This window comes from Pleurodeles waltl, chromosome 5 (assembly GCF_031143425.1).
Source record: "Pleurodeles waltl isolate 20211129_DDA chromosome 5, aPleWal1.hap1.20221129, whole genome shotgun sequence".
Classification (NCBI taxonomy): Eukaryota; Metazoa; Chordata; class Amphibia; order Caudata; family Salamandridae; genus Pleurodeles; species Pleurodeles waltl.
In genome coordinates this window covers 905,188,943-905,333,121 of record NC_090444.1, presented here as the reverse complement: position 1 = coordinate 905,333,121, position 144,179 = coordinate 905,188,943, and the positions used below count along the sequence as shown (strand labels likewise).

Below are 144,179 nucleotides of genomic sequence, written 5' to 3'. Positions count from 1 at the left end.
AACTCCTACAACCACAACCTCTTCCTCCACTCCCATACCCACTACACCTACCCGTCCCACTGCTCCCAAAAAGTTTTTCCTGTCTAAACTCAACCTCTTTCCACCAACTCCCCCACCCCGTCCATGTCATAGGACTACAGTCAGCACCTCAGCCACGACAAAACCGGCCCCTGTCATCACAGTCTGCCATGGACAGTGGAGTGCCCCACCCACCAGGGCAGCCAGTTTGGTGTGCAGCCAAGGCACGGGCAGCCCACCCCCGGAGAAACATCCCAAGATAGGCAGTGGCCGGCGGGAGAGGGTGAAAACACCTGGGACTAAAACACCTACCAGGGCTCCCGGCAGGGAGTGTGGAGACAGCTGGCACACCGCCCAAGGTGGGGAAGGGCCACAGGCGATCAGGGAAGTCTGGGAAGGGCAGCACGCCCGACAACACCGCCATCAGCCCAGCTGGCCAGGAGGGCCCCGCCAGCCCCATTCCAGGTGGGCAGGAGGCCACCAACAGTCCCGGCACAGCTGCCCAGGAGGGCCCTGCCAGCCACAGGACAGATGGGCAGGAGGGCCCGCCAGCTACAGGACAGGTGGCAAATGACCTCCCCGCCATGGCCGGAACCGCTGAACTGGGCACCGCCGTCTCAAGCACCGCTGAACTGGGCACCACCGTCTCAAGCAGCGCTGCACTGGGCCCTTCATCTCAAGCACCGCTGCACTGGGCCCTTCATCTCAAGCACCGCTGCACTGGGCCCTTCATCTCAAGCACCGCTACACTGGGCACCGCCGTCTCAAGTACCGCTACACTGGGCACCGCCGTCTCAAGCACCGCTGCACTGGGCCCTTCATCTCAAGCACCGCTGCACTGCGCCCTTCATCTCAAGCACCGCTACACTGGGCACCGCCGTCTCAAGTACCGCTACACTGGGCACCGCCGTCTCAAGCACCGCTGAACAGGGCACCGCCGTCTCAAGCACCGCTGCACTGGGCACCGCCGTCTCAAGCACCGCTGAACTGGGCCCTTCATCTCAAGCACCGCTGAACTGGGCCCTTCATCTCAAGCACCGCTGCACTGGGCCCTTCATCTCAAGCACCGCTGCACTGGGCCCTTCATCTCAAGCATCGCTACACTGGGCATCGCCGTCTCAAGCACCGCTACACTGGGCACCGCCGTCTCAAGCACCGCTGAACAGGGCACCACCGTCTCAAGCACCGCTGCACTGGGCACTGCCGTCTCAAGCACCGCTGAACTGGGCCCTTCATCTCAAGCACTGCTGCAGTGGGCCCTTCATCTCAAGCACCGCTGAACTGGGCCCTTCATCTCAAGCACCGCTGCACTGGGCCCTTCATCTCAAGCACCGCTACACTGGGCACCGCCGTCTCAAGCACCGCTACACTGGGCACCGCCATCTCAAGCACTGCTGAACAGGGCACTGCCGTCTCAAGCACCGCTGAACTGGGCCCTTCATCTCAAGCACCGCTGAACTGGGCCCTTCATCTCAAGCACCGCTGCACTGGGCCCTTCATCTCAAGCACCGCTGCACTGGGCCCTTCATCTCAAGCATCGCTACACTGGGCATCGCCGTCTCAAGCACCGCTACACTGGGCACCGCCGTCTCAAGCACCGCTGAACAGGGCACCACCGTCTCAAGCACCGCTGCACTGGGCACTGCCGTCTCAAGCACCGCTGAACTGGGCCCTTCATCTCAAGCACTGCTGCAGTGGGCCCTTCATCTCAAGCACCGCTGAACTGGGCCCTTCATCTCAAGCACCGCTGCACTGGGCCCTTCATCTCAAGCACCGCTACACTGGGCACCGCCGTCTCAAGCACCGCTACACTGGGCACCGCCATCTCAAGCACTGCTGAACAGGGCACTGCCGTCTCAAGCACCGCTGCACAGGGCACTGCCGTCTCAAGCACCGCTGCACTGGGCACCGCCGTCTCAAGCACCGCTGAACTGGGCCCTTCATCTCAAGCACCGCTGCACTGGGCCCTTCATCTCAAGCACCGCTGAACTGGGCCCTTCATCTCAAGCACCGCTGCACTGGGCCCTTCGTCTCAAGCACCACTGCACTGGGCCCTTCATCTCAAGCACCGCTACACTGGGCACTGACGTCTTAAGCACCGCTACACTGGGCACCGCCGTCTCAAGCACCGCTGAACAGGGCACCGCCGTCTCAAGCACCGCTGCACTGGGCACCGTCGTCTCAAGCACTGCTGAACTGGGCCCTTCATCTCAAGCACCGCTGCACTGGGCCCTTCATCTCAAGCACCGCTGCACTGGGCCCTTCATCTCAAGCACCGCTACACTGGGCACCGCCGTCTCAAGCACCGCTACACTGGGCTCCGCCGTCTCAAGCACCGCTGAACTGGGCCCTTCATCTCAAGCACCGCTGCACTGGGCCCTTCATCTCAAACACCGCTGAACTGGGCCCTTCATCTCAAGCACCGCTACACTGGGCACCGCCGTCTCAAGCACCGCTGAACTGGGCACCGCCGTCTCAAGCACCGCTGCACTGGGCACCGCCGTCTCAAGCACCGCTGAACTGGGCACCACCGTCTCAAGCACCGCTGAACTGGGACCTTCATCTCAAGCACTGCTGCACTGGGCCGTTCATCTCAAGCACCGCTACACTGGGCACCGCCGTCTCAGGCACTGCTGAACAGGGCACCGCTGTCTCAAGCACCGCTGCACTGGCCACTCCATCGCAGGCACCGCTGGCCCATGAGCGGCAGGGGCTGGGCTGCATCTGTGTCGGGCAGGGCTGCACGAGGCACTCTGGGCACCAGGCCCCCTCCAGAACCAGTGGAGACTGTTATCCACTTATGAGACTGGGGCTTTGCACTCCCCTGGATTGAGCAGTGGGCAGCCCACCCACTGTATAGACTTGTGAGACTGTGGCTTTGCACTCCCCAGGATTGAGCAGTGGGCAGCCCACCCACTGTATAGACTTGTGAGACTGTGGCTTTGCACAGGATTGAACAGTGGGCATGGAGGCCCCTCGTGGATCTGGCGTCGTGCACTCATCTGGCTGAGGTGCCCCCCCTTCCCCCTGAGGTGCCTGTAGTTTTGCTATCTGATGCCCCTGCAGTGTTCTCTCCGTTAGAGTCAGGTATCCTGTGTGGGCTTTGCCCATGTGATTTGGGCCCAGTGGTCCACGGACAATGCCTGCTACAATGCTCGGACTTGTACATTTCTGTATATAAGAGTTTTTGATGTGTATATATATTTTTTTGGCAGCATTGCAATATATTTCAATGTTTAGAATCATTTCCTTTTGTCTTTGCATTCTTCCAGTGGGTTTGGGGGGTGTAACTGTGATGTATAGCTATGCATTGATGTGTGTGTTGTAGTGGGTGAGGGTGGGGGTGGGTGTGTCGCGTATGTGTGTCCCCGTAATTTTTTTCCTCCCCCCTCCCCTGTGTCGTAGGTGCAGTACTCACCGTTGTCTTCTGCGCCGGCGTTCGTGCTCCTGGTAGAGGAGCAGGAAGACTATGGCTGGGAGTATGTGGAGTTCGGGTTCCATGCTGTCCTGATTCCTCGTGGGGTGTATGGAGGTGAGCGTTTTTCCTTCGAAATGGCTGTTTCCGCCGTGTTTTTATCGGCGGGGCTACCGCCCCGGAAAAGGTGGCGGATTGGTAGGTTGTGATACTGTGGGCGGTACATTGACTCCTGCCTGTCTGTTGGCGGGGACCGCCGCGCTGTTTGTTTGTACCGCCGTGGCGGGCGGTGTGTTAATGTGGCGGTCTCTGTTGGCGGTTACCGCATCGGTCGGAATTCCATTTTTTTTACCGCCAGCCTGTTGGCGGTTTTGCCGCCGCTTTAACACCGACCGCCAGGGTTGGAATGACCACCTAAATCCCTTCCCAAAAGATTTACAGGGCTGTAATCCCACGCCACAAATCTGTGTCTATCTTCAACAGGTCCTATGCTTACCAAAACTGGTTCAGTTTCCTGGGTTGAGGTTTGTTTGTTTGCTACTTCTACAACTTGGACTAATTTACCAGAGAGGGGTAGGTTTGGAACCTCTACTGTTCTTAAAGTAGAGCAGGTAGCACCAGTGTCAATCAAAAAAGACACAGACAGCCATCTACCTCGCTGTTTATAAATGGTCTACTCTGACCCACCTCTAAGGCTAGGTCAAGTATGCAGTCTTCCTCCCCTCTCAAGCACTGTCATGCTGACTGACCAGAGCTGCATTTCTCTTTCGGTTCCAATAGAGGAAATTGTTGGGAAGCATTTCCTCCCCGGGTTGCATTCATATTCACTTTCAGAACCTGATTAACATTGGGTTTAGTACTCATCGCATTTTGTTGTGGCATTGGAGGTTGGAAATGTTGCATCGTCAGGGCTTGGAGGATATTAAAATTTTGACTACTCGGCCTCGGCGTGTTCTGTGTTTTATCATGGTGCAAATCCAGAATTTTGGAGCTGAATAGCTGGTTTAAAACAACATTCCCACTTCCAAAGCCCCATCTTGTTACAGATGTGACAATGAGTTGTCCTTTTCAGGCTATTACTATGCATTCTAGAACTAGGGTCAATAGGAATTCCCTGACACCATACATGGTGCTAACATTGTTTGTCATCAGCCAAATCTGACTAGTTCTCTGAGCAGCTTTCATCTGGGCAACCATAAACCTCCCCTTAAGCCTCTTCTGCTTCATCTCAAGCTCATCGCTGCAGTATTTGGCATACTGCAGGATCTGATCAACTGACTTATTCTGCCAACAAATCAGATGCTGCCAGATCATCATACTGATTTCTGGCCTCAAACCTGTCTGTAGGCTAAAACATCTCCATTCTACTATACTGCTTAAATGCCTGCAACAGCCTCTAATAGTAAGCATTGATAGTTTCTTTGGGCTCCTGGGTTGTTCAGTCTATTTAACTCATTCTATATCTTGAGGTGGGACCTTTTCGTTCAAAAATGTCATGGCCTGCTGATACTGTGCCATCACCAGGGGCAAGGGACCTTTCGAATGGCACTTCTCGTTGGCTCAGCCTCAGGCCACTGAACATCTATCTCACATTGTGCCCATAAGTCACTTGAAACAACAATTTCAAACAACGTATTCAGGTCAACCCACAACACCTGCAATATTTTCACAAACCTCTCAACTTGTTTATACCACTTCACTGGTTTCTCTCTCAACTTTGGGAATTCATTGGTAAATGCTGCAAGATCACTTCTACTCCAAGACACATGCACATAACCTCCACCAGGCACTCCTCTCAGAAGGAAGTTACTAGTGGCTCCCTCTGATCTTGCTTGAGGCGGCTCTCCCAGGGGCTTCTTTGCTTCTTTCCTTTTCACCCACCTGGCTTCCCATTCATCTAATTTATTTCACTTGTGGATATTATGAACCAGTCCCCTAATCTGAGTTTTTATTCCTGGTATACTCATGTCAACTATGTTTTTTTCATTGAAATACACTTGATAGCTTATGTGCAAAGCTTTAGTTTTATTCAAATCTATCTCATAACTGTGGGCTAGTTCCTCTAGCTTGTCAAGGACCTGACCCGCATGCTTGGAAATGTCCTTACACATAAACTCAAGTTCTTCTCATGATAAGTAGCCAATGGCTCCAAACAAAGATTTCCCTTACTCATCTCATCCAATTCTATTCAAAGTTTAGTACATCCACTAACTATTCTCTGGGTGGCGACAGAATTATTCTCTGACTCAGTTCTGTACTTATACTTTCTCTTAAAGGAGTACCTTCATTTAAAGTTCTCAACCACTCATCTATTTTGCTAGCACAAATTATTCAGGTACTGCAGGAACTTTAGTGAAATTATCGTCTTGGGTAACACTAGTAGAAATTAAAGGTGGCTCCCAAACAAAGTCCAGTTGTTGAGATCCTCTGGTAAGTACCTATAGAAGTAGGGTAAATATGGGGTGTGTTTTCTTAAGGAAAAATGGTGCCCAAAGACTCAATGTATGCAGTATTTTCACTACTAATATCAAAGAAGCGGTGCTCTTATAGGGGAAAAACACATCCTAATTCCCCAAACCTGAACAATCAATTGACTGTCAGACAAACAACAATACACATTAAGGCACACTCTTGTAACAATAGTAAGACAAAATGTGTCCTGTATTACAACTTCTGAAAATGTAGGTAAATGTTCTTCTCAGAAAATACTCAGTATCCAGATTCACATATCTTGATTCAGTCCATCATTATAACATCTTGAAACACAAAACTCCAGTCCTTATGTGTGGTTCAGCCAATTTCTCAGTTTAATTCAGCCATACAAAACTCCAGTTCTTCTGTGTGATCCAGCCAATTTCTCAATTTTAATTCAGCCAACAAGTGTTTCATCTTGGGAAGTAACCCATCAACTTCATCAGGGCTAAAAACATAATTAGAAAAAACAATCCTATTACAAAGTCCATGATCCCAAATAAAACAATATAATGTTCCATCACCAAGCACCGTGAATATGGAAACCAAAACACTTTTGAATTACTCCAGAGTTCATGGTTCAAAATTAAAAAATATATTGATGTGCATCATTATAGACACAAATAGTTAAAAAATCATTGAAGAAAAAACAGTATACCCATGATCATAACCAACATACCACTTAGAGAGCTACACCACAGTGCAACCCGTGTAAATCTACACCAACAGTTGTTTGTCTATTGTTGTTCAGGACACACCACCTCCCATGTGAGCTTATGACACACCATGCACACACATGTGGAACAATACATGGAACTCTTCAGGTGACATTAACAGACTAAAGGTGTGAGTGCAACATGTTGAGAGAACAATATCCACGACTATACAAGTTATATCTGATAATTGCCAAAATTCTCAAGGTAATATCGGGTCTGGTCTCTTCCATTTTTATAAATGTTATCATTCATCCATATGTCGTAATAGCTGTCAGAAAAAAGGTATAATATCTCTATCTCTTTAAGCCAACCATTGTGTCCCAAATCGGTTGAGAGCTGAATCATTCAAAACAAAATAACACTCCGTGGACTGTGCCTGCCTCGTTCGGCCCATAGTGTAACATTAACCTCAACTATCTAACTCCTTTACGTAACGCTCATTTCCCACAATCACTAAGAATATGAAAAAAAAGAATCTATTAATAAATAAAGCTACACAAAAAAAAAACCGCCTGGGGGTAAACAGTCTGACTAAAACAAATGCCATTATTATCCACAACTCTCATTGCCACTCAAAAACAGGAGCACATTTGAAGAGTACAGTCAGCAAATAAATCATACATCTGTGTAGCGAAGAAACATGCCGTGAGTACGCTGACGATTTTTTACACATGTAGTCTCTCTTTTTATCTCTGAAAGTGTAAAGGTCATGGATAAAGGACTACCCATATATCCTCATACGCCCGCCATCTTTATCCTTCTGGTTTCGCTGATGCCAAGCAGGTCAAGGTTGTATTTTTTTCATCTCCACTGCCACTTGGATCACCTTGCCTGTCTTGTACTTGGTACTCACTTTCAGTGTCCTGATGGTGATGATCTTGGCTGAAAGCAGGTGGATTAGCCTTGTGGCTTCCAGGGATCTCTGGCTTTCACCACAGGGTGTCATAGCTCTCTGTGGAGGAGATTCCTCTTTCTCCAAGGCAGGGATGTCTTTTGGTGTTTTGCTTAACGTTTCTGTAGCTAGGATTATTTTCCATGGCGGAGTAGCTAGCCCCACGCATGACCCTCCTCCTTTTGCAGCTGGACGTGGGACCAGCCATGGCGGAGTTGGGAGCTGCCATGGTTGAAAGGTCTTGTAATCAGTATGCCTTATTCTCTACTGGGGAACATCCCAAGATCATAGAGCACCTCAAACAGACTCTCATACTGTCGATTGTACTGATAGAAAAACAGAGGGCAGACCAGAATAATCAAAACATAAAAGGCTAACCCAGCCAAACAAGGACGTTGATGTCTGTGATCACACAGAATATGTCACCAGATCAGATAAGATTGCTATTATTTGCAGATTTTGTGATATCATAAAAGAGGCCATTCGTGATTTTGTACGTGATATAACCGTTGATGACAGTGGGGGAAGAATGCATAAACAATTATTTTTCGACATGGAAGCATACACAGTATGTAATATCCAAACTGCATTCACTGGCAAAGTGAAAGAAAGCAAGTAAATAATTCACTCTATGTGATATACAAATTATAATTAATCCCCCATCGCCTGGTTTTTAGTGGTAAATGTGCTGGACTTCTCACCTACATGGAACAATAGCTAGAAAGAGGCCCTTGCTGTACTTATTTTCAAAGGTACGTTACCTTCTCATTTTCCTTCCTTGTCCTAGGCCTTACGTGTAAGGGAGGAGGTTATCCCTATTTGCAAATGTCTTTTTAAAGCATTATTCGTATAAACGAAACTGACCTTACTCCTCCCACAATATCATATAAAAGGGTATAATCCCCAACAACTGTCCTGTTTTTTTAGTCTGCCTTGCAGATTCCTGTGTGCTAGTTACCTTATGGACTGCTTTTCGTCAATGGCCTGGTTGGACTGTGGCCTTAATGGGTACTGAGAGTTGGTTGGCAATTCTGGGAGGCTGCTACTGATGCCCTGCATGGCTTGTGGTTAGGAATGTTTGTACTGTTGTCAAGCTGTAGTTCTGATGATGACTTTGAGTATTACCACTTATCATTGGATTGGATCGGATGAGGTGATGCTGAGATTTCTGCTTCTCACTGGTTCCATGCAGAGTTGTTATCTTGGATTGAGCTACAACAGTTAAAGATTGCATTTGATCTATGCCCAGGAGGGGTGCAGAAACTGTTTTAGCTTCATGACCAGGAAGAGGGCAGATGATCAGATAGTTCAAAGGCAGTTTTCCTGTTCCTTCATTGTCAGCACCGGAAGCATTTTTGTGTTATTGCTTGAACAGAAAGCTCCCATTCCAAGCAGCTGCCTTTACTTCTAATGGAGTGCACGTCTAAGAGAGTGCGGTAGGCTTCACCCAAATAAGATTGCTTCTGAGAGTCAAGAGGGTATCAATGGACTTTTGGCAGCTTCTTTAAAGTCTTTAATGACAGAAACTTTCAGAGAGTTAGTGGCTGAAAAAAATCTCTCAAGTAGAATTTTTGTGGCCTCTTTTTTCGCTACCTCATCCTGGTCTTCACAGGCCCCTTACAAAATTGATTCGGACACTTCTGTACTGCCTGATACTAGAGGGAGGTTAGTTGACAAAGAAGGTGTAAACCTTGTCCTTTCTTGAATGAGAGAAAATGTGGACCTCCCTACTGAACCTAAAGAGTTCCCTTCTACAAGCTTTGTTCTTTTTTCTTAGTTTCTCAGACCGCTTCCTAGATCCCTGTCTATGATTTCAATAATGAAAAACAACATTCCACAAGAATGGAAGGAGATGGAAAAGACCAGTTTACCATGTATCTGGTACGGGATTCAGATCTAACTGTCTGTTGCTGTAGATCCAGTGCTTTCAAACTTATCAGGTAGATCATCCATGGTCACAGAAGACTCCTCCCTTGGATACAGTAGATTAGAACGTGTATGGGGCCCAGTGCAAAGTTTACTCATCACTTAACTTGGGCACAAGGGACTCAGCATAATCCTCCTATGCCTTGCAGAGTTTTGTTAAAGATTTTCGGTACCTTTCGACAACTATTTTGTCTGGCGATGATTGTGGGGAACTAACTAGGATGGAACTGCAAGCTCAGGTTTTGACAGGGGCAACTTCTGATAACTTGTGGGCCACTACTATTTATTCTGGGGTAGTGAAAGTGGCTAGGTGTCATGTTCGACCCATGACTGGAAAGCAAAGAGGCTCCAGAAATCTGAGGGTTCTATGTCTTCCTTCTTAGGCGATACCCATTTGACCCTAAATTGGAAGATCTTCTTCATATGTCTTTCAGAAATAGGAAGCCTGCTTTCAATTTCACATCCGGCAGTAAAGCTTAATATTCTTCTAAATTCAACTTAAAATCACATGCTTATTAAAACCACTATCATTCTACCAGTGTCTAATCAAAAAAGAGGTGGTGCTAGTTGTTTTATGTGAAACAATTGGAAAGTTTCACCTAAAACTCCTTCATATTTTCCCCTAAGCCAAATTATTCCTGAAAACCACAGCTTTCTTGCCTCAGGTCAAGCATCTATCCAGGTGGGGACATGGTTAAGAGCTTTTTTTCCACCATTGGAGGCACATACTTTCAGCTGCCTGGATTCAGGGCATCAAGGCTACAAAACTGAATGTTCGCTTTACCTCAAGATTCCAGTCCATGGGGTCCTTGGCCCCATTCAGTAGAAAAGCACAAGGCCTCGATTTCAAGTATGTAATCTTTTCTGGACAAGTGAGCCATCGCCTGTATCCTGAAGGTAGATCAGGGAAGATGTGTGTACTCTGCTGTATTCCTAATGCTAAACAGTTCTGGAGGATTTTGTGGTATTTGTCTGCCTGGAGCCTTTGGAGAAAGGAGGATATAGGTCTCTGCTCTAGTTGGAAGGAGTTGTCTACAGTCTTTCTTTCCCCAGAATCTATTGCAGAATTGTTTTGGCTCAAATCTGTGGTTCTAAGAACGGACAACACTGTGACCAAGGACAATGCAAACCATTCATAGGGAGCACAATGCCAGGATCTTGCAGTTGTCACTGTTCAATAAATGGAGAATCATCTACACTCTTTGAGAGTAATGTACATGAAAAGGGGGCAGGCCGGACTGGGAACCCAAAGCAGCCCTGGCAAATTTTGTCTGACTAGCCCCCATAGGGTGCATAGTGAACGAACCTGACCACTACAATGGGGGTTAGGGGATTGTCCCCCAAGAGAATGTGGGTAAAAATGGTGCATTCTACAACACATTTTTCATTATACATTCAATGGCATTCATTTTTAAAGCATAGTAAATGATGACGTTACAGTGGACCAGCATTAAGCAATCTTTATTGGGGCTCTTTAATGGTTCCCTCACCATCACCCTCTAACAGTGCCTCTCATTTCTCCATAGCCCCTCTCTCACGTGTTTTTAATTTGTTATATAGCACCTCCCTTACCAGCGTAGAGTGTTGGAGCACTTCACAACACACATACAAATACAATCATATGTGTGCGAATCAGTGTATAGAAAATGCTACATACTACAAAGGGGGCTACAAGGTGTAGGATTCACAACCTATCCATACTGGTAGGCATTTTTAAGAGTGCTTGGTCTGGGGAAGCATAAAGTACAGATTCAGAACGTAACACAGGGGATACAGTTGACTTCACTAATAATGTATTTCTCCCCAAGCAAACCCTTTTTAGCAAAACCAAAAAGCTCCTCAGGGCAGCTAGAGAAAGGAAGGAACACAACAAATAGGAGCAAGGTAACTAAGATTGACAGAAAAGATATCCTATCTCGAGCAAGGATTGGCTTGGGAGTATGGTATACATTGCCATATCAAGACATACACGTGAGCTACCGGCAGCAAGTCAGCAAAAACATCTAATCAATTGGCTATGGAGGTTTGTCTGTTGTCTCAAGATGAGTATTTGAGCTATTTATCATTAAAACTCACTCAGAAGGTGCAGTAGATACACAAGGCTACATTTCGGAACCGGAACCTGAGACACGTCAGCGCGTACTCAGAGCACCAGCACCAGGACCCGGAGCAGGCGAGGTGAGCCCAGCCCGGAGGCGTCCGAAAGGCAGAAGGCAGAAGGCAGTGAACGGAGCTCTCGCCCATGCCTCCGTCTTCAGGGGTTCCCGCCCTCGCCTCCCGTACTTCACAGAGAGTTGCGGGGGCCCGCAGCCCCCGTGGACTACCGCTGAAGCGGCCCGATCGACCGGGTGCAGCTTGCGGGAAGGTGGGGCCCTGCCCCCCACGCCGCCAACATCAACACCTGCTGCCTGCTTGCTGCCTCACAAAATTTACTTGGCAACGGAAACTAAAACGTGGACGAAAACAGACGGACGGACTGGTGTAGCGCAGCCATTACTGAGCCGCTGCGGAGCTTCAGAGGCAAGGAGGCACAACCGCATATCGGGGTCGGCAACAGAAAATATAGAGGAGCTTCTGAGCTTCGGAGACTTGGAGGCATACCTGGAGACATGCCTACGGCACACCGAGTCACGCCCGAGTCACAGTAAGTCACTGTGGGGCCGGCACAGTAAGGCACAGGCACAGTAAGGCGTCCTGGGCCAAGCACGCCCACAGAACCACGGGACCACTTGAATCACCCACCTGAATCACCCACAGCCGCTTGCTCCCCAAGGAGCTTGGGAACACACACCAATAACGCTGCATAGCCCCCACAGCCTATAGCCGAGAGCCCGTACCCCCTACCAGCCCTCTGCTACATGGGTCTGGAAGGACAGGAGGGTAGGAGGGTTGGAGAAGGGGCATCTAGGGGGTTGGAACCCATGGTTTGGCCTGTGCCCTCCCCTCCATAGCACATAGCCCATACACCAGAGACCACAGCCCCACTGTCAATGGACTGGAGGGCAGGAAAAGAAGCATCAAGGGGGTGCAATATAGTGCACTGAAGCACATAGATAAAGGCAATAGCCAGACCAAGGCAAGCAGGAATTAGCTAAGGTCGTAAGGAGAGTGACAAGAAAGCTGCATAACATCAGTGGCCTTGCTGAAACTGCGTCTGCTATTCCGACCGCTATTACACTGCTGCTACTCTGTAGGTAGCAAGGAGAAGCATGGAGGATGACGGCAGCACTGACCAGCACAAGGAGGTGAGGAGAAGAGGGTGGAGGAGAAGAGAGGCAGGTAGGGGGGTTTGACTAGGGGATAAGATACGAACTGACCGACCAAACTCCCCCTCGCCTTGCCCCAGCCGCCCCTACTACATTCCTGCATTGCGACATCTTATCCTTGACAGACTCAGAGCGCAACTAACCATAGAAACCACACAAAACAGCTGTCTAGCCAACAAAGTGGGACTGGTAGCAGAACGAAGCACTGCGTAAGCGGTCCGGAAAACGTCTGGGTGCAGCTTGCAGGTGCTTAATGTGGGGATCTGAAGTGTGATAGTGTGTTAGTAGTGTGATCTGCCCAAGGTCAAGACCTCATGGAAGAGTGGATCATTGTCATTTAGAGTAATTAAGTAGGAGTAGCTCAGCCTGCAAAATGAGATCAGGACGTGAAAGACGAGTTACTACAAGAGTAAACAAGAGGAGAGGGATGCAGATGGGGCAAATGTCAAAAAAAGTAAAAGCAGGTACAGCAAGGGAAAACACAGCTCTAATCTCACCCGTTGCAAAAATGTTTGATAAGGTACAGAAAATCCCAGAAAAATGTAACTTCCTAAAGGACCCAGTAGGAATAATCTTCTCTACCCCAAAGGATGCAACCATACTTACTGCTCCAATCACTTCAATTAAATCCAGCCCAGTGCAGGGGAAGGCTCAAATGGGCAACGTAACTGAGGAAAAAACTTCTCCAAACGAGCAAGAACATGGAAATAAGGAGAAAACTAAAGATAGTGCAATGCTAGGGTTGGGGTCGGTAAGCGACACAGAACTTTTATCAATTCTGCCAGAGTCACCATTCCAGCAAAGCAACAAAAGGGAGAATAAAATCGCCCTGCTGAGAAATGGACAGCCAGCACCTGTAGAAGTAATTGTGGAAGTGGTTGGGAACAAGATAGGGGAAGCAAAGGGACAAGTAATAAACCAGAAGGGAAAGAATAAAACTGAAACAAGTGAAAGGAGAATGGAGAGTGACAACAAAGGAGTGGGAAAACAGGACCCTCGCCACAATAACACACAGGCAAAGATTCAACAAGGAATGCAGGACACACACTATAGCCAAGAAAAACTAATAGACCATCAAAAGAAGACAGTAGACGTGTGGGAAGTGGTCCTTAAAACATTACAATTGACACTTGAGGCACTGACATATCAATCAAATAAAATGGATGTCCAGATAGATCTATTAAATATAATAGCAATTTCAATATCAGGTATTGATCAGAAATTGCTGGATCTAAATAATTTGATCAATCGAGCACAAACCCGGGCGGAAACAACAAATATAGAATGTGCATGTGCTCCCAATAGTGAATAAATTGAAACAAATCCCTGAAGTATTAAGTACTATTATAGATGATATAAAAAAGAACAATCTTGCAGGGCACAGAAAAACAGAAAATGGATGGAATACGTGTTATAATTCAAGGAGGAAAGATTATGAAATAAAAAATGAACCAATAAGAGTTGATAAAGATGATTCCCCTGGGAATCTCAATAAATGAACTAAGCAGAACAATATAGGAATAAATTACATTAATAAACATAATGACGAAGTAGGAAATCAGGGAAAACCTACAATACTCAAGATGCAAGAAAAAAACGATGCACCAGCATGGGGAACAACAAACAAAACAGAGAAAGAAATTGACTAAAGCAAAAAAAAAGCAACAAATAACTTCAGCAAAATTAGATCTCCTAATTGCAAGGAAAAAAACAGAAAACACTTGTGAGACGACAGCAGAAACGGCGATACAGGAGAGAGAACGAATAAAATCCTTTCCAATCTTTCAAAGGTACGAGAAGAAAAATGAGGATATTACCGGAAAAATAGTAGATGTAAAAGCAACTAGGGGAACTAGTCTTGCAAAGAATACAACGAAAACAGAGCAGTTTCTCATTATAATTCCCTCAGGCGATGGAGATAACATAATGTCTGAGCCCTCAAACTCACCAGCAAATCGAAGTTCCGAAGAGTATGGGAATCACAGGGAAAAAAGGAATCGACCACCAACATCAGCAGGTGAACAGCGAGGGGAATAATAAGGACAGGAATATGCACCCCTTGGGCACAAATGTTTATGCATCAAAAGTACAAAGTGAAATCAGAAAAGACATGATGTGCCGACTACGGGATTATGAAGAGGAACGAATCGGGAAACTGTAAATAGGAGTCCGGAAAGACGGTCCAGGGAGAAGTTTAAGGGAAAGGGAAGACCGGAACACTGACATAAAAAGCCTGAATGTTTCAGATAAACTAATTTTTACACCCACATATAAGACTAGAGGTGCACATGACATTTTGAATAGGGGTAATATACTAAATTTACTGCATGCAATCCCATCACTGACAAATATAACATCGTATGATATAGTGTCAATTGAGTTTTTGAACCTTACAGAGGGGAGTGTCCAGGAAGCCACTATGGCTTCTGTTCAAAATAGCGAACTGGTTCAATCAGTTATGAGAGAAAGAGCTATTTTTGCAGCCTGGGGAATGCACTTATCATTATCCCCAAAAGTCATGTTTCCAGAACCGTTTGTGATAGTAAAAACCAATAATGGGGGAGGTCAATTATATTCGGTTCATAGAGACGCAAGAGGAAGGATGGAAAAGCCGGAGGAAAGACAAGAATCATATAGCATAGAGGAGAAGGAAAGACCAATAATAGTAAACGCAGGTTGGATAACCGAGGCTCTACACGGAAAGAGTAGGACATGACCTATTGGGTATAATAAAACAAATAGATGGCATGGTGCTTTAGACATTAGCTCATGGAACATTAACAGAGTCCAAACCAAGTCCCAGAAGAAAGATCTCGTCTTGATGCTAAAAGGAAGTCAAATAATATGCCTTCAGGAAACATGGATAACTGAAGCTTTTGATACAGTAGGGTATGCAGGATACTACAGACCGGCAACAAAAACAAAAAAAGAGGGCAGACCAAAAGGAGGCTTAGAAATTGTTATAGAAATAGCGCTCAGAATAGATGCAACCCAGGTACCCATAGTAAATAATAATATTCTGGTACTAAAATTAAATAACTGGATAGAAAATACAAACACGCCTTAATATATAATGAATGTGTATTTTTCCCCAAAGGAAAATATAAAGTCTACCTTAGCTTATGAATTACATGAGGTTAGAATGGGAGTGTTACAGGAATCAAACTTACCAAATATAATAATAACGGGAGACTTTAATATGGATTTGATGCACATCTCGGCGCGTGAAGAACAAGTAAGCCAGCAAGATTATGTATGGTCCACCCCCCCAAAGGACCAGGGGCCACTTGAGAAGAACATATCACAAAAGGGTGACCTCCTTAATAAAGGATTTGGAGTTCCTAGGTATGAGAACCCTAAATGGGAGATTTCAATCAGACACCCCACCGGAGTGGACCTATTTTTCACCCACAGCTTGCTCCATAATAGACTACACAATAGTAACGCTAAATCTCTGGGGTAGGATAAAATCCTTTCGTATAAAGAAAAACCCATCAAGTAGCGATCATGGACTGCAGAGAATGGTGCTCTCAACACAAATACAGTATCACAAACAGATACCCATGTGGGCGGGTGAATTAACTACAATTACAATTAACTATCGAAGGCTAATATGGTCTAGTGAAATGAATGCCCAAGTAAAAGAGATAGCCGAACTTTTAGTAAAAGAAACCGTAGCAAGTGGACATGGCAATAAAGTTAAACAGTGGGGGACTTTCCTTAACAGAATAATAGCGAAGGGAGTTGCAAAGAAGCCCCATAAGGGCCCGCGAGGAAGACTAGTGGAGGAGAACCAGTGAAGAATAAAACTATCCATGTCTGTTCAGAAGTTACAAAAAGAAAGGAACAAATTGCAAAAGAAAATTAGGAAAGATCCACAAAATAGAGATTTACAGCATATCTTCCGTAAAGTAAATAAGAGTTTGCAAAGACTGGTCTGGGAAGAAAAAAGGGAAAGAAACAATGAGTTCTGGGCAAAAATGCTATTTTTGGCAAAACAAAAAAATGCAAGACAGTTCCGGAAAGCTGTAAATGGAATAAAATCGATCTCAAAGACCAGTAGTTAATTCCAATATAACAGAACAGACATGGGTCCAATTTCTACATTCAATATTTAAAACAACAGCAATAGGGCCTAGAGAGGAAAAGCCTATAAGTGAAAACAGCAGGAAGGGGGGCACAGAAACCAAAGATAGCATTATAGACAGATTCCTGGAGAATCAAATAAGGGAAATAGTATTAAATTCCAGGAAGGATGGTGCTCCAGGACCAAATGGGCTGCCTCAAGCTTTGTACTTGTCAAACATAGATTTATGGATACCAGTACTAGCCACAGTTTATAACTGTGTGCTACAACAGCAGATAGTACCAGATTCTTGGCGGGGCTCTATAATAAACCCAGTTTACAAGAAAGGTAACAGAGACGCACCAGAAAACTATCGATTAATTACGTTACAAGATATAGAAGCAAATTATTTTGCTAGCCTTTTACTAAGTGAATTACGAGAACGGGCAATGGAAAGAAAGATTGTCCCACTCAATCAAACCGGATTCACACAAGGAGTAGGAAGCTCACAGCACTGGGCATTCCAGCCAGTCTTCTCAAAGCTATACAGCTCCTGTACACTGACACTTGGGTGAGGATACGGATAGGGGATGGGTCTGTCTTGTCAAGAAAAATAGATACCTTTCAAGGACTGAAGCAAGGCTGTGTCCTGGCACCCTATCTTTTTAATCTGTTCTTAGCAGACTTATCACAAGAACCAAAAAAAGTAAACTCATATGCACCGAGACTAGGCCAGATAGCTATCTCTAATCTGCTATGTGCAGATGATGTTGTTTTGATAAGCCAAATGCAGGTCGGGCTCCAAAGACTACTGGGAGGGCTAACAAATTACTCAAAGCAAAATGGGCTGACAGTAAACTTAGAAAAGACCAAGGTAACAGAATGTAGCTGAAGGATAAATAAAAAATATGGATGGTTCATGAACAGAGAACAGGTAGAACAAGTTCATTCCTATCAATACCTGGGAGTACGGTTTGATGAACGGGGCTGCCTTACCCAACATAGAGAAGAATGAAAAAGGAAAGGTCTAACACTGCGCATAGCGTTCTCAACCTAAAAATGAGCCTTGAATTGCCCTAGCATCTTACCATCATTAAGGGTGAGATCAGCCAAACTGGCACCTAGTTTAACGTATGGCAGTGTTGCACTACGGGGGTGCGATACACTATGTCTAACACAAGTATAATAAGAACATATAGACAGCTATTTCGCCTACCCCCAAATGCATCGCCAGCACAGATATGCTTGGAGTTCGGGCTAATACACCAGACAATAGCTAGAAAAGCTGCCCATATGAAAACTTGGTATAGAATAAAAACAAATAGGAGAAATGGCCTGTGTCAGGTTTTGTGGCAAGAACTCTACAGAAATAGTGAGCATCCGGCTGCGCTCTATCTGGGCAAGGCAATAAATGAATTAGGGCTGCACGAAAGCTGGGAAAGTAATCTATCTGTATCATGTTTCAAAAGAGTGGTAAACAACAAAACTAAGATGCTATCTCTATTGAATGACAAATAAATATTATCGGAAAGATCGCATGCCTTGGGGGTACTAAATTATTACAAACCCTTACGACAGCAGCTCTATTTCGAAGAAGGTTGGTCCCCTGCTCTAAGAATGGAATTTCTGTATATTCGACTAGGAAAGTTACCTTGTGATAATAAAGACTATTCATGGGGGAAGGAGAGCCCCAATGAAACTTGTAGGCTATGTAACAAGGGGAAGAGGAATATGATTCACCTTTTATGTCTGTGCCTTGCATTAGAGCAAGAGAGAAAATACTTATTAAGACCTCTTTTTAATCAACGTGGTATAAGGACATGCAGGCAAGCAGTAATAGCATGCCTAAAACCAGGTGACCCAATCCTGAACTCACATATGGTGAAAATATTAAAGAAGGCTGAGAAGAAATTTTTAGGAAAATGAATAGAACGATGAGTCAGGAGGGTGACCAAAAAAGACCGAAGTTACGGACTAGTTTTCCTTTTAAGCTGTTTTTATCTAAGAAGTGTAATATTCATGCATTTTATATGGAAATGAAATTTGATTTTACACTGGCAATATATGGTACACCATTGTAATGGTTTTTATTAACTGTACAATAAAGATTATTCATTCATTCATTCACTCAGCTGTGTCATACTAGTTGGTGGGTAGTATGCTTCCTCGAAGCTGCTTTTGGGCTTCTGGATCTTTACATGTACTCACATTTTACCTTCCTGATCTTAAGTCTTACTTGTTGTCTCTCTCTCTCTCCTGTGGCAGCTTTGGCTCAAGCTAGATACATTGTAAGAGGAAGTTTTTTGGGGGTCGGACCTTTTCACAGGTTACTAGAGAGGTAAAGTCCTTTTCTATTTTTACTCAAAGCAGTTTAATAGGCTACCTACAAACAGGAACCTTTTCCACACTTTTAAGGCCTGGGGCGAGGAAGGAACAACTGAAGAAACATGATTAATTGTAAATAATGTATACATTTCCTGGTCGATTTCTAGTTGCTTTCCAGCTGAATCTCTACTGTGTTTTTGCCTTTTAACCCCTTTATGACCTATTTTGGCATAAATTGTCTCTGCTTTACAGTCTGTGTGTATTTTAGTTTTCTACAAGTAATTTGGTCACCTGAAACAATAATGACAGCCACAAATGCATATATTGACTCATGAATCAGTTATCCCAACTTGCAGTCGCTGTTTGTAAGGTAAGCTTTCCTAGTAAATGCATACCCCAATCAAGTTATTTTAAAGAGATGTGCCCTCCACTTGTACTACTACATGCACTTCACAGATATCGCACAGACGAGTAAATGTCATAAAATATTGCAAACACGTTAGATCTGGATGTGCTCTACATATGTGCCCAACACTGAAGGTGGGACTAATTACCACTACTGAATATGGGGTGAGCTGAATCCCATTAAATCAAACTGGCCATGTGTCAATGCATGTATGTGCTTGAACCAATAGTATGTTTATTTTCACTCTGTATGCAGCATTGAAACGTAAAGACGGACACAAAAGATTCCAGCAAGTTAGAAGTTAATAGAAAGAGAGAGACAGCCCAAGGAGCAACTGCTGCTTAGCTCTCCACTGAGTAATTGTCAGCACTTTAAACCTGCCGGTCACATCCCAGAACCAGCTGGTCCTATCTCATGACAACTTAGGAACGAAGAGAAGAAACACTACACTTCTTCCCCACTTAACATTTTCAACCAACAAAACATTGCAAAAGAACATTACAAAAAATCATAATCAATAATACTATGATGAGTACAAGTGCAAGCAAAACAAAACATCCCCTAAAGACTAGGTGAAATAATGGGAATTAAAAAATACACGTCACAATCCTAAAGAGAATGCAAAGTTAATCGACTACATATTCTTTGAATGTATTAAGTTGAACGATTGCTCATCCATACATACCTTGAAACCCTTCAACTGACAGCATGACAATCGTTTCCCACACTGTTTCCTGGAGTCATCCTCATTGTCTACAACACTACCATCGCCAACATTGGGTAGTAGACATGTACACCTTTCACTACAACTCCCACCACACAAGGAGTGAAGATCATCACACTCACTGAAGAATTAAGTGTTACATACACACCCTTACCTTGAATACCTTGATCTGGAATTTTACTCAAGTTAGTGGTAGATGATGTTGGTTTCAATTTACATATAGATAATCTACTGAGATGCTTGACTATTCCATTACGCAACCTTGCCGAATTTGTACAAAATTATACTACTCTGAGTTTCTGATGTAATTTTATCTTAAGAAAATCTTCCAATCCTAAATTCATTTCAGTGACACCATGTTTGTGATCATAATACCACAATAGGTTTAAAGAATATTAATTCTCACTCTAGTGGGAGATCAATCGATTTGTCTCTCTAAACTCATCCATCACATGTTGTACTTGGTATATGGTTCCCTGCCCCTCAAAATATTGAATCGACTAAAACCAATAACTGTGGGTGTGGTGCGTGTTTTGGTTCACTAATGACCAAGCTGAAACACTCATGCACTGACAGAAATCCCTGGAATGCGCTTCTTACTCCAAAGAAGATATTTATTATTTGACTACGCAAGGTTCCTAAAAGGAGATCAGCATGCTGAAAGCACATGTTTAAAAATGGGCACAGTAATGAAATGAAAGAATGTACAAATGATTCTCAACTACAATATACACAGCAAATGTATGTCTCTATATTATAATGCAAAGCAAATAATGAATTAAAAAATATGCATCACCATGAGAAAAGGGCATCACTGCTTCATCTCCCTCCTATTCAGCATCAGATTGCCAGATCCCAGAATCGATTGAGGAGAGAGAGAGATCAATTATCCTGGATGACACACTCCAGTGTCCTGGATACGCCTGAGGTCTGCAAACACTCTCTGTCCCTTGTCCATCTGGTCTCGGCCTCTTATACTTTGAACAAACAAGAGAGAAACATTTTAGAACCTCCCTCTCCCTGCAGAAGTTTATTTATTTAAAAAATGTTGATCGCTTTAGGCCAGCTTTGAAAATAATATGTCAGGACTTGGCCACAATCCCCAGGTGCCAATTCAAAACAAGACCATTCTCTGCTGTCTGAGTAAATTCTTATCAGCCTAAGCCCTTGGTGGGAAAAGAACACAAAAAATAAAACATGTGCACATTGCACGATGTGGAAAACTACTTGCAGCTTTTAACGTGGCAGTGGCTAATGCTAAAATAAAGTCAATAGGCAAAATGAAGTTGGTAGTCACTAATGTGACTGTGTCCTGCTAGGCTAGGTGCAATGTGGAGTCAGTGGTTAAAACTCACATATCATTACAGTGCAATAAGCCCAAATAATTTTTACCATTTCATGACCTCAATTCCTCTTCTTTTCTATTGTAATGAGTACACTTCCCATCATCACCCTGTTAAAGTGTTAAAGTGTTAAAGTGTTCAAGAGCATGTTACCTCTTGGTTGAGTTGATACACAGCAGTGACATTGTGCCTAAACAGTTCCTCGATGTGAAGTCTTCCACTTTTCTGGAACAAAACTGTGAACTATTGTCATTTCTGAAACGTTTGGGAAGAACTTCTCTCTGAAATGCCTAATCTATACATTTTATTACTATAGCTGTGTCAGTCTGCTAAACAACATTTACCTCAGGCTATTATGGAAAGACATCCATCTAGACAAGGATGTATTTATTATTACCAGTCTTCATGTCTTGAATGGGTCCCAGAATATCTATAGAAACTGTCTTCCCAGGATAATATGGTGCAGGAATGGGACATAAGTGTGGTTTCATTGGAACATTCCACATAGTCACGTAGAAATCTTTCTATTTCAGTGTCAGACCCAAGCCACCAATAATACTCCTTTAGTCTTTTCCTCCACCTCTCAAATCAAAAGTGACCGTCATGTGGTAATCTTATAATTCCCACTCCTAATAAAACAGGTGGAATAATTCTCTCCTCCTTACACATAATTCCAGCCGTGGTAACAGACAGCTTATCTTGTATTTCCCAAAACAACCTGAATTATTTTTTCAAGTATATTTTCCTTCCCCAACCAGACATGAAGTGTACATTTTCCTGCAATAGTTTATCCTTCCTACTTGCCTCCATCCAGTCTTATTCAGGTATGTCTTAGAAATGGTGCCTCTAGCTGGCAGAGGTATACACCCTTGTCCAAGTAGGGACCACAATCCTGGTCAGGGTAAGTCACACACAATCCAAGTTATCCTGTGCCCACTCTCAGGTAGCTTGGCACTGAAAAGTCAGGCTTAACTTAGAAGGCAATAAATCATACAGTAACAAAGTGAAAACACCACAAAAATACACCACATAGGTTTAGAAAAATATAAGATATTTATCTGGTTAATTTAAGGTCAAAACGATAAAGATTCAATAAGCACAAGTTGAGATATCACTTTTGAAAGATTGAAAAGAGTCTTAAATCTTAGAAATCAACAGTTGTCTCTTGGTTTCACAAAGTACCTGGTTTGCGTAAAAAATTACACGCACGGAGATGGCAGAGGAGGAGATGCATGGGAAAATAGGGTGTGAGTCGGAATTTCCACGTGGCACAGACGATGTGTCTTTTCTCTCCACGCTCAAGGGGCTTTACATCGATTTCCAGCACGCAGTCACTCCAGCGCATCACTGCAAAGTGGGGATCTATTTGACGCCCACGGATGATGAGTGGAAATCCTGGGTGTGTGGGAAGAAGTCACAGGCGTTGCGTCGATCCGGTAGGCGATGCTTCAAATTTTCCGTTGCACAGCAGGCGCTGCGTCGATTCTTCACTTGGGAAGTCGGGCTGCATTGTTCCGGTTTGGCTGTGCGTTGAACCGGTAGGGCTGTGCGTCGAATTTCCGGCTGCAAAGCATGCACTGCGTCGATTCTTCAAATGGAAGTCGGGCTGCATCGTTGCAGGCTGGGTGTCGTTTCCGGCAGGCTGTGCATCAATTTGCAGTGCACAAGGAGTTCTTTGAAGAGATGAAGTCGTTTTGGCCCTGAGACTTCAGAAAACTGGAGGTAAGCTCAATCCAAGCCCTTGGAGAGATTTCTCAGCAAAGTCAGGAGCAGCAGGGCAACAGCAGGCCAGCAATCCTTCACAGCAAAGCAGTCCAGATTGGTCCTTTGGGCAGCCAGGCAGTTCCTCTTGAAAGGTTGCAGGTTCAGGTCCAAAACAGCTGATCTGGTAGGGTCAGGGACCCAGTTTATATACCCAAAAATGCCTTTGAAGTGGTGGAGACTTCAAAGAGTGGTTTTGAAGTGAACAAGGTTCCTTTTCAGTACAGGTCTGTCTGCCAGGGTCCCTGTAGGGGGTTAGGCAGTCCATTGTGTGAGGGCAGGTCACTAGCCTTTAAAATGTAAGTGTAAGGCCCTCCACCCTTCCAGGCAAGGAAGACCCAATCAGTATGCAGATGAGTGCAGGTGTGACTGAGTATCCTGTGTTTGTGGTTGTCTGGGTGAAATGCACAAGGGAGCTGTCAACCAGCCCAGCCCAGACGTGGCATGGGGACTGGCTGTAAGGCACAGATAGAGTTTAAGTGCAAAGAAATGCTCACTTCCTAGAAGTGGCATTTCTAAAATAGTAATATAAAATCCAACCTCACCAATAAGTAGGATTTTGTATTACCATTCTGGCCATACTGAACATGACCTGGTTACCCCTTTCTAATCAGAATCTACCACCAAAACAGTATGCAAGGGTAATCCTAATGTTATTCTTGAAAGGAGCAGGCCTCACAGTAGTGGAAAACCAATTTAGGTCTTTTCCACTACCAGGACATATAAACCACACATGTACATGTCTTGCCTTTTAACTACATAGCACCCTGCCCTGTGGGTTACCTAGGGCCTACCTTAGGGGTGACTTATATGTTGAAAAAGGGGAGTTTAGGGCTTGGCAAGTACTTTTAAATGCCAGGTCGAAGTGGCAGTGAAACTGCACACACATGCCTTGCAATGGCAGGCCTGAGACATGGTTAAGGGGCTACTTATGTGGGTGGCACAACCAGTGCTGCAGGCCCACTGGTAGTATTCAATCTACCGCCCTGTGCACATATAGTCCACAACTGCCAGTTGGGTATGAGCCAATGTTACCATGTTTAAGGGAGACAGCATATGCACTTTAGCACTGGTTAGCAGTTGGTAAGTGCGCAGAGTCCCAAAACCAGCAAAACAGTGTCAGAAAAGTGGAGGGAGGCAGGCAAAAAGTTGTGGGATGACCACCCTAAGGGTGTCAGGTCTAACAGTATGGTTCTATGTTAAGGAACAATGTTTGCTATATATATATCACTCAGTTCACCATTCTTATCATGCAAAAGGGATAATAACAGTGCCTTACTTAAAAAGTCTGCAACTCTTGTTTTGCACCAGGTACATGTTTCCCTACATAATTATAATCTAATAACCGAAAGGACATACAAACTATGTGAGGGGTTGTAGTACTTGTCGTAAGTATTTGTCGTAAGTACGTTGGTTAATGGTTTATGACCTGTTCTTAGATCAAATTTGTCAAAGTCATTCTGTAATATAAGATTCCATTTAAATACAGTATCCTTTTTTAATAGCTGGTTGTATATTGTACATGCAGCCAGCAAAATTCTTAATGAAATGTGTATAAGATATTAAGACTTAGGCCCTCATTATGACATTGGCGGTAAATCCCGCTTACCGCCACACTGACGGCCGCCAACTTACCCCGGGGGATATCCGTCTACTATATTATGACACACACGCCAATCAGACAGAATTCAGACACATATCCGCCAGACCGAAGGTCAGTGATAAACTGGTGGTATCAAAACCCACACCGTTAAGCCAACAGAACAACGCCCACCACATTTTGACCCCCAAATCACATGGCGGACATTCAACGGTGGTAAACCATTGGCTGTACATACTGCTGCGCTCACAATGGACACCCACATGCAAATCAACACCACATTGGACAATTCAAATAACACACACCTGACACCCATACACACACCACACCCACACCACTATAAAATACACACCCACATTACCCACAACCCATTACGATTACAATTCATTGGCACGAGGCTGACACCAAGACCACCCAGCCAACTAGAGCCTGCACCACTCACACCCTTACACCACTCATGCACTACACATCACACACCCCAAAACATTACCCAACACACCCTCACCAACACACCTCACATAACAGCCATGGCACCAAAAGGACACCCCCGTTTCACAGAGGAGGAGTTAAGGGTCATGGTGGAGGAAATTGTCAGGGTAATGCCACAGCTATTTGGAGCAGAGTTGCAGCAGATATCAATAGCAAGGAAGATGGAGCTATGGCAGAGAATCATGGACAGGGTCAACGCCGTGGGACAGCACTCAAGAACAAGGGACGGCATCAGGAAGAGGTGGAACGACCTACGAGGGAAGGTACGTTCCATAGCAGCAAGACACCAGCTCGCTAACCAGAGGACTTGAGGTGGACCCCCACCTCCTCCCCCACAACTCACAGCATGGGAGGAGCACGTCTTGGCAATACTGCATCGTGAGGGCCTGGCCAGAGTCAGAGGAGGACTGGACTCTGGTAAGTCAACTTTCAACAATTATCAACCCCCTACCAGCATGCCATCACATACCCTCACCCTCACTCCCATCACTCAACTCCATCCCACACACTCCACCATCACATCTCTTCAATCCCAATGCCAAGCCCTGCATGCTGTACCAATGCATGAACACCCCTCACAGCACTGCATAGACACTCATCACTAAAGCATGCATAGCATAGGGAAACTAACAATCCCACCATACACCAATATACACAAGTAAAAGCTGGCAGGGCAACACCAACCATAGAGGGGAAGCCAGGGATGTACAATATGTCATACACATTAACCATAACACATCATTTAGATCCCCACAGGTACCCCAACCAATGTCACCGGAGAGGAGATGCCAGCACTATCCAGTCCCCCAACTTAAGAGGCTCACAGTGATGACAGTAACTCTGGTCTTCAGTATCTGGACGATCTACCTGGCCCACCAGGGACCACTGGACAGGCGGTTACCCAAGCCCAGTCACAGACCACCACAGAGCCTCCCCCATCAGGAAACAACACCACAGCACCCACCCTGCGTCCCCAAACCTCTGTCCCAAGGACACATCAATCAGCAGTGTGTCCACCTGTACAGGGACCCCAGGCCATACCATGCACCCAAGACAATCAGGGACCCGGGGTCAGTGGCAGTGGGCACACGGTTCAGGGGACAGAGGCACAGGCCAACAGGCACAGGCCAACAGGGACACTGGGAAGACTGCTGTGCGCCGGGAGAGGACAGGCCCATGAAACCGACCCTCCAGGAGGCACTCTCCGAGATCCTGGAAGCCTACCAACATTCCCTGAACAGCGTTCCACTTCCGCTGCTGCTAGTGGCCAGGAGGCCCCGCCAGAGGACCCGCAGGCCACCAACACCTCTCCCCCTGCAGAAGGTGAGCCACCCCACAAATGTTCCCTGCAATCCAGACAGAAGCCAGAGACACTTGCCAAGACCCCCACCAGGAAATGAGACTCTCCTGATTGTCCCCCTTGTATCCTACACAGTCACCCTGTCCACCTTGAACTGCCATTGCTCCCTTTGCTATATCCCCATGGACAATGCACCTGTGCTACAAATAGACTGCAACAGTACCCTGGACTTTCCTCAATCATCATCCCATCCCATTGCACTTTCCCCCTATACGTTAGCACTTAAATAAACACCCTTTGATAAAAATCGAATTTGAGTATGTCATGTATTTCAAAAATGTATTGATTGAAACAGGTACATCCAGTGCATATAAACTATATATAGAATGAGCATAGAATGAATGACCTGTAGCTGGCTGTTGTGATCACACCAGGACTATTTGTCATAACACCAACATCTGCAAAATGAATAGCCAGAGGGAACTGTAAGTGGGCTAGAAGTGGTAAATACCAGCATGCCAATGCCACACAAAATACAACCAATGTCATTGAAATTTAAAGTTGCACTGTCTCACCTGAGTGTCATTGGAAGTACTGATGGATTACAGTTGTTCTGTTGTCCTCATCCTCTACCTCCTCATCCTCACTGTCCACGGGGTCAACTGCTGCCACAGGGGCATCTCCAGTCTCCTCCTCCTGCAGAAAAGGGACATGGCGTCTGAGGGCCAGTTTCTGCAACATGCAGCATGCCACTACTATCTGGCAGACCTTCTTGGGTGAGTAGCACAGGGATCCACCTGTTAGATGGAGGCAACAGAAACTGGCCTTCAGGAGGCCATAGGTTCTCTCAATTATCCTTCTGGTTCACCCATGTGCCTCATTATAACGTTCTTCTGCCCTTGTCCTGGTATTCCTCACAGCCACAATAGGTTTGGGTAACCAGAGTCACCTGCAAATATTGAGGGACAACATTTAGCCACACACTATCCTATATGGCCCACACTATACCCATACACCAACATATACTGGGTGGGAACCAGGGCTCACCTATTAGCCACACCCTGTGCCTCTGTAGTTGGGCCATCACATTTTTTGATGCTGCTATTCCTCAGGACAAAGGCATCAGGCACCAACCCAGGATACTTAGCATTGACGTGGGAGATGTACTGGTCCGCCAAGCACACCATCTGCACATTCATAGAGTGGAAACTCTTACGATTCCTGAACACCTGTTCATTCTGGTGGGGGGATGACAAATGCAATATTTGTTCTGTCAGTCGTCCCAATTATATTGGAGATATGTCCCATTACATAAAACTCGGCCTTCACAGTGGCCATATCCTCAACCTGGGGTAAGGCAATGTAGCTGCACATGTGTTTTATCAGGGCAAACAACACTCTTGTCAGCACTATTGAGAACATTGGCTGTGACATTCCTGCTACCAAGCCCACTGTCACTTGGAAAGAACCAGTTACGAGGAAATGGAGCACTGATAGAACTTGTACAAGAGGGTGGATCCCAGTGGGGTGACAGATAGCAGATATCAGGTCTGGCTCCAAGTGTGCACACAGCTCTGTGATTGTGGCCCTGTCCAGTCTATAGGTGAGTATTATGTGTCTGTCCTCTAGTGTAGCCAAGTCCACCAGGGGTGTGTACACGAGGGTATGTCTCCATTTCCTATTCATCCGCAGCAGTAGGAATCTAAGGGACTAAAGAGTGAGGAGCCTGTCAAAACTGAACAATGGAGCCACAACAGGAGTTTGTATTCTTTATACATGAAATGGGTCAGTGTGATCTGTACAGTATGTGCCTATTTCTCCTGTGACGCAGCATTATTCCATATGCCTGTTCCCACCCCTGAAATGGCGTCTGCCTGTCCTGTGTGGAGGGACAGGTGGAAGTGAGGTAATCCCACTGGATTTGTGTGTCGTGGCGGTAGGTGGTCGGGAACCGCCGTGCAATTCCTCAGTGGTTATAATTGGGCCCTATAGGGTACAGTGGACAATGGGGATCTACACCGACAATGACGGTATGCACCGCCGCGGACGTGACCGCCATTTTCTATCATATTCCTCACTTGTTTCCTGACCTTCCATAGGAGAGGACCTACACTGCATGTGCTGCTGTGACCTGTGTCTGGGACCTACCATGGCCTGTGTGACCGGGGAAAGGGCCCGAGCCTCCACTTCAGAGGAGTTGGAGAGACTGGTGGATGGGATCCTACCTCAGTATGGACTGCTTTATGTGCCTCCAGACCAACAGGTGAGTACACTGTGGGCACGATGCATGTAGCATGCATGTATGGAGGTGTGTGTGAAGGCATCGTGTAAGGGGGGAGGGATGTCCTCCTGGCTGGGTATCTATTGAGTGCTGGGCTATGTGTGTGCCAATAGTGCTGGAAACGGGTATGGTGGGCCATCTGTATAACTGGCTGGACTGTTTGTCTAATGGTGTTCTCCTGTCTGTATTGCCTCTGCAGGTCAGCGCCCATCAAAAGAAGGGAATATGGCGTGCCATCGCCAAGGAGGTGCGGACCCTGGGGGTCTATGGCAGGCAGGGAACCCACTGTGGCCTCCCAACGAGGAAGGGGTGCCAGTCGAACCCTGACCCTTCTGATGGCCCGCATACTGGCGGTGGCCAATCCAGAGCTGGATGGGCATTTGAGGGCAACACAGCAGCTACAAGGGGGTGAGTATAGTGGCTATCATTACAACTTACACCTGGTGCGGTGGTATCCAGGTGGTGGGTGGGTGTCAGTGGGTGCCCCTAGGCCAGGCCTGACACAGCAGCGTAGGTCCTCTGGTAGCTAAGGGTCTGATGGGGAAATACTGCCTCCCTAGCTTGTTAGCATCCACTACTGGGCAGGGCTGCGTGGGTCCCAGATGTGCTGCAGTTGGCGGTGTGTGCTCCTCCTCATGCCTTGGTGGCTACCAATATCACTGGTAGTGCAATGCATAGTGAGTAGGCTTGTACCCCATGTGTGAGGGTGCTGTGTACGCCAACGGTGGTGTTGGTGCAGTCATTGACCCAGTGAATCCTTTGCCTCTCTCCCCCCTTTCTTGTTTTGTCATCCTGTCCTTATGTGCATTAGCATCATCTTGCGGAGGAGCAGAGGTACTGTCACTGGAGGGAGCTGCATCCCACAGGACCCTGGAGGGAGAGTCCACCGACGCTGAGGGCACCAGTTGGCCGGAGGGCGAGGGGAGCAACCCGGCGGACACTAGAAGGGACAATACAGACTCAGATACCTCCTCCAATGGGAGCTCCCTGGTGGTGGCGGACACCTCTGTGACCACCCCAGCTACAGGTACAGCTGCCACCCCCCATACCAGCACTGCTCTCCCAGCAGCCCCTCAGCGAGTTGCCCGTGCCCGCTCACCCAGGAGGGTGGGCATCTCCTTCGCACCTCAGGCACTGCCCCTGTGAGCCCTGCTGCCCTAAGTGAGGAGGCTATTGACCTCCTGAGATCCCTCTCTGTAGGGCAGTCAACCATTGTGAATGCCATCCAGGGGCTGGCAGCCCAGATGCAACAATCTAATGCAATCCTGGAGGAGATTCACTGTGGATTGGCGGCCCAACAGAGATCGATCCAGGCTCTGGCCTCCTCTCTGATGGCAGCCATTGTCCCTGTTTCAACCATCCACTCTCCAACTTCCACTTCCAAGTCCCATTCTCCTCAACCCCAACCTATCCCAAGCACACAGCCAGACAAGCATGCACACAAGACAACACCACCCAAGTGTCACAGGCAAACACAAGCACCACACTTTATCTCACAGGCAATCACACAAACACCATTCATTTACAGACACAACATCATCTACTATTTCCACAGTCTCCCCCTCCTCCTCCTCCACCTCCCACCTAGTTACGTCCACACTCACACCTGCATGCACTAAATCATCATCCACTACCTGCTTCGTCACCACACCAAGCAGAAAACACACCTCACTGGCAGACACCTTCACAACATCCATGCACACGTCCCCTGTGTCCACTCCCACCCTGTCTGTCCCCCCTCTCCTAAAGTATAAGAATGTAAGCACTCAGACACCCAACAGCCATCCACCTCACAACAGCATACAACCCATGCACCTGCACCCAAATCCAGGGAGCAAACACCTCCAACAACCACTCCCTAACCTCCACTCCCATTACTTCTCCCTCTTCCCGCCCCAATTTCCCTAAAAAGCTTTTATTTTCCACCATTGACCTCTTCCCTACCCCTCCCCTCCATCCTGCACGTATGGCCAGGGTATCAAGAACCCAGCCAAACAGTCCACGGGCCCAGTTCCATCAGCACCTACTCGCGGTGGAAAGGATTCCAGGTCACTAATACTGAAGAGGAAGGAGCCAGCACCAGCCATCAAGAAGGGGAAGGGGCCAGCACCAGCCAGCAAGAAGGGGAAGGAGACTGCACAAGCAAGCAAGAAGGGGAAGAAGCCTGCACCAGCAGTTGTCACAGAGCCCCCACCGCCAGCAGTTTTTGTGCAGCCATCAGTGAGTGCAGGGGCTGAGCAGGAGCCTTCCACTACTACCACCACCACCACAGTGCAGCCATTGGAGGGTGCAGGGACTGAGCAGGAGCCTCCCGCTACTACCACCACCACCACAGTGCAGCCATCGCAGGGTGCAGGGGCTGAGCAGGAGCCTCCCACCACTACCACCACCATCACAGTGCAGCCATTGCAGAGTGCAGAGGCTAAGCAGGAGCCTCCCACTACTACCACCACCACAGTGCAGCTATTGCAGGGTGCAGGGGCTGAGCAGGAACCTCCCACTACTACCAAGGTGCAGCCATCGTGGGGTGCAGGGGCTGAGCAGGAGCCTCCCACTACTACCACCACCACCACAGTGCAGCCATCGCAGGGTGCAGGGGCTGAGCATGAGCCTCCCACTACTACCACAACCACCACAGTGCAGCCTTGGGCAAGTCACCCACCTGACAGACTGTGGCCTTCCACTCCCCAGGACCAAGAGCAAGGCTAGTTGCCCCCCTCCAGAACCAGTGTGGGGAGACACCCACTCGAGGGACTGTGGCCTTGCACTCCCCAGGACCAAGTGCAGGGCTTGTTGCCCCCTCCAGAACCAGTGTGGGAGACACCCACGCAAGAGACTGTGGCTTTGCACTCCCCAGGACCAAGCACAGGGCTTGTTGCCCCCTCCAGAACCAGTGTGGGAGACACCCACCTGAGACACTGTGGACTTGCACCCCCCAGGACCAAGCACAGGGCTTGTTTCCCCTTCCAGAACAAGTGTGGGAGACACCCACCTGAGAGACTGTGGCCTTGCACTCCCCAGGACCAAGCACAGGGCTTGTTGGCCCCTCCAGAACCAGTGCTCTTGTTTCTGCATCTGGCTTAGGTACCCTGCTCCCCCTGAGGTGCCTGCTTATTTGCCAACTGATGCCCCTGCAGTGTTCTCTCTGTATTGGTGCAGGTAACTAGTGGGGCCTTGGACTTTGCCCTGTGGCCATGTGGCCCCTGTGAACTGAGGACTGGGCAGTATCCCTTTTTTGTACATTTGTACATCTCTGTTGCATTGGCAAAACGTATTATTGATTTTGTGTTGATCTTATTACAAGTACTTTAGTCAATTCCTGTTGTCCTTGCATTATTCAGCCGATTTAAGGGGATTCATTGTTTTCTTGTGCAGCTGGTTGTGTGTATGGCATGTGTGGGTGGGATGTGTGTTGTCTCTGTGTGTGTCACTCTTGTTTTTCCCCCCCCTCCCTTGTGTGCTAGGCACCTGTACTCACTGTCGTCGTCTTTGCCGGCGTTGGTGTTCGTGGTGGAGCATAACGTAGAAGATCATCAGAAATACCTGCAGTTCGGGTTCCATGGCTGCATGGTTCTTCCCTGTGTCTCCAATGGTGAGTCTTTTGACTTCTGTGCAGTATTTCCGCTAGGCTTTTGATGGCGTTGGTACCGCCCCAGAAAAGGTGGCGGTTTGGCATGTCGTGATATGGTGGGCAGAACTTTGTCTTCCGCCTGGCTGTAGGCGGCTACCGCCATGGTGATTGTTGTTTCCGCCCTGGCAGTCGGTGTGGTACATTGGTTGTCTTACGGAGATCTATCCGCCATGTTCACAATTTGGCTGTACTTACAGCCAGCACGTTGGCGGTATTACTGCCACCTTATCACTGACCACCAGGGTCGTAATGAGGGCCTTAGATTTCTTAGGTCAATGATTAACTATATCTTTCTAATTTGCCGTCATGCCACCAGTATAGGCACCATCAGCCAGTTAGCTGATCCTATTGCTCTATGAAAACAGTTTGCTCCAACTTCTTCAATTCAGCATCAAACTTCCCTCTGATGGTCAAAGGAATGTGGCATACCTTTTGGGAAATAGGCACAGCATTTTTCTTTAGGATAATTGTGGATGAAAAACCCATCGGTTTACCCACCTTACCAGAGAAAACCTTGGGAAATTCCATCCTTACCCTATCAATAAACTCATTATCCTGGCCAGTTCACAAGACCTGCTTTAAGGCTATTGGAGCCCAATATTATTCCTAAAGCTCTTTGGGCTAACCAGCCTAGAACAGATGGTAACTTCTCACATACAAACAGTTTCCACACGTTGTCCTGCTGTTAACCTTAAAGAATAATGGCTTAAACCCAGCCATGGGAATTTCTGGTAAAACTCTTAGGAGGGATATCAGTAGGAAGTAAATCAGCACCAAAGGTTCCTTGAAATGTTTTCTGCCACATTTGTCTGTTTAGAATCATAAGAGGAGATTTAGAGTCAGCTACTATCTTCATAAGAATACCCCCCATGTTAATCTAACAAAGTAGTGCACTACTGCATTGGGAATTTAGCTTGAGAACATTGTATTCTGTACCTAAAACACACTTATTGCTACAAGTGCTCTAATTGTCAGATGCACCAGACTCCACATCATTCAACATATAATCAATTCTAGATTGTGACCTGTTGTTCCTGCACACTTTGGCAAAATGGCCAACTATACCAAAATGTTAACACTTCTGTTTTAATTCAGGAAAATGTTTTTCATGTGCTAAGTGATTCTTGCTTCCTTATTCCAAAGGTGTTTTTAAATTATAAAAATTAAAGCTATTACCATGTAGATATAATCATGTAGGCAGCAGATGAAAATCTATATTTTAAAAGCAAGTAAGAGTAGTAGTCAGTCCAATTTACATGCTATGCCACGTATATACCACTTATATGCATAACTTAGAAGCGGCTTCTCATTTTCTTTTTCCTTCAAATCTCTACAATGCCACGTATATACCATTTAAATTTAACAGGCCGTGATCTCACGGACGCCGAACTTTTAACGGTGTTCCAATGAACTACTTCCCCTATGAGATCATAAACATGCAGCATATTTAAAATATGTTATAACTCTTGTACAAAACTTTGTTCTGGCATTACTATATACTCACTATTGTACATTATTTAATTCTTGCTCGAATCATGCCATCACTTACTAATCGTGACCTCCCCTCTTTTCTCTTAATTAGATGTATCATGGTCTTGGTGTAGTTTTGGAGGTATTACCAGAACGCACCGACGAATATACTTACAAGAAACACTCTTGTACTTAGGAGGTTTTGGATTTTGGAACAAAATACAATACGGCTACAATATATACATTGTATTATGAATTTCTTTATCACACATACATAGGTATATTACTTACCAGCAATTCTTGATCTGCCACTCACTGGGCGCACTAGATACTATTTTTTTGGACTGTTGGAACCAACAGTTGACTTATACATACATTTTTCTATCTGTAACATTGTTTCACAGCCTTGAAAAAGTCGCCAATGACGAAACACGTGTCGGCTGTCTTCGCAATGGATATTATATTAATATATTAATATATTGACTTGACTCATGATCATGATGGCGCAACATTTGCTGTGAATTATTCTACGATTGGACTTGGAAGAATAAAGGAACATTTCAATGAACATTTGGATGTGCCGTGGCTCTTTTTTCTTTACCAGTATGATAGTGGCGTCCTCCCCATTGCTTTGGCGGACCGCTTTTAGGACCACCAAAGTCACAACGCGTTCCTTCATTACTAAAAGATTTTAAATAAAGCCTTAAAACGCACACCAACTCTCATCATTGACTCACAAAGGATTTAAATTGAAATTGTGATGACTAGATGTTTTGATTTGCGGCTTCTGGTTACTCTCATCTACAAACAAGGTTTGTCATCTGGGTCCAGATGAAAAAGTGGGGACTTTATGCTCAGATGAGTTGGCAAGATTTATACCGTAAACCAAATATTTATATAATGTCCCTGCTTTACCAGTACCTATTACATTTCCTAACAAAGGATTTTAATTTAGATTTTTGTCTTTAGAAATTTATTTTTATCTTAGTCTTTTTGTAGGTAACATCCTTAATTTGTTGTTTAAAGTTGTTGCTTGGGTACATATCAAGTTAATAATAGGCACAGGCTACAACATCTTTAAGTGGAGAATCACCATACAACCTTAAGCTCGTCTGAATGCAGATATTTGTGTGCATAATAATGTGATCTCCAATGAGCTCATCATGGAGACATCTGAATTTACATGAAAAGGCAAGTTTTCTGTGAGAGTCTATATAGTCTTCAACAGGTTGATTCTTATTCTGTTTATGCTGAAAGAATATGTGTCTAACTATTGTCACTCAAACAGTTGGTGTAAAGATTGTATCTAGATCATCTATTGCATTTTATAAATATCTGATTTATCCACTGGAAGTAACTTTCTTCCATCTGGTTATACATGTGCAAACACTTCTGTGCTAATGTACGGAGGAGTATTTTATTTTTCCTTATAAAAGTGAATTCTTATGATTGTTCATCCTCCAATGTATGAATATAATTAGAAAAGTATTCCCTCCATTCCTGAGGTGTCAAGGAAAATGTCTGGGCAGCACCCATTTTATTATCAAACTGTACAAATGCAGCTTCTGAAAAGGAAAAAAGTAATGTAAAATCGCTCAGAACTTCTGTCCAGTATTAATTTCAGCAACTGGATGAATTTAGCGTAAATCCCAATGTCAAATAATACAATTGGAAGAAAAGGTGTATCAAAATACAATAAATGCTTTTAAAATAGATGATTTCCTGATGATTTATTGATGATTTATTGAGGCTGATGTAGAGCAGAAAATGAGCACGTAATAGAGGCATTTAAGTGGATCAACGATGAAAACTACTGCTTGCATTTCTGATTACTGTCACTAGGTGGCAAAAACGTATTATGTAGTTTTAATAAGTGCAAGCTGTAGATAGATTGCCTTGAATCAAGAAGTCGTCTCACTGAAAACATCGAATATTTTAGAATGGCAAACGTTTCACTAACTACTAAATTAGACAGCAAAAAAAAAAAAATCACAGAAAGGACATCTGCGGACATTTAGTGAAGAATGATGTTTTTGTAGCCACCCGTCTAAAACGTGAAACGACTAACGTTATATTTATTTATAATTATCATCAAGCGTGGATAATTTTTGAAAAATAAAACATATTAAGATATATGCATATAATAAAACCAGGTATCATTTCGGAGGTCGAAGGTAGTACACAATGTCTTCTGTTGTCCTGTTTCTGTTTCTAAGATTAACAAGCACGAATGAGAAAGCCGATGACAGTTCAGGAGTGATGGCGAACGCTCGGATCCTGTCCCGCATCTACCCTTCATCGCTGTCTCTCACAGTACTGTGAACCGTCTCGGTACTAGAAGAGGCACCACTTCCTAAACGAGGAGTACAATGGAGGCAAATTGTGTATATCGGTGCATCGAATGCAGCCAGCTAGCCGGGGAACTGTACAGAGACTACAACCGCGGAGTACTCAAGCTCACCATATGCGTGAGTTCACTTCCGGGTCTGTCTTGATTGTGTGTGTGTTCTGATGCTACAGCGGGATGCTGCTTCCGGAACGTTTTAACACTGAGCGCTCTATTTAAACAGCATCTCTAGTGTTCTGCTTTCTAGACACCTTTAGGAGACAGCCGAGTGCATTATTAAGTTACGAAATTACAACACTAAAGGGCGTACATTTTTGAGTGGGGGGGAACTTGAATGGCCTTGGGGAGAGCAGAGCCTGAGGCCTGGCACTGTAAGCCAAAACACGAGTCAAGCCATCAAAATATGTAAATCAGGCAACAAAGTTCATGGAAAATATAAAGAAAGTGGAAAAGTATATTTTCAACAGTCCTTAACGTTTAAGTTAAACACACGATTGCATTACTGAATTGATTGACATGTATTCAAAGTGTTTTTTTTAAACATGGAAACATTCAAGAGTGTCCCATGCCCTGACGTCATTTCCACAAGTTACTGAAAATGTGCCATTTTGTCATGTTCAATGCTCGCATAGCATTATTTTTATTAAAAAGGTGAAACTATTATATTATCTGTATATATATATATATATATATATATATATATATATATATATATATATATGTGAGCTTTTTGTAGAGCGCAGATCTACTGAATTGTGCTCATAAACGTGATGGTTAAGGAATATAATACATAGTAAAGTAAAGCGATAGCATAGCTGCCAAGTTTTCAGATTGCTTATGTGTGCCTTTTTCATGGTTTTAGTGTACATATGAGGGACATTCAACTGCTAAATGTGTGATACTTCAAGTGGCACTTTTTCGCGAGTAAAACCAAGTACAGTAGTGCACAAAAAGACATACATATTCAAAATCACACCATTTTGAGCAATTAGAAGCTGTAAAAAGCTCTTGATACTGTTGCAAAGCCTCTAAATTGGAAGGTCACTACCATACAGGCTCTTTCTGAGAAGAGTGTTGCATATTCTTATTACTTTCATTCGCAATTTAGGACCTTGTAGGACTGAAAACAGAAATCAGTATTCTCCTCTATGCGAACCAGGGTTCAATTAGGATTCCCTAAAGTTGCACACTCAATAAATATCAGCAGTGACTACATTAACCAATGGAGTTTTCATAAAGTAAAAAGAAAAGTGCATTTTTCTATCATTTTAACTTACATGATGTATCTGTCAGGTTATATTATGCCTAGTTACTTTAAGATGAAATGCCAACAATTCAGTTATAGAAGATTTTGTGCTTTAAGTGGGGGCCATGTGTTTGACCTGGCCCTCACACTCTGACAAACATTGCTATTTTTGCCCCTCCCATTGCCTACGAACAAATCCATGCCCGCCCACTCTCAAGCTTGACAGTAATTTTCTGTGAAGACATCAAAAATGTATGTATGCAAAGGTGTTTGTCTTGGATTACATTGTGGGAGTGCTTTGCACAGCACTAAGGATGATCAGGACTCTACTTACATGCAATAATTGCCTCCTTTAAATACTGTTCGGTTTGCCCCGATCCTTCTTGGTGAGTGGGTCTATAGTGCTTTCTCTCTCTGTCAGTTAGCTGCAGGCTGTTCCACCTCTGCCCCGCTTCCTGCACCGGTTGTAACACAAGTACTTTTAAGACTTTAATAAAGTCTTCTCTCATCTTTTCTTCTTGAGGAAACGCATTTTTTAATTAAGTATTTTCCGCTACGGAATTAAACAGAATGTCATGACTGAAAACATGGCCTTTTGGGACTCACCTCGTTTAAATCAGCGGTGAGGCCAAGGCTACCAAAAGGAACTCGGTTGCATTCATTAGGTTTCCTAAACCAGGTTGTAACACAATCCTGAAAAGTTACCTGTCACAGTCCTGAGATCAGATGGTGGTTGCCCCCGCAGGCAGAAATTATAAAGCACACCTTCCACACGCTGCGGTAGAAGGGTATAAAAAAGTTTCTAGCTTTTACGTTAAGAATTTTCAATTCTATTAAGGATAGAGAGGCAAGGATTATGCTTCTCTTTTCATGCTTTATTTTTACTCAGCAGCCAATCAAAAAACAAAAGGTTTAAATACTATATTTCCCATAACATCAAACAGTCACGTGCCCAACCATAGAGTGACCTCTATATAAACGTACTGACATCATAAAACTTCCTCTTTCTTTGCGGAAATACATCAAAAAACAAATGCAGACAAAACTGAGATTGTCAATCTAATGAAAAAGTATTTCTGAACAAATCTTCAGAAATCCTAAAGTCGCAATTGGAACCAAAGGCAAGAAAATGTCATTGCAATATGACCAATAACTGTCCAAACCAGGACGGAACCTCAGGATCCCAGATGATGTGGTCCAACTCCTTTAGACGTTGAAAGGAACAACAGCCCATGAACAGACACCAACAAAAGGCAACTTCAAGTAACCTGTTTCTGCTTGTTACCTGGGAATACAAAGAAAAAAGCCATAACAGCTATTCCCTAAACTCCCAAACAAAACAAAAGGGTCAGGCATAACAATATCTTAGTACTTTAAATAATCATATAGATATCATACTTATACCTTACATACGTCTTCATCTATTTGATGGGTGGGATAATCCTCACCTCCGTGTCCTAAATAGAATTGAAAATTCTTGACCCGAAAGCTAGAATTTTTTTTAATTCTATGTCAGGACTCGAGGATCCGAATATGCTTGTTCAAAGCTGAGCCACCACTATTGATGCCACATCCACAACAGGTTTGTAATAAAATGACTTAAAGGTAGATTCAGACGACCAATCAGCCGCCTTCATAATGTCTTCTAGATGGAACCCTAAACTAAATGACCTGGATGCCATAGCACCCCTAACAGAATGTGCTCCGAAGACGGAAGTATCAATTCCCGCTTCCGAAAGAAGTCAGCATAGCCATCTAGCCAAAGTGGCAGAAGAAACTGGTTTAAAAGGTTTTTGCAGATAAATCAGCAATTGCCCTTCCAAGTCTGCACGGAATTCACTAGTGGTGGCCTCATAAGCTCTGAGGCATTGAAGCACACATAATTTGTAATCTTGAGGAAAAGATGGGTAGGAGACCGATCTAATGTTAGTATTGTTCCTCCTGGAAACTGTAAAGCTGACCACCTCTGGAGAAAATTGACAACCTTTGAGGTCCAAGGCACGAACGTCTGAAACTCTTTTGCAAGAAATCAAACATAGTAACATAGTCAATTTAGCCGACAATTGCTTGCGCAAAAAGGAATTTGTTATCTGGCCAACATTGTAAAAACTGTAGAACTATGTTCACGTCCCATAAAGAGGAATACTGCGCCTGAGGAGGTTTGGCCAAACGAATAACTCAATAATTTACATACTAATGGATTCTCCCCAAAAGGTTTACCTTTGACGGGAACATGGCCCGCAGAAATAGCCGATCTATAATTGTTCGCTGATCTATAAGCTAACCCAGATTCAGCTAAAGATGATAAAAAAATGTATACGGAACATACATTCGCTTGAGAGGGATCCAAACTCCTCTTGTTACACCAGCAAACCCATCTCCTCTATGCCGAAGGATATCGTTTATGGGTGTTATTGGACCAGGCCTGGTTGATGAAGGCTGAAGCCTGAGCCGAAATGCCGAGCAATTTCCATCTATCCCTGAAACTTTCCATGCCACTAGTTTAAGCTGGTTTGACGAGATCAGAGGATGTGGAAGGCATGTTGGATCCTGTAAAAGATTTGGAAGATAAGGAATCAGTCAAGAGAGGTCGCATGGCATTTCCAGAAGCAGAGGGAACCATGGTTGAGCCCTCCATAATGGTGTTAATAACACTACCTCGGTTTTCTGCCGATTCACCATAGAGAGAACTCTGGAGATCATGCTGAATGGCGGGAATGCGTAACCCCTGTGGTGGGACCAATCCCGCAAAAACGCATCTGTCGCCAAAGCTTTCGGATCCGGATGCCAACTGAAGAAGGCTGAAATCTGACGACTGGTTCGGGAGGCAAACAGGTCCGCTGAACAAGTACCCCAAATGCGATTGAGTTGCCCAAAAACCTTTGGGTGTAACCTCCAATCACTGAAGTCTAGGAGGTGCCGGGAATACCAATCCGCCGCCGAGTTCCTCATGCCCGGAAGGTACTCCGCAATGAACAAAATCCAACACTGCAGACAATAATGCCACAAATCCTTGGCAATCTGTGCTAGCATGCAAGACTTCGTGCCCCCCTGTCTGTTGACATAGCGTACCGCCGAGACGTTGTCCATCCTCAGCAGAATGCTGGTGAGATGCTCTTCATGGCAAAGGAGCTCGCCGACAGCTCAGACAATTGAGGTGAAGTTGGAGTTCGCCCTCCGTCCAACAATCCCCCATGGAGATAGTCCCACACCTGGTGCCCCAACCCCACCTGCTGGCATCCGATTCAAGAACAACATCCAGAACATTGCCAAAAATCACCCTACCATTCCAGGCCTCCATGTGGTTCAACCACCAGTTAATTTTCAGCCTGGCGTCTGCCCATACCTGCACCTGGTTGGAGTACGACAATCCCTTTCGTAGGTGTTGAATTTTGAGGCATTGAAGGGCCCCGTAATGCAGGGGACCTGAGAAAATCGCCTGAATAGACAAGGCCAGGAGACCCACAATCCGAGATATGGATCTCAACTATATTATCTGGTCTCACAAGGCAGATTTCCATTCCCTCTTGATATTCTGAATCTTCTGTGAGAGAAGGACTAACTGGGACAACACGGAATTGATCTGAAATCCCCAAAATTCTATCCGTTGTGAGGGAATCGGAGACGATTTTGGTTGGTTCATGAGAAATCCCAGTTCCTGTAATAGCTGGATTGTCCAAGACAAATGGATAACCAGACTCTGTGGATCCTGGGCCATCAGGATTAAGTTGTCGAGATATACGATTAACCTGACGCTCCTGGAGCGAAGAGCTTCTACCACTGGTCTCATCAGCTTGGTGAAGCACCAGGGGTCCGAAGAGAGACCGAACGGCAGGACTTTGTTCTCGTAGCATTGCCCCTGCCAAAAGAATTGAAGGAAGCGCCTGTAAGGAGCGAAGATGGGGACCGAGAGATACACATCTTTGAAATCCAGTCTCACCATCCAGTCTCCTTCTTGTAATCAGTCCTGCAGGAGGTGGATACCCTCCATCTTGAAATGTCTGCAAACTATCCACGAGTTTAAGTTTTTTTAAGTTGAGAACTAAACGGCATCCTCCGCCTCTTTTGCTGACTAGGAAACCATTGCTGATAAATCCCCCGGGATGAGGAGAGGAGAGACAAATGGTGTCTTTGCGAAGCAGGGAAAGAATTTCCTCTGCAATGAGCTCTTGATCTGGTAGACAAAAAAATATCTCCCGAGGGGGGGGGGGGGGGTCGGAGTCCTGAATTGGAGAGTTTTAAAACTCTAGTTTGTATCCCTGTACTGACTCTAGGACCCATGTGTCTTGTGTAATGATCGCCCAGTTGTGTCTGAAGAATTGAATCCTCCCCCCCCCCCCCCCCAACACCACCTCTGAATAAGGTATAATCCTCATCTGAATATCCTGTGTCTTGGGCACCTTTCTGGTAATCTCTTCCTCTAAGGAAGCGCTGACGACATTCTCTGGGTCTGGTGGGGTAGAAGGTCTGATCTTGTTCCTGCCAGGAGCCTCTAGACCTGTTCAAGGCTTCATGCTGGGAGCCCTGATGAACAGGCTCTGAATCGTCCGGCCCTTCCAAAAAGGGTATTGCGGTAGACTTTCTTTAAATACAAAGGTGCCTTGTCTAATGTATTGTATGTGGTCGCGAACTTTGCTTAATCCTTGACGAAAGTACTCCCAAACAATAGACCTTGTGGCATGGGACCTGATTCAGAAGAAGCCAGGTCATTCAACTTTGGATCAATCCGCATGAGGATCGATCTTCTCCTTTCGGTGGACATGGCCACTTTGGCATTGCCCAGTTGCCATACTGCACGTTATGCCCGCCGATCAAAATGTTCGGATCAACCTGACTCCCAGACGCCTTTGCAAGGAACCCCATTTCCAGTATCTTCATTAAGGGTCCTGAAAGATCAAGTAGTTTATCCTGGCAGGACTGCCAGGCTCTGTCCAGCCCTTTTTTTGGGGATCTCTGGACTATTTCTTCATAAAATTGACCATCGTAGGGTCTACTTCGGGTGTGTCCGCCACTTTGCCTTCCAGGTCTGGTCTGGGACATTCAGATTTAAGCCTCGCCCTGACCTCCTTATCAAAACTTTGTCTGAGTTGCGCCTGCACATAATACGCTACCTCTGGAAGAGGAGACCGATTGGAGGAGCAGGGATGAATAATTTCAGACGGATCAAAGGTAGGCACCTTTAGGGGGCTGGGACCTGGGTCGGATCTCTGATCTTGTTGTCTCTTTTTACTGGGACCAGAAACGTCCTACTGGTCACTATCGCAGTAGGCTTTGGATGAGTCTGAACCTGACAGGTCAAATACCTTAGAAGGATCATCAGAAGAGGATGCCTGTGGTTGAGAATGACTATACCCATGTTCATTCAGAATTGTTGTAGACAATTTTTCAAAAGCCTCAGAATGCCATACTTTTGCTTTGCCTTTGGCTTTTCCCTCTGGCTATGAAGCCGGAGTGGGAACCGGATCACCAGAGGCCGGACGAGATGGTAACCACCCTTGTTGGCGTGCAAAGCCCTTAAGATGGGAGGTCAGGGGGCCTAGCGCTCTGGCCAAAGCCCTGTTAACAGACAATAACTGGGCCATTCTCAAAAAAAGAACCCCAGATCAGATATAAATATAAGTATAACTGTGTAGCTATAATAAGGGGGAGTGCAACCCCACTAGGCGCAGGATTCAAGTTAAAGAGTGGAGGGAGGCGCCTGGAGCACTCTAAGCAGAGCCTATGCACAAATTTCTACAACCCTGGGCACTCTCCGATGCCTCAGGGCTTGGGGAACAATATGAAGGCACAAGGAGGTAAACTGAAAAACTGAATCAACTTTGGGGGTAAAAGAGGACCAAAACAGTGGAGCGCACCGCCAATGCTGCCCCAAGCCTCCAAATGCAGGAGGAAAAACTTCCGCACTGAATTCCCGCATGCACGTGTGTGCCACACGTCTAGCAGAGGCTAGATGCGACCGATCCATGATTGCTGTCATGTCTCTGCTCCCTCTTCCGCACCACAAAAGAAAGGGATTGCGAGTGATCGCTTCCCTGGAGGCCGAAGAATAACAGTGCAGTAAATCAGTCTTTGCATGTGCAGAGCGCCGTGCCGATCGGAGTGAATACAGAAATAATCATGTACAACAGTAGAGAAAGACGTGCACTTAACTGTCTGTGGAGCAGCAAAGAAATAGGACGTTTTATGATGTCAGCACGTTTATATAGAGGTCACTCTATGGTTGGTTATGTGACTGTTTGATGTTATGGGAAGTGTAGTGTTTAAATCTTTTGATTTTTGATTAGCTGCTGAGTAAAAATAAAGCATGGAAAGAGAAGCATAATCTTAGCCTCTGGTCCTGACATAGAATACAAAGTCCTGGTGTTTTTGATGTGGGGTTACAGTGAGGGCAAGTACTCTGAGGTACAGTGACTTCCTCAGGGAGAGTTTGAGAACCTGCTGCCTAGACTCTACAGTCAGACAATGTGCCCCAAAAACGTGAGTACAGGTCACACTGGGTCATGGTTTATCACCCTAAGTTTCAGCTGGCTGACAGTGGGGGCCACAGGACTTTAAAAACATCCTGCAGTGCCACATGTGGAACTGCGCAGGGGATGTTTTCAATCTGACATGGGTGGCAGTTAACTGCCAGTGCTAGGAGCTGCTGTGGCATGTGGGGCTGCAGGCTTCGAAAACATCCTTCCTGCAGACCTGTGTCATTCTGTAAGCAAGGCTGGCAGCAACTGTGTCACCTCCTGGATGATGCGATAGCGTATGCCATGCTTTGTAAAGGAGCCAGTTCCTAATGGAAAAAGTGTCACTTCTGCTGTCCAATCAAACTCTGCATAGTCACAGTGGGGCAGGTGCCTGCTGGAAAACAACAAACCCCTCGATCCATAGAGGGCAGTCCGGCAGTACGTAATTATCATTAGTCAGTCAGTCCAATGCAGTTCTCATGGAGCACACCTCTGGGGTGGGAGGGAGGTGGGGGGGGGGGCACTTCATGCATTTTAGTACAGTGATGCGATCACCAGCACTAAAATGCATTAATCTAACCTGTGATGCGTGGTACTTGGCAGGGCTGCGATGGGCTGCGGATCACAGAATTTGGACAAGTAGGGAAGCAGCTATTTGAGTCCAGGTTTGTATATTATGCAATTCAGAAACTGTATGGTTCTATCCTTCTCTCTTCTGTTTTACACCAAAGATCAGTGTTTTGTCATAAGTTATTCAATTATTTGTTTTTCAATATGTGTTAATATATGGAGTTCAATAAATACACTTATTACACCTTAAATCATAATGACACTAAATGTGTTTATATACATGTGCAAGTCATAAGATTTAAAGGTGTGCTTTTTCTTTTTGGAACGTTCCCACAGAGTGTGAAAATCAAACACAGTGACAGAACATGTCTGTCTGAAGCCATGCTGCACTTTGCAAGCGTCTCAAGAGCTGTAACCCCAGTAGCAAACTCTGGGGTCACTGTGACCTCTTATTTTGTGTGCTAATTATTTAGCTGTGCTCATCGAGGTGTTCAGTGCCCCCTAAACTTATTAATTTCCACAAGTCAGCAAGCCAGCAGTAACATTTGCAGAAAATAGCACCTTCTATCTTTTGCTGTGCTGGCTTGCCCGGCTTGGCAAAAACAATTTTAGGAGATGCTCAATACTTCAGTGTCCACAATTAGCAAAGCAAAGAGGCCATAGAACCCTCACAGAGCTGGCTCCTCAAGTAACAGCACTTACGAAGACTCATGTGATCATGTACAGCATGGCTTCATTGATACATGTTCTGTCTGCCACTGTTTACTTTTCAGTTTTCACTTCAAAATCTGGGAGGGGCTATTGTCCCATGTGTCCTCCACTCCAAAATCTGGGGGTGGTTGAATAAATCACCCCTGTCCACCACTGTTACTTCTTCCCATAACAACACTGTCCAAATATTTGGAGAAGAGTGATATATAGTGTGGTATCTACCTTGCCGGCTTGAATTGCTTAACACATCTGCTTGCTGACAATGGCATGTAGTTATTGTTATGCTCCATGGAACCTATGTGGAAACTGGTATCCATGGAGCTTTAGGTCAGCTTTAGAATGAAGGGAATGCAGGTTCAAATGAGAGGATCTGGTTGGAGCAGAAGCAAGCGGGGTGGCCGAGGTGTTTCACTGTAACCTAAATAAAACAAGTTGGACTCAATACTACCAGCTCAAGTAGCATCATTTCATATAGCTGTCCCCAACATCTTCTAGTACAGAAGTTAGAATTGTACATATGCCTCCTTGAGTATTATTTTTAGCCAAGTTATACTTTACCCATATAATCTAGAACTTGAATGGCAATAGTAAATCAGTTGTCCTTCCATCTCAAAGATCCCCACTAACTTGAGGGTACAGTTATCCTACAGTTTTGCTGTGTCTAAGCCAAAACTGTAAATCGCAGGTGCTGTAAGAACCAAATTTGCTATATTTGGATGATGAAAAAGTGAGTTAGACTAGCTGGGATTCAAACATTTTACTTACCTGGTACACGTTAGTAGCGATTGTTTAACTCGCAAAAACATTGATTGTTTAACTTGCAGAAACATTATACCACCTTTACTGACTGTAGGCAAATGGAATATGTGTCAATGTCTTCGATGTCAAAGATGTGGGTCGACCAAATGGCAACTGTTATGGATGTAATTTAAGCAAAGGTTCAAGCAAAATATATGCGAATGTAGAGATTAACATATGCAGTGTTGTCACAGGAAATTACTTTTTATGAAGTGGCATACTTTCATTGCTTTAACTTTGGTATACAATGGTCTACTTTTTTTAATACCTCAAGTGAGCATTCTGTATAGTCCTATGTAGAAATATGTTTATTGATCGCATATATTCTTTTTCATTATGGCCTTTCTTTGTTGGAGTTTATCATTGAACCGATGATGAATTTATGTTTTACTCAATCACTCATGGCATCTTGGCATGGTCTACTCTGCCTGTCCTTATTTACAGTCCAGTTACGTGAGTTAAATGAATATTATGTTTGAATTGGTAATAGTAACTACATACAAAAACAAGTAGTGGCAGAGCCAATAGGTCTCGCCTTTTCGCTGCCAATGTAGACCTTTTGCCATAGTTGTTGATTTTTGCCTGTACTGTACCTTCATTCTCGATTTATGGTGCTTATCAAAGATAATGCACTAAGCATAGCAATCCATTTCCCGGTAAAATTCTGTCACAATTTTTCTGTTTCTGCCGCTTGTACTTACTAATACACCTGTACCACTTTCGCATGGTACTGATTCTATTCAAAGGAAAGTGATCCAATAGGACACTCCTGCACCTACAGATTATGACTTATTTAGAACCAGCATTGGCATAGCCAATAGGTCTTGCCTTTGGGACCTTATAAGTATTTAGCCATGCAACACATTAAACTTTTATAAGAAATAAACTGTGTTTGTGCATTCCTTCATACAATTGGCATTAGACTGTAATGGTCAGAACATCCCCTAAAGGGCACCACAATAAAAAAGGCATTTGGAAGAAACATGGTCATGTAACTATATTGTCAGTCCCTGAAGAGCATAGCCACATGAAGAGATAAGGGCAAAGAGCACTGCAGAGTAACCGCATATTCAGCCCCTAGAGGGCATAATGGGTTATGCATTTTCAGGCTTAGCAAACCTACTAGAATATTATTACAAACAAGGCCCTTAGAACACAAACTACTCCCAGCTGTAAAGCAAAAGCTCCAGCTATGAGAGAGCCTAAAAAGTCATTGACTGGTCAGAGAGGTTATGATTTTGGGCCCGCAAACTAGTGTATGGATCCGGAAGAAGCTGGGCAGAAAGAGCATGTTGTGCTGAACGTTTTGATGGTGGTCCCATTGTCCTAGGTCCTGAGTTAAGGGGAACAATGTGTTGTAAAAGGAATGGCCTGCAAAGCATTATGGGTCGAGTTTCCCGAGTGCACTGAATATTGTAGTATTGGCTCCATGGCTGTGCCTGGAGAGCTGCATTGTGTGTTTTCCCTGTGTTTTTTCTATTTAAAAGGCACCAATTTGTATAGTTTTCAACTGCTAAACCTGGGAAGAATTTAGGAATGGGGCTGCAAATGTAACCATTGCTCATGTAAAGCACTCAAATCTTCCAGTTGAGTTTGAGCGATATAAATAAATAAAAAAGAATCCCCCTCCAGATTGCAGCCTCTGTCGAGTGCAAACACCACAAAGAAACAATGAGATGGCAGACGAAGAAACAACATTCCGCCACAAGCACAAATCAGAGAGGCAAAAGAAAAAAGTAGTGCACTGACACTAAGTTATATGGCTGATTGTGTAATACTCCATGTAACAGGGTCACTCTCCAAGGCGGTAACAAAACAGGCTGAAAGTGGGACAAACCTAAAGCATTTATCTAACAAACCAAAGGAATTTTGAAAAGGCAGGCCAAGGAACGAATTAAAGTGAGAACGAATTAAAGTGACCGGCGTGGTGAAAGCCCACAGAAGTAGATTACAGCATGTCGAGAGACAGCGCTGGCTGGACTTAAAAATGGAAAGATAATGATAGGAAAGCAGTGCCTTCTATGTCTAATCATGTTCCTGCTCTAAAAATAACATAATAAAAAGTGATTTACCATTAACAGCAGCCCCTGGGGGAACTCTCTTTAAAATTTTCAGTGAAAAACGGACATGTATAATATTTTAATAGTGCTCATTCCAAGTACCTGCAGTAGCAGGTACGATCATTACTTTTGCTAATAAGCATTTTACTTTCACATTCCAATGTAAGTCCAACAGGGACTTCCTAAATCTTCAAATGACTTTTGCTTCCGCCGCATTAAGCTATGTGAACAGTAGGGAAATGCGTCAAACTGGACTGCGAACAAGGCCCAGCTCTGCCGTCCATCCAAGCATTTGCGTCTTAAGCAGTGCCCAGCTGTATGCAGCACAAGACATATCACTGTTCCCTATCCGATTACCTGCAGAGCTGGGTCATGCACAGGATGGCAGTGCTTGTTAGTCCAGCATTGGACCTGTATACATTACTAAGCAGAATTATGTTTCTGGGCAGTATTGATAAGTACTCCAGCACTGGAGGTTTGAGATATCGACCACTGGATCATGTACACAATTGGTATTGCCGTCTTTCCTGCACCAGAATATTTCAGCAGTGCACAACTGAATTATATCGGCATCCAAGTACTCCTGTCTACCCAGGTACTGAGTACTAGTAATTATCCCAGCGAAAGAAGTGCCGATATTGTGCAGATTGATTGTACACCCTTTCAGAAACAAATCCCTATTCATTCCAGCAGGATTAGTGCACACATTGTACTGATGGGTCGTACACAAGACTAGCTAACACTGCATAGCCGTTGTCTCAGCCCAGAAGGGCTTGGCAGGGGTGAATGCAATACACAATTGGATGCATATGGGACATATCAGTATCTATTCTGGGACTAGTTGTTTCCGTCAGTGCATAAATGTATCATTGCAATTGCTATCTACACCAACATGTTGCACTGTCGTATTTACCACAACATTAGATGTGTGCGCATACGTAGTGGATACACTTCCGGAACACCCACCCTATCCACCTCAGCAAGGGAAGGGCACCCAGTTCACAAATCTCTAGTGCAGAAAACCAGCACTACATAAGGCTATTGCGGCACTGTATACGATGTACAGTTGTATCATGCTTCTGTGACGAACGGATACTCACGGCAGAACTGGAGGCTGCGACAGTACATCTTTGGATCATGCACAAAGCACACTGCTATCTGTGCCAACAGTGCTGAATGAAACATACTGTGCTCGGTGTGTCCCTGTACCAGCAGTTTCAGCTGTGTACAGCTTGTCAGCATGGCCTGTCAGTGCAGTGCATGTCAGTACCTTGCACTCTTGCTGACACCATTAAATATTTTAGAACTGAAGGTTTTCTTAAGACCAGCTGAATCATGCAGAGGGCCCTTCGCTATATATTCTAGCCTGGGTGGTTTCTGTGGTGTGCAGTTGCATTATGCTATCAGTCAAGCTAAATTAATCTATACTTCGTCCATGAGGCACAGAAAGAAAAGGAAGAGATGCGTGTCAAGCGCTGGCCAATTAGAAGACAGCAAAGAAGAGTGACAACAATGGCAATGAATAGTAAGCAGTGGGCGGGTCCCTAGCCCCTTATTGAACACAGAAGTCCCCCAAGCCAGAGAGCATGCTCTAGCGCACGGTCACCTAGGCTCGATCTAATGACCATATAAAGAACTGTTGATAATAGTGCTATAAAAATGAATTATTATTATAATTCTGACTTATTCTTTTCGTGTTACAGTATAATGCTTTCTGCAGGTATCTGTTTGTTAGTTTAGTCGAAGACGAAAGTGCATGTGTTAAAATGACTGAGTAATATTGCTAGCTCAAGAAACCTTTCTTTTCAGACAATTAAGAGTCCAAAAGCAGTCCTGATCCTGGGACCTGACTTATTCTCTGATGTGCTCAAGCACAAGTGGAGCTTCAACAATAGTACACAGAGATTGTTGCAAAAGCTGAACACAGAGGAATTGCCCAAACAGAAGACCATAAGTTTTAGGTTGAGCGCGCAAGTGTTTTGACCTGTTGTAAGCATTGTGGGCGTTTAACCACGCCCATCTCACTCCCATCACTTTTATTCGTTCTTGGGCTTGCCTTTCAAAAATCACTTGATGTCATTGGTATATGCTTTATGTATGATGCTGTTTTTGTCACTCCTTGCAGACCGCGCCTGTTACGTGGATTATTGCACAGTTGCAGATATACTTCAGCGTGGACAAACTATTTTTTTCTTTTGTCTGTCCCCTTCATGCGGCATGGCGGCCATGGCGTTCACATCGTGAACAGGCACAACAGCGTGAACTCGATCCGTGGTTTTGGAGCACTGGTCACATTGCTCACAGTTACCTATTCAGAGTCATTTCCTGTGGCTCTCCCCTTAAAACACTTGAAATTGGTAAATACTTTACGTAAAACAGAAATCCTTAAAGCGAAAATGGCTATCCCGGTACAGCAGGAGAGTCGATAGTATAATATTCACTGCACTCGGGGAAACTCAACCCATAAGGCTTTGCAAGGCAATTCTTTTACAAAACATGTTTGCTCATAACTCAACCTGTGGTGGTCCTAGGACAATGGGACCACCACCAAAACATTTACCTGGGTGTGCCCTTTCTATGTCATTATTGGGTCCCCAAACTAGGTTAGTGGGGGCCCCAAAATAACTCCTCCCACCATTCAGTGTCTTTTTAAGCACTTTCATGGTTGAAACTTTTGTTTTACAGCTGGGAATAGCTTGTGTTTTAAGGGCCTTGTTTGTCATAGCATTGTTATAGGCCTGCTAATCCTGAAAGTGTGTAATGCACTATGGCCTCTAGGGGCCAAATATATGATTATACTATAATATTTATTGCCATTTTCTTTTTGTGTGGTTATGCCATCTGGGGGCTAACTACTTAGTTACATGACCATGTTTCTTTCAAATGCTATTTTCATTGCAGTGTCCTCTAGGAGCTGTTTTAAGCATTACAGTCATATCAACATACTAAAATATTTGTGGCACAGAAACTTGCCCGATAATGCTTTGCAGGGCATTACGTTTACAAAACATGTTTGCTCATAACTCAGCCTGTGGTGGTCCTAGGACAATGGGACCACCTTCAAAACATTGACCACAATGTGCTCCTTCTGTCTACATCATCTCTGGGTCCCCAGACTATGTAAGTGGGGACTCCAAAATAATAACCCCTACCACCATTCGTTATTTTTTTAGGCTTTCTCATGGGTAGAACTTTAGTTTTACATCTGGGAGACGTTTTGTTTTAAAGGCCTTGTTTGTAATATCGTTGCAGTAAGCCAGCTACCCTAAAAAACGCTCTCTAGGGGCTAAGTACAAGCTTACACTGCATTATTTTCACCTGTTATTTTTCCATGTGGTTATGCCTTCTAGGGGCTAACAATATGGTTACGTGATCATGTTTCTTACAAATGATATGTTTGTTATAGTGGCCTCTAGGGGCTATTTTGAGCATTACAGTCTAATGCAAAAAGTTTATTTCTGATAAAGGTTTATATGATAATTGTATATGTTTTAATAATATCTCATTACATTTATGACCATAATGAAGGCCAACTTAACACCCTTATTACACTATGACTGTCGGAACGCTTTTGATGTGTTTGGGTGACCCTTCGAGGTTATTTCTCCTCCGTGGCCGTCTTGTGTCTTTTTTGGGGGAATTGTGTTAGCCAGCCAACAACTCTGATGGTGGGGTGGTGAAAGTTGTATTCTACTGGAATAAGCATGGCAGATTCAAATTAGGATGCTCAATGGCAACATTTTATTGCTGCAGATGGAGGAAGAAAGTAAATGGAATTGCTTTAGTTAAATGCAGGAGCACTGGAATTACATGGAAGGAAATACGAAATTATGAGGCAGGGTTGCCCTATTTATGTGGCAAGAAAAGTACAGTTTTGAATTTACAATGCCAATAGCTCTAGCTCAAGCAAATGTGAGACCTATTGCACTGCAAATTCTTGTTTTATTTTACTTCACGCTTTGTACCAAGAGCACTATGAATGCATTGCACTAGAGCAACGGGCAGAGCCCCTCATGAAAATACCATGGGCTTCTCTAAAAAGGAATGTTGTTGTGGAGCCATTCAGTGCGGCCAATTGTAAAACATATGTGAGAGCATGTAATGATTCTACATGTTGGCAGCCATGGTGTATGGAACACAGGGCAGCAATGTTTGACATCCATTATGGCGACTTGGTTCTCTCCTCATTCTACCTTAGACACCCTTTCTCTAGTAAAAGTGAATGGGTGTGATTCTGCTTCATCCAACCTTCATTCCTTGTGCTTGGTTTGAACCTCGGGTCAATGGTTTGGTCATTCCTTCAGCTGTCTAGTCATTTAAGAAGTCTTTGTAATACAAATACTTATTACCGTTTTGTACTGGGGCGTTAGTAAAATGTCAGAAATGTATGCATCGTAGGTTTCTGCCTAAGTGAATTTCGAAATGCTACTCTTCACCTTGTTTGAGCCACAGCTACTTATCTGACCTATTCCCTCACTAATTGACTCTCAAGTATGCAGCATCTTTTCTAGTCCTGCCTACAGTAAAGTACAAATAAATTGCAACTTTTGACAACAGGCTTGAGGGAGCTTCATTTCACCCTGCATGGTTTAGAAACATTTCGTAGAAGCGATGTGTTAATCCTCTTTTAATCCCTCTGTGCCACATATGTAGGGCCCGGGCAGGGCAGAGCAGTTAATGTTCTGGGCGTGATTTCCTAAGTATGTGAGATGGCAGTGCAGTCTGTTTTTTGTAAGACTGTCAAACAAAAGGTATTTTTTACTGCAAGGGACTTGGAGCCAGCCTATTGCTTACTATTTGTTGGCTTCATTTGTAGTGAGTCCTAGTTTGTTTTAATGAGATAACAGGAGTTAGCTTAGCCTCTGGCTTGCAGACTTGTGCCCCCGTCACCTAGTGACTTTTAACCTACTTAGCTTGCTCTGTCTTAGCCATTTAATTAATCTAAGATGGCTGCCTTGTTTATAGTTGGCCACTTGTTATGTTTTTCATTATCAGTGCCACCGAGCTAAGGTGTCAAGATCAAGCAATAAAGACAAACAAACAGTAGGTGTTCACACTTAGAGATTTTCCCTCTCTATACTTTAGAGGGATTGTTTATAATAATTGCCGTCCTAAGCATGTCTGTTATCTATCGTTTGGAAACACACCTACGTCGGGGGTCCTGGTAGATCTGTATAAATACATTGCACTTTAGACAGATAATCAGAAGGATTCCGACCAGAGGGCATCACCACCATCGCTGACATCGATGCTGCACGTCGTCTTGACGCTGACCCAGTCTTCTTGTCCCTGCAGAGTCTGAGATAGAGACCTCATTCCAAGGTAACGCTTAGTTGGGGGCTCTTCTCATGGACATGGCATTGGCAGATTAGGTTTAGAAAACCCAGCTCTCCTTTAGGTAGGAGGTTAGGCCTATCACATTAGGGTATTAGGGCATATTACATCTCGTATGTCTTTTACATGCAATGCAAGATGGTGGGGGTCTTTGTAATAATGACTCTCGTCTTCACAATTTTGTTCCTTGCATCATTCATTATCCTAATCATTGCAGCCTATGCAACTTATCGCAAATTGCAGTTGTGTTAAATAAAACTATTGAAACTTTACTGCATCTTTGTCATTGCCTGTGTTTGTATGAGACATGATATATCTGTGAGAAAGGGGTAATCTCTGTTTAACCACGACACTCCCTGAGAAGTCTTATTTTCGAGTCCATGCGTAAAGGTTGCCACAAATCACCTTTTTACTATTGTGTTTCTGGTGAGGTGCTGCTAGTGAGTAAGGTTGGGACAACAGTTGCGATTTGTTGTAGGATAGGCACAGTCTCCTACAAACGAAAGTACTGTCATCCTTTAACCAGCAGTCTTGCCTAGAGCAAGAGTCCAAACTACGACATGGCGCCACCAACGATGGTGTTTAGGCACTAATTTATGGATACCCAGACTATCACTGTCTCACAGACAACAGGTACCCTAAGTACCATTATACGGAGACGTCCATGGTCTTTGGGAAATTCCTCCTCAGCTGAAAAGGTGTCACCTGCTTAAGCTGTAGGTTGTTTGTGCTTGAACTCATAAAAGGACTTATACTCCCCATTTTGATGTTCTGTTTTCTAACCAAAAATGGCTGCTGCCATTGACATTCCTGAAAATGCTAGACAGGCACAAACGCAACATTTATTAACGCATGGCCTTACAGATGAGGCCGGGAATGTTAGTCTTATAATAGAGGCTAATGAAGCATACCAAACAGAAACATTTTATTGTTGGATCACCTTTCCTGAGGTGGACCAGAGAACACATACATTTCACACATATGAAATTGCAAACGTACCTCCACCGTACCGAGCATACCAGTATCATGAAATATCGCTCACATACCAAGAGCACCAGAACTGATTTGAAGGCGCCATACCACATGTACTACAAAGAGTGAGGCTAGGTCCCTTAAGTAATGATGGACCAACGTGGCTTATGTTTGCCACAAACACACCTCACCCAGGCATACAGAATATGTCGATAGCAGATCTGCAAAATTTATATAATGAATTAGTGTCACTATATAGACGATTAGCTCAGTTCGTAATGCGAACATTGAACACCACATCATCGCGCCCAGCACCGCCAGTACCTGGTGGTTACCAATTGGCTACAGGGATTAATCCACAAACAGTGCATACTATCATGGGAAAGGTACCCGCAGAACAGGAAAAAATACCGTTCTGGATTGCCCAGAAAACTACGGGACCTCAGGAAAAACATAGACTGCTCACTATGTGTTTGCCCTTTGGGATGGTTCCCTCGGTGGATGACTGCGCCACATGGGGTACAGTCTTCACTGCCATATATACTACCACACATGGTACCCCCGACACTTGCCATTTTACCGGAAGTGTTAAAACAAATACAGAATGAACACGGAGCTGCACCAGCCTTGGATTTGGGGATGAAATTAATGCGTAACTTTGACGCAGTTTCCTCAATAATACTCAGTAATATTAAAGGGGAAGCGGTAGCACTGGCAATACGCCAGCGTCTCCAGGAAACTCCACACCTGGAACAAGAGAGACAGCTACCGAACATTATTTCCGACACCTATACTAGTATAGGCCGGGTTAGTTTGGGAACCAAGCCAAAGAAATTGGAGTTACAAGGTGTACCGCCCATAAGAAGGGTGCAAAGCAGGCACAAGAGGGCTCTAAGAAGCACTGGGAAAAACCAAAAAGATTTCAAAGATAGAAGAAATAAGAGAGCTGATTCTCCACACCCGGAGAACTCCGAAAGGAGATACAATCTAAAAAATAGGGAGAACATTAAAACTCCAGAGAGATATACTTATTCACGTCCTTCTCGTTCCTTTCAGGATGCACCGGATAGACGTAGCGAGATAGGGGGCCGTCCAGACCGACGTCCTGAATACGTGAAACAAAAGAAAAACTCGCCTCAGTCTACCATTAAAAAATAAGAAAAAAACCCTCATCAAAAGCCACAGTTTAAAAAGAAAAAGGTGGCAGCACTGACAGCTAAAAATGCCAGTATACTTGAGAACACTGTTGAGGAACAAGACGTGGGCAGTGACTCTGTTAGACAGCGCAGCAGAGGTCACGATATGTCACCAGGGTCTGAAAGATCATCTAGATTTTACAGCAACTAGCGATCTTATCGCAGTTGAAACTGCGGACGGCCACGTTCTCCCACTCGACAGGTTTTTTGACTTAAAAATTCAGATAGAGGGAGACGTGGAGCGCACCATTAGCGTGATATTTTGGGATGAACTTACTAGTGATATCCTATTGGCCGAAAGAGACTTGGCCACCAGAGCACGTCCGTAAGCTCCCGCATGGGGAAGATGTCATTTTGCCTTCTTTCTCCGAGCTTGTTCCGGAAGCAGAAAAAGAAGCCTATGCTGCTGAATGGGCTTTAGCGCAGGCACCTGCGTTATATCACAATCATGTAGGTTGGGTCAAGGAGTCCCCTTGTAATGTTATTCACGTTAGGTCTACATCCCAACCGCAGCCACAATATCCTGTTAAACATGAAGCGAAAGCTCCGGTGAGGGAGATCCTCACCCAGCTTGAGTACTAATGAGTAATTGAGCCCTGTACATCTGCAATGAATAACCTGTTATTCCCTGTTGCAAAGCTGGACCATTCATACAGAATAGTCATTGATTATAGACATTTAAATAGTCATACACATACATATCCTATACAAAATTCACATAGCACAAAATATAAAACAACATTACACATATCTAATGACTTTTTCTGCCAGAACTTAGCACACGAAAGTCAGGACCTGAGTGCATTCTCATTTGGCTCTCAGAAACGCTTTTTTCGTTTACCTCAAGGCTATAAAAAAAGCCCAGGGCTATTTTCAGCCTGTCTAACATCAATATTGCATGATAGTGATTCCGAGGAGTTATCCTATGTGGATAACATATATCTCACAGACGACGACCTCGACATTCATCTTGCAAGGGTCGATCGGATCATTTTGGGATTTGCAGACCTCGGTTACAGATTCAACTTTAAAAAAAGTAAGATCACCTTTCTCAGTGTACTGTTCCTGGGATATGAGCTATCAAATGAGGGTAAGAGCCTGGCCCCGCACTTAATAGAGAAATGTGCTCAGCTGCACCATCCTAACACGCTTAAGAAACTGCAGTCATTACTAGGTTTCTTTAATTTTGGTAGAACGTACATTCCAGATTATGCACAATTTATCAAGCCACTTTATGACTTGGTTCAGCCTAATTTTTCTAGCAGACACTGGAAGGTTGAACACACGCGCATCCTTAGGGAAACGCAACAGGACATGCTAGAAGCTAAACACTTACACACACGTGACAATAAAACAAATTTGGTCATCAGAATAATTGCTGGTGCCATTGGATTTACTTATGTCACCTTCAACGAGGGTGACACGGTACCCATAGCATATAAATCACATTTATACTCTAATGCAGAACAGCGTTTTGCACCTACAGAAAAGATTCTGACGGCAGTTCAGATGGCCGTTATAAAAGAGAGGCCTCTTGCCCAGGGGATACGTATTATTGTTGTCTCCCCGGTGCCAGCCTTAGAGGCTGTCACCAAAGCAAGCGTTCCAAACGCTAAAGCATTACATCCACGCTGGATTCAATGGGCAACGTCTCTAACCGCCACTGATGTCGATTACATTTTTGATCCAAAACTTCAGACACAAGAGTTTCTCCAGTACGAACAAGAGTTTCTCCAGTACGAGCAAGAGTATCAAGCTCCTCTAAATATCTTGCCACTAGACAGATACCATACTGATGGTTCAGCACAACCGGCTGTAGGTACTAAACATCAATACTCTGCAGCTTGCGCAGCCGTGAGCGGAGTGATGGAAGATGGAGTCTTCCGCCCTCACAAAACCTACACGCAGACCTTAGGGGACTGCACAGCCCAGATGGCTGAACTTAAAGCTCTTATACTAGCGCTCGACCATACTGAGCCAGGAAGCCTGACTTTAATAGTCTGTGACTCATACTACTGCGTTCAGTCATACAATGATTATCTCAATCATTGGAAGCTGAACGGGTTTAGAGATTCTAAAGGGAACACCATTAAACACAAAATATTGTGGGGGAGGGTGGCTGATCTTAAGGATAAGCTACCGTGTGTCCATGTAGTACAAACATTGGGCCACCAACGTGTAGGAGTACACGTTACCCGCGATCCATTGGCTGATGAAGCGGCCAAAGCAGCAGTAGCTACGGCTTCCGTGGCTGCAGGGACTCGTTCACAAACGAGCTTGGATAATGAAATACTGACTGCCGTGAAAGCTTCGGCTGCAGGCAAGCCCCTTCCAAAGGGATACCCTACAAACTATACTTACCATATCAGTGCACAGAATGTTTCCTATGCAACAATTCCTGGGGTTGGAGATCGAGTGATCCCCAACGAAGACCAGAGGTTAGATCTAGTAAAAGCAGCGCATGAGGGTGTTGCTTCTGCACATGCTGGTATATCGGCCACGATAACACTCTTACAGAAACGCTTCTGTTGGCATGGTCTATGCAGACGAACAAAGCAGTATGTCCTTTGCTGTGACATTTGCCAGCAGATAAAGGGCTCCAATATCAAACGTCCACCGCAGACATCCCTCTTAGTGTCCAACAGACCACTACAGTATGTGTACCTGGACCATTGTGGTCCCTTACAGCCTGATGGTGCATACAAATATATTCTGGTCGCTGTAGATTCTTGTTCTAGATTCTTGTGGTATGGCCACAGCGGTCGGCTGATGCCCGGACTGTTATAAAAGACTTGCTGATCGTTATCAGTACATATGCGGTTGCAGCGTTCTGTTCGGACCAGGGCCCTTCATTTGCCTCTAAGGCATTCAGGGACACCATGGGGACGATGGGTGTTGAACTCCATTACTCCTCACCATACCATCCCGAGGGAAATTCGGTTGTGGAGAGGCCGAATCGTGATCTAAAGCAGTCCTTAACAGCTTGAGTATTAGGTTCAGGCCCCAGTTAGTTACATCACCTATATGGGGTCCAGAGAGCACTGAATAATCTGCCAAGACGGTCCTTGGGGGGACGCACTCCTTATGAGGTTCTCTTTGGGATACCGATGTATGGCCCAGATCTTGATGCCTCTGGTATGGTGGCAGCAGAAACACCATTTGACATAAATGAACGTCTCACTGTCTTATAGGAGCTTCAGCAATTTCGTGATGATAAATCATCTACCAGTGCTGCCACTTTAGGAATAAGGGATTTAGCAAAAACTTCGACTGGCTGGATTCCTAAAGTTGGGGATCTGGTTTGTGAGAAGATCGCAGTGAAGAAGGAATTCTGTCCATCATACAGAGCACCTGCACCGGTCTTTGGAATTCAAGGTACCAGGACTGTCATCTTTGTGTTGTAATTATTTTATTATATTATCCACAAAAAAGCGAGAACAATACAGAAAGGGGGGGATGAGCATGAGTCATCCTTTGCAGACTTATTCAACATTGTGTACATAGGAGGAAAAAGGCATATATTTATTCATATACTTAACTCTGATATCTATGCATTAGAAGAATAACTCAACTGGTGTTGACTATAGTCTTAGTAACACACCATCCGTCGTGTTCTCAGGCGGTAATAAGTCTGAGGAAAATTGAGGAAACAGTGGTCAGAGGGGGGGAGGGTGAAACCGGGGTGGGTTGGGGAAACATGCAGGTCGTGCCACGAAACATTGTAGACCATATTTGCTAACATGCCGGCCGTCTCAATGTTGGTAGAGTTGTATGAAGGGAATGAAGGGGTGTGCTATATAGAACGTGTCACTTAGGCATGTATACGGTTATACAATAGACTATGAGGAAGTGGTTTCTGAAGGAAGGTACGGGGGGAGGGGAGGGAAGTAGAGGGATATATCTGTGAGAGGCCGGAAGGGGGAGGTCATGGATCAGTACGGAAAAAGAGAGAGGTAGGGAGGGGAGAGAGTGGGGAGAGGCGAGAGGAGGGAGGAGAGAGTGGGGGGGGGTGAGATAGAGGAGATAAAGCGGGAGGGGGAAGGGAGGGGAGAGGGGAGGCAGCGGAGAGGTGGGAGAGAAGAAAGGGGGAGGGAGGGAGAAAAAGAAAGAGAAAAGGCAGAGAAAGGGAGATAGAGAGGGTCGCCCAGGAGCGTGGGGGTGTCTGCTGAGGAGGGGAGAGAGTGGGGAGAGGCGAGAGGAGGGAGGAGAGAGTGGGGGGGTGAGATAGGGGAGATAAAGCGGGAGGGTGAAGGGAGGGGAGAGGGGAGGCAGCGGAGAGGTGGGAGAGAAGAAAGGGGAGGGAGGGAGAAAAAGAAAGAGAAAAGGCAGAGAAAGGGAGATAGAGAGGGTCACCCAGGAGCGTGGGGGTGTCTGCTGAGGATGGAGTACCTAACTTGAGTTGTGTTATGGGGGGGGAATGGGGGCAGGGGGGAGATGGGGATAGTGGAAAAACTGAAGAATTAGGAGGGAGGATGGATGGGGGTGTGAGTCATAGTGTGCAGGGAGGGGGGAGGAGGGGTGGGGAACAGATGTAGAGAAATGCACAATGAATAAGGGCGATAGGATATATGCATGGATGGGTCACGATAATGGTACAAGTGGGAGGGAACGGGGAGCTGATATGGGCAAGAATGGGTTCTGAGCCGCTGGTGGTGGTGGTGTGAGGTCAGACGACAAGTAATCACTGTTGCGGAGTTAATATTGACAGAGCAGTGTCTGCCGTGTTTATAGTGTTTGCGGCAGCAGAGGATTGGTAAGGAATGGGCCCATACTCTAAGGAACATGTCCGCCTGGTCTTGGAGGTTGTAAATGATCTTCTCGCACGCAGCTATCCGGGTCATCGCCGTTATCCATTCTCCTGGTGTGGGGGGGTCCGTCGAGCACCAGTGGCGAAGGATACATATCTTCGCCGTTGCGAGTGCAATATGCAGCAGTCTTTGTAAGGGGCGCGGTAGTACCGGGAGGGTGGCCATGTTGTGTAAGGTGATAAGAGAGGGGGTAGTCATTCTGGGAGCGGGATTGAGGTGGAAAGGGTGAGGCTGACGGCCTCCCACAGAGGGCAGACCGATGGGCAGCCGACCAAAATATGGAATAAATCACACTGAGTCTCCGAGCAATGCCAGCAGGTCGCGTGGGGGAGGAGGCCTGCTCTATGTAGCCGTAGAGGGGTCCAGTACCAGTTATGTATAATCTTAAAGAGGCAGAATTTCAGGCGAACCTCGCGAACACCTCTGTCCAATCCCTCTAGTAGGTCCACCCAGTCTTCTGCATCGAAGGGTCTCTGCAGTCGGGTTTGCCATTGTGAACGTAGAGTTTCTAAAAGGGGTTGAGAGAATTTATGCTGTGTAAGAACCTCGTATAGGCCTGCCATAACACCCTTATATTTTCCCCATGTTCGGATGTACTGCATCACTAGTGACGATTTTGAACCTTGGTGGGCAATGTTTGTGTTATGTTGCAGGCAGTGTTGGAGTTGCATGTACCGCCATTCTTGTTTCGGATGGAGACCGAAGCTCTCTTTCAGTGAGGCGAAAGTCCGAATCGCTCCGTCCTGTAGAATCTGGCCTAAATGTACTACACCTGCCTCTCTCCAGGACGGCCCAGTGAAGACCCTCCCTCCTATTCGCAATCTGTCGTTGTTCCACAGGGTGCCTGAGTGTGCAGAGAGGGGTGGACTCCAACCAAGGAGTGGGCCCTTCTCCATACTATTTGCGTCGCTCTTAGTATCGGGTTCACGTGTATAGGGGTGGCTGTGTTAGTGCAATATAGATTCTCTATACTGCCGCCATGGGGGAGCAGGGCTTTCTCAATTGCTACCCACTGGGGTGGTTCCCTCCTGTTCGATGCTAATGTGGCCAAGGGCGACAGGAGTAAGGCTAGGGTGTAGTATTCTACTGAGAGGATGCCCAGGCCCCAATAGGAACGGCGTGCCAAAAGTTTGGCGGGGGCCAAGCGTGGACGCATGGTGCCCCATATGAAGGCTCTGATCTCTGCATCTACTGACCAGAGTAGCGGGAGAGGTGTCTGGAGAGGAAGAACGTAGGTAAAGCGCGGCACGGTGACCATTCTCACCACTGTTGGGTTATTGTACAGGAGGTGAATTTTGGAAATGAACTGTTCTCGAAGGCCAAATCTTTTCAAGGTCTCAAATAGGTATGGCCATTCGATGCAATCAAACGCCTTCTCCGCATCCAGGGACAAAGCTAGGGCGGCTTCCGGCATGTTTCTAGATGTCCATAGGGAGTGGCATAGGGTACGCAGAGGGTTCCTAGAGGTACGGCCCGGCACAAAGCCCACCTGGGATTGATGTATAAGTGAGGGTATGACTTTGCGTAGACGGTTCGCCAAAACGCTGGCTAGGATCTTGATGTCCCTGTTTAGGAGGGAGATTGGCCTATAACTGCTACAGAGTAGAGGGTCGCGTCCGGGTTTCGGTATTACCGCTATTGTGGCAGTATTAGAGATCGTGCCTAAGGAGCCCGTCTGACAGGCTTCGTCCAGCGCTCCGTGTAGGACATTGAGCGCTTCATCCCCTGCCCATTTGTAAAATTCTGCTGGGAAACCGTCTTCACCTGGCGATTTGTGGTAGGGGAGGTCTGAGATAACCTGTGATATCTCCAGTCGGCTGATGTCTCCCTCTAGTAGGGCGCGTCCTTCCGCAGAGAGGGAGGGTAGTTCTATACCATTTAGGAAGGTGTCTATGCATTCAGGTGTAGTTGTCGACTCTGGGGTATAAAGATGGCTTTAGTAAGATGCAAACTCATTAACTATGTCTTGCAGACGCGTGAGCGCTGTTCCGGAACGGGCTGTCAGCACTGGTATGGCCATGGCTGCTGTTCGCTGACGAAGTTGGGCCGCTAATAGTCTCCCTGCTTTCTCCCCCTGCTCATAATGCCTACCCTGTATACGTTGGAGAGCGGATTTGGCTCGTCTAGTGTGCTGGTCGTTGAGTGCCATGGCGGCGGCCTCCAGGCATCTGCGCATGGGGAGAGAGGGGTGGTCTGTGTATCTCCTTGTCAATTGACGGACCGATTCTTCCAAGTTCGCTTGCTGTATTTTCCTGTCCCGATTCGCCAGCACTGCGTCCCTCATCATCTGTCCCCTCACAGTCACCTTAGCCGCTGCCCACAGGACCCTTCGCAAGTCAGTGGAGCCTTGGTTATTCTGGGCATATGTGGACATGTGGTCTTGTAATCGTGCCTTGCCCTGTGGAGAGTGATATCGGTGGACTGCCAGTCTCCAGGGTTTACGACCGGGGGACGATAGGCCCAGTTGGATCGCGATTTGCCCCGGGGAGTGGTCCGATAAACCACCCTCCAGTATCCGGGCATTTGTGACCTGCGCTGCTAGGCCATGTGATATAAGAAAATAATCCAGGCGGGACTGGGTACCATGTACCGATGATAGGAAGGTATATTCCTTATCGGTCGGGTATGCCATTCTCCAGTAATCTACCATACCATTGTCCTGCATCACATCTGATTGTAGAGCCCTGTCTCCATTGTTGGTCACATCTAAGGCGCCCGTTCTGTCTAGCACTGCATCTCTGACTAGGTTCCAGTCCCCCCCTGTTCTAGTAGCTCCTATTTCCGACAGTAGGCGGTTGAGTCGCAGAAAGAACAGGCGCTTGGGGCCTGTGTGGGCATAGACAGATCCCACACTTAAGGAGAAGTCTCCAAACTTGAGTTGAACAAACACATACCGGCCCTCTGTGTCTATCCATGTTTTAGAGACCGAACAGGCGATATTTTTCCGTATCAGTACGGCTACACCACATTTGCTTGGGGGACCCTTGTCTCTATCTCCAGAAGGAGGGCTGCAGCTGTATAACGCCGTCCCCACCCAATCCCGGTGTAGTTTGGCAGATTCCTCCTTGTTTAAGTGGGTCTCTTGTAGAAGGGCAATGTCTGCTCATTTCGATTGGAGGTATGAGAGTATTTTTTTGCGCTTGATGAAGTGGGTCAGGCCGTTAACGTTCCATGATATAATCTGTAGAGGGGCGAGGGTATGTGGGGAGGATCCTGCCATATGCGGGCTGTTGTGTGGAGTTTGTCTGGGTATAGGTGGGGGGGGTAGTAGCTGTTTACGGGAGATGGAGAGGTTTAAGGATACTAGAGGGGTTAGAAGGGAGGATATATATAAGCTGTGTAGGGGGAACAGGAATGAGTATTTAGGCTAGTATAAGAGGGCAGAAGAGGCGAAGGCCGAGGACAAGGATCGGGGGGAGAGAGGAGTGGAGGATGCGGAGGTTGGGAGAGTCGTAGGTGATGGAGAGCGCGAAGCGGGATGGTATCAAGCTACGACTATCAGAGAGCAGGATCAAGAGGGGGTGACCTGGGGGGAGGAGAGGCAGAATGAGAGAGAGAGAGGGAAAGAGAGAACAGTAGTAAAGGAAGGTAGGAGGGAAAGGTGGCGAAGAGCAGTAGGGAAGAAGGGGAGGGTTGTGCAAATAGATACACAAACTAATCATAGCTGGGAAGGAGTAAGGGAAAAAGGGAGCAAGAGGAGGATATAGAGCAGAAGGGGAGGAATGAAAGGAGCTGAGGCGAAGGCGCTATAGCCCCGCCCTTCGGAGTCTGTAGTCTGCGGGTCTAGACCCAGATCGGGAAGCCCCGTCCCGGTCAGCTGGCCCCACGACCAGGAAGGGCAGGTGCCCTTGGGGTAGCAAGGATGTCGTAACTCCTTTGTTCTGTTTCCCTGTCTTCAACAGCGGTATCCCACAGCAGAAGCCCTCATGGCTCTTTTACAGTGGACGATGTCCTTTCTTCAGTACTAGGGAGAAAGGGGAGGAAGAGGGCATGAAGAGGGAAGTTGTGTCTTGTGTGATAGATCAATGTATTGGTACAGGGGGGAGGGCTCAGAGGGGACAGGGGTGTGGAATTTATTAAAATATCTACTTGTCCACGAGACAGGTTGCTTCGCAAATCTACTTGTCCTGTAAAAAGATCTACTTGTCCCTTTGGTGCCATGTAGTGTGGCGCCAAATTATAGCAGCAATCTCATTATGTAAGAGCTCTGATAATAGCCTCTCTGATTATGCCAGGGCTACTACCATAGTAGGACTTGAATACTAGCAGTTTCAATCCCTACTGTAGCAATTTCCTTATTTTTCCACCTTTCTGCAGATCTGCATACTGGGGCTGGAGGAAGCAGTAAGCAATAGTTCCAGGGCTGGAATGCCTTTGAGTCTGCAAACCTACTAACCTGCATGTTTTAAAGATTTTCACCAGCTTCTCTCTAATATTTTCCCATAATAAGAAAGGTTGGACATTTACTCCTGACAATGGCAGAATTAGAACTTCTTCCATGGTTGGGAAGAAAGTGGCTGGAGGGAAAATGAACTTGCAAATGCTCAATAGATTTTCACATGAGCAAATCTACACATGCGTATTTACCCATGCTAAAATACAGTTCACAAATATTTTATAGGGGTACGACATATACCATGGGTGCACTTTTGTGACTTTCTTTAAGAATTTGGGGCCACATGTAGGTAGGTTCAGATTTGTGACCCGCAAATTGCGAGTCGCAAATCCGAATGTAGGATGGTGTCCCTGACACCATCTGTGATTCGCAAGGGCTTCGCAAATGCTCACCTCATGAATAATCATGAGGTGGGTCGCAATTTGCGACCCCCTTGCGAATGGCGGCCTCACAGGGATGGTGGCCTGCTGGAGACAGCAGACCACCATGTCTGTGACTGCTTTTCAATAAAGCAGTTTTTTTTTTTGTAATGCAGCCCGTTTTCCTTAAAGGAAAACGAGTTGCATTACAAAAACGAAAAATGAAACGTTTTCGTTTCATTTTTTCAGAGCAGGCAGTGGTCCGCAGGACCACTGCCTGCTCTGTAAAAATGTTTACAGTGACATTCACAATGGGGAAGGGGTCCCAGAGGGACCCCTTCCCTTTTGTGAAAGTGTTAGCACCCATTTGAAATGGGTGAAAACTGAGATTGGTTTGCGCCCGCATTCGCAAAACAATCCTACATTGCACTGCGAGTCGCAATTAGGAAGGGAACACCCCTTCCTAATTGCGAGTCACAAACCCGTTTTGCGATTCGGTAACCAGGTTACCGAATCACAAAACTGGGTTTGTGCATCGCAATGTGCTTTTTGCACGTTGCAAACAGCGAAAGTCGCTGTTTGCGACATGCAAAAAGCTACCTACATGTGGGTCTTGGTCCCTAATTAGGTCTGGTGTTAACAAAGACATTTTGTTTTTATTAAACTTCTATTTCTCTCTCTTTCAGCTGGCTTTACTGTGAGTGATCGCATTCTTCTCTTCCACAAGGAGCATATTGGCACACAAAGTAGTTTTGTTCAGTGTCAGGAACTACAGTGGCAATCAGTGACGTAATGAAACTGGAGGGTGCCCCTTTGCAAAGAACATGGAGGAGCCCCCTCTCCAGACTCACTCAGGGCAGGTGCTGTGCTGAAGGGGCCCCCTGGAGGGCGGCTGCGGGGCCTTTGTTATGCCACTGGTGGCAACATGTGCTTTTAGAGTTCAAAAACGTTTTGGGGGGGTTTTGCCAGTGTTTGTTACAATGTTGACGACCTGGTAGCTCCCACAACAATAAAGTGTTACAAAAGCCATGTCAAAACAAGACACGCATTGATGAAACTAAAAGACTTATAAAAATATGTCAGATCAGTTGGCTTTGTCAGTGTTTGTTTATTTTCATGCTTCCCATAATCGTGTTGAAAATGGTTACACTGATTTTCCATTAGAAATATTTTTGGGAAATACTAGCATGCATCAAAACATTTTACTAAATGACACTTCATTTGCATATAATCAGAGAGCATTCTGGGAGCATTATACTTAGCCTCATAGCCTAAACTTTTCAAACATGTGTATACACGTTTTTTTTTTTTTGTACTTGAACCAACGTCAGTAGTGAAGTGTGACATTAAAACATTTATTTACAGCACTCACCCTAATAATGAAGGTTTTCAAATAATGAACCATAAATACAAGTTCGTACAGCATTATCTTTTGGAAACACATTACCTCAACTGCAGAGAGTTCCACTCTCTGTAAACGGGCAGCCAAAGGGTTTGTGCTGCAGAGGGTTGGGTCTACTTGTCCCAAGGACAAAGTAAACATAAAATCTTGTTGCCCTTGACCCCAAACAAGATGTCGCGGGCGTCGGGCAGTAGGAATTCCACATCCCTGGGGGAGCAAAAATATAACCAAAAATAGCCCTTTCGAGGGTGGGGGCGGAGGCCCCCATCTTTCGCCGTGGCTGTAAAACCGTCGGCCGTTCTCCCGGTGGAAGGGGCGTGAGGAGAAAGAACGGATAGGTAGGTGGATATATATAGAGGGGCCGGCCTGAGCGCGGTGCGGGATAACTAGGGGGGACGCAGGGATGTAAGCGAAGGAGTGGGGGTCAGAGTGCCAAAGCTGAACAAGTGGCTAGCATGTAGCCCAATAGAAATATACCCAAAATTCAGAACAAAATAAACAAGGATAACGGTGCACAGTGGTAGAACTTCATGCAACACTCATCTGCCACTCGTCGTGGCTGTAGGTTCAGAACAGGTAGGTAGGTACGGAGTGGAAGAAGGATGTCTCCTCTTTTCCCATTCCGCAAGGTGTATGTCCTGTTCTGGTCTTTCCATCTCAGGTGAGGGCTGGAGGGGGGCTGTAAGGGAGAGCGGCATTTGTCCCTGTCTGTCCCCTGGGTGTGTTTAACCACTGCATGCAATATTTGACCCCTGTCGTCATAGTTCTTATAGAGTCTTTCAAGGTCTCTGCCTCTGTTGGAGATTTCGGAGGGGTCGTGGTCCAGGCGTTCGGGAGTCGTTTCCATTGATGGTGGGTTCCATGCTTGTGTGATCTGGGCCTGTGGTAGGGTACGGCTGGACGTGCCCATCAGACGATCTGAGATGCTGTCTAGGTAAAGACTCAAGTCTGTTGGGTCATAGAAGTCCTTAGATACATTATTTTTTGTGATCCACATTCTTGCTGGTTCAAAGAGGCCGAACTTGATCTCTAGTTGTCGCAGGCGGGGGCGTAGGGCTAGGAATGCCTTTCTGCAGTCACTGGTCTCTTTGGAGAAGTCAGCCGTCATTCGTATCTGGAGGTCGTTCATGCGGAAAGGGCCCTGCACTCATCCTTTTTGTAAAAGCTGGCATGCCTGTGTGTGTCGTAAGAAGCAAGCGATGATAGGTCGAGGGTGGTTGGCTCCCTCCCGACGTTTGGGGCCCAGTCTGTGTGCTCTTTGGAACTCCAAGGGGGGGTCGAAGGCGAGGCCATTGAGTTGAGGTAAGATGTTCTTTAGGAAAGACTGCACGTCCGTCCCTTCAATCTCTTCTGGGAAACCAAGGAAGCGGACATTGTCTCTGCGGCTTCTGTCTTCAAGATCGATGACCTTGCTGCGAAGGTATAAGAGTTCCTGGTCCCTGTCCGCAGCGAGCATGGCTTGCGCCTCCACTGACGTCACCCGTTGCTCCAATGTGGTCACTCTGGACTGGAAGCCTGCAATGTCTAGGCGCATTGACTTTGTCTCCTCTGTTAGGGAGATCATCCTGCTGTCCATGCCGATATCTCCTGGAGAATGCGGTCCATTGTTGCACCCTGTGGGGCATCCGCCATGCCACTGGGCTGGTGAGTCATATGTTCCTGAGGTGTTGAAGGCGGGGCTCTGTTCTGTCTCAGGGCCTCCGAGAAGAGCAATTGTCTCGCTGGTTTACCCAGGTGTTTGTTTGAAGGTTTGTTCCCTGGCATCACCAAATGATGGGCACCAGGTGGGTGAGAGTAATGTCTGAGCATGGGCTTCTTGATGAGAGACAACGTGGTCGATGGGTAGATGTTCCTTACGACCTCAGAGGGGTCACTGCCGTGGTCACTGCGGGCTCTTGCGAGTCTCAGTCTGTGTGTCCGCGAATGTGGCGGTAGACGTGCTCGGGCCCCTTGCAGTAGGGCGAAATAGGGAGTGAGATGAGGAGGGCGGTGGATGTAGGGTAGTGCCCAAAGTATGGGGTTCTTCTCTCCACGGTGTAGGAACGCGGCGTAAATGACTTGCTATGTCTACCGTTCCTCCCTTTTGTAGTAAGAATGACCGTTTGCGGTCAGAGAGCGCCTGAGTAGATTCCCCTCCTCACGGCGTGCGAGAAAGGTCTTCTTGATTGGGAGGAGAGGAGGGGGTATTGTAGAGGGCTAGGGTATAGTGACCTAGCCGGGGGTGGCGTAAGGTCCTGCAATAAGCAGCACGTGGATTCGAAAATATCTGTTCCCCGTGTTGCCATCCTGTAGCTCTGTGAGGCTGCAATGCCCTCAGTTCAATCCCCTCATGGAGCGGTGTGCGCAATGTACAATGGGGGCTCTGCCATGAGGTGCTCTCACAGGATTTAATGGGAGCTTTTGTCTTCTTTCAGCTGCTCCTTAGTTGGGTCCAGGTGGCCTTGTACTTCCCACTGATCTTTGTGGCCCGGGCGGGGGCAGGTGGGCTCCTGCTGAATTAATGGTGCCTCTCGGGTGGGTATGGCACAGTGGGGGGTGAGGTGTGGGGGGGCATCCACAAATCGGTAGGGTTTTATTTTTTTGGCTTTGTTTCTTTTTGTTTTTTGTTTTTGCTTGGAATTTGGCCCCCAGACCGGGTCTTTCCTGTGCCGGTCCTCTTATGCAGTCAATGGCTCCACCGCCCCCCCTCTCCTGCTCACCGCCTCTTTCTTTTGCTGGTTCGGTTTCCGCCCGCCGGCCCGAGTGTTATACTAGAGGCCGCGGCTTCCCACCTGCGTGCAGGCCTCGTCGTCCAATCCGGCCCCTGGGGAGAAGAGGATGAGGGCGGGGCTCTCGCGGCTCCGATCGAGTGAGCCTGCTGCTGCCCCGGCTCCTCACAGGTCCCCCACGACTCTGTTAAGAGGGGGCATCGGTTGTCGGGACGCACTACTGCCCGATCCGGGGCCCGCCGACGGCGGAGCAGTACGTCTAGGCGGCCATGTCTTCACGTGGCCAGACCACGCCCCCCAGGACTGTCATCTTACCACCACTGTCTGATTCTCGAACGAACAGATTCATTTCCATTGATGACATCAAACTACACCATGTGGCCAATCCTTCACAATAGACCAAGAGGTCCCTTGGGTGGTTCCTGATCCCCTCTCACCACCCAACAGGACATACATCTACATAGTAGGATGAACAACACTACTACAGACTATGCAACAATGTCCAATGCTGTTCCAGGCACCTCCTCAACTATGGGGAGGGAGGAAAATGAACTTTTGCTAGTTCCAGTCACCACTTCTATGACCACTCCTGTCCAAGATTTGGCTGTTTTTTACACAAACACCTCACAGACTAATGACACCGTCTACCAAGAGCCTCCACGCAAAGTGGACCAAAGTACAAGTAATGCACTGGCTCCCGTGTTTGCAGAGACTGCCTCTGGCTATTTCATTGACATTGATGACTTTTCTTCAGACTCATCCACTACTGTGATTGACAATGTTTGTAAAAGAAGTAAGCTGTTTCAATGGTTTAAAAAGAACTATTTGATATACCTGTGGAACTATTTATGGTTCTGTCTGACATTTTCAGCTTTATTTTTATGAATTGGTTTTGTGAATGTTTTCTTTTTGCTCATAAATGGTCACTATATTCCCGAATGCTCCTCTGTTGAGCCTTGTTGATGACGTTTTAACTCCATGTCATTTCTCACATAAGGTCCGAAGAGACTTGTCCCCTGCAAATGTTACAGCAATACCAATTTCTGATAGGATTGTGTGGGACAAAGTTCCCTTTGATATATACGGGCCTACAGAGATTGTTCAAATACCATACATGTTCAAAATTTCTATGACAGATGTAATTACACCTGATGTTGTCTCCGATGATTGGGATGTCCAAACAGTTGATTCCATGCTAACTGAGATGAAGGACTATTCCGCATTTGAAAGTGATGATGTATATGAACTTACAATGAATTATGGGGAAATGTTCTGCAGTAACAATTGGGGACATTACTGCCTACACCATGCCACTAGATACAGGCCAGTATTAAACTACACACAGTGGGAACACTGTTCTACACCACCGGTGGGGAGCAAAAAATAGTATACTGATAAATTTACATATTTTTCTGGGCATGACACAAAAAAAGCAGAGTTGTATTATTTTAAAATACCTCCAGCACAAATTAGGAAAATTTTGCTAACTGACACAAAACTGATTTATTCAGATCCCTTTGTTTCCCGGCTCGCAGTTGAAGGTTACGAATACCGGAGGAGCACTATTGACTCAAAAAGTGTGTGGGGAACACAAGATTGGCAGATACAGGGTAGGGAGGCTTTATTTCAAGCATGCCTGATTCCTGTGCAAATGATTTTTTTAAATGACACTATTCACCTAGACCCTGACTAGGGTTAGCAAAAATTAAAGACATGAACACGCTCAGTATCCCCACTCCGGCAAGGTTTAAAGATTGGCAATACTTCCTTAATGTCACTGAGGAAAGGCTAGATGCAATGGTTAAGGCTGGTACCTATAATTCTTCACTTTCCAGTCCAGGCGGGTGGTTAATATGGCCCACTGACACTAATGAGTGTCAAGCACGTGTCTTGAACGCTTCAGGGTTTTTTCAATTAACAGGCCAGACCCTCGCTTTATATCGGGTCAACATACAGGTATAATTAAGACATACAGTGTGGGTAAACTGTGCCAACAATGGGTGCAGACCAACACATTAAGCGCAGTTAAGAAACACCTGAACACTCTTTCTTAAGATGTAGACTTGCAGGATTTTCTGCTGGGTCCTAGAAAAGAGCGCTCAAAAAGGTTTCTATATGCTATGTACAATGAAATTTGGAAACTTTCACAGATTGAGGCTGCTGCGCGTTTAAGGCAATTGGATAAGGAAAATTTAGAGAAGGCTTTAGCGGTTGTCGACAACAGCATGAATACTTTGTCCAACAGGATTTATTTGCTATCAAACATAGTGTAGTCTGCTATTGATATCACTCAGACAGACTTGTCCCGGTTATATCATGGACAAACACAGCTACGTTCCATCATGCAGCTGGGTTGGACTCTACAGACTTTGAAAAATGGCCGTATTCTATGGAAGTACATTAACAGGAGTGAATTCTTCACTGCTTTTAATTTTTCAAGAAAAAAACAGACAATGGCTAAAAGGGAGGCTAGTTTCACTATGCTTCACATAGAAAAACTAGATAAGTTGCCCTTCACGGTAGCAGAGAGTCCTTCAACTATCTGGCTCTTACATGGCATAAATAATTTACCCATTTTGACCTTTCGTTTCTCAAGCTGCCTGAAACATCTTGCAGTGGGAAGGTAGGAGTAACTAGGAGATAGCTATATTAAGGAAGAGTGGGAGTTGCCCTTTGATTATAAATGTCTGAATGGCGAAACAGAGGTCTTTCTTAGCGGAAGCGAATGTGAGACTGCTGTTAGTCATTCAGTGATATGCAAGCAGGTGTCTCTTCACGGTCTTTGCAATGCGGGGGTCGCGAACGTAGCCTGTTTTCTGAAGGGTACTCCCGTCCCTTTGATTCGCCTGGTATTTCATGTACTTTCCAATGGAAGTTATGTGGTACTGAACGGTCAAAGTTGTTGCAGCATGCGACCAGGAATTGCCTACGCAATCTCTGTCTCGAAGGTCATTACGTGTTGTGGACATGTTTTATTCCCCCCCACACGAGAGATAAAGGTATCTGACATGTGGGCCCACATAAATACTATTAATGTGAACTATGACAAGCTGAGCAGGCTAAAGGTGCTATTGTTTCAAAAACAGGTCGCTTTGACATCCGCAAAGGAGACGTATGCTCTCCAGATTGCGAGATCATCAGCCGAGATACAATCCCTATTAAATACCAACTTCCCCAAGCACTTTGGAGAACTGGTATCCAGAATATTCAATGCTTCGAGCACTACTGGGATTGTCCATTTCTTTAAGGCTGTCAGGTCTGGTTTCGTGTCCATCTTCCAGACTGTCTTCAGAGTCATCCCGTCGGCCATCCATTTGCTCTTTTCAGGTGTGTTTGGTGGCTTTCCAATTATTTTGGCTTTAATTGGCAGACTACTACTGCTATTTCTTCTGATTCGCAGTGGTTGTTTCTTTCCAGCTACGCAGAGCAATGGAGCCGCTCCCACCAACACCACTGGGCCGTGAACGCATGGTTCGGATCTTCGGTGCACCCTTGCTGGTGGAACTGGAGCATGACTGGTTGTTGTCATTTCGGCCCCTTCTCTGGTGCGTACAACCAGTTTTCCGCTGCATATGGTGCCTCTTTGAACATCTGCCTAAGTCTGTCTTGCTGTTGCACCGACATCTCCTGTGGACCATGAACTGCTGATGTCCCCGATGAGGGTTCATACACGGTCATGCCCCTTGAGACTGAGGTTGCTTCGAGAGCCCACCTATGAGCCTTCCGTTTTGAGATCTACCATGGACGACGGCACTGCAACGGGTGACTTTACACCAGAAAGTACTGCTCTGTGGATCCGTTTGTCTGCCCAGCACTCGATTAAACATCAGATGATGTTGACTCATTTTTTAGGTCCTTGGTTGGTGACTTCGATGACACTCTTCAAGATCATGCGTACAGCAAATAATTTGATGAACTGACTTGCCATTCCCGATTAAAATTATGCATTTAAATTCAATTGCTTTGGCACGCTGTGCTTGTCATGGTTGACATTAACATCTCTGTATGTATTTTAGTTGAACTGTTTTTATTTCCTATTTAACACATTTTAAAGATTTTTTAGCTAGTTTTTATACTTTTAGCTTTTTAGTTCAGAGCAATTTTAGCATTTGGGTTCCTGTACCTTCGTCATACCTGTTACGGCAATGGGGAGGGTGTAGTGAATCCTAGTTTGTTTTAATGGGATAACAGGAGTTAGCTTAGCCTCTGGCTTGCAGACTCGTGCCCCCACCACCTGGTGACTTTTAACCTACTTAGCTTGCTCTGTCTTAGCCATTTAATAATTTAATTAATCTAAGATGGCTGCCTGGTTTATAGTTAGGCCTCTTGTTATGTTTTGCATTATCAGTGCCACCGCGCTAAGGCGTCAAGATCAAGCAATAAAGACAAACAAACAGTAGGTGTTCACACTTAGGGATTTTCCCTCTCTATACTTTCGAGGGATTGTTTATAATAATTGCCGTCCCACGCATGACTGTTATCTGTTGTTTGGGAACACACCTACGTCAGGGGTCCTGGTAGATCTGTATAAATACATCGCACTTTAGACAGATAATCAGAGGGATTCCGACCAGAGGGCATCGCTGACATTGATGCTGCATGTCGTCTTGACGCTGACCCAGTCTTCGTGTCCCTGCGGAGTCTGAGATAGAGACCTCATTCCAAGGTAACGAGGGTTGGGGGCTCCTCTCATGGACATGGCATTGGCAGATTAGGTTTAGCAAACCCAGCTCTCCTTTTGGTAGGAGGTTAGGCCTATCACATTAGGGTATTAGGGCATATTACATCTCGTATGTCTTTTACATGCATTGCAAGATGGTGGGGGTCTTTGTAATAATGACTCTCGTCTTCACAATTCTGTTCCTTGCATTATTCATTATCTCAATCATTGCAGCCCATGCAACTTATCGCAAATTGCAGTTGTGTTAAATAAAAACTATTGAAACTTTACTGCATCTTTGTCATTGCCTGTGTTTGTATGAGACATGATATATCTGTGTGAAAGGGGTAATCTCCATTTAACCACGACACTCCCTGAGAAGGTTTTATTTTCGAGTCCATGCGTAAAGGCTGCCACAAATCACCTTTTTACTATTGTGTTTCTGGTGAGGTGCTGCTAGTGAGCCGGTAAGGTTGGGACAACAGTTGCGATTTGTTGTAGGATAGGCATAGTCGCCTACAAACGAAAGTACTGTCATCCTTTAACCAGCAGTCTTGCCTAGAGCAAGAGTCCAAACTATGACACATTCTTCCCTTTCAACTGCCTTGTTGTCTTTGCAGCTTCTTCCCTCCCACCTCACTTGTCCGCATTGCTTAACAACCCTCGTACACCCCTTTGTTGTCTGTGTTTCTTTAACACCCCCCGTTAGTGTGCGTTGCTTGAAAAACCTCCCTGTCCCTTTTTGTCCTTTTGTTGTCTGTGTTGCTTTAAACTCTCCCAGCCACCCATTGTTGTCTGTCTACTCTAAAAACTTCCTATCCTCTGTTGCCTGCATTGCTTTAAACCCCCCACCACCCCATTGTCTGCGTTGCTTTAAACCCCCATCCCCTTGTTGTCCAAGTTTCTTTAAACTCTGCCACCACCCCGTTGTGTCAGTTTGAAACTCTCCCACACCCCTTTGTTGTCCGTGTTTAAACACCCTCATTGTTATCCTCATTGATTGAAAACTGCTGCCCCTCCCAAACATGTCAGCATTGCCCTTCCCACAGGTTCATAGATGGGAGCCTATAAGAAGCCATACTGACTTTGAAAAAAGTGTTACGATGTGACCAGCACTGGCTGTGTCATAACGCTTTTTGTTTATTGTCCCGCTGCTTGCCAGCCTCTCTCTCGTTGTCCGTGTTGCCACCTCCATCAGAAAAAAGTGCTATGAGACTGCCAGCACTCAGCACTCAGTACCTATATGTCCCCACCTGTGGAGAGGAATGAAGCCACCTCAAGTACCTTCAGAAATGTTCTGGATACCACCTCAAATCTGCGTTCCTGGTTTGCCAGGCTCTTGTGTCCTCCATAAACCACTCTTACACATGAGATAAAAAGTGAATTCCCGTATCTCTGGAGTTACACAAACTCCGTTTTCTCACTCACTGTCATATGTCACGAATGCTACATGGATGGAGCAAAGGACCTGAGCAAAAGGGACTGGCCCAGACCTTTCTTCAGCAGGAGAGGCAAGTAGGCCACACTCGAAGTGTATATATCAAGAAAAATGACTGCCCTCATTACTACGATTTTCTGCTGCCACCACTTCCAGTATTTACTAGTCCTGTGAAAGGAGAACAATTGCTCCCAAGTTAAAGTGTGTTGTACATCCTGTGCCTCGCTAGGCCACAGAGCTGAGCTTTGGGTCACAGTCCACTTTCACAAGCTGCCTGTGCACTTGAATGATTTCCATGTGCACTGAGGCAAATATTGGAAAAACGTTCAGTAACTGCTTTGGGGAACTGGGAGCAGGGTTTGAGCCATACAAGGACCACTCCTGCCCCAACTAGGACCTGGAGTATTTTATGTCTGGTTGCTCCTTTTCTGGAGAGGTGGAGGAGGCAAAACAACAAAGCACTTGAATGCGCCCTGAGTGACTGCCAAAAGCTTAGACCTTAGTAAGCATTCCGTACATCACCTATTGTTTAAAGATAAAAAAATTAAAGAAAAATCACCATCCATAAACACAGGTATACAAAACACCTTATATCACTACCTTCCAGTCACCTTACTCAGTAGCTAATGGTGCTAAAATCTTTCTTGTTTACTGTTCTGCAGAGAGCACTTTCTGACACATAAAACAGAAAAAAGGTGGTGGGAGGAGTGCGTACAATATGTCTAATCACGGACAGTCACTCATGGAAGCATTCCATCCCATCATTCTTTTGCCCACATGCCACCTCTGTTTGTACGCAGCCATATGAAAATCACTCATGACCCAACTCCTATAGGAACATTTCAGCTCGAACTGCCAAATGAAGTCCTCCCTCAACCAGAACACAAGCAACCTAAGACTGGTTTTGCTCTGGTTGGGGCTTGTCAGTCGGGTGTATATTGGTTTCAGTGGTGCAGTGAACACAGGACCCGCGCCTAGCCATACCCTTACGCACTTAGCGTGTTACATCAAACACACAAAAGATGATGTGAGGAATGGTTGCAATAAGTGTAACCACTGGCAACCGCTAGGGATAGCATTCCAACCCACTGTTGTTTTGCCCACTATGCCACCTTAGTTTTCGACCCAACCATATGCAAGTCTGTCTTCACCCTGCTCCAATAGGACCAGCCCAGCCCAACTGCCAGGGCAGGTCTTCAAAATCCCTGATTGGGACAGGTCAGTCTGTTGTAGCCAGGGCCAATAGAATTGTGCAATTATGCGTCTGTGGCTTGTTTTCCTAAATATGGATTTGCCGCATTTGCCACATATGTATCATTTGCTGCATAATCCGCAGATTTTAACAAAATAAAATGTTTCTAGCTCAAACGGTTCGAAACTTACTCAAAACGCAGCGACGTGTCACTGTGCAGTGGAAGGCACTGCGCAAAGCGTGACTGGTCACCTTTCTTTTGCTTATTGCTATATGTTCGTGTTAAATTGGTACTAATGAAGTACAACTAAAGCCCAGACAGTGGTAACAAAATAATGACATAATACCATCATAAACTGTACTGCATTATATTGCACAATTTGCCTTTTCTTGCTGCATAATTTTCTCAACCATGCAACATAATGTGTCCCTCCACTATTGCATAATTCCAGTGGTCCTGGGTGTAGCTTTGCTTCAGTGATACAGTGAGCACAGGACCCTGGCCTGCACATCCTTTGTCTCAGCAGCCTCCAACACGCCCGGAAGATAACACCAATCTTTAAAAATAAATAGTGCTGATTCAGCCCGTGAGTCCAACAAAAAGGCTTTGAAAAAGACTCCCTGTACCAGGTTTACTGTAACACCCTCAGGCCCTCGAGTCTCATGGCCGTTATGGCAGCCACAGGACGCACTATTACATTTTAATCCGTCCATGTAAGAAGCTTAAATAAAAATGTTAAACATAAAAAATACAATAAACATGAATACATTAAATTCAACAATTTCTCCTATAACTACATCAGCTGCACCAAATCATTAATCACTAATTGATAAACTTTGTTGCATAGGCTCCAGATTCAAATTTGTTCATGACTTAGCTATGCTCGTGGAGATCAGCGCGGCCAAATGTTTTGCTGCTCTCCACTTTGTAAGGAGCAGGGAAAGTATGTAAAATGAAGTCCTTTTATTACTCTAGCCTTCTTCTTAAACCAGCGATGCATGTCAGTAGTTTTGATCACAACCAGTAGATTCCGCATGGCCCCAAGATCTATATTTGACACATCCTGCTGTGTGGATGAAACAGACAGGTGTCATGTCCCACGGCTCCTCCGAAGGCCCATATCGGGACTTGCAGGGAGACCTGCCTGATACCCAGCAGATTAATGGTGGGTCCCCCTCAACCAAACCCTCCAAATTAACATACACACAAGGCATATAGGCTATTGTTACTCTGCAGTTATTTGCTATACATCAACCATGACCCGAATATATGTAGTAAATTCGTGGCAACATACATGATGTTATTGGCAATAGGGTTGATGAGAAATATCCTGGTAGCTGCAGCTTCCGGGATGGCTCTGTTCTCTCTTCCTGTTCTAAGGAGTTATCAGGCCTTTTTGTATCACTTCTTGCGGAGTCAAAGAAGTCACAGCGGTGTTTTCGTCCTCATGATGTGTGAGAACTGTAGCATGAGTGTAGGAAAGTCCTTTTTTTTTGCCTGATCACCCCCACTCTTTCTGAATAGGTACTGGTGGTTACTGACTCTTGGCTGTGCCCTGGGTACTGCTTAACAGTCCCAGGGCCAGTGCCCTGTGTAAAATGGATATGCAAATTAGGCTAATTATAATTGGCTAAGTTAACCTACCTATAAGTCCCTAGCATATGGTAGGGCATGTAGGTTTAGGGACCACAGCATAGGTGGTGCACACCTAGGTGCATTGCTGAGGTGCCCAGTGTCATTTTAAAAGCAAGCCTGTCTTGCTGGCTGCTTTTAAATTAAAGTTATATGCAAATTCGACTTTGGAATTAAAGGTACTTCCAAAGTCTTAAACTACCTTATTGTTACATATAAGTCACCCCTAAGGTGTGCCCTATGTGCCCCTAGGGCTGGGTGCCATGTAACTATAAGCAGGGACTTTATAAAAATAGATTTATAAGCCCTGGTGAGGTAAAAACAGCCAAATTCGTTTTTCCCTCATTGAAGTAAATGGCCTTCATAGGCTAGAATGGGCAGACTTTATTTTAAATTTTAAAGTCTCCTTAAATGTTACATACCACGAATTTGGTATCAAATTGATTGTTATAATAAATCCCACAACTTCCAGTTGTTGGATTTAATATAACTAGTGCAGGTAAAAAGTTTAGACTTTACCTAAAAAGTTGCCAATTTCAGCTCTGCATTGTTTTTGCTGCTGTGCTCTGATTGGCCAGCCTGCAGCAGCTTCTGCCAGGCTACTTTAATGAGGTGTGAAGTGGCCTGGCTTCACACAAAGGAATGTGCTTGGGGAGAGAATCTCCCCTCAGCAGATGGTGAGGCAGGAAGGGGGAGGGCTGCCAAACTGGTCTTCAAAGGCAGAGAAGGACATCTGGAGCACCCAGCAACACCCCCACATCCTGCAACCCCAGACAGCTAGGTGCCCCCTTGATTAGATTAGGAGAGGGCAGGAGAGGGGTGTGTTTATGATTTTTAGCCACACCAGTGGGTGGGCTCAGCCAGATCTCTCCTCCAAAAATCAGATTCATCCATTTTGGATTTTTAGAGACTGTTGCCTTCTGGGATGGATTTTTGCCACACTTCCCAGGAAGTGGTCATCACAGGGGGACGACCCTGTCCCTGATTGGAGAACCAGGGCCCCCCTGCTTTTCACCCAGGAGCAAGGATAAAACTGGCAGACCTGCACCCACGCCTCAGATCCCCACCAAATTTCAAGAAGAAGGAACTACAAGGAGAAGAAGGACTGCCCTGCTGGACCCCTGGCCTGCACCTGGACCCTGCACTCAGAAAGACTGCACCAGCTGCACACTTGGGCTTCACCACAAGAAGGACTTTGCCTGGCTTCCACTGGTTCAAGGAGGGACTCCCTGTTTGCTACAGGTGAAAAATTGCTATCCAGAGTCCCCTGCACCAACTCCTGAAAAAGTGACCAGCTGACCACTGTCCAGTGGCCAAAAAGGAGTTTGCGCCAGGTGTATTCTGGGAGTTAAAGTCCGCACTTCCCAAGGACCATCACAGAACTTCTGGACCCTTGGGGTGAGCTGTGGACCCCAAAAGAACCTTAAAAGAACATCTGGGTGAAGCCCCAGAAGTTTGGAAAAGATTGGAGAATTTTTGAAAAAAAGCTCCATAAAGTGACCGACCCGACGCGGAAATTCTAGCCGGCTTGCCTCAACCGCGACCCGGCCTGACTTCGTGGTTCGTCCCGGTAAAGAAAAACATCCAAAAAAGAGACTAAGTCCGAACGTAAAAAGTTGACCGGGACCTTCCAGCCATCGTATCCGAGAAGGGCTCCACGGATGTCGGATCAAGATCCAGGTTTACCCCGGTCGAAGGATTTTCATCTCTAAAAAACGACTAAGTCAGAAGGTAAAAATCACCACCGAGGAAACCGACTTCGCGTATCCGGACAAGGGCTCCAGGAGGTCGGATCCAACTGGCAGGTTCGTCCCGGGGAAGAAAAACATCAAAAAAGAGACTAAGTCAGAAGGTAACTTTTTAACCGAGGCCTCCCGCGACTTGTAGCCGAGCAGGGCTCCATCGCGGTCGGCCTGAAAGTTTGACTTTGCCCCGGTCCTGGTGCAACCAGATGACCCGATTGGCGCTTTTTGTTTCTAAGCGCTAGAAAATAATAATACTTTAAAAATTCATATCTCCGGTTCCCCTGAACCGATTTTAATCGTTTTTGTGTCATTTTAAAGATAAAAATATAAGCTATTTTTATAAATTGGTTTTGGATTTTTAAACTGTTTCCTATGTTTTATTTAATTACTGTTTTGTGATATTTGAATGCTTTACACTTTGTCTCCTAAGTTAAGCCTTGACGCTCGATGCCAAGCTACCAAGGGTAGAGCTGGGATTAATTTACTGAGACCTAACTGTACTTATGTGGAGGTTTGTGGCTTGTTGCTAGGTGTAGGTACCTACCTGCCTTACCAATAACCCATTTTCCAACATAATTGGAAGCAGCGACGGGATCCTGTACTTGTGTTCAATATCACGTTACAGTTTTAGATAAAACAAATTAAAAATCCTTTAAATTGTCCTAGTGCAAAAATTGTTTTTAATTTGTAATTTTAATTTTTTTTTTAATTTGGATTAATTTCAATTATTGAATTTTTGTAATTTTTCTAAATTCTTGTTACCAATTTTTGCAAAACGTTTTTGTTGACACAAAACAAGGGAACCATGGAGCTTGATCTGGCTAGCCTACCCACACTGACAGTAGTCCAGCTTAGGGGGTTGTGTATTGAGAGAGGGTTGCCTGCAACCACTGATCTCAGGAAGCAAATCCTGATTAAATCCCTGACAGCATGGGCTGAGGCCCAAGAGGTAGAGACAGAGGAAGCTCCAGAGGAGGAAGAAAAAGGGGAAGATGCTAACTCTAACCACTCAGGGGAGGGAAGGCGTCCGAGCCTAAGTGAGGAAGAGGAGGAACGGTCCTCAGTGGATACAGTCACTAGGGGCAGACCCAAAGCTAGTGGTAGGAAGGGGGTCCTTTCAGGAGGAGAGAACCCATCCATCAGAGAAAGAGAGCTGGAAGCCCAGCTAGCCTACATAGCTTTGGAAGCAGATAAGCTTGCCCTAGAAAAGAAAAAGTGGGCAAGCAAAGAAAAAAAAGATGGAGGCAGCGAGAAAGAAACTGAGGTGTCCCTGGGTGGGGGTTTTGCCCCCAGATTACCCAAAGGGGTGGTTCCTGCCTATGTAGAGGGGGATGACATAGATAAGTGGCTGGGGGCCTTTGAGAGGGCCCTCCAGATGAGGAAAGTCAAGCCTCAATACTGGGGTTCACTCCTTTGGGAGTTAGTTCCCAACTCTGGGAGGGATAGGCTCCTAACCATGAGTGGGGAGGATGCAGACTCATACCCCAGTATGGAGAGTTGCTTGACTAAAAAGTTTGGTCTAACCCCAGAGCAGTATAGGCTTAAGTTTAGGGACACCCAAAATACAAGCACCCAGTCCTGGGTGGACTTTGTGGACATTTCAGTAAAAGCACTGGAGGGCTGGATACAGGGCAACAGGGTAAGTACCTTTGAGGGGCTGTACAATTTGATTATGAGGGAGCACCTTCTAACTAATTGTGTCCAAGAGAGGCTCCGCCAGTATCTAGTAGACTCTAGGTTGACCAACCCCAGAGAGCTGGGGGAGGCAGCAGATGACTGGTTAAGAACTAGGGTTAACCAGAAACCCCCAGGGGGTGATCAGAAAAAGGGAGGACATGGTTCTTCTCAGGGGAAGAACCAGGGGAAAGATGACAAAAAACCCAAAGAGTCCTCGCAAGAGTCCCCAAAAACTTCTCAGGGAGGGGGAGCCCCGAGCCAATTCACTTTTAAAGGGAAAGGGTATCAGGGAAAGAATTATGATCCTGCTAAGGCAGGAAAGTTTCAGGAGCTTGCTAAGGCCGGCAAGTGTTTTGACTGTCATCAGCCAGGACATAAAAGAGGAGATGCTATCTGCACCAAGAAGCCCCCCACTGGTGGGCAATCCCAGGGGATTGCTAGTGTAGGGTTGGGGGTGGAAGTTGGCCCAGGGGTGGAATCAGGGTACACTGAGGTCACCTTAGTATCCGTGGGTGGGGTGGACATTGCAACTATGGCCACCTTACCTCCCATCATGGAGAGGTATAGGCAGAGGCCTAAAGTCAATGGGACTGAAGTGGAAGCTCTGAGAGATACAGGAGCCAGTGTGACAATGGTTGCAGAAAAGCTGGTTTCTCCAGAGCAGGTCTTACCTGGTGTCTTCCACCAGGTGACTTATGCAGATACCAGAACCAAACTCCATCCCATGGCTATGGTGAGTCTGGAATGGGGAGGTGTGACTGGCCCTAAAAAAGTAGCTGTAGCTCCTGCCCTCCCAGTAGAGTGTCTACTGGGGAATGATCTTGAAGCATCTGAGTGGTCAGAAGTGGAAAGAAGGGTCCATGCACAGATGCTGGACCTCCCTGAATGGGTGTGTGCTGTGACCAGGTCACAGGCGGCACAACAGGGGAATGCTGGACACTTGGACCCTGGAACAATGGGCCAAGCCTCCAAGAAAAAGAGAAAAGGCACAGGGTCTGGCTTGCCAGCCCCAACAAGTACAGAGGGTCAGGAAGAATCCAACCCTGAGGGGGAGGATCTGAACTCTGAGGGAGGGACACCTTCCCTGCAAACTCTGCCTGACTTGGCAGAACTGCAAGGGGCAGGTGGGCCCACCAGAGAAGATGTGTGCCAGGGACAAAGAGAGTATCCCACTCTTGAGGGCCTGAGGCAGACTGCTGCCAGGCAAGAACAAGGGGATACCAGTGGTACCCACAAGGTTTACTGGGAGGACGGAGTTCTCTACACTGAGGCAAGGGCCCTTAAAGAAGGGGCTACTAGGAGAGTAGTGGTCCCCCAAAAGTATAGAGAATTCCTCCTTACCTTAAGCCATGATATCCCCTTAGCTGCTCATTTGGGACAGACCAAGACCTGGAACAGGCTGGTCAACCATTTTTATTGGCCCGAAATGTCAGAAAAAGTCAGGGAGTTTTGCAGCTCCTGTGTCACCTGTCAAGCCAGTGGCAAGACAGGGGGCAAACCAAAGGCTCCCTTGATTCCACTGCCAGTGGTTGGGACTCCCTTTGAGAGGGTGGGGATTGACATTGTTGGTCCCCTAGACCCACCAACTGCTTCAGGTAACAGGTACATTGTGGTGGTAGTGGACCATGCCACCAGGTACCCTGAGGCAATACCCCTCCGGACAGTCACTGCTCCCACAGTGGCTAGGGCCCTACTTGGTGTGTTCACCAGAGTGGGATTCCCAAAGGAGGTGGTCTCAGATAGGGGCACAAACTTTATGTCAGCCTATCTGAAAGCCATGTGGGAGGAGTGTGGTGTTACTTATAAGTTCAGCACACCCTACCATCCACAGACCAATGGTCTGGTGGAAAGATTCAATAAGACCCTGAAGGGCATGATCATGGGTTTGTCTGACAAACTCAGGAGGAGATGGGATGTCCTCCTCCCATGCCTGCTGTTTGCCTACAGGGAGGTGCCACAGAAGGGGGTTGGATTCAGCCCCTTTGAGTTACTGTTTGGGCACCCTGTAAGAGGCCCATTGTGCTTGGTGAGAGAGTCTTGGGAAAAGCCTCTCAAGGAATCCAAGGAGAATGTGCTGGATTATGTACTAGGCCTGCGGTCTCGCATGGCTGAGTATATGAAGAAGGCAAGCAGAAACCTGGAGGCCAGTCAGGAGCTCATGAAGCTCTGGCATGATCAAAAGGCTACCATGCCTGAGTATCACCCAGGACAGCTGGTGTGGGCTTTGGAGCCCATGGCTCCTAGGGCACTACAGGCCAAATGGACTGGGCCCTATCCAATCCTAGAGAAAAAAGGTGAGGTCACCTACTTGGTGGACCTTGGCACCCCCAGGAATCCTCACAGGATCCTACATGTAAACAGGATGAAACCCCACCAGGACAGGGCAGACATGACCATGCTGATGGTCACTGATGAAGGGAAGGAGGAGGAGGGTGAACCTCTGCCAGACCTCCTGTCCTCAAAGGCAAAAGATGGGTCAGTGGAGGGAGTGGTACTCTCTCCCAAATTGACAGATCAGCAACAACAAGACTGTAAGCAAGTCTTGGGACAGTTTGCTAGTCTGTTCTCCCTGACCCCTGGACTCACCAATTGGTGTGTCCATGATGTTGACACTGGTGACAGCTTGCCTGTCAAGAACAAGCTGTACAGGCTGTCTGACCAGGTCAAGGCCAACATCAAAGCTGAAGTGGCTAAGATGTTGGACCTGAAAGTAATTGAGCCCTCTGATAGTCCTTGGTCCAGTCCAGTGGTACTGGTGCCCAAAGCTAATCCCCAAGGTGGGAAGAAAGAATTAAGATTCTGTGTGGACTACAGAGGTCTAAATGCAGTCACTAGGACTGATGCTCACCCCATACCTAGAGCTGATGAGCTCATTGACAGGTTGGGGGCTGCCAAATTCCTGAGCACATTTGATCTGACCTCAGGATATTGGCAGATTGCCTTAAGTCCAAGAGCTAAGGAGAGGTCAGCATTTTCCACACCAGAGGGCCACTTTCAGTTCAAGGTGATGCCCTTTGGCATGAAAAATGCTCCTGCCACCTTCCAACGGTTGGTGAATAGAGTCCTATCTGGGTTGGAATCTTTTAGTGCAGCTTATCTGGATGATATAGCTGTATTTAGTTCCACCTGGAGGGACCACCTGGTCCACCTGAAGGAAGTGCTTCAGGCCCTGCTTCAAGCAGGCCTGACTATCAAGGCAAGCAAGTGCCAGATAGGGCAAAGTTCTGTTGTGTACCTGGGCCACCTTGTTGGTGGAGGCCATGTACAACCTCTCCAGCCCAAGATCCAGACTATCCTGGATTGGGAGGCTCCAAAAACCCAGACTCAGGTCAGGGCCTTTCTTGGCCTGACTGGGTATTACAGGAGGTTTGTTCAAAATTTTGGGACCATAGTGGCCCCTCTGACTGAGCTTACCTCCAAGAAACAACCCAAGAAGGTCATTTGGACCCCAGAGTGTCAGAAAGCTTTTGACACCCTAAAACAGGCTATATGTTCAGCACCAGTGTTACTGGCCCCTGACTATAGCAAGGAGTTTGTAGTGCAAACAGATGCTTCAGAGGAAGGGATTGGGGCAGTGTTAGCACAAGTTAATGAAGAGGGCCATGATCACCCAGTTGCCTTCATCAGCAGGCGACTACTCCCCAGAGAGAAAAAATGGAGTGCCATTGAGAGGGAGGCCTTTGCTGTGGTTTGGTCCCTGAAGAAGTTGAGGCCTTACTTGTTTGGCACTCACTTCCGTGTACAAACTGACCACAGACCTCTCAGATGGTTGATGCAGATGAGGGGGGAGAACCCAAAACTGTTAAGGTGGTCCATTTCCCTACAGGGGATGGACTTCACAGTGGAGCACAGACCTGGGACTGCCCATGCCAATGCAGATGGCCTTTCCAGGTTTTTCCACTTAGCTGATGAGGACTACCAGGGTGTAGGTTAGTACCCATCACCTTTCATCTGGGGGGGGGGCAGTGTAGGAAAGTCCTTTTTTTTTTGCCTGATCACCCCCACTCTTTCTGGATAGGTACTGGTGGTTACTGACTCTTGGCTGTGCCCTGGGTACTGCTTAACAGTCCCAGGGCCAGTGCCCTGTGTAAAATGGATATGCAAATTAGGCTAATTATAATTGGCTAAGTTAACCTACCTATAAGTCCCTAGTATATGGTAGGGCATGTAGGTTTAGAGACCACGGCATAGGTGGTGCACACCTAGGTGCATTGCTGAGGTGCCCAGTGTCATTTTAAAAGCAAGCCTGTCTTGCTGGCTGCTTTTAAATTAAAGCTATATGCAAATTCGACTTTGGAATTAAAGGTACTTCCAAATTCTTAAACTACCTTATTTTTACATATAAGTCACCCCTAAGGTGTGCCCTATGTGCCCCTAGGGCTGGGTGCCATGTAACTATAAGCAGGGACTTTATAAAAATAGATTTATAAGCCCTGGTGAGGTAAAAACAGCCAAATTCGTTTTTCCCTCATTGAAGTAAATGGCCTTCATAGGCTAGAATGGGCAGACTTTATTTTAAATTTTAAAGTCTCCTTAAATGTTACATACCAAGAATTTGGCATCAAATTGATTGTTATAATAAATCCCACAACTTCCAGTTGTTGGATTTAATATAACTAGTGCAGGTAAAAAGTTTAGACTTTACCTAAAAAGTTGCCAATTTCAGCTCTGCATTGTTTTTGCTGCTGTGCTCTGATTGGCCAGCCTGCAGCAGCTTCTGCCAGGCTACTTTAATGAGGTGTGAAGTGGCCTGGCTTCACACAAAGGAATGTGCTTGGGGGAGAGAATCTCCCCTCAGCAGATGGTGAGGCAGGAAGGGGGAGGGCTGCCAAACTGGTCTTCAAAGGCAGAGAAGGACATCTGGAGCACCCAGAAACACCCCCACATCCTGCAACCCCAGACAGCTAGGTGCCCCCTTGATTAGATTAGGAGAGGGCAGGAGAGGGGTGTGTTTATGATTTTTAGCCACACCAGTGGGTGGGCTCAGCCAGATCTCTCCTCCAAAAATCAGATTCATCCATTTTGGATTTTTAGAGACTGTTGCCTTCTGGGATGGATTTTTGCCACACTTCCCAGGAAGTGGTCATCACAGGGGGACGACCCTGTCCCTGATTGGAGAACCAGGGCCCCCCTGCTTTTCACCCAGGAGCAAGGATAAAACTGGCAGACCTGCACCCACGCCTCAGATCCCCACCAAATTTCAAGAAGAAGGAACTACAAGGAGAAGAAGGACTGCCCTGCTGGACCCCTGGCCTGCACCTGGACCCTACACTCAGAAAGACTGCACCAGCTGCACACTTGGGCTTCACCACAAGAAGGACTTTGCCTGGCTTCCACTGGTTCAAGGAGGGACTCCCTGTTTGCTACAGGTGAAAAATTGCTATCCAGAGTCCCCTGCACCAACTCCTGAAAAAGTGACCAGCTGACCACTGTCCAGTGGCCAAAAAGGAGTTTGCGCCAGGTGTATTCTGGGAGTTAAAGTCCGCACTTCCCAAGGACCATCACAGAACTTCTGGACCCTTGGGGTGAGCTGTGGACCCCAAAAGAACCTTAAAAGAACATCTGGGTGAAGCCCCAGAAGTTTGGAAAAGATTGGAGAATTTTTTTAAAAAAGCTCCATAAAGTGACCGACCCGACGCGGAAATTCTAGCCGGCTTGCCTCAACCGCGACCCGGCCTGACTTCGTGGTTCGTCCCGGTAAAGAAAAACATCCAAAAAAGAGACTAAGTCCGAACGTAAAAAGTTGACCGGGACCTTCCAGCCATCGTATCCGAGAAGGGCTCCACGGACGTCGGATCAAGATCCAGGTTTACCCCGGTCGAAGGATTTTCATCTCGAAAAAACGACTAAGTCCGAAGGTAAAAATCACCACCGAGGAAACCGACTTCGCGTATCCGGACAAGGGCTCCAGGAGGTCGGATCCAACTGGCAGGTTCGTCCCGGGGAAGAAAAACATCAAAAAAGAGACTAAGGGGGTCATTCTGACCATGGCGGTAATTACCGCCATGGCGGAGGTCGGCGGTAGCACCGCCAACAGGCTAGCGGTGCACCGCTGGGCATTCTGACCGCGGCGGTTCAGCCGCGGCCAGAAACGGAAAGTCAGCGGTGTACCGCCGACTTTCCGCTGCCCGTCTGAATCCTCCATGGCGGCGGAGCGCGCTCCACCGCCATGGGGATTCTGACACCCCCTACCGCCATCCTGTTCATGGCGGCTCTCCCGCCATGAACAGGATGGCGGTAGGGGGTGCCGCGGGGCCCCTGGGGGCCCCAAAAAGTATTTCAGTGTCTGCCCAGCAGACACTGAAATACGCGACGGGTGCAACTGCACCCGTCGCACCTTCCCACTCCGCCGGCTCAATTCTGAGCCGGCATCCTAGTGGGAAGGTTGATTTGCCCTGGGCTGGCGGGCGGTCTTTTGGTGGCCGCCCGCCAGCCCAGGGCAAATGTCAGAATCACCGCCGCGGTCTTTCGACCGCGGTGCGGTGTTCTGACGGCGGTACCTTGGCGGACGGCCTCCGCCGTCCGCCAAGGTCAGAATGACCCCCTAAGTCAGAAGGTAACTTTTTAACCGAGGCCTCCCGCGACTTGTAGCCGAGCAGGGCTCCATCGCGGTCGGCCTGAAAGTTTGACTTTGCCCCGGTCCTGGTGCAACCAGATGACCCGATTGGCGCTTTTTGTTTCTAAGCGCTAGAAAATAATAATACTTTAAAAATTCATATCTCCGGTTCCCCTGAACCGATTTTAATCGTTTTTGTGTCATTTTAAAGATAAAAATATAAGCTATTTTTATAAATTGGTTTTGGATTTTTAAACTGTTTCCTGTGTTTTATTTAATTACTGTTTTGTGATATTTGAATGCTTTACACTTTGTCTCCTAAGTTAAGCCTTGACGCTCGATGCCAAGCTACCAAGGGTAGAGCTGGGATTAATTTACTAAGACCTAACTGTACTTATGTGGAGGTTTGTGGCTTGTTGCTAGGTGTAGCTGCCTTACCAATAACCCATTTTCCAACAATGAGAAATTATGCTGCAACAATATTCAAATATTGGGCCTGCTGTACTTTTATCGATAATAAGCAAAATACATATTACAACAGAGCCACAAAGTCATAAACAATGAAGGCTGATAATAAAATGTAGGCTCAGGGTTGCATCATTCCTTAAGACGTAATGCTAGGAGATGTGTTTTGCAGATGAGGGGTGGGAGGTCCTACAGACCTCTTGACATAAGTATAGCATAGGCATGGAACACCTATAGGATATATATATTTTTTTTTTTGCCCATGTAGTCCTTTCTCAAACCGCCAAATATAATAATTTATTGTCTATTCCCAAAACATTATGTTGTATGCATATGAACCATTCCCCTTACTAGAAATCTTAAGAATGCCACAACGCAAGGTTTCTGATCCATTCTTGGCTTAGTTACTGAAGACCTATTTACTGGCTGTCACATATTTCTAGTATGTCCACTTATTTCTAATATCTTTTCAGGAAATGTCTGGATTGTATTTTTTTTAAGTACTTCATATAAAACTCCACAGGATGACCTTTATTAGCTCTCTTACATTTATCATTGAAACACAAGTGTTGTTTCTTCAAGATGTGTTTTTCTGCTCGAAATTTTTTTTTTTTCCCTATTTAAGTTGCTGGCAAAGAGATTTACTTTATTTGCCAATTAAAGTGCCTGTTCTGGCATTCATTTAATTCAAAATCTCTTCAATTTGGCAATGAATTGGAGAATGTGTGTGATTCTAACTTTGGCTAAATGCTTTGTAAGAGAAAGTTGTATTTGTAAAAAAACGTTGCCATCTAGTTGTTCCACTGTGAAGTAAGATATAACACAGTAATACGGTACGATCCGCGTTTTGCGGTGTGGCAGTGTTAATTATCAAGGTGCAGGACATCTCATACTACTGAATTCCAATTTTAAAACATTGTTAGTACCTTTTGATATATCTGGTCACCATTAATTAGTCGACTTTGTCCAAATCTGCAGAATAATATGTGAAAATATTCATGAATATTTTACACTTTTTGCAGGAAAGGGAGGCAAAGTCTCCAGAAATGATTATTTTGACTAATCACACGAATGTTTCTTAAATCAGTGCTAACAATGATGAGAAATGCACATCTGACTGTTCTTGCGCCTGATTCAAACAGCTTTCTTCAAGCATAGTTGCGGCTTTCCTAAGGGCACCCAAGTTAGGAAGAAGTCGAGAGTAACACACGCCTGCTCATAGAAAAAAAGCTTTGTGACATTGACCGACTTTATGTATAAGGCCCTGTAGCATATTGCAGAGCACAATGATAAGACAAGCTTTGACAAAGCCTCCAAGTCTGGACTGAGGAAACTAGTACAGTGGTTATTTCTTTCCTGCAAGCCATCTTTTCGGCCTCCTTAACCTGGGTGCCATATACTTGCCACACTTTATTTTTGCAGAAAATACTGATGTGGCTGTTTACTCGTGATGTGTTTTCTAGTTAAAACCTTTCAGTTGCCCCAGGCATTTTATTATTATTTGTGAAGGAGACAATAATAAAACAACATGTGATGAAGCACTCAAATCTCTGGCTGCCATAATGCTGCAACTTTTAAAAAGATATGGCAAGTAAATCAGCATGTAGTTGGAAACGCGCAGTGCAGGTAAATATAATAGTTGTATTTAAAGTTAATTTAAAAAATATACCATTTACCCATGGACAACAAATGCACTTTTAGGTGGATATGTGAAGAATGTGCAGAGGCATTGTGCATATTGAAAAGAGTCAATGGTAAAAGTTGACTGACCCATTACTGCAGGCTGAATGCTGTGGTGGGCGGAAGGGAAATGTGAATAACAATTTAAGAGATCATTGGATGAAGCTGCTTACCGAAAGTCTTTTTTTTGTAAGTATATTATGGATGAATTTTTGAACCATTGTAGTCTGGCTTAACAGCTAAAACTTTCTCAAAGGCCTGACCTCCAAAAACTTTTTGGGTTGTATACACAATTCCCCCCACCCCTTGCCTCACAGCCTTCTAGACAATAACAAACACATTGAGTGACTTTTTTGTAGTCCAAGTGTGCGTTTAGTAGTATTTAGTGGCAACCAATTGGCATTGTTATGCTGCTGCTGTTGTAAAATGGATGTGAGCTGCTGATCATTGGGTATATAATGTCAAATGTTGTTCACTTTGAAATTCACAGATGGTGACAATCATACCATTACTGATAATAACACACAAAAATGACGTTAGAACGTATAAAATATACTCTAGATGGAAACAAATGTAGTACTAACACACAAGCATTTAAGAGCCCTATGATTAAAAAAAAAAAAAAAATTCTGAAGACCCCAAAGCTGCCCCAAGCATGCTTCCCCTAAAGAACAGAATTTACAGAGCCTACCTCACAACTGAAATTCTCACTTAAATCATGCAAGTGAAAACGTTCAGACAAAGACCCCACTAATTGAAAAAACACTATCCCAATACATTCACAGTCTATGCTATATTACCACGAAATGTTGACTGAACTTATTCTCCACGTGGGAGAAGATTTCCCACATCAGAACAGCAATAAGTTGTTTGCATACGCATCACTTCATACCACAGTTTTCCATTTAAGAACTGGTGTTACTACTGTGACATAAAATGCAGCTTTAGCTGTCTGCCGAAAATCGTACTATTCCAGAAAACAAATACAATTGGTTTTGAATCAACCCCCTTAAAACATTGCTTGCTTGATGTGTTAATCACATTTTAATCCAGTCCAGTAGACGTCCTACCTGGAGTGAAGAACTGGGTCTGCCACCTTCAATCTTAGCTTTGTTTATAGAGTCTTTCATTTTGTGGATCAGTCCACGCGAAAGCCATTCGGTACTTGTAGTGTTGATCAATGTGAGTGACTGGGTTTTCTCTTTATGCCTGATTTGACATTTGAAGGCAATGAAGTCTACCTCTGGCCTTCAACATGGTGCACCACACACTGGCCCTCCAAAGAACTGGGAGTTGTTGTGTGCGGTGTAGGAATGGAGGTCGGAGAGTGAATTGTGGCCCCTGTTGTAAGTGACTACCGTGATGCGTATAGGTCTTGGCATCAGAGCAGTATCCGAGGTACTCTCCTGCGCCCAGATTCTACTGGCACCACTGCAGGGCTGAGTGATGTTAGCATGATGTCCTTTATCCAAAGCCAAACACCATCCTTTTCTGGTCATTCTCCCTCTTCCCCTTACTTTCCTTCATTGCCTCCAGAGCAAACTGGATCAGTTTGTGGATAAGACTGAGGCTCATGTTGTATATTTATGGGAATTGCTTCTTGAAACAACCTCTCCCGCTGTCCAGCAGTAACAAAGCTGTCTATTCTGCGGCATGGCACTGGTGACCTCTCTTGCTATCACTGCAGAAAGGAGAAATATGCTATATTCTTTTCACATTCCCCATCATTTGCTGTCTGCTGTGCTGATCAGAAATATGCCCACCCCACCAACTCTTTGTATCCTCCTAGGCCATATCTGCAGCACCCATCTTGCTCCTACACGAGAGGGCATGCTACTCTGTGGTGTAGTCTAGGGCCAGTCCGATGCTAATGAGATTTACTGATGGTCTATTTACCCTGTGCGGATCAAATGTCCTCCTCCAGGACTCCCCTCGACAACCTAATCCCTCCATTCTGCTTCAGGCACATCCACAAGGCTCCTCCTCACTGAGTCCTGTGCCTCTGGCACAGGTCCAATGCCTTTGTACACTTGCAGGGATCCAATGTCTGAGTGCACCCTTGCAGCCTGGCCCAACAGCTCTTGCTGGTCCTGGTGTGTCCTGGTTTCCACACACTGTCCAGGAGTGTTTCCTCACCCTCTGTGTCCCTTTTTATGAGGGAAGATGTACCTTGGTATTTTCTATGCATCCATTGCCCTGTTGAAGAGCTACTTTTGGTTTGTCGATTCTGGTCGTGGCATCAAGTCCTCAGTAAAGAGCGGCATTGGTCAGGATTTGCCTTCTGTTGCCACCCCTGTGCAACCTTGAGAGACTGTATGTGTCTTCTCAGCTCCCAATTCTTATAACCTATCCAGGAGTGTCAACACCTAAGGGATCACTGAGGCACCCGATTGTTATCAGCAATAACCTAAGATGGTATCGGCAGCGACGGGGTGAATAAGTTTATTCAAGTGGCTTCATTGACTACTTTTCACCAGCAGAAGAGGATTTGTTAGCATAATATATGCTAAGAACGCGTGCACTGCTATCTGTGGTGCACCTGTTCTTTCTGTGTTGGTGAAGGCTGACACTGCTTGTGAGGGATGTGTGCAGTGATTCTGCTTAACTTTGCCTGTTATTTTTGCTCGTTAATGAGCCATGCTCGCGATCTCTCACTCAGTCATCCTAAGGTTTACTCATTCTCACTCACTAAGCCACGCATGCAAACTCAACAGTCACTTAAACAGCCCTTTCAATTTAACTTATAAATTAGGCAGATATATTGGCATTTCTGTGTTTAGAAACCCGTTCGTCGAACTCCGAGACAAAAATAGGAAGACTGCAGTCCTGTACTGCAATTTTCCATCTAGGTATGTAGGTCGTGTGTGTTTTCTGACCAAATAAAATACGAATTGTTACTGCGCCAACAATTGCTGTGGTGGTTTATAAGGAATCGCTAAATAATTTGGGATGAAATCCAGATAATGTGTGTGCAGCCCGGTCAATCAACGCTACTTTAGTTCGATAATCTCTTTTAATCTCAGTCCAATTTGTACTAAAGAATTTTAGATGTTTATCGAATTTTGCTTGCCCTGACTTGCATCTTTCTTTTAATCTTTTTAGAAATCCTGCCACAAGCCTGTAGATAAGTACATCGAGTACGATCCTGTCATCATCTTGATTAATGCCATCCTTTGCAAGGCACAGGTTTACAGACATATCCTTTTCAACACCACGATAAACGTATGACTGCCTTATATTCTCTGGTGTGTTATGTTATATGTTCAGATGTTTATGTAGTAGTGGTTCTAATTGCATGCAGGTGCCTGATAATTGATTTAAATTGCATTTCCTTCCGTCATTATGTGTTTTGCAGAACAATAACCCTTTCATCCTCCAACATAGGCATTCATGCATGAGATAGACCTTTCCTGTTGACAGCAAACCATGTAAAGAGTCTATCACCTGAATTCTGTTTTGTGTGGTTAAGTCCATCTTGTGACTGAGTTTCAGTTTTTGTGGTGTTATGTGGTAGCGGTGTGGCTTTATTTGGATATATGTGATGATATCACACATCATGTAAGACTCCACTTATTTCCCTATTTCCTGGGTATAAGTGATGCCAATTTCTTTTTCATACCTGGGACCAGGTGGTCCTCCGGGCACAAGTTAACCCCTACAGCTTCAAAGGCAGTCCCACATTTACCATAGTTCACGATATGTATTGCCCGATCCAAGTGATGTGATGATATGATATCATCAAATTAGTTACATGATATCACCTATCACAAGGAGTACCATATATGCCACCGGAACTTGGGTCAACATGTAATAAACAAACAATTTTCCCATTGGACTCATTCTAGATGGGAACCCTCTTTATGACTTAGCGGAATCCCATAATTAGTAAACACCACGTTTTGCATACATCAAACGTTGGAACAAAACTGCAGACTAAACCGGAAATGACACCACCAATCCTGTTATTTTTCTCAAATGCATATATTAGATCATATACATATTACAGTCCCCATACAGTCAAAGGTGAATCAAGTGCAGATGATGTAATTAGATCTGGGTGCACACCTTATTTTCTCAAACAGTCAAGTGTGAGGTGGGAAAAGAAGAGAAGCAGAGTAACAGGGCCCAAGTTTGTCATTCTCGACTTTTGGTTCTGGAATCCGGATCTGTTGTCACGACAATGCGAATATGCAAACAGGCAGAATAACTGAAATAAAGAAAGGACAAATAATGAAACATTGACAACATAAGTCGGTTTACTTCTTCTTGTAGTGCATACACACATGCTCAGAGGTGACTCTAGAGCAGAGGTCTTCAAACTCGGGGGCGGGCCCCCCTAGCGGGCCCTTAAGTGATCCCAGGGGGGGGGGCGCCAAACTCTGGCCTAAAGAAATATTATACAGATAACATGCCTTTGTTTTAAGTAGAATCATGTTATTGCAGTTTTAAAAAAGGTAACAGTACTTAACTGCAATGTTTAAATAGGTTTAGACATATTTAAGCATTGCCATCTTCCTAAAATAATTGTGAAAAATTCTGAGGGGGGGCCCAGAGATTTTTATTTTTCAACTGGGGGGGGCGCGGCATAAAAAAGTATTAATACCACTGCTCTAGAGGCATACATGCCAGTATAGAAAACACTCTTAGACAGTGGCGTAGCATGGGGGGTGCAGGCGGGGCCGGGCGCAACATCTTGGAAGAGACTAAATCCACGGGTTAGGGGGCGCAAATTACTTGCCTTGCCCCGGGTTAGGGGGCGCAAATTACTTGCCTTGCCCCGGGTGCTGACAACCCACGCTACGCCACTGCTCTTAGAGACCCACGCACGACAATAGTGGTGCATAGAGGTAGCGGACACACAGTCACATATGCACGCAGAGAGCACACAGTAAATGAAAAGGCAGCCAACCTCTTCACTGGTGGTCACCCAAAGTGAGCAGGGCACTCTTCAGCGATGTTGGTGCCCAGACGGAAAGTTGAAGAGATGAAGTAATAGGGACACAGTTTAAAGAAAGATAAAAGACTTGATGGACAGGTTAACGACTTGATTGATGGGTAAAGTGCTGGACGGGCGGGTGATTAATTGACAATCACCCATCATTAAGGCAGGAATGAGAGGGAGAAAGAACTGTTGATAAAAATAAAACGAGGACATCAGATGTTTACTTAGATTATGTTGGTGCCTACGCAGAGGGATTCTGTATATGTATGTGGGTATTATTACAGTAGGCCACTGTTAAGTTGTTTGGTATTTGTTGCATGGTTCTGCTTCTAAGCTCTCAGGCGATCTCATTGTCTACCTCTCTAATTGAGATAGGGCCTCCAGTTGGCCCTCGCAGCTCTTTCTATTTGTATAATTTGTGTTGCCGTCTTTTCACTAATCAATCTTTTAACTTTCATTCTTTATAATGCTTCACTAAATTGTAGCCATTATTCTCAGAACAGAGAGGACACCTGTAAAGTTTTAAGAAATTGTAAAAGGAATAATAATACAAGGTTGAGGATATGCTTGATATGTAGGCATCTATTTATGAATTTCCTTTTGCAATTTTTATTAAACGGTGTTATTGTCAAGACTGCAAAGAATGTCATTTTTGTGCTTGGTTATCCAGGCTTTCTTTTATTCAATGGCACAATGTCTTTGTGGTGAGCCAAAATACACAAGTATCGTTTTCTTGCTTGTTAAAGTCTCCCGTTGCAGTACTAACATCTCCAAATACCGCTTACTTCTGACCTGCATGTATGCAAGTCAATTCTCCAAAATGCCAGTGAAGCAGAAGTGACATCACATTCTCTTTGAACTTCACTTTCACACACACACACACACACACTGTGTCCCCTAAACCCACTCTCACCCACAATCATGCACACAACATACATTTAATTTTTTTTTTTACTTACTTCAGATGGTGGAGAAGGTCATAGTCCAGCTAACTGAGCTCCCTTTTCTAATACACTGGTAGTGAAAAATATTATAATGTGTGTATGCATATATATATATATAAAGGGAATGGCGCCACAAGCAACCTTCCTAAGGACAAGCAGCCACTGTGTTCCTGGCACTCATTTTTCCACCACTTAGGCTAAGGGTTGCAAGCAGCAAGCCAGGGAGTCGCAGCTGCGACTCCTAAATGACGTCCATGCCAGCAAATTCAACACAAAGGTATGAACTGCCCCATTTAAACCACTTCTTTCACAACATACATCAAATTCTTACCCTAAAACGTTCCACAGTTATACTACCCTTTTTTGGTTAGGTGCTCTTCCGTTTTGGTGTTGATGGTAGCTGTGGTTTTTCCATTTCTAGATACACGGAAAGCTCTGCATATTCTGCTTGCTTTGTGAAGCATACGTCCGATGGTTGCAGCTGCAGGGATCAACGCAGACCACCGACCCAGAAGACATCATACGATATGCTAAAGAATGGGATTTTTACAGAATGTTTGGGATAGCATGTCTCGGTAAGAATTATGAGTTATTTCTTCACAGATCGATAATTTTGTCTAGTCCTGTTTATGAGGGATTAAAAAGGTAAGTCATATTTAGGTCGCAGCCTACCAGACCACTCAGCATCTGGTTTGCTGAAGACATCTTGGGGACATTCTGAAAGTTGACCAAGGAATGCATTCTGCCCGTTGGCTTAGTGGTTTGTAACTCACATTTTCTTGCTTTCCATTTGTTAGCTTTATTTATTTTAAGCTGTCCAACTTGAGTTCGGTCCTTCCCTTGACAATACCTTATTTACAGTATCCTTCTGAGTGCTCCCTTTCTGTAAACAGGCCTGTAAATCATGTTCTTATCTCATCACATTTGTTGTGAATTCGAAGACTGAGGTCCAATGTCAGGCTGTGTCTTCCGAGGGCGCTTGTTTACTTTTCTTTCTCTGACACTTTAAAGTGCGAGGATTTATGTGACTCTCTTGCTGGATACTGGGGGTAGGAAAGAGGTTTTTTCTAGCACACAACAACATTTAAACGAACTGTAGGTGTTTCAGAATATATCGGAATTAGGTACACAAAGGAAGGGCATTTTTCTTTATTTCTGAAGTGTGTTGGAAACAAACACTTTAATACTTTAATATGATCAAAACAAATCCTTACCATAGGTAATGCAATTTTCACACAGTTTCGTCTGTGCACTGTATAGATTTATTAGTAGAACTGTATGTCTGTGCAAATGTAATGGTAATCTCAATTGAAATGATTTGTCTATAATGGCATTGTGCTGTCATCCTACAAATACTTCACTCTATGCCACTCCACTCTACTCTGCGCCACTCCACTCTACTCTGCACCACTCCACACCACTGCACTCTACTCTGCACTCCACTTTACCCCACTCCACTGCACTCTGCACTGCTCCACTCTACGCCACTTATCGCTGAGCCTCTCTACTATACCCTGTGCCACTCTACTCTATGCCAGTGCACTCTTCACCATTCGACTTTACACCACTGCACCTTTCACCAATGCACCCTACACCCCTCCAGTCTAGGCCATACCAGGCTACTCTGCACAACTCCACTCAACGCTGCTGTACACTACAACACTCTGCAACACTGCACTCTATGCCAACATACTCTACACCAGTGCACTTTACTCTGTAACACTCAACTGTGTGCCCCTACACTATATGCCAATCCACTCTACACCACTTTACGCCATTAAACTTTAAGCCACTTGCTGGAAATGGCCCCTTTTGCTAGGTTATCCCCAAACTTGTTGTTTTCTTCCTCCTATTTTTCAGGTCTGTTTTTGCTGGTTTATTGTCTCTGCACACTTTACCACTGCTAATCAGTGCTAAAGTGCAAGTGCTCCTTATAGAAATTGTACTGTTGATTGGTTTATCCATGATTGGCATATTTTATTTATGGTAAGTCCCTAGTAAAGTGCACTAGAGGTGCCCTGGGCCTGTAAATCAAATGCTACTAGTGGGCCTGCAGCACTGGTTGTGCCACCCACATTAGTAGCCCTGTAACTATGACTCAGACCTGCCACTTCAGTGTCTGTGTGTGCAGTTTTAAACTGCCAATTCGACTTGGCAAGTGTACCCACTTGCCAGGCCTAAACCTTCCCTTTTTATACATGTAAGGCACCCCTAAGGTAGGCCCTAGGTGGCCTCATGGGCGGGGTACGGTGTATGTTTAAGGCAGGACGTATACTGGTGTGTTTTAATAGTGAAATACTGCCAAAAATTAAGTTTTCACTATTGCAATGCCTATCTCTCTCATAGGTTAACATGGGGACTGCCTTGAATTAACTTTAAAGTGCAGACCCCCTTTGGGAGCAGATAGAAATTTGGAGTTTAGGGTCTCTGAACTCACAATTCAAAAATACATCTTTTAGTGAAGTTGGTTTTTAGATTATTAGTTTGAAAATGCCACTTTTATAAAGTAGGCATTTTCTTGCTTAATCCATTCTGTGACTGCCTGTTTGTGGATTGCCCGCCTGGGTCATTGTGACAGTTGGGCTGTTCACACCTCTCCTCTAGACAGTGACACAAAGGGGGCTGGGGTGTAGCCTGCATATCCAGATGAGCCATCTGTGCTGGAAGGGAGGGGAGGAGTGGTCACTCACACTTGAATGGAATGTGCCTGCTCTCACACAATGCAGTCACCGACCCCCTGGTGTGTCTGGGGCCTGGCCTGGACAAGGAAGGATCTTGCAAACACTTGAGACTTTGCTTTGAAGTTTGTCAACTTCAAAGGCAGAAAGGGGTATAAGAAAAAGCCCCAAAACCCCAGACTTTTAGAATCTTTCTGGAATCAAGAGGAACCTCTGCCCAGGAGAAGAGCTGAAGAGTTGCAGGAGGAGTACTGTCCCTTTGCTGTGTTGCTTTACTGGACTGGCCAGCAGTTGCTGCTTTTGCCTGAAAAGGGTGCAAAGGGTGAACTTTGCTCTGTGTCCTGCTTGAGAAAGTTCTCCAAGGGCTTGGAGTAGAGCTTGCCTCCTGTTGGAAGTCTCAGGGACACCAAAGACTTCAGTTTCCTCGACCTGCAGCACTGGAAACTGTGTGTTTTATGCTGCTCAAGAGGAGAAACAAAAGTGGCGCCGCCAACGATGCCGCTGGCCTGCACCGTGTCCTGCCAACGCCGCAAAGAGTCTCATTGCCCAGCTTCGCACCGCGACCCTGGTCTCACCGACGCCATCATCGGACGACCTCACCAAGCTGCTACTCGCACCGCGACCTGTGGGCCCCACACTCCGGCATTGCCTGTTCACACCGCAGCCTGGGCATCCCCGACACCGCGGCTCCTGCTGTCACCGGCGCTGCTGCCTGCACCGTGGCCTTTGGACAGCACTCCTGAGGTACACAAAGCACCGTCCTGTCCCACACCACAGCCCTGGTCCACTGATGCCAGCATCATCGAATCCAGTGTCATCGAGAGTCACGAAGCACCGTCCCACACCTCTGGCTTGGGCCTACTGACTACATCACTTCAGCAACGACAACGCCGCTGCCTGCACCGTGACCTGGTGACATCGCACGTCGCACCACCCCGCTTCACACCGCAGCCCTGGTCTCACAGACCCCCGCTGGACGCCGTCACCGAGCCGCTGCCTGCACTGTGACCTGTGGGCACCGCACGTCGCATCATCCCGCTTCTCACCGCAGCCCCAACGCCATCCACGCCAGCGCTCCTGACTTCATCAGCCCTGAGTTCGATCCGCACGCTTGTGACTTCAAGGGCCTGACGACTCCCGCACCGCCTCCGGAACCGACACCGTGACGCCAGCGACGACGCTCTCCGGAGCCACCCCGAGGATCATGATGCCCTGCAAATCCAAGGTACTGTTTGCGGGTCTTCCCGACACCGTAGCTGGTCCACGACGCCTTGGCCGGCCTGAACTGTTGGTTTTGTTGATCACAACGCCGTGATAGCCGGAGGTGGAGCTATCGACTTCAAGGAACTGTATTTTTAAGATAAATCTTACAAAATTCATGTCTTTATTACTGTATGTTGGATTCTTATCGTTTTGGTCTCGTTTTACACAGATAAATATTAGCTATTTTTCAAAAACTGGTGTGGTGTCCTTTTGTAGTGTTTTCACTTATTACTGTGTGTTATGTGCAAATGCTTGACACATTGCTTCTGAGATAAGCCTGACTGCTAGTGCCAAGCTACCAAGGGGGTGAGCAGGGGTTATTTGAGTGGGTATCTCCTTTATCCTGACTAGAGTACTATTTGGACATGGTGCAAACCCACTGCCAACTAGAGACCCCATTTCTAACACTACTCGATGCAACTGCACTCTTACCTGCACCACTTTACTCTACGCACATCATTGTGCTCTGAAACAATCGACACTACGCCACCCTACTCTGCTCTGCAGCACTCAACTCTATGCCACCGCACGTTACTCCACTTGTCTCTTAACCACTGTACTCTACACCAATGCTCTCTCCATAACTGCACTCTGTCACTGCAATCTACGTCTCTGCTCTCTACACCACTTTACTTTGCTCTTCTCTGCTGCACTCTGACACACTACTCTGCAACACTGCACTCCCTGCCACTGGACTCTATGCCACTGTACTCTGCACTGCTCCACTCTATGCTACTCCACTGCACTCTGTGCCACTCCACGGCATGGCACTATACTCTACACCACTCTATGCTACTCTGTTCTGCACCACTCTTTGCCCCTCGATCTACTCTGCGCCACTCCCTTCTGCATCACTCGGCTCTACATCACTCCACTCTGCACCACTCTACGGCACTCTACTCCACTCCACTCTATGCCGCCACACTCTACGATACTTACTGTACTCTGCTCTGCGCCACTCCATTCTGCAGAGGGATAACTACAGTGGCTGGAGTCAGTTCTCTTCTGCTGTATTCCTATCTGAGAGGCAACTAAGGAAACAAAGTGTAGAATGAAAGCTAAAAAAAACACTGAACTGTTTTAACGGCACACTTTGCACAGAGCAAGTTTTTTGTCTCTAGTAAAGTTTGTGAGTTAATACATTCATTTTAGGCCTGTCAGGAACTGCTTACACCATCTATTGAAGTTATGCCCATCCCTCCTCAGCCATTAGTTGCTGCAAGCCTCACTAATGACATTCGTCTATCATTAATTGATTGTAACTATCGTTCATGATGTATGGCGTTTTGACATACCAAAAGTCATATCCCATTTATTTGGTTCAGCATCGAGGTGGGCCCAAGGGGAAGCTGCACTCTTCTATTTTGTGTTGTGCTGTTGATTGTTGACATGGGAAAGCATCCTTTTTAATATACGAGGTATCTGTTCTAAAGAACGGTACTTGCTTAACATTATTTTTGGTTGAATTGGGCATAAATTAGTAGCTGCAATGGTATTTTTGGAAATGCTGTTTGATTATGTAGCAACGTTTTATGAATCAATCTAGATGTCTTTAGTTTACCATGCATTTCAGTGCAATCTTTGCCAACTTTGGGAGACGTAGACAATGGTGAAGACCAAGCCAACTTGATCAGTCACATTTTCATCAGGATGCCATAGTAACACAAGGTTTTCAGCAAAAGGGCGTAATTCCCTCAAACCCAGGAGATTATCTCCAACATTAGCGGGTGGTGTTCACAGGGTCTGTCGAATCAGTTTAGTTTAGGATATTTACTTTTTAGTACTGCTTCATTATGCAACATAAAAACTGCTCTCCCACTTTTAATCCCACAAGAAACACTGAAACAATTTTTTTTACGTGCTTTGCTACTATGGTATTATGCTATAATAATAGCTTTGTGTGTGATGTGGCAGTTCAGGTAAAAGTGACATCTTGGGCTAACTTTGAGTGCGTTTTTTGTGTCTTTTATCTGTTTCCAATTTTCAGAGAGAGTTGACGGTGGTATACCTTAAATCTCTAGCCTTTTCCTTTTTTTCTAACTGGCCCGATATTACAGATGTGTTTTAAAGATGAACTATCATAATATAGTTTACTTTAATTCCTGTGTTAAGTGTACATCCCAGACTAAGAACCTGATTTAGAACTCGGTGAACAGCTTTACTACCTCACTGCAGTGATGGATATCCAGTCTACCGAAATCTAAATCCCACAGATCATAATGGGATTTAGATTTCGGTGAACAGGATATCCGTCACCATTGTGACGGTGTAACCCATCCGCTGAGTTCTGAATCAGGCTCTAATTTATAATTTGGAAATCAGTGTTATTTATGTTCATATATGTACCTTTAGTGTTGCCTAGTTGAGCATATGTATGTGTGCATGTTTTGCTTGTGTTTGGCTATGATGACTTTTGTGAGTATATTGCGATTTTTATGTTCTCTATTTATGGCCTTGGTGTCTTCTGTGTGTGTCCTATTAAAAAAACAAACCAACACATAATGCCTTTATAAATGCTTGACTTTAAATATACAAGAATATTGATTTAATGTTTCATTTCATAAGGTAGGAAGTCCTTAATTGAAGGCCGGGCACGTTTGTGCCCACCTCTGTTAGAAAGAAGGCCCTAGTGAAATGGAGGTTATTCCATAACTTGTGGCTTATTGTGGTCATACGTGGTATGATAAAGTCCACCCTTGGTATAACATTGACTGTAGTATATTAGTGGTAATTGTTGACTTTCTCTGGTCATCCATTGCGTCAGATGGTGATACAAGGGTATGCAAGGCTGAATCTATCTATGTGTAGCTGTGTGACATGTGACTCCTTGATGAAAATGGCCAATTGATGTTTGGGCCCAAACCAACTAAACGGCTAAAACAAAATTATGTTGACCATCTCACAATTGTGTTTTTTCACTAAAGTGATAGGTTTCTGTTTGTGGCTAAGGAGTTTGTTTTTCCATAATTAAACCTTCTATTAGTTTGCAAAATGTGCTTGTAAACTAACATTTGGCAACAAATTATTGTATTTCCAATTCGATATTTGTAGCATAGTGACATTTTTAATGCCGTGTGGGACTATTGAACCTGTGAGATCTCTGTAACCTGAGTGACAGCTGTGCTGTTTGGGTCTGCAGTACAGACTTGTCATTGGTTTATTTTCCCTTCTTGCGTCTTTTAAAGAGCTACTTGGTCATTGCGTTGGATGAGAATTCCCTTGGAAAGTAGAGGATGGAACAATTAAGGGAAGTGAAATTTATAAGTGAAAAATATGCTGTAAAACGATATGCTATGTGAAACAGGAGGGCTGGCTACTTTTGTTAGTTTCACCCTAGGATGCAAGATAGTTGGTCTCTTCCAAATTATTAAATGTATTCCATGTCCTCCTATCATTCACTTTTAGTACAAGGGTTTTAGTAATTAAGGTCTACAACTCACCTTCCTCAAGGGACGATCTGGAGGTGGGATTATCTACGTTTTTGGAGGGTTTCTTCCAGGCACGATCCTTCGCCCCCATGATAGTGTTAGCGGGTGATTCCAGTCTACAACCTTAGGTTGATGCATGAAGTGTGATGCGTGGGAGAAGATGGAGAAGGTTCATTTTTTCCATTCCTGGCAAGGGTACTTGCTTAATATTTTGGCAGCAGAATGTAAGCGTTTTATTTTATTGACCAACACTAACTCTCGAGATCTAGTACCTACATTTAAAGGTAGAGGTGTAGTTCAGCCATTGATTTTATCTTGGCCTTGGCCAGGATGTTACCCTTGCATATTAGTATCTCTGTGGAATGGAACTGTAGTAGCGATCATAACCCATTAGTGGCTTAGTATAGAGGGTTTGCAATGGGGGGGCAAGTCAACTACTTTTTATAAAGAGCTTCTGAAACTGCAGGAACAAGGGCGTAGACTCATATGGGGTAAAAATGTCCCAGACAATTTTTTTAAAGGGATTTGATTCGGAAACGGTGAGCAGATTTTGAGAAATGCCTATTGATAGACTCCCCGGATCAGAGCATATTAGACTCCTTCTCTAACATTGATTTAGCAGTGCAAACGGCTCTCACACTAAAAGCAAGATGGGAGGGAAACCCAGGCTCCAAGTGGTTCAATACAAGCTGTTCCTCGGCACATAGGTAGCTGATGAAGGCCTTACAGGAAAAACTCCAGGGATATGGAGATAGTAAAAGAGGCCAGAAAGCATTAAAATTTGGCCTGAAAGTCCCAAAAAGAGACCCTTAAAAAAGAGACATGGGAAGAGCTGGTGGCCGCCTCTGAGTCAGGTGAAAGCTTTGCTTTCAGCCCCTTTTTAATGAGACGGCGATACCTGAGCAGAGCCAATCCATCCCCACTCAGGATTGGATTATTCGTTTTGAATCTGTCTATGCAAAGGCTAACTCTACATCTTCTAGCTCAATAATGCAGACCTCCGTGGGTAGAGGGAGCCCCCTAAAGTTTAATGTCAACGAATTTGCAGAAACTATATCGACCCTTCCCTGCAAATAAAGCTCCGGGACCTTTAGAAGTCATGTGTGGAACTATGAAGACTTTTGATTATCTAGCATCTGAACGCAGCAGCGCAAGGCCTTCATTCACCTTCTTGGCATAGGTCGGTTATCGTACCTGTTTTAAAAAAAGGAAATTGCGCAGATCCAGCCTTTTATAAGCCCATTTCTTTAGTGAATGTGGAAGTGAAGGTCATAGGGAGAGTACTGTTGAACCGTTTGAGGGACTGTTCAGAGAATGGACGTTTCAACTCTGATATTCAATATGATTTGAGGCCCGGGAGAGGGACGATATAGCTGAATCTCAATCTTTATCTAATAATCACTAAATACACAAAGTTGAGGAATGAGGCGATACACCTGGCCTTCATGGACCTCAGCCCAGCCTTTGATACAGTGGGTGGAGCGAAGTTATTTGTTGTACTGGGGTCCATGAGGGTAGAGAGGGCTCTCATTAATTTTTTGGTTGAAATGCATGAGGGGCTGGAAGCCTCAGTAAGATACCAGACCAATGGTGAATGCACGTCACAGTTTCGAGTTAGGAAGACACGTCCATCGGGGCTGTATTTTAGCACCCATGCTTTTTATTATATATTAATCTGTTGAACCAGTTTTAGTGGCACAATGCAAGGATGTTCCTCTGGTGGGTAATAGGAGGGTGCCAGCCTTGTTATATGCAGATGACACTGTGCTCATAGCGCTCATAGTGTCTACAGCCAATGGTTTACAGCTTTTAATTGACCATGTGGGCAGTCTAGGTCAGTAAATCAATTCAACAAAAAACTATTTTTTGGTGATTAGGCCAAAGAAAGTGAAATCTAGAGCCCATGTGATTAGGCATCCAGACTGACACAAAACGAATTTGGGAACCTCTAGGTTAGCGCTCAAGTGTGATCCTTTAACAGGGTGACTCATTGCGTTGATGCTTTTGCAAGAAGATTGGGACGCCAGCATGTTAAATCAATCTTGGCTCTTCATAGAGCCAGGTGTGTCCCCACAGTATCTTTTGGCAAAGTTATTTGGGGCTATAAGCCTTGCCACCCTATTCAGGTGGCGGAAAATACATTTTTAAGGAGGATTTTGAGGTTACCTCAGCCTGTGCCAGCAGAAGTTGTATATGAAGAACTGGGAGTGGGTTTTGTCTCAGACTATATTCAAATCCACCCGTCCTATTATGGTTGTCTGTTTGGCTTAAAAAAGGACCTGGAATTTAGCAGATTAATTTTTGAAATACTGTTTGGGGTTGGAACATGGCCACCAAATTCCCTCGATACAGTACATCAAAGATATGTTTGGGGTTCTAGTTAGGCCAGAGCTGTTTTCTCACCCAGAGACAATTTCAAAATCAGATGTGTTTTGGGCCAAAAAGGTGTATCAGTTGCATATGCAGGAATAAAGGGTAGTGAGGTCTGTATCCAAAAAATCATGTAGGCATTATGAGGTGGCTACATTTTCAAGTGATTGTGAAATATACTTAACACTTGACATGCCGGTCTTCCTTAGGTGACATTGGCTGTATTTTCGTTTAAATCTTTTTCCTCAGTTGCTGGTTGGCTGGCATAGACCCTCAGAGCCTGCTATTTGTACTTGTGACAGTGTTACTGCACTCAACACTTTACACATCGTTCTTCTTTGTCCCAACTTCAAAAATGTCTGATTTAAGTATATTCACCCTTTCCTTGGCTTTTATGCAAATGAGGCCAGCTTTACTTTACCTACACTTTTTAGAGAGTCATACAGTTTGGTTTTATGTATCATGGTTTCTAGCAGGAGGTTTTCATTCTTTTTGTTAAATGGTTACAATTAATTTTTTTTTGTTTTTATTGATCTATTTATTGGATGTGCTTTTATGATTTGTTACAGTAAATCGAATACAGTGATTTGAACTGAACTGATATGTGAAAATTTCATTTTACAAAATGCCTGCATCTTCTATGGCCTTTTAGAAATTGTTTAGTGCAATTGTACTGAAAGATCCAACATTTAATAAAAATTATCTTAGGGCAGGTGAAACTGCAACCTTCCTGGGAGGGCCAGACTAGCATTAGCAAGATGCCCTTATTAGCACCCTTTAAGGAAGTCGATCATGCTTACTTTACTTGTTCACTTGCTTCAGTTCAGGGCAGGTACCCTGCTGCCCTACAATTTTCAAAGATTGTCAACTGCCAATGGGTCATACTGGAGAGCATAATGTTTGAAGCCATCCGAGGCCCTCCACGAAACTCAATTCTTTAAAGGATTGTTTGGACCAGCTTCCTTTATGTTTGCCAGATGGCTACGGTAATTCATTACAAAAAATAATGTCGAACCAAATTTAAGGACGAAATCTGGTAATTTTCAGCAATAAGAAAATTCAGGAGCCTGTATCTGTTTTTATTGGTAGTAAACAAAAATATAATATAATTCAATGACACATAGTCAATACCTCTTACAAAAAAAGAAGAGATAGTCTCTACGTACAGCAAATCATTGAAGGGGTACAAATTAAATAAGTACATGTACACAAGAAAAGATAGCCCATGTTTCATACCAGACCTAATTGATCTTGTAAAATATAAGAAAACGACTTTAGTCACCATTTAGAAAATTCCTAAGAGGGTAAAAAATCCAAATTACCTAATCCAAATACTGTGCTACCCTAGTGAGCTAAGAGAACACATTGCACATCATATTTGATACTGAACCCAAAATCACCATTTAAAAAAATATCAGTTACATAATTCAAAAACAGTTCTTCCATATTCAGCTGGGTAAAAAAGCACATTGTACATCGGAATTCATACCCAACCCAGATACCTCAAATTCGAACTCGATTCATTTTGCTTTTCCAGTTAACAAAAAGTGGTATCTCAGTTGTTTTTCAGTACTGCAAAATCGAAGGACAAGCTACTGACATAGCAATAAATGCAAACTTTTATTGACTGAAAAACAACCAGCCCTGGGACTTTCATTTATGATTAGCTCAGATAAAATAGAAAAAAATCTCAAGCAGCAGTGGCTTATTTATTCTTGAACCTAGATACGCTGCTAAATGAACCCAGAAATTGTACAGAGCAGGGCAGGTGACTGCTAATTCCCCCGTCCCCTCTACCTGCCATCTAAAACATCAATTTGTGGCAGAGGGATAAAACCTGCTCACTAATTTAGGAATATAATAGATGAGCCATTGGAAAAAAACCTCCATTCCCCTAAAATTGGAAGTACTAAATAGCTTATAGCTATATCGGCTTAGTTCTTCCCGCGCCTTAGTTGTGACCCTAAACACTTTTCTTCTCCACTTTCTTAAAGTGTAAACGAGCAAGTGAACGTGCAGGCTACCCTGCACCAGTCTACACCAGACGCCATCACCTCTCAGCTTGATTTTCAACAACATTTTTAAAATAATGGAAGCCTTCTCCTCAGGAGATGCTGGATATATTTGAAATAAGCTTTTAATTTTTGAAAAGTTAAGCCACAGCTTCTTACGAATATTACTGCCTCTGATACAAAGTTGATCCACTGAAGTATATGATTTAGAATTTGCAACACCACTGAAGCCTAAACTCTCCCAGTGATACACTTTAACAGTGTACAAATGTACGCCAAGACCTGCACAGTCTTTTAGGAGGAGGAAATCATGGCAGTCTGGTATATTCTATTGTTTGAAAATGTCATGTTTGCAAAAAGATAACTCCTGAAATAATTTATATCTAGTTTTTTGGGGGATATTAAATATTGTAATAAAAACAGGCAATTGAATACTTGTCTCTACAATCATTGCATAGAATAAGCAATTGCAAATATCTAAGCAGAAAGTATGTCATTAAAACGAGGAATTATTTCTAGCAGGGTAGCACAGTAATGTAGTTGGCTATCCCACCGTGCTCCTTATCTAGTTGCAAGTACAAAACACTCAAACAAGCATGATGGTTGCTCCAAACAAAGCTGCGTAGCAGGGAATCAATCTGGGAATGTTTTTTTTCGGGACTTTGATAGTGTCATTCGGGAATAAGAAAATAAATGATGGTAACACTGATGAAGGCCACTGTGCCAATAATTGAAGTAGATAGAGCTTTCCATTGAAGGAAGAGATCATGCAGTTTAACTAATGTGGCTCTTAGTTAAGCTTAAACAATTCTCCATAGTTTGACATAACACATATATTCCCAAATATCTAATTGGAAGAATAGGATTGTACCTACAACCCGAACCCTGGGAGAACAGCTGCAGCGGTAGTAACATTAAATAAAAGAATTTGAGATTTCCCTGGATTCATTTTGTAACCTTCAAACTGATGTAAACTCTTGAATCTTTCCTAATAAATTTTGAATATTGGATTTCTCTGCACTCAAATAGACAATCAGTTAATTAGTATATAATTTTAATTTAGATAGGCCAGAAACAGGAGGGCATATGTTTTTGTCCCTACGGATATCTGACTATTTCCAGGGGTTTATAAGTAGAACAAAAAAAAATGATGACAGCAGACACCCGTGCCTAGTCCCACGAGTGATCCTAATTCTCTCTGCTTCTACTGAATTTGTTATCATCAAAGCTGAAGCATTCACATAGAGCCTCTTAAGCATCAGTTTCAGCTGCCCAGGGAACGAAAAAGCTTCCAAAATGTGAGGAAGTGCCTCACAGTTAAGAATATTTTAAGATTTTCGCTCTTCGTACATCAATATTGCAGCTTTCAATCTATTCTATGTAACGTAATCAATAGCCTGTATCAAATAATGGGTGTTCGCTGATATTGATCTATTAACCAAAAAGCTGGTTTGAGCTGGATGAATCAGTGTTGAGGCCACAGACATAACCCTTGCTAGAATGTTCATAAACCAGCTTATAGTCCTGATCCAGCAGACAAATAGTAATATATGAACTAGGACTTTATGCAGGCTTATCTTTTTTCAGAACACTGAAGACAATTGCATCAGTGAATGAAGCTGGCACTGCCCCCCCCACCCCCCGAAAAATTGAATGGAATAATTTAAGCAATATTCCCTGCAGTTCGAGAATGAAAGTCTTATGCAATTCTACAGGTAGAGCAAAACTGTCTGCTGCTTTACCATTCTTACAGCTATCTAAGCTTAACATAATTTATTCAGCTGAAATTGCGTCAACAAGCTCTGGTTCTTGAGGTCTTGATATCTTGGGAATTTTGATCTGTTGTAGAAACTCTCTAACCCGGCCCAGATCACTGACATTGTCTGATTGGTAAATTGCTTTAAAAAGGATCCAAATAAGTTGCCTGTATAGGGCCATGATCTGAAACAGGATGCTTAGACACTGGGTCATTGATACATTTCACAACATTTGCACTGGACTTAATTTTGACCGAACATGCTAGCAATCTGCCAGAGGGCTTGTTCTCCTAATAACAATTTGGGTAATGTTTTTTCCCTTAACAATTCGACATTGTATATGTAACAGTCTTTAAGCTTTTGTTTTGAAAGCTCTAACTCTTGCAAACTGTCTTCTGCATTTAAATTATTAGTAGTATTTACAGCGCAAACAGCAATTTGACGTTCTCCTGGCACATCATTGGCTTGATATTGCTGCAGCAGTCCTTTTTGCAAGAACTATGTACCTTGGACTGCGCTGAGATGAGCACCCCTCTGCAGGAATGTTGGACTTATTTCTATTGGAACGTACCCATGAATTATGGAAGGAATGAACATTATAAATCATGAAGATTAGGTTTTTGAATATTTGGGATTTGATTTATGAATGTATTATATATGTAATGTATCATAAATGATTATTCATTGATAAAGGCTAGAGGGGGATTCCTTTGTGTGATGAGTGAGTATGTGTGGTATGATTGCAGCAGAGTGATAGTTGTTGGGTAAGGGAGAGTGATAGTTAGGTCCTGAGTATTATATAATGCATCATGGTTTGATCATAATGTAGAAAATAAAATTAGCTCTGGAAATATCAGAACTTATCCGTATCATAAATAAAAGTTTAGCACTTCTGGAATTTAGTTGTTATTTTTGACTGGCAGTCTACATTATAACAGTGTGGGAGTCTACTCTTTGAACCTTATTTGGCGGTGGAGTTGTTTTTCTAGTTTCTCATTTGTTGTCCCTGTGCCACTCCAATAGTTGTTGCCTACAGGGAACTCGTGTGGTAGTTTTTTTTCATTTTCCCAGAGAAGCAAAACAGTTTTCTCCTAATTTTCACCATCTTTACTGAAAAAGCTATTGCTTTTTATCTCCGTGATGCCTTAAAGGCATCAGAAACATTGAAAATAGGAGCAGAATCTAGATTTAGCTGAAAAAACTGTTTTAGAAAGACATGCGTGATGCAACCCAGACAAGCTCCGAAAGTTGCATTTTATTAAAACACCACCTTCTGCTTGTGGAGGGACTTAGATCCCACTCAAACACAACAGATTTGGGGGGGTGACCTGAAAAACTCCTATAATTATTAAGAAAATCTTACCCCCAAAAGTTAGAGAAATTAAAAAAATATCTAATCTAGTTTCACGTGCTCTATTTAGCCGTATAGCACGTATATTGTCTTTGCAATGGAAATTGGACTCTCTAAGGATTTATGAAACCAAAATCTGTCTTGAGGAAAGCAATAAGTACTGCTGTCTTAGGTTGAGTTTGGCTATATACCTGGATTTTCAATTAACCTACCTACTGTAGGCAGGGCTAGGCTCACACACCTGCTCAGTGTGAGGGTACCCTAGCGAGTTATAGTGTGCTTCACAAATGCACATAACATAAAATAACATGGAATAGTCGCAGTCATTTCCAAAGTTTTCCGGCATGCCAGTAAACATGAGATTAGAGCAGCATGAATGGTTTTCTAATTCATCATGTTTGTCTTTTAGTGCTTTAATTTGTGCAGCCAAATCCCTTAAGCTTCTTTGATCCTCTATCTCGGAGATTCTTGGTTCTAATTCATCACATTTCTCAGTTATACTTGTAAGTTTCTGATCCATACTGCCCAGCCGAGTCTCAAGTTGTGCAAAAGCCTGGCCATGCCAGGACTTTAATGCTCTGACTACTGATAGTGTGGACTCTAATAAAAGGTAGAGAGGTGGTTCGGGAGAGAAGACCTTTCCTGTCGACTCAACTGATGGCAAAGGTGTCTGCTGACTGACCAGGGCTATTAAGGGAGCCTAAAATCTAGTATGTGAAGCAGGAGTCGATGTACTTTGAGACATTTTGGAGATCTGCAGATCAAATTCTGTTATAGATGAGGGAGCAGACTGTGGTAGTGAATACCATATTTTAGCTATCTCAACAGTCTCTTTGCCCTATTAAAAAGAGAATATGGACAGTTCTTGTCTGCTCTGCCCTCAAGACTATGGTTCAACAGTATTGGGGTCACCCACCATCTAATTAAAATTCATTTTGGTGGTTTGAGCAAGAATTTCTTTACTCGAAAGGGTTTCCCAAATTAGTCAACTCTCTGGGAAGTCTTTTAGTAGTTGATAATTTAGGAATCATAATTAGATTTGGCTCAACGCATCCTGGCAGGCCAGAGGTTGATTTAGAGGTATTAATGTTAGCGAACTGCTTGTTTTTTCATGGATAGTTTTATAGGCTACAATGCTTCATTTGTATGGAGTGCTGAATCCCTCTACTACACACTTGAAGTAAAAAAGTTATTTTAAAGAGGGTGTCCCATGTGCCCTGCCTGGTGAGCTGCACTCAGCTACAGACTCGACCCCTTGACTATGGTGGTGTCTGCTGCCCACCTCTCAACTCCTTGACAGCGGCAAAGAGGCACTTACTGTTTGGCAGGGTCTGCTCTGCTAAACTGGGCCATTTTCATCACACCACCTCCAAAGAGGCCCCCAGAAAAGCCAACCATGAACAGTAATGGACTACCTTCTGGCCGACAGGACTGCGAACCAGGACTTTTCCTTCGACCTGGTACAGCATCGTAATCCACCATGTTACTATGTTCGTTGTCGGCTGCCACCTTCAACAGTGGGCTTACAGGCTTGAAAAAACTTCCTCCACCATACCGTGCGTCGGCCTCATATCAGCAATGTGGCTCCAGGTCTCGGGAATCACACCACCTCACTGCATAGCACAGCACCTCGACTTGCATTGCGTCACCTCATCTGTGTGGTGCCGCCATTGCTATACCTTCCTCTTGAGACATATCGACGTTAGTAGGCCTCGTCTGATCGCTTCTGCTAGCGACGATTCATCCAAGGCTACTGCAACCCCTGAGGCTTAGGCGAAAGAGAAGTTTTACTGAAGGAGATTGACAATGAGGTATAGGCATCAACTGAATTCCAGAGTATACTGTCCCACTAAGGAAGACACGGTATATGTTCAGAGGAAAATCCTCCAACCTCTAATCCATACTTACATATACCAAAAACACAGTACCTCTACTTGCCAAATCTTGGACTGCAAGAGAGCAGGAGAACAAATGTAAAGGCTAGTTGGCCAAACTGAACCACATGCTCACAAGGCTACTGTTGTCTGTTGCGGACTTCAGCAGGTCTTTGTCCCAGTTATAAGTTTGCCTTGAGTGCAATGCTGCTTTAATTGCCTGGAATCCTTGCAGATTTTTGAAACACTCATAGAGTTAATTCCATAAAGATACTTTGCATTTTTCTACATGAATGCCTGCTTTTTAGGTCGAGCATAAGCGTGCGGCTTTGTGTGTACTTTTAGTATATATCTGTGGGCTTAAAGCCATTTCATTTGTTCATTTCAGTGTCATTTAAACATCTTTGTTTGCTAGTGATCAGTGATGCCTCATTGTCCCTCATTTTTCTCTTCGGGAGTAGGGACTAACTACTGTATAATCACGCGTTGTCATGTCAGTCTGTTCTTTGGGGAACTTTTTATTTTTTTGGTTTCCTGCTTGTGTTTGGCAAAGCTTCCCTCTTCATTTGCAGAGCATTCTTGATCTCAGCTAATGTTCTCTATGAGTGTTTGCTTTTTCCAGGATGTTTTTACTTTTTTTTCCAGCCAGCAAATTACTCTTGTCTCCCCTCCCTCATACCCTGAATGCACAGCGTAATCTTTCCACAAAACTGGCACCAGCACATGACAAGCACATTCACTTAAAACTTAGAGACTCGCATCCGGAGTCTCTCTTTCGCGGCTATCATGCTTAAAGGCTCTGGCGTGAAACTATCCAGAGAAAGGTGTCACCAATGCTTTTCTTACCTGTTTGTAAATCCCTTTTCATTTTCTTTTTACAAAAGCAGTCTTTTTGTTCTGCTTACATTTATCCCTCAACAGTGTGACAGAAGTTTGACACTGCACATGGATCAACCTTGGAGGGCTAAATAAATGATTGATGGACTTTATGACCTAAAAGAACAGAAAACAGAGGGAAAGAAGCTTCATGAGAGCGCCATCTTGGGGCACAGCCAGGAAACCTCAGTTCAGATGACAAGCGATTGTTGATCTCCATGCGCAGTAACATTTTCTACCTAGAAAGGAAAGTTGGACAGAATGAATTGCAAAGTGAACCCTCTTTCCATCCTCCCAAGTGGTAAAACAGGCACTTTGGGCAATTATAACGCAAAGTACTGTGACTACTGCCTAAAGATATTGTCATTTACAACACCAATAGCTCTAACTCTCGCAAATGCAAGACCTATTGCATTGCAAATGCTGTTTTTCTGTTTGCCCTCAACAGCCCATCGCAGCAATCTTAATTCAAAATTGTTGCTCTATTGGATGTGGTGAAAGTCCTCGAGATTGTTAAATGATGAGTCCATCCTGTACATAACAAACAGTCCCGTTTTACCAGATTCTTACCTCTCTATAACTCAGAGAGTGCATTACTCATCTAATGTGCTCTTCCTGGTCTTCAGTGAGGCCATGGCAGTCTGCGGATACAAATTCAATCTGATCACAGAAGGCTTCACACTCAAGGATTAGGATCCTAGTTTTGTCACCACCAGATGATCCTCTCATTTTCCGCAGTTTATTCTGTTTTCGATCTGACTTATATATTGTGTCTCACTTTCTCCTTCTGCCTGTTTTCTGTTGTTGATTCACTAGCAAACGGTGCCTATTATTTGTTTTTCTACAAGGACAGCTAGAACTCCTTTTAGAAATGGGGCCTGATTTAGAGGTTGACGCCTGGGTTACTCCGTCACGAACATGATGGATATCCTGTCCACCATATTACGATCTCCATAGGCTATTATTTGATCATACTACAGCAGATGGGATATCAGTCACGTTTGTGACTTATCAACCCCATCCATTAAACTAAAAATCAGGCCATAATGTCTTAGCTGAGCGTAACCACAGCAGCTGTCAGCCGAGAATTTGGGGCGTTATTTTTGGTAAATATTATGGGAGCCTGTGTTTTCATGTAATATTTTGAGGAAATGTGATGGGTGGGGTGTTTGAGTTTATTTTAACCGCTGGTAATTCGTTTGGGATGTATTACAGTCCAGTTCATTGTTTGTTTGCTCACTCTGCCAATCCAGACAGGGACCACTTTTTTGTAAGCCTGAACTTTATGTAATACTCTGCAGCTACTCCGACATTCGGAGTTGTGCAACCTTGTAAATTAAGTAAAAGCCACTGGCATGGTTCGACTCACAGCTGATAGCTACAGTGATCCGAAGGTCAACATTTTTATCTCGGGAACCAAGGCCCATCCTCCTGATACTGGTAAAACAACTATCACTGGGTGATAGTAAAAACTGTTATAAACAACGGAGGTGCTTTATGAAGTGCTTTATAAAATCAAGTTATCTAAAATCAAGTTATATGTGTATTTTCCATAAATGTGTCGTGAATTCCAATGCAATATTTATATACATTGGGCAAGCCATTGCAAATGTCATTTTCATTTTAAAATGTACATTTAAACTCCTAACAAGATCCACAGCTGATATGTGTTCAAAACTACACCTTTATTTCTTCTGTTTTGTATGTAAATCTAATTGGGCTTATACCTGTTTAAGTTGAGCCTACTAGACAGCCCATGTGCTGTCTGTTGCAAGGCAGTTTTTTGCTTAGCAAGTACATAGAAGGGCTTGTTAATCACTCATTACTTACCATTGGCTGGCTTTGCTTATCACTCTTATTTGCACGCTTATTTTCTTGTTTCAGCATTTTACTCTTGTGGTTGTCTCTCCCGTGGGACAGTGCCTCTTTACCGTATAGCTACTGGCTAGCAACTCGGTTTGCACAGCTTGCTCTTAAAGTACTGCTATTTTCCCTGCTAAGCAATCCAGGAGGGCGCTTGTGTTTTCAAATTGTTGCCCTTGTGTACTTCTCTTCCACTTCACTTTGTGTTGTTATTTGTTGCCTGAGTCCCTCTCCCCACCCGACTCCCTATTGTGCTCGCCTGTGTACTTCTCTTTGTTGCCATCCTGCACCCTCTGTGTCACATTTCCATCCATCCCCTGTGCTGATTTGGTTTTCCCTCATCCTCTCCCATGTTGATTTGTAGGTGCTCAAAGTGCTGCTGATTTCCAGCTTCACACTTCTGCGTGCCCTCAGAAGAGCATTGTAGAAAACCCTCAATAAATAAAGGTAGATTCTAAAAGGGTTTGAGATCAATAAGTTAGAAAAACATATAGGTTTATTAAATTATTTAAGTGTAATACAAATGGCAGCTATATAGTTAGTCTCAATGAAGCAGTCATAGGGCTCAGAAATCAATTGCCAAGAAGGGTCTTAGCATATGAAATAGATGCAGAAGGAGCAAAGTCGGGAGACTAAGAAAATAGACTAAGGGCCTCATTACGTGTTTGGTGGTCAGTGGACCGCCATGGCGGCGTGATTGGTACGGCTGCTGTCGGGTTGGAGGTCGGACCGCCGAATTACGAATCATGCGTGCCTATGGAGCAAAGACCGCTGCGGTCCTGCTGTCACCGCCAGGCTGCACAGACCGCTGGGGTCATGTGCAGCACAAACAGACTAGCGGAGCCTGTGTTGCTGCTGGACACATTATGAGGTTGCTCACTGCCAATGTGACTGTGACGGTCCAACCACCACATCTCAGCAGGCTGAAACGGGGATTTTAAAGGGAGACACCCACCTGTAGGCAGCCTTACACGTTCGGTGCCGCCATGGAGCCCATCACACTCGTCCTGTCACTGCTGATGATCATCGATGAAGCCCAAAATCCACGCCACTGTGGGCGCAACCAACCCTAAGTACACACACCTACTTGTGTCATTAAGCTGAACAATAGATAGTCTTGCTGTTGGCCATATCATATGGAAGTCACGCTACAGGCACCAAGTTCACTTGTCTTTGTGTCCTGCATCGGAATCAGACACAAAGAAGGTCACATTAACAGTCACAATACGCCCCTTTGAGCACACTGCACCGCAACAATACACAAAAACACACATCTGTTCATCTCAATCACAGGGACAGTGAAGTGTACACAGAATTGCCTCGCACAACACCACCACCAACATCACATCTACAAATACTACCCACACACTTTCACATTCCTCACATGTCATGGACTGTCGTCACATTCAGCACATATAGGAATGGATGTTGCATCCAAACACCACTTCCAGTAGACAGCCCTGCAATGGACAAACACCTCATCCACATTGTAACAATGGGACAATGGGAAGACCAATAGACAGAGAGACAAATACAAACATCACTATGCAAACAATACCTGGACAATAGGGATGGGGGCATCAGGAACACTCAGGGAGGGAGGCTGCACTGGGACACATAACACTTTGCAAATGCCCCTAGAACAACATTTGCACAGGAACTGTCCCTACATGTATCTCAGGGACAAACAATACTAGACCCAAATGACATACCCTTCTACAAAATGTGGAAGTGCAAATCAACATAGCACATACAACTCCAACTACATGGGACATACCTCTACATGAAGTACCTGCAAGGTACACACAGCTAAATGGACACATGCACAGTCAAAATGCAAACAAAAGTATCACAATTGAACACACTCCATGTCTGCACAAACAAAAATCAAGCTGCCACACATTTGATGAATCCATAATCCATATCAGGGGGTCAAGTGTAACACCATACATGCTCACATTGGACAACACAAGATGAAATACTTACCATACCAAACAGTACACACTGCCATTCAACCACCATTGCTTTTACTCCCAAATATCCATAAAGTCAACAAATACCCTTCTCTTGGGGGACACCAATACTGCTCACAAAGTCAGATACTGCAAACAACAGCAAATGGATCAGCAAGCAGGCTGAAACACATACAACTGTAGGCATACAGCACAAGTCACTCAGGAACAATATAAAGGTAGAAAAAATATTGCAGGACAAATGTATACCCAAAAACCCACAACTGTTTGGGTTTATTAAATGTAATTCTTTTTAAGTCCAAGGTCATTGGCTAGTCCATGTGCTTCTGCAAAGGCACATCATATGTGCACTTCACTCCTAGCTGCCAGGGAACCTCCACAGGAAGGAGCTTCAAGTAGGCAGGCAGGCACCTCAGGGATCATCTTTGATGGGGGTGGGGGGGATAGGATTTGGGATTGGTGGGTTTGGAAGGGATGGACAGCTTCTTGGGAGGGGTGGGACTGGGTGCTTGCTGGGGGCAGGTGTGATAGGATAGGACTTGTAGGTGGAAAGGAGGGGTTCGGAGGTGGGTCAGGGCCTCTTGGGTTTGGGACGGGGTGAAGGGAACAGACAAAAGGTCAAGGTCAAACGAAAAAACTTTAAGTACACAGGGACAGTCAGCAGAAAGGAGTGAGGATTTGGAGGTCAAGGGAGTGGTTGTCTGTTGTGTCAGTGTGGATGTGTTGGGTGTGTTTGCGAGTGGGAGGTATGCTTGTGTTTATGTGGTGTCTGTTGCGTGGGTGAGTGTGTGCATTTGTGTGTCTTGGGAGCTGGGTCGTGGTGGTGCTGGGGGATGGAGTGGTGGGTGTGTCTGTTGGAGTTGTGTCTGAGGCTATGCTGGATTTGATGGATGTCTGTGTGTCTGTTTGGGTGGTGTCTCAATGGTATGCAGGTATGGTGGTTGTGGTGGGATGTCTATGTGTCTGTTGGGGCGGGTACGCTGGGTGTGGTGGGTGTGTCACTGACTGTTGTGGTGGTGCCTGTGGCCATGCTTTTTGTTGGGTGTGTGCCAGTAAGGGTGTCTGGGTAAGTGGTGACTAATGTTGTGCCTGTGGGTGTCTGTTATTTGCTTGCATGCCTGTGTAATTTATGGTGCTTGTGTCTGTGTGTTCTGCTCTTGTGTGTTGAGGTGGGTGTGTGCAGATCGGTCTGTGTGCTTGGGGAAGGTAGGGGAATGGGAAATTTGGACTGGGAAAAGGGAGGTGGAGCGGGGACAGAAGGTGGGGGGTGACTGGCTGCTGTCAGTGTAAAAGCCAGAGCCTGAAAAGATCTCTGTAGGCCAGACATTGCACCATGAATGCTTTCCAGGAATGCATTAGTCTGCTGGAGTTGGGTTGCCCATCGCTTGAATGGCATTCACAATGGCTGTCTCCACAGAGATACTTTTCAGTAGGTCAATAACCTCCTCACTAAGGGCAGCAGGGGTGAAAGGGGCTGGGGAGGAGGTGCTTGCAGCAAAGGAGATGCCCACCCTCTTGGGTGAGTGGGCATGGCCAATTGGGTGAGGAGCAACAGGGAGGTTGGTGGTAGAACAGGGGTAGCGGACAAAGATGGTACAGGTGTAATGTAAGTCACTGATTTGGGGTGTATTAGACTTGTGCTGAGGCAGCTTGTACAGAGTTTTGGTGGAAGGTCAGAAATCCACATTGAACTTGTTTTGTATGTGATAAGGCTGAAGCTGCCGACATCATCCACTTTAATGTTTGCCTATTACACAGGACAATGTCTGACTAATCCCTCCCTTCCGTGGTCTGCGGGGCTGTACCCTGGAATATGTACTTTGACTCCGTGTGAATCAAACATTCTTATGTCACAAAGGTCCAGACAAATGGACAGCCTATGTGCTGTACACTTGAATCAAATGTTTGGTGTGACCAGACAGTTGTACGTGTTTGTTTGTGTGTAATGGCTGTAATCCTGAGCAGGACACTGTGTACTTGTAACATATCCCTCCATGCACTAGTAAGTTATGTCTTCATCATATGGTTCACATGGTCTTACATCTCTACATAGCAAAGTGTTGAAATTAAGCACGCAGACAATGATTTTCCGATGGGTTAATTTATTACAGTGTTGATGCAGTAAATACAATTTTGACAGAAAGGCGAAAAATAATAAAGTGAAGGTGTCAGTCATGGTGAATGAAAACACTGTAGTAGATGCCACACCATTGGGGGTCCAAAGTCCAGAGTACTCCTCCCATTAGAACTATTGGGAAGTTCAGGAACAGTCAACAGAGTGAATGTGTGGCACATAAAGGAGTTGCTTTGGGAAGAGGTCACTTGCTAGCAGTGGTGGGTGTCTTGCCATCCGCACTTCCTGGATTCTTCGCTGGACGTCCATGCTTGCGTGGTGGAGGGGGATCTGCTGCTACAGGTGCCTGGGGCTTGTTCCTCTGCCAGGGCCTCCCGTCCAGTGGCTGGCCCCAATGATGAGGGGCCTGGTGTTGATGCTCCAAAGGAAGGGGTAGATTGGTGTTGTAGAGCCCTGCTCAGGGTGGTGTTAATGTCCCTCATCACCCCTTTTAGGGAGGCTATGTTGGTACTGTGAGCCTCCCACTGTTCAAGCATTTCAGTTATTACCTGGTCCATCATGCCTTGGAACTCCTGATAGACCCCAAGACGTGGCTGATGGTGTCCTGGCCAGGAGCAGCCCCCGTGGCTTCACCCCAGTGGCCCCCAGCATTTCCCCCACGCACCCTACCCCCACTGGTCTGTGCCCTTGCCACGGGGTGCCTTCTCCCACTGGGTCCTGGACCCTCATTGTTGGAAGTGTTGCGCTGCTTCTCAGGATCCAGGACTGGGAGCATGAAATGGTAGACACTGTGCTTGAGACACAGGTTGAAGGGGGGGGTGAATGGTTGCCTGTGACGTTGAGGCAACCGGGCAGGGTGCCCAGATGGGCCAGAACCATCTTCCACATCCAGGCGTTCAGGAGAGTCTTCTTCACTGAGGGCTTCTCCCAGGGGGGTAGTGTCAGTCTCTTCTGTGGCCTTTGTGTGCCCAGTGGCAGCTCGACCTGTGATATGAAAGATACAATGTTACTGGTTGTACTGTGACATCTGCCTCCAAATATTTTGTGTTACATTAAGCATAGACCTTGTACAAAGTTATTTTGCAGTTAATCTTATTGTGGCAAGTAGTCATGATTTTGGTTGTATTGACCTGACATTTGTGAAGCATGCCAATTCCAAGTCAGGCAGCTGCTAAAATGTGCAGGTGATTTGCCCTTGGGAGGATGGCCTGGGAATGCCATCTTGCCACCAGTGTAGGCAAAACAGTGGCTAGACAAGATATGTCTTTCGCAATTTTGAGGCCTAGTTGATTGTTATGCAGGAAGACCCAGGACTATGTTGTATATGTGACTGGAGTCATCATGTGTCTAGTGCAGTGTGAATGTGTCTGCTGCCACTACCATTCTGGGGATGCATCTTGAGGCCTTTGGGACCTTTGTTTTACACAATGGGTAAGCTGTCCTTCCTGTCCTCAATAGTTTTTATCTTGGGTTAGCTGGTCAAGATGGAGCTAGGTGGCCAGACACATCTCAGAGTTGAGCAAGATTTGTTAATTTGTCCCTCCTAGGTGAGTAAACGTCAACTGAGAGTTAGCAGGCAAGGGTATTTGGACAAGTGACCACTGTTCTGGTGTTTGGAGTTACTGAAACAGTGCCTTTTGGAGTTGCAGCAATGTCACTCTCCATACTGCACACACTTGACAAATGGTATCCTCTCAGTTGAGTAGACTTCAATTGAGAGTTCATAAATAGATAGATTTTGGCAGGCGAACATTGCTTTTGTGGTTGGGGTTAGAGAGACAGGTCCTATTGGGCTTAGCATTTCGGTCACTTCCTCTGCCTCCCACCACCATACAAATGTTATCCTCCAAGACGAGTAAACTTCATTTGAAAGTTCCGACACAGGGTTGTTTGGGCATGAGAACAGTAGGCTTGTGTTTGGAGTTGGAGAGACAGAGCCTCCTGGCCTTAGCATTCATGTCACTTTCTCTGCGTCATACATTTGATACATGTCATCCCCACAGGTGAGTACACTACATTTGTGAGTTTAGAAAGAAGAGTATTCCGAGAACTGAACACTGGACTAGTATTTTGAGTTAGTGAAACATGCCCTCCTGGCCTTAGCAGACATGTAACTCCCTGAACTACGCACTCTATGCAAATATCATCCTCCCAGGTAAGTAGAATTCAATAGAGATTTAAGACACTGGGTTAGTGTTTGGATTTGCAGAAGCAATGCCTCCTGGCCTTAGTAGTCATGGCAGGCGCGGTACTGCACACACCATACAAATGTTATTTCCCCCCCCCCCCCAGGTGAGTACACTTCATGTGTGAGTTACCAAACAGGAGTCTTTGGAGAAAAGCACCCTGAGCTGGTGAATGAAGTAGCAGTGATGACCCTCCTGGCCTTAGCAATCATATCAGTCCCTCTACTACACACACTATACACATTGTATCCTCCCAGCTGAGTAAACTTACATTGAGTGTTGCCTAACAGGGGTCTTGCGACTAATGAACACTGTTCTAGTGTTTTGAGTTGCTGAAACAGTTCCTCCTGTGAGTTGTAGTCAGGTTATTTCATATAGTTCACACAGTTTTCCAATGTTTCTGCCCCAGGTGAGTATACTTAATTTGTGAGCTGATAAACAGGGGTAGATGGGCAAGTGACCACTGTGTTGGTGTTTGGGGTTAGAGAAACAGGACTTGCTGGAAGTTGCAGTCATGTCACTTTCTCTAGTACATACAATATACAAATATTATCCCCTCCAAGTGAGTACACTTCATGTGTGAGTTACCAAACTGGAGTCTTTGGAGAAGAGGACACTGGACTGGTGGTTGGAGTGACAGTAACAGAGCCTCCTGGGAGTTACAGTCATGTAACTCTCTGTAATACATACACTATACAAAAGCTGTCCTCCCACATGGGTACACTTCAATTCAGAGTTACCAAACAATGGTATTTGGACAAGAGAACACTGGGATGGTGGTTGGCTTTACAGTCATAGGGCCTTCTTGGCCTTAATAGTCCTGTCACTCCCTCTACTTCTCACATTTGACAAATGGTATCCTCCCAGCTGAGTAAACCTAAATTGTGAGTTGCCGGATAGTGGTCTTTAGACAAGTGACTACTGTTCTGGTATTTGGAGTTGCTGAAACAGTGCCGCCTATGAGCTGCAGTCAAGTCACTCTCTCTGGTACACAAGCTTGACTAATGTACTCCCCCAGGTAATTCCACTTCAATTGAGAGTTCACTAACAGATGTATTGTAGCATGTGACCACTGTGCTAGTGTTTGTAGTTGCAGGAATAGTGCCTGCTGGGAGTAGCAATCATGTCAGTGCCTGAGTACACACACTTGACAAATGTTATCTTCCCAGGTGTGTACCCTTAAATTGATAGGTACTAAACAGGGGTATTTGGAGAAGTGACCACTGGTCTGGTGCTTGGAGTTATAGAATCGAGCCTGCTGGGAGTTGTAGTCATGTCAGTCCTTGTACTACACACGCTATACAAATGTCATCTCCCCAAGTGTGTACACTTCAAATGTGAGTTACCAAATAGAGGTCTTTGGACTTGTGGGCAATGAGCTGATGAGTGGAGTGACAGTAAAAGTGGCAAAAGCTGGGCTGTGAGCATTCATGACCCAACATTTTGTGACATTTTTAGTGTTGTGGCTTGCCAGACTCCACTCCCCCAGGTTTTCCAGACAAGCCCTCAGGATAGCCAAGACCTTCTCCTCCCAGGGAAAGAGATGGTATGGGACACTGGGAGGGCCACCACCAGTCTTCTTGGCCTGGAGACCAGGAAAAGGACTTTGCCCCTGAGGTCGTTCCACTTCTTCCAAATGTCCTCCCTTGTGCGCAGGGTGGTATCTACAGCATTGACTCCATCAACGATCCTGCCCCTCATTTCCATTTTCCTACAAAGATGAGTGTGCTGGACTTGTTCTCCAAACAATTGTGTCTCTACTCTTATGATTTCATCGACCATGACTCTTTTCTCATCTTCTGAGAAGCGTGGATTTTTTTTAAACGTGCCATGGGGGGGAAAGAAAAACGTGTGACAGCGACTCACTAAAGGGGCGAAATGCCAAAGGGTGTGACTGGACAAAATTGTGTGCAGGGTGTTGTTTGGGATGGTGAAAAAAAGGTGGTGGCTAGTATCTGTACTGTGTGAAAAATAATTCGCTCTGGCTTCTGTGTGTTGCAGTGTAAATGCAAAGGATTGTGGTGTGTGAAGGGATGTGTTTTATATAGTGTTCTTTGCATGTTTGTCCAATGTGGCAATGTGTGTTATCTGTGTTGTTTTCAGATTCATCCAATGTGCTGTTGTGTATTACCTTGGTGACCGCGGACCCCCGTGGTTTGGACCGCCTTTGGCTAACCGCCATGGGGGGCTTTTTCAGGGCCGCCAACATGGCAGTCTGGCTGTCCGACCGCCAAACTCCTAAGGGGACCCCAGGTCTGGAGTGTGTAGTATATAAATAAAAAGACCCACATCCCTAGTAGAGACCCAAATTAATCTAGATCACCACTAAAATCTAGGCTTTCAAAACAAGTGAGCTTGTATGCAGTAATGTTATTTATGTGAGGAAGCAGTGATATAAATCACAAAACATCATGTAAATTTCATTAATTGATACTTCCAGTCCTATTGTATTGCACAGTATAAAATAAAATATAGGGCTTTACTGGCTATTAGCATATTCAAAGTGGGGCCAGTACTAGCAAATAACGGTATTGAAGTACACTCAAATGATATTAGTTGCCCAAACGTACATGTTGTGGGAAAGCTGGGATAAAGCCACGTTTTCTACTAAAAGCCAACACCTTTCTAACCACATAGGACTTGATAGGACATGATTAATCCCGCTGAAGTTAACCAAGTCGGTCATTCTTCTGAGGTGCATCAAATGTGTATCATTGATCCAGTAACCCTTCATATTTGTAGCAAGACATCACTAAAATCGTACTATATTGATATGTTAAACTGAGCTGCAGACTGCATGTTATGTTTTCACATATGTATGTTTTACTGTATATGTTCTCTCTGTTGTACTCTGGTTTTTTTTCAGTACAGTGTTAGCGCTATACAAATTACGCATACATAAAACAAAACATCGAGAATGTGTGTGGATAGCATTTACAGCAGAGTATGTATAAATACATAGGATCAGGTATATTGTCTGGAGAAGCAAATGACTGTAAACTTGCCAGAATGTTCATGCATAAAAACATATTTTATATTGTTGCAAATAGACTCATTGTTGGGAGGTCCTCTCCCTGTGAGTAGGCTTAGTACCATGGGCTTGTTAAATCCCATTTTAAATGTGGTTGTTTCCTGTGGCACTTGCAGCCGGTGAACTTTAGCTGCCTTTGATTAAACTTTTAATTGTTTTTAAAAACTTGAAAAAATACCCTTTTTTTTTTTTTTTTTTTTTTTTTTTTTTTTACTTCGAGCCATGCAGCACAGCGGCCACACTGATATTCAAGACGTTTATAAACATTGACTAAGCCAGAAGCTCTCATAGACAAGAACAATTAGTTTTGACAATGGAAGATCAGTATAGATTATAACTACTTTTACATTCTGATTATATCTCTCACGGGAAACAAAAAAGACACAATTCTTTTGCACAGAATTGCTAAATCTTAGTCATTCCACGAACACAGAATTTACAATTTATTTAGACATCGAAATATATGTAATTCTGCAAAATTATTCAGACATTAGATAACTGCTGAGTGCTTTCTCCCTATGATAAAACTAATTTTCCTTGTTGATCTTCTTATTCAAGAATTACAAATGTATAAAATATTTTTTCCATTTCTGTTTACATGTAACCTAAAATGTCGCAAAATAGCCTCTGATCACTTTGTCCTTCATAAAGTATTCCTTCACCTGTCGTATTTCCTTCTCCCTGTTCCCCTTTAACTCTTTGAAATGACTTTAGAGTGGCATATGCACTTCACATTTTTCCAACATTTTCTTCTTCCCAATACCCTAATGCCCTTGTTTATGGTCTTTCAATCCCTCTCATGCTCCAATCCCTGTTTCTGTTCTCCTTAAATACTTTGAAGTGACCTTAAGATTTTGTAAGCAGAGGACAGGACATGCCATCTTGGCTTTGCTTTTCTCACTCATACTCAGCATCCTCAAACTGTTTCGCAAAGCTCGAAAGATAATCTATTCATGAATGCTTTGTTTTATTAGTACAGTTTTCAGAATAAAGGCATTGTTTGTAATGGAAGATCTCTGTCATATTAAACTACAAACCATATACAACAGACCAAAATGTATTAATCCCATTGCACAAGTTTTTTATAGTACTATTAACAAGTTGCCTTCAGCTTCTATGTATCGATTGGAAAGGTGATAGGTTGGTATATTTCTTACCATGCATATATAGTACCTACTTTGTGCAGATCTTCTTTCCAATACATATAAGCTACCGTTCTCTTAGAGGAATAGAGTCACCATAGTGATGTATGCCGACTTTGGTCCGCAGGTATTATGCCGACTGACATTTCGTAACCTGCACTTTGTAGAACTATATTAAACAGTACTACAGTAGTAAGTAGCGATAGTCATGTAGACAGCAAGGGGAGGGGAGCAGGGGCACAGGGGTCAACCGCTCCCTCCGTAAAAAGAAAAAAAACCTGCAATCACTGCGTAGTACACACTGGCATCCATAGTGTGTTGGTGTTTGTCCTGCAAATCCATTGCGATATATGAGGAATTCAAACAATTTTCGAGATATGCTATGTCCTTCAAGACTAAGCCTCACACTTTAAATAGTGCGCTATTATCAATGGTGGACAGAGCCACATAGTTACTGTGGCTTCTTCCAGTAGGCTGGGTCCTGGTGGGACTGCTACCAGGCCCAGAGTGCTTTGCTGTTGAGCCCTGATAGCAGGCTTCTGGGAAGAGGTTCTTCCTCAACTAGTGCCTGCCTGCCTCCAGCCCACAGTCTTCCAAGTCATCAAAATCGAAGCCAGGTACAATGGAATGTCTCACTGCCTGAGCTTATGGGTTGTATTTGAGTGAAGCTAGTGTTTGTTGAAGCTCTTCATATGTTGATGTGACGCGTATGTGAATGCATTTCACTAATGTGCACTGGCATGCCCGTGGTTTTCATCTCCCTGCTTGCCGAAATCAGGGGAAGCTTTAGAAAATATGTGGTAACTGTAGTAAGAATAATAAATCCTCTTCAGATATTTGCTGGTGTTTCTTTGCTTCTCCTTCAAGTTTTAGGACAAGCATATCAATGTGGCGTGTTAACATGGCGGACCTTCAACAGTTAGAACACCACTAGAGAAACAGGAGCAAATGTAGATTTATAGTTTGACAGAGATTGTCGAGCAGGGGCACCCTTATTGAGTTGTAATACTTGTCTAGTACACACTGGCTTGAGTTACTTATAGAAATAGAAAGTCTCCAGACTGTGTTGACCATCTTCAATAGTTCTGAGGCCAAAGAAGAACTGTGTCGAGCACCTGACTTTACCGAAAGTTTGGGACCTGGTCTGTGGCAAATCCTCCAGAAAATAGTTTTGTAGTTTAGATAAAAATTGAAAAGCTGGAAATCCGAGCAAGACTTACTGGTAATGTGGGCTGTGGTAGCTTCAGGTATAAATAACATCAACTAAAAACACGCACTAGAAATAAGTAAGTACAGTGTAAACATTGTATCAAGGCTTTTTTTGTTCAAATCAGCCGAAAAATGTAATAATCACTTTCAATCCAAACATTAACTATAAGGACTCTGCTTCTTAAACTTTTTTATCATTTATTTTTTTACTGCAGTGTTCTATAGCGCGATCTCGACCCGATGATATTGGAGCACTTTACATGAGCACCAGTTACATTACACAAGGACACATTCACTTTAGCGGAGATTGTTATTTGCCAAGAATCACATGATGTTAGGCTAACTCTGAAACTCGAACCTTGTTCTGCAGTTCCACAGTCGGTAGTTTTGACCATTACACCACATCTTCTCCCAGTCATTACACAAATAGACATAAAATCGAGGACAGGCAGCACATTCGGAGTATAACATGCAAGAAAGAATATACCTACTCAGAAAATATAAAAGAGTAAATAACATGCTAGAAAACATGGGATAAGGGAAAGCCCATGCTTTTAATGTAAAATGTTCTGGCTATTGCTGTTCTCCAGCGTGCCCACAGACTTTGTAGTGCTGAAGCGTTTTAAACAAACGTTAAATACAGATGCCAACAATTCATAGATATAAGTAGAATTCATGCAGACTGTAAACAAAGTTCAACATATTTTCATGTATAAATATTCTTAGCATCTCGAATGCCTGGGTCTGTTCTAGAACTATGCCAGGGTGGAATGTAATAGGTTTTAAACTGAGCTACATATCACACATTTGTAACTGGATTGTTAATAATGACCTTCTTGCAAAAATACTCCTACAAAGAAAACAAAAAGAATAGATGCAAAAACGATCTGTTTATGTGAAGAAAAGGAAAAAGACAACATTTTTGGTATGTAATGCAGTTTTGGTTCTTTTTCTGTTTTCAGAGCAGTCAGTCTATTTTTTGGGCATCTTTGCTGCCCTATACCTTATGGCATCTGGGACTTTGAAAACAAAATTGGATTTCATCCTTCTTCTGAAAGCACTTCTGTTGTCTAGCTATGGGAAACTGCTGCTGATCCCAGCTGTCATTTGGGAGCACGATTACACATTTGTGAGCCTGAAACTCATCAAACTCTTTGTGCTGACGTCAAACTTTCAAGCAATTCGAGGTAAAATTTTTATCTTTGGTGTATGTTTACTGCTGCACATTACGCTCAAATATACATATATAATCATCATCTTAAACCATTATAGTCAAAATGCATCTTCAACTTTTTAAAGTGATTGTTTTCTATATGACATTGTTATCCCGAGGTAAACTGGAGGAAACTTTTAAATTTTTTAAGCCTTGACGATGCTGAATACAAAATCTTTCATATCCCATATGGGATGCTGCCGCGCTTTAAGTGTAAACTTGCTGCAATATCTTTTCCTTCAAAGCCACCAATCAATATACCTCAGAGTCAGGTGGAAGGGAAGAGTGGTATGATAATACTCTTATATAAATCTTAAAGCTGAACACGTAATGAGCTCCTTTCCATTAGGTACACACTAAAGACTGAGAGGGTCCATCCCTGGTGAAAAAAGATGTTTCTTCAAAATGATACACCTTTGTATCATGGGGACATTCTGGGTATTTTGCATGCTCCATGTCCTACTTGAGAAGTCAGTTGTCTACGTTTTCAGCCTCTTCCAACCTCTGGCTTGTCATTGCTTCTCTTGAACATGGATCTTGGTCATCTGTTGTCAAAGCCAGTCAAGTCAACACACTTTATTCAAGGAACAATTCACATCTTTTCTGTCAGAAAGAAACTCAAATCTTCCAGGTCTTTCCTGCAGCCTCTCTCCTAAGGGATTCTTTCAGATTTTATCATTTCATTCATGTTGGTCAATTAGTGAATGTAGTAGAAATATGATGTGGCTGACAATTTTCACTGCCTGAGGCTCTCGTCCATTAATAACAGTGTCTCATAAAAACAATCCTTCCTAGAATCGAACATTAAATATATTAATTTTTCCATAAGCATGCACGCGCAGGAGTCATATTTTACACAAATGTGGCTCATGTCAGAATACTAAACTGGCTTCCTCTGTCAGTACTTCTTTGAACTCCTTCATATTGGCCTCCTGTGCCCTATCTCTAGAATACGCCTTGGATTCCAATCTATTCTCACTGAAACATGTCTTCAGAATTGTGCTATCATTGTTTTACAAATTACACCGCTTGTGGAAAATCTGACCTGCGAGCCGAGCTCCAGACTTCAGAGACGCAGTAGTAATTTCACCTGGACATGCGTTACTCTTCAGCCACTACTACAAATAAACACTTCTGCTGATTTAGTACATGAAAAAAATCAGATAGCCTCCCTTCACAACATTTTCCCTTCACCCTTAGTAAGGTGTTACTGATGAAGCGATTAATTTCATGTAGCCATAAAACCTAACTGAAAATGCTTTAGGCACTAAGCAAGATGCAAATATCTCCTTTGCCTCAACACCCCTAAGATGACAAAATCAAAGGCATTAAATCAAGGGTTTTCCTTTCCAGTCCCAAAGACGTGGGGGTCTCACTCCTCCTTTTCTTGATGTTCAGCAAGCTCTTATTCTCCTCTTGTATAGGAAAGAGCAGAAACGTTCTTACTCCACTCCTGCTTCAAGGATGAATACTATGTTTTCTTATTGTGGTCACTCCTGGATCGCTCTCTTAGGTTTGTCAGCTGCCTCTGGGTGGTTTTCATCTCACGACGGAGCTGTACCTCTTCTTCTTGGGCACTTTCTTCTCCTGTAGCACCAGGCACACTCGTTCCCTCTCTTAGCAAGCAGTTGCGCTTCTAGATTTCTTCACTCAGATCCTCAAATCCTCCAGCAGAAAGTGATGACTTCAGGTGATGTCCCCTCACCTCTGCAAGACTGAGTGTCAGGCAGACACCAGGTCTTGATTCAGCAGCTCTTCCTGTACTCTGTGGAGTATTTGCTTCCTTGATCACGAATAACTTTGGACTGGAACATAGTGGGGTGGTATGGATCCCACTTTTATCCACATTTTTCAGGCACAGGGTGCAGACTTACTGACCCAAACTTGAAAACTGGGTTGAGGTGGTTCTCTTTCAAATCTCCTTCTAAGGCTGGTCTTCGGGCTAAGCCTTTGTGTAAAGTGATGCTTTTCACAGCATGTAGCACTGGGTCTGTCTCCAAGCAGGCACTCTCACAAATAGGCACAATGAACTGTGAGTTTTCAGCACCTGACTTTCAGTACCCCTTATAAACTAGAATTCAGTGACAGACAAAAAGACAGGAATTTATAAACTAGAATTCAGTGACAGACAAAAAGACAGGAATGGCCTAGAAACCTCCTCACCTGTAGGGATGTGAAGCAGTTTTGGGGGAGGTGGCTGGGAAGGTTGAGGAATGCACGGGTTTGGGCCTTGAAGCAACGCCATTGACATGCCTCTTAGGGGTGGTGAAGAGACCACAGGGAAGGAAAATCCCACACAGATTACCAAACCTAGCTCTAATGCCGGCTAGGCGCAGGGTGGCCTTGAGCTGGATGAGTGCCAGGAGCCCATCCATTCATTGCTGGATACGAGACATACTGGAATGGGAGACGCAGAGGAACAAAAAATGTGGATAACACGCAGAGATGAGGGGGCACTGACTTGACTTGATCGCATGGGGAAGTTTACTGGAACATTTCACTGTTACAGGAGATTTAAGCACTGAATGGAGCACAGATACAGATGATTTATTAATGGGATTGCACATGTCAGATACATTGGTGACAACCAACTGTGGCTATGTTGAAATTCTGGTATTTATAATGTACATATGGATTGGTTTCATAAGGATATTATCCAGTGGGGGAGGCTGTGGGGAAACACTACTGCTTCGGCTGCTGTTGATGCGCATTTCTGACTTTGTATGTGCTCTGGCCTCATACTAAATATCTGTGATGTCTCATATTAATATGCACTGTATTGTTTTTGTTGGTTCTGCATTATAAAATCAATAAAAACAGAGTTATTAGGTGATGTGGGAGCGGTTTGCACAAAAACACACTCATTTGTTTTTAATATGGTGGCTGTACCGCAAGGCTTGCCACATGGACACGATCCTTGGGTGCTTGGTAATCGGGACATGGGAAGCATTTGCTAATACCTTATGAGAACGCTGATTTCAAACGTCAGCATCAATGAACTCCTTAAGAAGACTGCAAAACACCATACTAGAAAAGCAGATTCCTCAGGATAGGAGGCCCCTCATTATTCAAAGCTGCTCATCATCACAGCATGCTTTCCAGGGTCACTGTTCTCCTCCCTGATAAATCAGGCAAGAGAAGCTGCTTTACGAGCCAGAGAAGGGCAGCATATACCTAAAAGGAGTGGAGATGAAAATTTATCTGACCAAGATGCAGATTTGACTGAGGAGAAAGTGGAATTAAAAGGAATACGTGCAGTCAAATGACCTAGCTGATGTAATGTCGCACCTCCACAATAAGTTGGTATTTCCTGCTTTCTCTGTGCCAGATGAGGGTGGTTTACTCAATACCAGGAAAAAAGAACCTGAAATCTTGCCTCTTAATAATGCAATAAAGAAGGTTTTGCCAAAAGAGTGGAAGGAAGTAGAAAAACCAAGGTTTCAAAGGTGTTGGGCTTCACCCTTTCTGCAGGGTCATCACCAAATCTTTCCCTTCACACTCTTATTTTCTGAACCTGATTATGTTGCTTTTAGGACTCTGCACACTTTACCATTTCTAAACAGTGCTTATGTGTTTGTGCTCTCTACCTTAAACATGGCAAAACTGGTTTATATTCAATCGGCTCATTTATTTGTAAGACCGTAGGAAAGTGGTACTAATTGTATTTGGGGCCTGTAAATGAAATGCTATTAGTGGGTCTGCAGCACTGATTGTGCCACCTACTTTGGTAGCCTTTTAAACATGTCCTGCTATTGCTGCCTGTGTGTACAGTTTTAAACTACCATTTTGACCTCTTCATCATCAACCTTTTGCCAGGCCTAAACCTTCATTTTTAATACATACAAGTCACCCCCGGGGTAGCCCTTAAAAACCCACATGTCCTTTTAACTCTTACAAGTCCTCATAGTCAAAAACTCTTACATTTGTTTTTTCACTACTGCAATTCCTACCTTTCGCACATAATATCAGGTTACCTTATTACATTTAATAAGAGATAACTTTCAATTGTGTGCAGGTAGGAATGTCGAGTTGGGTGTCTAAAGAATATTAACTTAAAAACCTCTTTAATAATGAAGGCGGATTTGAAATCACAATTTGGAATATGTCACTTAGAAGGTTGGCATTTTCCTGTCCCAACTATTTGGTGCCTGTATCCTGGGTAGCATGACTAGGTGTAGCTGGCAGTTGACCTTTGTGTATTTCTCCTAGAAAGTGAGGCAAAAGGGGGATAGGTGTTATCAGGATGGGCTGACTTGGTGGGGAGGGGTGGGGGAGAGCTGTCACTTACACACTGACAAGTTACAAAGACTCTGCCTCAGCACAGTCACATAGGGTTTCATACCAGTCTTTTGTACCTGACAAGTTGTGGCCGGGACAGGGAGCCAGAGAATTCCAAACACCTCTGGGGGTGGTAACGTCCAGAACATTCTCCTACCTCAAAGCTGGCACCAAGTATAAATATTGGACTCTCAGACCCACACTTCAACACACCTCTGGACCTGTAGAAGATTCAGAAAGACTGCTATGCTTCTCTACTGCAAGAAGGAGTGCTATTCAGCTGCCCTTCTTCTTTGCAGTTGAGTGAAAAGGACTGGACATCCATCTTGAATCTAGGACCACCAGAGTGACTCAAAGGGGCTAGATGGCTGGCCTTCTGATCAGAGCCTCAGGTACAGAAAAGTCTCCAACCACCTTGAACCCAACACATGGACTCTATGCTGTGAGGGTTGCCCCTCCCCCAGGTGGTGCCACCCCAGTCCTGAACCCTTTAAAGTTGGTGTGAAAGTGCTCTTCCAGTGCAGCTGTGGCCTTTTGGGAGAAACAATGCAGCGCAATGCATCTCCTTGCAGCTTTGCTTCGGACCCACCGCTGCACAGTGCAACTCCAATCCAGGACCTCGCATAGCAACCCGCAGCTCATTGGAACCACCACTGCACGACACATACCCGACACAGGACCTTGCAACTAAGCCCAAAGCTCATCAGAACCACCACTGTGCGATGCATCCCTGATGCAGGAATTTACATTGCAAGCTCACGTTGACAGCATCCTCAATGACAGTGCAGGACCTTTCATCACATGCCTCGTTGATGGCTCCATTGGAACTGCCTTTGAGCAATGCATCCTTGACACTGGACCTCACATCCTAGCTGATTGGAATTGCCATTGCGTAACATCCTCGACGCAGGATCTTGCAATATTCAGCAACCAGGATTTAAAGTACTTTGTTCAGCAGGCCTACCTAGGTCCCTGTGTTCAGCCTGTGCTCCTTAGTGGTCGGCCTGAACTTGTGATTTTGTTCTGGTATGGCACAACAAAATAAACACAGCACTTTGTGCTTTGAGGCACTATTTCTACTTAAATCTTTAAAATTGCATATCTCTGGTTCAAATGATAGTTTGTCATATGGTCTCAAATAATTTATTACATTTTACTCTATTTTTGTAAATTGGTGTGGGATTTTCTTGTGTTATGTTTTAATTTTATTACTGTTTGAAGTACTGCATAAATACTTTACGCATCGCCTCTAAGTTAGCCTGACTGCTTTTGTGCCAAGCTTCGAGCGGGTTAACCTCAGATTAATGTGGGCTTTGCTTATATTGTACCTTGACAAGAATTGTGGTTGCTGCTTGAGTAGAGTTTCACCCCCCATCAACCAGTAACCTAATTTTCTACCCAAAGTTTTTATTTTCTCACAGATGTAGATTCAGATTTTGGGAAGATTTCCCATCTATTGTCAAAGTTGATTCCTTCAGGCTGTTCTATTTGAGGACACATCCTCTGCTGATGTGGTAGACAAAAAGGTGGCTGAAGCGAATAAAAGAACCTATTCTGCCTTCCGTTTTGCTATTGGATTTAGCACTTGTGCCATACAATCCAGACTTAACTATTTCCAGTCACTAGCAGAAGAGGTGCTTCAAGGCAAAGACAGCACTTCCTGTCTGTCTATATTGGAGCAGCAGGTCAGATTCCAGTCTGATATTCCCTTTGACTACCCATGTGCTGCAGCTACTGCTTCTGGATCATTAGTAGCTGCAATACATCACACCTGGATGTGACCCGAAAAGGAGCAATTCTCAAATCTATGCTAAGTTGTCTTTCTTTCACCTGACCTAAGTTATGAGAAATTAGTAAAACAAAGATCTACTAAGAATTAAAAATTTGGGGCTCATATCCACCTCTCACGTATAGGCAGATGGTTTGGATTTTGACGGACATTTCTTCCATATTCTTCTCCATCTAAGAGGTCTAGTCATCCCTTTCGAAGGAAGGGTCACAGTTATCAATACCCCTATGTTTACACGTCCGAGCACCAGCCTATTGTCTCACATACCAGTCCTCCCCAACTAAGTTATGACTATACCAAGAAGGTAGATGGGAAACTTGTGAAATTCTACAAGACTTGGGAAGCATGCAATTTAAAGTTCTTGGGCCCTCAGAATAATCACATCAAGTTACCAGATCAGATTTCAGGAGACTCCAGAGAACTTTCACTTTCAAACTCTAGTACAACATCCACTTTGATGTATGGGTCTTCTTCAGGGTATACATCACTTGATTAATAAGGAAGCAGTAATACTTGTTCCAGAAGAATACCAAGCTATTCGATTTGATTTCATAATTTTCTGAGTCCAAAAACTGCCACAAGAGTATCAATCGGTTCTGGATCTAAAAAGAGTAAACACCCTTTTACTATGTCAGCTTTTTAAGATGGCAACACTGCAGCCAATTCTACTATCGCATCTCCCCAGGTGATTACCTTGGTTTCCTAAATCTCATGGCTGACTTTCCGAATATACCTATTCATCCTGCCTCCCTTAATTTTCAAAGTTTTGTGTGATATATTCACATTTCCAGTTTCAGCTGTAGTGTTACACTACACTGTGAGCCTGCACACCAGGCCGTTCCTAAATCCAGGGTGAATGGGGCAGTGCCCCCTTTTCCCCATCCCACGGATACCCATGATAGCCATAGAACTTAATCTACCTGTGTGCAGAGAACATCTTTTGCTAAACAGATACCCTTTTGTACCTTTTGCACTAGTTAAGAAGAGTCATTGATCGTTCATATAAATTATGAGTTGCTGGTTTGCCAAACAATTTATTTGACTTATCAAAAATCATGAGTTGATGTCCCTTCATATATGCACTATCACTATGCTGGCAGCATCTCTATTTCTTGGGCAACCTTAGAAGGCTTGTGTTAATGATATTTGTACAGCGCCTCCTGGGCTTCGGCTACACATTTGTTTTTCACTATAAACTGCAGATTGTGATCATGTGGTAGTATCTTCTGGTATTCCACTACCTTATATTATAAGGAATAACATACCCACTGCTGTCCATTAAAAGGGTATCGGAAGTCACCTGTATATCTCATGATCTTATAAAGCAGCACATCCTCAGCCCTCTATATAGCCTTGAACTCCATAGTGACTTGAAATATCCTTACAATGTATTGCAGGGAGAATACTTTATCTCACATATAATAAATTTAACATGCCAGCATGAGAGATTGTGTAACATTTCCTTATGTTGTAGGAAGCCTTCTGTAGGCCAGTGTGAACCAATAATAAGGGACAATCAATTGAGTTTATTGTCAAAGTCCATAGTACTGATTCAGGTTTGTATCTAGGTATTCTGATGTTGTGTATACTTGCATTATGTTAAGCACATCCAGTTTACTCACTAAGCATTGACAAATTGAGTGATATCACACCGGTGTGTGTTATAAACTTTAGGAACACATTGAGGAAAGCGAACCCCAGACTACTGAACGGCACGCCAGTGCAATACCCCCAGACTACTGAACGGCACGCCAGTGCAATACCCCCAGACTACTGAACTTCAGTGCAATACCCCCAGACTACTGAACTTCAGTGCAATACCCCCAGACTACTGAACGGCACGCCAGTGCAATACCCCCAGACTACTGAACGGCACGCCAGTGCAATACCCCCAGACTACTGAACGGCACGCCAGTGCAATACCCCCAGACTACTGAACGGCCCGCCAGTGCAATACCCCCAGACTACTGAACGGCCCGCCAGTGCAATACCCCCAGACTACTGAACGGCACGCCAGTGCAATACCCCCAGACTACTGAACGGCACGCCAGTGCAATACCCCCAGACTACTGAACGGCACGCCAGTGCAATACTTATGGCAGATCAGTGCAATACTTATGGCAGAATATGTGCTTTACAAATGGCAGATAACAATAAAAATACAAATAACTGCCTACAATTGCTTATTAAAAAAATCACCTTTTAGGAACATGAAATCCGTTTGATCTTCCTGATTATTTTGGGTATGGTCCCTAGTGTTCAATAAATGTTTGACCTAGTACGCTTACTACTCTCCATACAGCAAGTGGTGCCATTGCTAAGGGAAGCGTAAGAACACAGCAAAATACCGCAGGTGATATAGCCGTGTACAGTACTACTACAGCAAGGAAAGAGATTCAAGTTCTTTACCTGTGCGAGGAGCCAATGCAGGTCTGTGAAGCGGCTTAGGATCCTAAAGGCTCCTGTTGGCTTCCCATCTTGCTTGTGAACTCTGATGGCCGAGTGGATTAATGCCCTCGTTTTGTTTTTCACAGGCTCGGAGCACCACTTGGGTAATACAATCACTGATCTGTCCAAAGGTCAATACATTTGATTTCGATTATAACAGCGCAGTTCATTTTCTTTTGTGTGCGAAATAAACAACCAGTCTTTGTTTTACTGTTCATTTATTTTAGTATATAGGCACTATTTCTGAGTAGACAGACACGCGAATGTTTTGAATGAAAACTGAAGAACTTCCTTGATGACCTGTTCAGTTACTAGTGCAGAAAATATATCTGTTTGCAGTCGACGAGAACTGTTGCAACACTCCTGTTCTTCTTAGAATGTGTCCAGAGCACTTTTTGCTCGGGGCAGCCTCAGCGAAAACTACTATTCTGGTTTCTCTTGGTTCCATTTCCGTCTGTATCTCTAATGTATCCTGCAGGCAGGTGTGATTGTGGAGGTATTGTAATCCTAACTACACTGTGAGTTTTAGCGGTCTGGTTGACTGATCTGCTGTCCATGTAAGATATGAGTGGACAAGGGTTTTCTGGTGTCCGTGCACTGGTCTTCACCAAAAGGTCAGTGTACAAGTTTGTTAGTTTAGCTCCTTTGTTGTGGAAGGGTGAAGAACCTATCCTCTTGTTTGATATTGATTTTCCAGATCTTATCGGAGAGCCTAGCAAAATGTTAAGATGAAGGCTTTTGTGTTGCAAGTAATAGTGATTGTTATATCGGCTTTCTTGGTCATCGGTTTAAAATCTTCAGTGTGGTCCTCGGACTTGGCTCGACCTAGAGTGGGTAGGCCTCAGTTCTTTACGTGTGATATGTAGGTACAGGAAAAAGGTTTACTAAGTCTAATTGGTTGCGCTCTGTAAAGATATTCTAATTGTTCGTGTGAGGTTGTTCTTGCTTATAAGATGGTCCACTAATACACATCTTTTCAATTTATTGATGGATAGATGGGCTGAAATCGCTATATTGAGTTGCCCGGCTAACATAATACTTGGTAATCTTAAAATGAATTGACAGAACCACTTTTGTCATTGTGGCTGCCAATGAGCCATTTAATATGTGTGTCGCAGTCTGCAAAAAAGCATGTATTCAAGATGACACCTCTGCAAATAGTGCCAAATTGACACTCTTTTAAGGCATCCAGCATAATATCAGCCATGCCGGGGAGCAGTATATTCGTGCACGTAGACAGAAATCACTGGCTAGGCGTAGGTTGCAAACTGGTGCCCCCGGGGTACTGTTCGGTGGAACCATCTTCCTCATGCTCACTGGATATCTGCTAACTCTCTCTCCTGTAGTGGGAAACACCTGAAGATTTACCTCTTTGCCCCTCCACATCATTGGTGGGCAGAGAACTGTCACTGGGTCACTGGGGCACTTCCTCTTCGCTTAACCCTGGCAGTCCACCTGATTCGTTCCTCAAAGGACAGCTATGGGCAGCAGTCATAGGTTCAGGCACCAGGTGGCACTCTGGTACCTTCATACGGAAGAATGGGGAACCGACGAGGGGGTTTCTATATATTGCAAATAAAGGGGCAAGACACTGAGTAATCTCAAGGTTTATGAGCTCCGTCTTCAGCCTGCTCAGTCTCTGGAGTGTCAGTGTCAACACTGAAGATGAGGAAGCAGAATTGAGTGGGAACCGATGAAGTATAGCTGTCTCGTGCTAACCGCAGATACTCCCAGTTTTGGGCTGAGGTATTCTGTCCTTTGTGTCTTTGGACCGTCACGGCCATGAGCCCGGCAATGTGGCACTGCAGCATCTTACACTCGTACATCCATCTCCACTGTAATACCAGTACCATAGGAAGCCTGCGTACTGAAGGTTACATTACTGCCCACGAGCATAAATGCCAGTCGAATCTAATGCAGGCTTTTGGCCAAGATTAGTTTTGTTTTCGTTTGGTTCTGCAATAGTGATTCAGGAGCTCTGTGCTGGCAGCGAATAGTGTTTTACTTGACTTGTACTAATGGGTGTCGCTCTTTTATTTGGATGGTACATATGATTGCCTAATCTTCAGAATTCAGAATTAATCTTAGCTAGTTAATGCTTGATTTAAAAGGAGCATCCAGGTATTTTTTTGTCGAGGGAAAAACAATATGCAGGAATTTCTTGGATGCTTTTGCCATTACTTTGATAAGCCTTGCTGTATTGCCCAGTCATTTCTGCAAGCAGTGATGAATAAAGTGAATTCTCTTTTGAAGTTGAACTTTTACCCAGAGCACGGAATGGTGAAAGAAGGGCAACTCCAAAAGAGAAAGGGGGTTGGGATCAAAGTCCTATAGCAATATTCTCAAACCCATCACTGACAATTCCTGTAGGTGAGGCTATTGTATAGTACAAGGGCACAGGGATACACGGATTAACAGAATGTGTTTACTTGCAGAGATTAACATGCCTGGAGACGCGCATTTCACAAAGTTCAGCAGACATACATGCACCCGCGCACACAGACCAACAAAACGCAGGCATCCATGCACACAGATGAACATTCATACATTCTGATGTGCATCAGGAGGCGAATTGTGGGGCACATCAACAGAGCATGAGTTGATATACTTCATGCAGTGCACGGGATGTTTTCCAGCATGGGGTACACTATGATGTGCATGAACAGAGCACCTTTGATACACCACAAGGAGTATTGGGTAATGCCTCTTAATGGGCGACCCATTGAAGTGGCTTAAGAGCGCACCAGGTGCTGTACATCTGGTAAATGCAGGGTGATGTACAGTTCGGGGTTGTAAGGTAGTGTACATGATGGGTTGTAGGGTAATACGCAGCAAGAGGCAGGCAGTGATGTACGCTGGGGACTGCACCATTATTAACAACAATGCTAATCAGTTACATAGTGCACCACAACTCTACTGCAGATAGGTGCGTATGTTGTTATTATTAGTATTAATATTATTATTAGTAATAGTAGTATTATACATCGGTGGAATGTGAAAGGCTAAGGGTTTCAACATGTCACTGGCAGCTTGGGTACAAATCTCCGCTATTAAGTTCTCAACTTACAAAGCTTTGTTTACCATTATCTCAGTTTATTTCAGTGGTTCTTTTTCCTGTCGTCCTGCATACCATGTTGACCCTCCTTGAATGTTTTGTTCAAAGAATTCTTAAGAGAATAACACTAACTTTCATGATTGTTCTTGTTGTCACTGATTAGTACCAACCTATTCTGGAAGAGTCTGAGTTTGAGTGCCTCTTTGCTGCAATAGTACTCTTACAATACAACGAGAATCCACATGAACCCAAAGCCACTGGAACCACGAGACAGTGACTCAACCTTGCGACGCCAGTGAGGTAGTCAAGCTTGATCCCTTATGCTACTTGCGAAATAGGTTGTGGAATACGACAACTCGAAGCTGTGAAAGCACCATACTGAGAGCCTGTTTCCCTTTACTAGCTCCTGTGCCTTTTCACACTGAGTGCCCCTTGTGCTCTGAAGCTGCATGTAGGACTCACTAATAAATAAAACAAATGAATAGATTTTCCACATTCCGTAGCTCACACATACTGATTTTTCACATTTATATGGGGAATGTATTGCACTTCAAGGAGGTGGCTTGTACACACATGGTCAGCATCCTTGATACTGTTTTTGCACTATTTGACCTATTTTCCCAAGTAATGACCAAAACTGTGTTCTTTGGCATCATCTCAAAGCGCACCACTGTTCATTCCTTCCAAACAGTGCTTTACATCAGCAGGTACTATTGGGTGCTCAGTACCTGCACCTCTTTGTTTTGGAAGGGATAATACCTGCACTTCCTATCTCTGCTCCAGTTCTTTTAATGGGAGAGTACTGGCACTTCTTGGCATTAAACTGGTACTCGGGGACTAGGAATGCCTGTACCTCTGTAGTTCCATTTTAAGCACTGCTTCCGGAGCCAAGCAATCAATGCTGTAATAAGACGGCAGGATGGGTATAAATTGCATCAGGGATTGCTGAACTGATTCTAATTACGCACAATATACGTTGTTAGATTGCGGGTGTTTTTTGTTTTTTTAGGACAAACGTGTACTGTTAACAGGTATACTTCACAAAGCCTCACATGATTTATCCATTTTTATATTACAGTTACGCTGAACACAAGTCGAAAAATGTCCTGCGTGGCCATCTGCACTGGATTAATTTTAGAAAGTATTGTCGTCGATTCTTGCAAGAAGATGGAATGGAGTATGTGAATATGTCTTAAAAACTGCAAAAATCAAAAACATTGAACTTTTTGATGTTTCAGCCCAGAGTATAGACTGATGGAAAACATCTGCTGTGATTGCAGGCCGAATATAAACTTTATGCAGATAAAACACTTACTTTCAATATGAATTAAGGGAGATGGGTGAACTCAAGAGACGTTTACGTGTAAAAGTGTACATTCAAATGACACTGCTGAAAGAATTTGTTATTCTTCTCTAAACCTCATTTTGTTCATAGGATTATCTCAATATTTGCGACCAAGCTATATTTTCCATATTTTAATGTTTTATGGCTAATTCAGAAAGTAGCCATGAAACAAATGAACCCAATACATTTGTGATTTGTAACTTATACCTGGTATAACTTTCACTAAACACATATCCCATTATGATAGTGATTGTCAAAGTCTTGTCTCAGTTTTAAGGAGCGAGCACGAAGCGCTCCGTCCCCTGCTGTAATCTCTCTTTGGGCTTCTAACCACGCCCATGTCACGTCAGTCACTTTCATTGGTTCGTGGGCTTGCCTTTTAAAATGCGCTTGCTTCCATTAGTGAAAGGCAAGCATACGTCATGCCGTTTCCGGTGTTTAGCCCTCCTCGAGCGCATCGACCAACTACTGAAAACATACGAGGCTCTATATTTTCCGTCTGGTTTCTGGACTACTTTTTCTCTTTATTTTGCAGAGCAATATCGCTGGGCAGTAGTCAAGCGCTTTGCATGACATCGATCCTGTTACATAGGTAATTGCACTTTTGCCAGTTACATAGATAATTGCACTTTTGCCGGTTAGATGGATAATTGCATTTTTGCCAATAGGTTTCACTGCAAGGGAGCTTTTATATTTCTTTGTGTGTCTGCTTTGCGCTGATGGCGGCCGTCGGCTCGCTTATGTGAAACTTTTACTTTTCAGTTTATATGGCAAGAAAAGTTATGTGAAACTGTTTTACTTTTAATTTTCAATTTATGTGGCAAGAAAAGTCCGGTTAGGGGTTTACAGTGGTAATAGCTCTAACTCGAGCAAACGCGAGACCCATCGCATTGCAAATACTTGTTTTAGTATGTTCTTTTGTGAAGCTGGGTAGTAGCCAAATCCTCTGGAATGCAAATGTTTTGTGAGTATTCTGTTACTTACTATTTACCTAACCGGAAACCGATAAAATCTTTTCCTCACTCTGTGTATTTTTATTAAACACATGTTTTCCTGTGTCACCAAGTGGAGTATCAGCCAGGATTTCGTAAAGCTTACATTAACTGTCCACATTTGTTCTTACAACTGTGGTAAATGCTCTGCGTGGAAATACTGTATTAATACCAAAGTGTTTGTGCATGACAATGTCAAATTCAACGTTAACTCCTTTACAAATTGTAATTCTCAGAATATTGTGTATGCCATTTGATGTCAATGCAATTTGATTTATATAGATCAAAGAAAGTGAAAGCTAAAAAGTTGCATTTTACAGCACCCGCAGCCAGGTAAATTATCGGGTATGCCAGCACCACTGGTTGAACATTTCCAGCCGCTGCCCAATATGGCTGAAGAGATTCGTTGGCAGGTCATTGAACATGTGAAACCTGACCCCTGAGGCGGTGACAAATAACCCGTATTATCAGAAGGAATTACAGTGGATTGATAGATTGGACTCAAATTACACAAGTATTTAACACCGCAGAGGACTGGAGACAGGCAGCATTCATTTAACTTGATAACTTGAAATTGTTGTGCAACATCATGTACGAGTTTCCAAAGATGTTTTTCATGCCATATGTACTCTGTGTTGTCCACATGGGCTTGTTTGTATCGTCTGAATTTTCTCTTCCTGCTTTAAATTAACTATTTATTTTCTTTGAGGATTTCATTTCTTTACAACCATTCCTAAATAATTTTTCACTGTACATTTATGTTTTATGGAGGCCTGTTTCAGCTCAATTTTCATTATTGCAAACCTTTTTGTGGATTTATTCCTTGGCTTATTTACCATTTTTAGGTCGAGCACGCAAGCGATTTGACCTGTTGTAAGTATTATCGGCTTTTAAACACACCCACCTCACACCCATCACTTTCATTCGTTTGTGGGTTTGCCAGTCAAAAATCACTTGATGTCATTGATAAATTCTTTACTTTTGTCTAGCCTTGGCCGATATACTCCACCATGGGCTAACTACTTTTTTCTTTTGTCTGCGCTCTGTGGCTGCCATTGGGATCACAGCGCTTAGAGCGTGAACTTGATCGGTAGTATCGTTTTTACATGATATGCACTCTGATCTGCTTAGTACATGTTCTTTGCAGCAGGCATTGTAACCCTATGCGCTACCTTATGATGACTCCAAGCTTCCACTAGACAAAAGTATGTACTCTCTCCAGAAAAAACATAAATCGCCAGCGTTATTTTGACTTTTTTTTTTGTCTGTGTTCCGTGGCTGCCATGGCGCTCACAGTGCAAACTCGATCGTCAGTGTCGTTTTTACATTATATGCACTCTGAACTGCTTAGTACACATTCTTTGCCGCAGGAATGTTAACCCTGTGCGCTGCCTTATGATGACTCCAAGCTTTCCCTACACTAAAGTATGTTCTCTCTCCAGAAAGAACATAAATCGGCAGAGTTATTTTGACATTTTTACATTACAAGCACTTTATGATTTGCCTAGTGCGTGTTCTTTGCAGCAGGCCCATTAACCCTATGCACTCCCATATGTTGACTCCAAGCTTTCACCAGA

General features: G+C 44.6%; 1 protein-coding gene across 1 annotated transcript; it reads left to right on the top strand.

Annotated features, from left to right (window-relative positions):
* Positions 1-36,327: 36,327 nt before the first annotated feature.
* On the top strand, positions 36,328-143,305 carry ARV1 (ARV1 homolog, fatty acid homeostasis modulator). Its single transcript, XM_069235029.1, has 5 exons — positions 36,328-36,569; positions 93,612-93,731; positions 96,817-96,970; positions 128,445-128,669; positions 141,344-143,305. The coding sequence occupies exons 1-5, from the start codon at positions 36,471-36,473 to the stop codon at positions 141,448-141,450; spliced, it is 705 nt and encodes a 234-aa protein (XP_069091130.1). The 5' UTR covers positions 36,328-36,470; the 3' UTR covers positions 141,451-143,305.
* The last annotated feature ends 874 nt before the right edge of the window (positions 143,306-144,179 follow it).

Bases quoted from the DNA above. Each gene is read 5' to 3' on its own strand.
- ARV1 (XM_069235029.1), top strand. From the start codon at position 36,471: ATGGAGGCAAATTGTGTATATCGGTGCATCGAATGCAGCCAGCTAGCC. The intron at 36,570-93,611 runs GTGAGTTCACTT...TAATCTTTTTAG, and splicing joins TACTCAAGCTCACCATATGC to AAATCCTGCCACAAGCCTGT. The intron at 128,670-141,343 runs GTAAAATTTTTA...TTTATATTACAG, and splicing joins AAACTTTCAAGCAATTCGAG to TTACGCTGAACACAAGTCGA.